Source organism: Prunus avium, chromosome 3 (genome assembly GCF_965620075.1).
Source record: "Prunus avium chromosome 3, drPruAviu1.hap1.1, whole genome shotgun sequence".
Classification (NCBI taxonomy): Eukaryota; Viridiplantae; Streptophyta; class Magnoliopsida; order Rosales; family Rosaceae; genus Prunus; species Prunus avium.
This window is the reverse complement of record NC_142286.1, coordinates 16,465,431-16,609,609: the sequence shown is the minus strand read 5'-3', so window position 1 is coordinate 16,609,609 and position 144,179 is coordinate 16,465,431.

Sequence of the window (144,179 nt, the reverse complement as noted above, 5' to 3'; positions counted from 1 at the left end):
CTCCTCCCACCATATTATGGTGTTGCAAAAGTTTTGGGCTCCATCCGAAATCAATAGGTGTGAGAAATTGGACAATTCAAGTTCAACGGCAGTTCGTTCCTAATTGGAGTGGTTGGTGTATTCCATACTTCTAGCGATTGGATTTCACTCAAAACTCACCAAATGACTCCTCCCACCATATTATGATGTTGCCCAAGTTTTGGGCTCGATCCGAAATCAATAGGTATTCCAAATTGGACAATTCAAGTTCAACGGCAGTACGTCCCTAATTGGTGGGGTTGGTGTATTCCATACTTCTAGCGATTGGATTTCATTCAAAAATCACCAAACGACTCCTCCCACCATATTATGATGTTGCCCAAGTTTTGGGCTCGATCCGAAATCAATAGGTGTGAGAAATTGGACAATTTAAGTTCAACGGCAGTTCGTTCCTAACTATAGTGGTTGGTGTATTCCATACTTCTAACGATTGGGTTTCACTCAAAACTCACCAAATGACTCCTCCCACCATATTATGATGTTGCCCAGATTTTGGGCTCGATCCGAAATCAATAGGTGTTCCAAATTGGACAATTCAAGTTCAACGGCAGTTCGTTCCTAATTGGGGTGGTTGGTGTATTTCGTACTTCTAGCGATTGGATTTCACTCAAAACTCACCAATTGACTCCTTCCACCATATTATGATGTTGCCCAAGTTCGGGGCTCGATCCGAAATCAATAGGTGTGAGAAATTGGACAATTCAAGTTCAACGGCAGTTCGTTCCTAATTGGAGTGGTTGGTGTATTCCATACTTCTAGCGATTTGATTTCACTCGAAACTCACCAAATGACTCCTCCCACCATATTATGATGTTGCCCAAGTTTTGGGCTCGATCCGAAATCAATAGGTGTTCCAAATTGGACAATTCAAGTTCAACGGCAGTTCGTTCCAAACTGGAGTGGTTGGTGTATTCCATACTTCTAGCGATTGGATTTCACTCAAAACTCACCAAATGACTCCTCCCACCATATTATGATGTTGCCCAAGTTTTGGGCTCGATCCGAAATCAATAGGTCTGAGAAATTGGTCAATTCAATTTCAACAACAGTTCGTTCCTAATTGGAGTGGTTGGTGTATTCCATACGTCTAGCGATTGGATTTCACTCAAAACTCACCAAATGACTCCTCCCACCATATTATGGTGTTGCAAAAGTTTTGGGCTCGATCCGAAATCAATAGGTGTGAGAATTTGGACAATTCATGTTCAACGGCAGTTCATTCCTAATTGGAGTGGTTGGTGTATTCCATACTTCTAGCGATTTGATTTCATTCAAAACTCACCAAATGACTCCTCCCACCATATTATGATGTTGCCCATGTTTTGGGCTCGATCCGAAATCAATAGGTCTGACAAATTAGTCAATCCAATTTCAACGACAGTTCGTTCCTAATTGGAGTGGTTGGTGTATTCCATACTTCTAGCGATTGGATTTCACTCAAAACTCACCAAATGACTCCTCCCACCATATTATGATGTTGCCCAAGTTTTGGGCTCGATTCGAAATCAATAGGTCTGAGAAATTGGACAATTCAAGTTCAACGGCAGTTCGTTCCTAACTGGAGTGGTTGGTGTATTCCATACTTCTAGCGATTGGATTTCACTCAAAACTCACCAAATGACTCCTCCCACCATATTATGATGTTGCCCAAGTTTTGGGTTCGATCCGAAATCAATAGGTGTTCCAAATTGGACAATTCAAGTTCAACGGCAGTTCGTTCCTAAATGGAGTGGTTGGTGTATTCCATACTTCTAGCGATTGGATTTCACTCAAAATTCACCAAATGACTCCTCCCACCATATTATGATGTTGCCCAAGTTTTGGGCTCGATCCGAAATCAATAGGTGTGCGAAATTGGACAATTCAAGTTCAACGGCAGTTCGTTCCTAATTGGAGTGGTTGGTGTATTCCATACTTCTAGCGATTGGATTTCACTCAAAACTAACCAAATGACTCCTCCCACCATATTATGATGTGCCCCAAGTTTTGGGCTCGATCCGAAATCAATAGGTATTCCAAATTGGACAATTCAAGTTCAACGGCAGTACGTCCCTAATTGGTGTGGTAGGTGTATTCCATACTTCTAGCGATTGGATTTCATTCAAAACTCACCAAATGACTCCTCCCACCATATTATGATGTTGCCCAAGTTTTGGGCTCGATCCGAAATCAATAGGTGTGAGAAATTGGATAATTCAAGTTCAACGGCAATTCGTTCCTAATTGGAGTGGTTGGTGTATTCCATACTTCTAGCGATTGGATTTCACTCAAAACTCACCAAATGACTCCTCCCACCATATTATGATGTTGCCCAAGTTTTGGGCTCGATCCGAAATCAATAGGTGTGAGAAATTGGACAATTCAAGTTCAACGGCAGTTCGTTCCTAATTGGAGTGGTTGTGTACTCCATACTTCTAGCGATTGGATTTCACTCAAAACTCCCCAAATGACTCCTCCCACCATATTATGTTGTTGCCCAAGTTTTGGGCTCGATCCGAAATCAATAGGTGTGAGAAATTGGACAATTCAAGTTCAACGGCAGTTCGTTCCTAATTGGAGTGGTTGGTGTTTTCCATACTTCTAGCGATTGGATTTCATTCAAAACTCACCAAATGACTCCTCCCACCATATTATGATGTTGCCCAAGTTTTGGGCTCGATCCGAAATCAATAGGTGTGAGAAATTGGACAATTCAAGTTCAACGGCAATTCGTTCCTAATTGGAGTGGTTGGTGTATTCCATAGTTCTAGCGATTGGATTTCACTCAAAACTCGCCAAATGACTCCTCCCACCATATTTTGTTGTTGCCCAAGTTTTGGGCTCGATCCGAAATCAATAGGTGTTCCAAATTGGACAATTCAAGTTCAACGGCAGTTCGTTCCTAATTGGAGTGGTTGGTGTATTCCATATTTCTAGCGATTGGATTTCACTCAAAACTCACCAAATGACTATTCCCACCATTTTATGATGTTGCCCAAGTTTGGGGATCGATCCGAAATCAATAGTTGTGAGAAATTGGACAGTTCAAGTTCAACGGCAGTTCGTTCCTAATTGGAGTGGTTGTGTATTCCATACTTCTAGCGATTTGATTTCACTCAAAACTCACCAAATGACTCCTCCCACCATATTATGATGTTGCCCAAGTTTTGGGCTCGATCCGAAATCAATAGGTGTTCGAAATTGGACAATTCAAGTTCAACGGCAGTTCGTTCCTAACTATAGTGGTTGGTGTATTCCATACTTCTAACGATTGGGTTTCACTCAAAACTCACCAAATGACTCCTCCCACCATATTATGATGTTGCCCAGGTTTTGGCCTCGATCCGAAATCAATAGGTGTTCCAAATTGGACAATTCAAGTTCAACGGCAGTTCGTTCCTAATTGGGGTGGTTGGTGTATTTCGTACTTCTAGCGATTGGATTTCACTCAAAACTCACCAATTGACTCCTCCCACCATATTATGATGTTGCAAAAGTTCGGGGCTCGATCCGAAATCAATAGGTGTGAGAAATTGAACAATTCAAGTTCAACGGCAGTTCGTTCCTAGTTGGAGTGGTTGGTGTATTCCATACTTCTAGCGATTTGATTTCACTCGAAACTCACCAAATGACTCCTCCCACCATATTATGATGTTGCCCAAGTTTTGGGCTCGATCCGAAATCAATAGGTGTTCCAAATTGGACAATTCAAGTTCAACGGCAGTTGGTTCCAAACTGGAGTGGTTGGTGTATTCCATACTTCTAGCGATTGGATTTCACTCAAAACTCACCAAATGACTCCTCCCACCATATTATGATGTTGCCCAAGTTTTGGGCTCGATCCAAAATCAATAGGTCTGAGAAATTGGTCAATTCAATTTCAACAACAGTTCGTTCCTAATTGGAGTGGTTGGTGTATTCCATACGTCTAGCGATTGGATTTCACTCAAAACTCACCAAATGACTCCTCCCACCATATTATGGTGTTGCAAAAGTTTTGGGCTCGATCCGAAATCAATAGGTGTGAGAAATTGGACAATTCAAGTTCAACGGCAGTTCGTTCCTAATTGGAGTGGTTGGTGTATTCCATACTTCTAGCGATTGGATTTCACTCAAAACTCACCAAATGACTCCTCCCACCATATTATGATGTTGCCCATGTTTTGGGCTCGATCCGAAATCAATAGGTCTGAGAAATTGGTCAATTCAATTTCAACGACAGTTCGTTCCTAATTGGAGTGGTTGGTGTATTCCATACTTCTAGCGATTGGATTTCACTCAAAACTCACCAAATGACTCCTCCCACCATATTATGATGTTGCCCAAGTTTTGGGCTCGATCCGAAATCAATAGGTGTTCCAAATTGGACAATTCAAGTTCAACGGCAGTTCGTTCCTAAATGGAGTGGTTGGTGTATTCCATACTTCTAGCGATTGGATTTCACTCAAAACTCACCAAATGACTCCTCCCACCATATTATGACGTTGCCCAAGTTTTGGGCTCGATCCGAAATCAATAGGTGTGCGAAATTGGACAATTCAAGTTCAACGACAGTTCGTTCCTAATTGGAGTGGTTGGTGTATTCCATACTTCTAGCGATTGGATTTCACTCAAAACTAACCAAATGACTCCTCCCACCATATTATGATGTTGCCCAAGTTTTGGGCTTGATCCGAAATCAATAGGTGTTCCAAATTGGACAATTCAAGTTCAACGGCAGTGCGTTCCTAACTGGAGTGGTTAGTGTATTCCATACGTCTAGCGATTGGATTTCACTCAAAACTCACTAAATGACTCCTCCCACCATATTATGATGTTGCCCAAGTTTTGGGCTCGATCCGAAATCAATAGGTTTTCCAAATTGGACAATTCAAGTTCAACGGCAGTTCGTTCCTAACTGGAGTGGTTGGTGTATTCCATACTTCTAGCGATTGGATTTCACTCAAAACTCACCAAATGACTCCTCCCACCATATTATGATGTTCCCCAAGTTTTGGGCTCGATCCGAAATCAATAGGTGTGAGAAATTGGACAATTCTAGTTCAACGGCAGTTCGTTCCTAAATGGAGTGGTTGGTTTATTCCATATTTCTGGCGATTGGATTTCACTCAAAACTAACCAGATGACTCCTCCCACCATATTATGATGTTGCCCAAGTTTTGGGCTCGATCCGAAATCAATAGGTGTTCCAAATTGGACAATTCAAGTTCAACGGCAGTTCGTTCCTAACTAGAGTGGTTGGTGTATTCCATACTTCTAGCGATTGGATTTCACTCAAAACTCACCAAATGACTCCTCCCACCATATTATGTTGTTGCCCAAGTTTTGGGTCGATCCGAAATCAATAGGTGTTCCAAAATGGACAATTCAAGTTGAACGGCAGTTCATTCCTAATTGGTGTGGTTGGTGTATTCCATACTTCTAGCAATCGGATTTCACCCAAAACTCACCAAATGACTCCTCCCACCATGTTATGATGTTGCCCAAGTTTTGGGGTCGATCCGAAATCAATAGGTGTTCCAAATTGGACAATTCAAGTTCAACGGCAGTTCGTTCCTAATTGGAGTGGTTGGTGTATTCCATACTTCTAGGGATTGGATAGCACTCAAAACTCATCAAATGACTCCTCCCACCATATTATGATGTTGCCCAAGTTTTGGGCTCGATCCGAAATCAATAGGTGTGAGAAATTGGACAATTCAAGTTCAACGGCAGTTCGTTTCTAATTGGAGTGGTTGGTGTATTGCATACTTCTAGCGATTGGATTTCACTCAAAACTCACCAAATGACTCCTCCCACCATATTATGATCTTGCCCAAGTTTTGGGCTTGATCCGAAATCAATAGGTGTGAGAAATTGGACAATTCAAGTTCAACGGCAGTTCGTTCCTAATTGGAGTGGTTGGTGTATTCCATACTTCTAGCGATTGGATTTCACTCAAAACTCACCAAATGACTCCTCCCGCCATATTATGATGTTGCCCGGTGATCGGTTCATAATTGTATATCATTTTGTACCCTTCTAGCTTATGATTTGGTTATGTTATTGAGTTAAACTTGTGCTTTTAATCCATTTTCTGTTTTGATAAGTCCATAATTTCATACACTTGCTTGCCTTCTTTACTTAGTGATTTTGCTTAGTTTCTCTTTATTTTGAGTCACTTACCTCTATTTGTGTGTTTTGTAGGTTAAGATAGCAAGAGATCACATTTGATGCAATCCATGCATGTTAAGGGCTGATTGGCAAAGAGCAAGAGCTTAAAGACAAAACCAAAGTTGGGCCATACTTCTTGTCAGTCCATTTTCGTAAGTCACCTTGCAGGTCTCATTTCAGTAATCTGCACAACTCGGAAGAGGAGACATTCTTCATAGAAGTTGTTCAATTGGGTGTCTAGTATATCATATCCAAAATTCAGCCCAATTGAACATATGTGGAGTCCTTAGCCCGTCCAACACTGAACCATGCTCAGGAGGATTTGCAGCTGCCAGCTTTGAGCCTTGTCTCCTCCTTTAAGCCATGTGCCTCACCCATGCTGCAACTGACTTTGGATCCAACATAATGAGTGAAGTGGGGAGGCATTCCAGCTATGAAATTCTAAAGGAGCAAGTTGGTACATGCTGGAGTTATTATAGAGAAAGCATGTGCATGCATGTAAAGCAAAGAAATGAAATGAAGTCAATTCCAGTCTCTGTTCGGCTGCCAACTTGCAAGGCCCAAAACGCACACTTCTACTGCTCCGATGGGAATACTTTCTTCATAGAAGTTGTTCCAATGGGTGTCTAGAATAACATATCCAAATTTGAGCACCATTGGATACGTTTTGAAACCTCTGGCCTTCCTACACCAAGACTGGTTCAGAAAACTCGTTTTTCAGCAACCAAAAGGCAACCACATGGGTTGGCAGCAAAGGCAGCCACAACTGATCACCTTTGAACCCATGTGAAGATGCTTGAGGTGCAGCAGCAAAAGATGAAGGATGGTGTGGGAATCCATCATGATGTTCCTCCCTCTTAGCCCTATAAATAGAGAAGCCTTCAAGCTTCAAATCACACCCCAAGGGGGGGAGCTCTCAAACACTTCTCTAGAGCTCCCTTCCCTTCTCTCCCTCAAATTCTCTTAGTTTCCTTTCAAGTTGTCAATTGTTGTAACAAATTGATTTTACTAAATTTTCCTTCAAGTTTTTCTTAGTTTCACTTTACTTTTCATTGTAATGTACATTCTTTCTTAAGTTTCAAGTTTAATTAGTTTCCAAGTTTCAATTATGGTTTTTGTTCTTATTCATTATGCTTATAAGTTAATAGGCTAGTTTGAATGATTGATCACCATTTAGGCTTGCATGTTAGCTATCTTGGTTTGAATTAAGAGTAGACACCATGCTTTAATTCGAATTGAACTATGAATAAGAAGAGTATGTATGGACATTCGACAACAGGGATTAGATACATGCTTGGTTGTTTAAATTGTTCTTCTATGCTTAATGGGTTCCTAATGCTTAGTTTTAGGTTAGACAACAAATGATCAAATTAGGGAATTAGGAACACAAGGTTATGACCAAACACCATGGCTTAATCATACTTTAGCTAGAATCAATCCGTTAATCTAATTGAACTTGGGAACTTATTTGCTTGAGTTATTTCCTTTTTTCTTGTTTTATTTATTTTCTTTTTCATTTCTGTTTTATGTAGGGGAAATGAATTGGATCATTCAATCACCAATCCTCGTGGGATCGACCTCGCACTTACATATGCTACACTACCAAACGGCTCGTGCACTTGCGAGTATCACAAGTTGAGGATGCAGCTGAATCCATTTTGGTGCAGCTGAATCGAAGAAACACCCGGGTTTTGGGCTCGATCCGAAATCAATAGGTGTGAGAAATTGGACAATTCAAGATCAACGGCAGTTCGTTCCTAATTGGAGTGGTTGGTGTATTCCATACTTCTAGCCATTGGATTTCACTCAAAACTCACCAAATGACTCCTCCCACCATATTATGATGTTGCCCAAGTTGGGAGCTCGATCCTAAATCAATAGGTGTGAGAAATTGGACAATTCAAGTTCAACGGCAGTTCGTTCCTAATTGGAGTGGATGGTGTATTCCATACTTCTAGCAATTGGATTTCACTCAAAACTCACCAAATGACTCCTCCCACCATATTACGATGTTGCCCAAGTTTGGGGCTCGATCCGAAATCAATAGGTGTGAGAAATTGGACAATTCAAGAGCAACGGCAGTTCGTTCATAATTGGAGTGGTTGGTGTATTCCATACTTCTAGCGATTGGATAGCACTCAAACCTCATCAAATGACTCCTCCCACCATATTATTATTTTGCCCAAGTTTTGGCCTCGATCCGAAATCAATAGGTGTTCCAAATTGGACAATTCAAGTTCAACGGCAGTTCGTTCCTAATTGGAGTGGTTGGTGTATTGCATACTTCTAGCAATTGGATTTCACTCAAAACTCACCAAATGACTCCTCCCACCATATTATGATCTTGCCCAAGTTTTGGGCTTGATCCGAAATCAATAGGTGTGAGAAATTGGACAATTCAATTTCAACGGAAGTTCGTTCCTAATTGGAGTGGTTGGTGTATTCCATACTTCTAGCGATTGGATTTCACTAAAAACTCACCAAGTGACTCCTCCCACCATATTATGATGTTGCCCAAGTTTTGGGCTAGATCCGAAATCAATAGGTGTTCGAAATTGCACAATTCAAGTTCAACGGCAGTTCGTTCCTAATTGGAGTGGTTGGTGTATTGCATACTTCTAGCGATTGGATTTCACTCAAAACTCACCAAATGACTCCTCCCACCATATTATGATGTTGCCCAAGTTCTCGATCCGAAATCAATAGGTGTGAGAAATTGGACAATTCAAGTTCAACGGCAGTTCGTTCCTAATTGGAGTGGTTGGTGTATTCCATACTTCTAGCCATTGGATTTCACTCAAAACTCACCAAATGACTCCTCCCACCATATTATGATGTTGCCCAAGTTGGGGGCTCGATCCTAAATCAATAGGTGTGAGAAATTGGACAATTCAAGTTCAACGGCAGTTCGTTCCTAATTGGAGTGGTTGGTGTATTCCATACTTCTAGCAATTGGATTTCACTCAAAACTCCCCAAATGACTCCTCCCACCATATTATGATGTTGCCCAAGTTGGGGGCTCGATCCTAAATCAATAGGTGTGAGAAATTGGACAATTCAAGTTCAACGGCAGTTCGTTCCTAATTGGAGTGGATGGTGTTTTCCATACTTCTAGCAATTGGATTTCACTCAAAACTCACCAAATGACTCCTCCCACCATATTACGATGTTGCCCAAGTTTGGAGCTCGATCCGAAATCAATAGGTGTTCCAAATTGGACAATTCAAGAGCAACGGCAGTTCGTTCATAATTGGAGTGGTTGGTGTATTCCATACTTCTAGCGATTGGATAGCACTCAAACCTCATCAAATGACTCCTCCCACCATATTATGATGTTGCCCAAGTCTGGGGCTCGATCCGAAATCAATAGGTGTGAGAAATTGGACAATTCAAGTTCAACGGCAGTTCGTTCCTAACTGGAGTGGTTGATGTATTCCATACTTCTAGTGATTGGATTTCACTCAAAACTCACCAAATGACTCCTCCCACCATATTATGATGTTGCCCAAGTTTGGGGTTCAATCCAAAATCAATAGGTGCGGGAAATTGGACAATTCAAGTTCAACGGCAGTTCCTTCCTAATTGGAGTGGTTAGTGTATTCCATACTTCTAGCGATTGGATTTCACTCAAAACTCACCAAATGACTCCTCCCGCCATATTATGATGTTGCCCGGGTTTTGGGCTCGATCCGAAATCAATAGGTTTGAGAAATTGGACAATTCAGGTTCAACGGCAGTTCGTTCCTAATTGGAGTGGTTGGTGTATTCCATACTTCTAGCGATTGGATTTCACTCAAAACTCACCAAATGACTCCTCCCACCATATTATGATCTTGCCCAAGTTTTGGGCTCGATCCGAAATCAATAGGTGTCAGAAATTGGACAATTCAAGTTCAACGGCAGTTCGTTCCTAATTGGAGTGGTTGGTGTATTCCATACTTCTAGCGATTGGATTTCACTCAAAACTCACCAAATGACTCCTCCCATCATATTATGATGTTGCCCAAGTTTTGGGCTCGATCCGAAATCAAGAGGTGTGAGAAATTGGTCAATTCAAGTTCAACGGCAGTTCGTTCCTAACTGGAGTGGTTGGGGTATTCCATACTTCTAGCAATTGGATTTCACTCAAAACTCACCAAATGACTCCTCCCACCATATTATGATGTTGCCCAAGTTTGGGGCTCGATCCGAAATCAATAGGTGTGAGAAATTGGAGAATTCAAGTTCAACGGCAGTTCGTTCCTTACTGGAGTGGTTGGTGTATTCCATACTTCTAGCGATTGGATTTCACTCAAAACTCACCAAATGACTCCTCCGACCATATTATGATGTTGCCCAAGTTTTGGGCTCGATCCGAAATCAATAGGTGTGAGAAATTGGACAATTCAGGTTCAACGGCAGTTCGTTCCTAACTGGAGTGGTTGGTGTATTCCATACTTCTAGCGATTGGATTTCACTCAAAACTCACCAAATGACTCCTCCCACCATATTATGATCTTGCCCAAGTTTTGGGCTCGATCCGAAATCAATAGGTGTTCCAAATTGGACAATTCAAGTTCAACGGCAGTTCGTTCCTAATTGGAGTGGTTGGTGTATTCCATACTTCTAGCGATTGGATTTCACTCAAAACTCACCAAATGACTCCTCCCATCATATTATGATCTTGCCCAAGTTTTGGGCTCGATCCGAAATCAATAGGTGTGAGAAATTGGACAATTCAGGTTCAACGGCAGTTCGTTCCTAATTGGAGTGGTTGGTGTATTCCATACTTCTAGCGATTGGATTTCACTCAAAACTCACCAAATGACTCCTCCCACCATAATATGATGTTGCCCAAGTTTTGGGCTCGATCCGAAGTCAATAGGTGTGAGAAATTGGACAATTCAAGTTCAACGGCAGTTCGTTCCTAATTGGAGTGGTTGGTGTATTCCATACTTCTAGCGATTGGATTTCACTCAAAACTCACCAAATGACTCCTCCCACCATATTATGATGTTGCCCAAGTTTTGGGCTCGATCCGAAATCAATAGGTGTGAGAAATTGGTCAATTCAATTTCAACGAAAGTTCGTTCCTAATTGGATTGGTTGGTGTATTCCATACTTCTAGCGATTGGATTTAACTCAAAACTCACCAAATGACTCCTCCCACCATATTATGATGTTGCCCAAGTTTTGGGCTCGATCTGAAATCGATAGGTGTTCCAAATTGGACAATTCAAGTTCAACGGCAATTCGTTCCTAACTGGAGTGGTTGGTGTATTCCATACTTCTAGCGATTGGATTTCACTCAAAACTCACCAAAAGACTCCTCCCACCATATTATGATGTTGCCCAAGTTTTGGGCTCGATCCGAAATCAATACGTGTTTCAAATTGGACAATTCAACTTCAACGGCAGTTCGTTCCTAATTGGAGTGGTTGGTGTATTCCATACTTCTAGTGATAGGATTTCTCTCCAAACTCACCAAATGACTCCTCCCACCATATTATGATGTTGCCCAAGTTTTGGGCTCGATCCGAAATCAATAGGAGTGAGAAATTGGTCAATTCAATTTCAACGACAGTTCTTTCCGAATTGGAGTGGTTGGTGTATTCCATACTTCTAGAGATTGGATTTCACTCAAAACTCACCAAATGACTCCTCCCACCATATTATGATGTTGCCCAAGTTTTGGGCTCGATCCGAAATCATTTGGTGTGAGAAATTGGACAATTCAAGTTCAACGGCAGTTCGTTCCTAATTGGAGTGGTTGGGGTATTCCATACTTCTAGCAATTGGATTTCACTCAAAACTCACCAAATGACTCCTCCCACCATATTATGATGTTGCCCAAGTTTGGGGCTCGATCCGAAATCAATTGGTGTGAGAAATTGGACAATTCAAGTATAACGACAGTTCGTTCCTAACTGGAGTGGTTGGTGTATTCCATACTTCTAGCGATTGGATTTCACTCAAAACTCCCCAAATGACTCCTCCCACCATATTATGATGTTGCCCAAGTTTTGGGCTCGATCCGAAATCAATAGGGGGGAGAAATTGGTCAATTCAATTACAACGAAAGTTCGTTCCTAATTGGAGTGGTTGGTGTATTCCATACTTCTAGCGATTGGATTTCACTCAAAACTCACTAAATGACTCCTCCCACCATATTATGATGTTGCCCAAGTTTTGGGCTCGATCCGAAATCAATAGGTGTTCCAAATTGGACAATTCAAGTTCAACGGCAGTTCGTTCCTAATTGGAGTGGTTGGTGTATTCCGTACTTCTAGCGATTGGATTTCACTCAAAACTCACCAAATGACTCCTCCCACCATATTATGATGTTGCCCAAGTTTTGGGCTCGATCCGAAATCAATAGGTGTGAGAAATTGGACAATTCAAGTTCAACGGCAGTTCGTTCCTAATTGGAGGGGTTGGGGTATTCCATACTTCTAGCAATTGGATTTCACTCAAAACTCACCAAATGACTCCTCCCACCATATTATGATGTTGCCCAAGTTTGGGGATCGATCTGAAATCAATAGGTGTGAGAAATTGGACAATTCAAGTTCAACGGCAGTTCGTTCCTAATTGGAGTGGTTGGTGTATTCCATACTTCTAGCGATTGGATTTCACTCAAAACTCACCAAATGACTCCTCCCACCATATTATGATGTTGCCCAAGTTTTGGGCTCGATCCGAAATCAATAGGTGTTCCAAATTGGACAATTCAAGTTCAACGGCAGTTCATTCCTAATTGGAGTGGTTGGTGTATTCCATACTTCTAGTGATTGGATTTCTCTCAAAACTCACCAACTGACTCCTCCCACCATATTATGATGTTGCCCAAGTTTTGGGCTCGATCCGAAATCAATAGGTGTGAGAAATTGGTCAATTCAATTTCAACAACAGTTCTTTCCTAATTGGAGTGGTTGGTGTTTTCCATACTTCTAGCGATTGGATTTCACTCAAAACTCACCAAATGACTCCTCCCACCATATTATGATGTTGCCCAAGTTTTGGGCTCGTTCCGAAATCAATGGGTATTCCAAATTGGACAATTCAAGTTCAACGGCAGGACGTCCCTTATTGGAGTGGTTGGTGTATTCCATACTTGTAGCGATTGGATTTCATTCAAAACTCACCAAATGACTCCTCCCACCTAATTATGATGTTGCCCAAGTTTTGGGCTCGATCCGAAATCAATAGGTGTGAGAAATTGGTCAATTCAATTTCAACGACAGTTCTTTCCGAATTGGAGTGGTTGGTGTATTCCATACTTCTAGCGATTGTATTTCACTCAAAACTCACCGAATGAGTCCTCCCACCATATTATGATGTTGCCCAAGTTTTGGGATCGATCCGAAATCAATAGGTCTTCCAAATTGGACAATTCAAGTTCAATGGCAGTTCGTTCCTAATTGGAGTGGTTGGTGTATTACATACTTCTAGCGATTGGATTTCACTCAAAACTCACTAAATGACTCCTCCCACCATATTATGATGTTGCCCAAGTTTTTGGCTCGATCCGAAATCAATAGGTGTGAGAAATTGGACAATTCAAGTTCAACGGCAATTCGTTCCCAATTGGAGTGGTTGGGGTATTCCATACTTCTAGCAATTGGATTTCACTCAAAACTCACCAAATGACTCCTCCCACCATATTATGCTGTTGCCCAAGTTTGGGGCTCGATCCGAAATCAATAGGTGTGAGAAATTGGACAATTCAAGTTCAACGGCAGTTCGTTCCTAATTGTAGTGGTCGGTGTATTCCATACTTCTAGCGATTGGATTTCACTCAAAACTCACCAAATGACTCCTCCCACCATATTATGATGTTGCCCAAGTTTTGGGCTCGATCCGAAATCAATAGGTCTTCCAAATTGGATAATTCAAGTTCAACGGCAGTTCGTTCCTAATTGGAGTGGTTGGTGTATTCCATACTTCTAGCGATTGGATTTCACTCAAAACTCACCAAATGACTCCTCCCACCATATTATGATGTTGCCCAAGTTTTGGGCTCGATCCGAAATCAATAGGTGTGAAAAATTGGTCAATTCAATTTCAACGACTGTTCTTTCCTAATGGGAGTGGTTAGTGTATTCCATACTTCTAGCGATTGGATTTCACTCAAAACTCACCAAATGACTCCTCCCACCATATTATGATGTTGCCCAAGTTTTGGGCTCGATCCGAAATCAATAGGTCTTCCAAATTGGACAATTCAAGTTCAACGGCAGTTCGTTCCTAATTGGAGTGGTTGGTGTATTCCATACTTCTAGTGATTGGATTTCTCTCCAAACTCACCAAATGACTCCTCCCACCATATTATGATGTTGCCCAAGTTTTGGGCTCGATCCGAAATCAATAGGTGGGAGAAATTGGTCAATTCAATTTCAACGAAACTTCGTTCCTAATTGGAGTGGTTGGTGTATTCCATACTTCTAGCGATTGTATTTCACTCAAAACTCACCAAATGACTCCTCCCACCATATTGTGGTGTTGCCCAAGTTTTGGGCTCGATCCGAAATCAATAGGTGTTCCAAATTGGAAAATTCAAGTATAACGGCAGTTCGTTCCTAACTGGAGTGGTTGGCGTATTCCATACTTCTAGCGATTGGATTTCACTCAAAACTGACCAAATGACTCCTCCCACCATATTATGATGTTGCCCAAGTTTTGGGCTCGATCCGAAATCAATAGGTATTCCAAATTGGACAATTCAAGTTCAACGGCAGTACGTCCCTAATTGGAGTGGTTGGTGTATTCCATACTTCTAGCGATTGGATTTCATTCAAAACTCACCAAATGACTCCTCCCACCATATTATGATGTTGCCCAAGTTTTGGGTTCGATCCGAAATCAATAGGTGTGAGAAATTGGACAATTCAAGTTCAACGGCAGTTCGTTCCAAATTGGAGTGGTTGGTGTATTCCATACTTCTAGCGATTGGATTTCACTCAAAACTCACCAAATGACTCCTCCCACCATATTATGATGTTGCCCAAGTTTGGGGCTCGATCCGAAATCAATAGGTGTGAGAAATTGGACAATTCAAGTTCAACGGCAGTTCGTTCCTAATTGGAGTGGTTGGTGTATTCCATACTTCTAGCGATTGGAGTTCACTCAAAACTCACCAAATGACTCCTCCCACCATATTATGATGTTGCCCAAGTTTTGGGCTCGATCCGAAATCAATAGGTGTTCCAAATTGGACAATTCAAGTTCAACGGCAGTTCATTACTAATTGGAGTGGTTGGTGTATTCCATACTTCTAGCAATCGGATTTCACTCAAAACTCACCAAATGACTCCTCCCACCATATTATGATGTTGCCCAAGTTTTGGGCTCCATCCGAAATCAATAGGTGTTCCAAATTGGACAATTCAAGTTCAACGGCAGTTCGTTCCAAGTTGGAGTGGTTGGTGTATTCCATAGTTCTGGCGATTGGATTTCACTCAAAAGTCACCAAATGACTCTTACCACCATATTATGATGTTGCCCAAGTTTTGGGCTCAATCCGAAATCAATAGGTGTGAGAAATTGGACAATTCAAGTTCAACGGCAGTTCGTTCCTAATTGGAGTGGTTGGTGTATTCCATACTTCTAGCGATTGGATTTCACTCAAAACTCACCAAATGACTCCTCCCACCATATTATGATGTTGCCCAAGTTTGGGGCTCGATCTGAAATCAATAGGGGTGAGAAATTGGACAATTCAAGTTCAGCGGCAGTTCGTTCCTAATTGGAGTGGTTGGTGTATTCCATACTTCTAGCGATTGGAGTTCACTCAAAACTCACCAAATGACTCCTCCCACCATATTATGATGTTGGCCAAGTTTTGGGCTCCATCCGAAATCAATAGGTGTTCCAAATTGGACAATTCAAGTTCAACGGCAGTTCGTTCCTAATTGGAGTGGTTGGTGTATTCCATACTTCTAGCGATTGGATTTCACACAACACTCACCAAATGACTCCTCCCACCATATTATGATGTTGCCCAAGTTTTGGGGTCGATCCGAAATCAATAGGTGTTCCAAATTGGACAATTCAAGTTCAACGGCAGTTCGTTCCAAATTGGAGTTGTTGGTGTATGCCATAGTTCTGGCGATTGGATTTCACTCAAAAGTCACCAAATGACTCTTACCACCATATTATGATGTTGCCCAAGTTTTGGGCTCGATCCGAAATCAATAGGTGTGAGAAATTGGACAATTCAAGTTCAACGGCAGTTCGTTCCTAATTGGAGTGGTTGGTGTATTCCACACTTCTAGCGATTGGATTTCACTCAAAACTCTCCAAATGACTCCTCCCACCATATTATGATGTTGCCCAAGTTTTGGGCTCGATCCGAAATCAATAGGTGTTCCAAATTGGACAATTCAAGTTCAACGGCAGTTCGTTCCTAATTGGAGTGGTTGGTGTTTTCCATACTTCTAGCGATTGGATTTCACTCAAAACTCAGCAAATGACTCCTCCCTCCATATTATGATGTTGCCCAAGTTTTGGGCTCGATCCGAATTCAATAGGTGTGAGAAATTGGTCAATTCAATTTCAACGACAGTTCTTTCCTAGTTGGAGTGGTTGGTGTATTCCGTACTTCTAGCGATTGGATTTCACTCAAAACTCACCAAATGACTCCTCCCACCATATTACGATGTTGCCCAAGTTTTGGGCACGATCCGAAATCAGTAGGTGTGAGAAATTGGACAATTCAAGTTCAACGGCAGGTCGTTCCTAATTGCAGTGGTTGGTGTATTCCATACTTCTAGCGATTGAATTTCACTCCAAAATCACCAATTGACTCCACCCACCATATTACGATGTTGCCCAAGTTTTGGGCTCGATCCGAAATCAATAGGTGTGAGAAATTGGTCAATTCAATTTCGACGACAGTTCGTTCCTAATTGGAGTGGTTGGTGTATTCCTTACTTCTAGCGATTGGATTTCACTCGTAACTCTCCAAATGACTCCTCCCACCATATTATGATTGTTCCCAAGTTTTGGGCTCGATCCGAAATCAATAGGTGTGAGAAATTGGTCAATTCAATTTCAACGACAGTTCGTTCCTAATTGGAGTGGTCGGTGTTTTCCATACGTCTAGCGATTGGATTTCACTCAAAACTCACCAAATGACTCCTCCCACTATATTATGATGTTGCCCAAGTTTTGGGCTCGATCCGAAATCAATAGATGTTCCAAATTGGACAATTCAAGTTCAACGGCAGTTCGTTCCTAATTGGAGTGGTTGGTGTATTCCATACTTCTAGCGATTGCATTTCACTCAAAACTCACCAAATGACTCCTCCCACCATATTATGATGTTGCCCAAGTTTTGGTCTCGATCCGAAATCAATAGGTGTTCCAAATTGGACAATTCAAGTTCAACGGCAGTTCGTTCCTAACTGGAGTGGTTGGTGTATTCCAGACTTCTAGCAATTGGATTTCACTCAAAACTCACCAAATGACTCCTCCCACCATATTATGTTGTTGCAAAAGTTTTGGGCTCGATCCGAAATCAATAGGTGTGAGAAATTGGACAATTCAAGTTCAACGGCAGTTCGCTCCTAATTGGAGTGGTTGGTGTATTCCATACTTCTAGCGATTTGATTTCACTCTAAACTCATCAAATGACTCCTCCCACCATATTATGATGTTGCCCAAGTTTTGGGCTCGATCCGAAATCAATAGGTATTCCAAATTGGACAATTCAAGTTCAACGGCAGTTCGTTCCTAATTGGAGTGGTTGGTGTATTCCATACTTCTAGCGATTGCATTTTACTCAAAACTCACCAAATGACTCCTCCCACCATATTATGATGTTGCCCAAATTTTGGGCTCGATCCGAAATCAATAGGTTTTCCAAATTGGACAATTCAAGTTCAACGGCATTTCGTTCCAAATTGGAGTTGTTGGTGTATTCCATACTTCTAGCGATTGGATTTCACTCGAAACTCTCCAAATGACTCCTCCCACCATATTATGATGTTGCCCAAGTTTTGGGCTCGATCCGAACTCAATAGGTGTGAGAAATTGGACAATTCAAGTTCAACGGCAGTTCGTTCCTAATTAGAGTGGTTGGTGTATTCCATACTTCTAGCGATTTCATTTCACTCAAAACTCAGCAAATGACTCCTGCCACCATATTATGATGTTGGCCAACTTTTGGGCTCGATCCGAAATCAATTGGAGTTCCAAATTGGACAATTCAAGTTCAACGGCAGTTCGTTCCTAATTGGAGTGGTTGGTGTATTCCATACTTCTAGCGATTGGATTTCACTCAAAACTAACCAAATGACTCCTCCCACCATATTATGATGTTGCCCAAGTTTTGGGCTCGATCCGAAATCAATAGGTGTTCCAAATTGGACAATTCAAGTTCAACGGCATTTCGTTCCAAATTGGAGTGGTTGGTGTATTCCATACTTCTAGCGATTGGATTTCACTCAAAACTCACCAAATGACTCCTCCCACCATATTATGATGTTGCCCAAGTTTTGGGCTCGATCCGAAATCAATAGGTGTTCCAAATTGGACAATTCAAGTTCAACGGCAGTTCGTTCCTAACTGGAGTGGTTGGTGTATTCCATACTTCTAGCGATTGGATTTCACTCAAAACTCACCAAATGACTCCTCCCACCATATTATGATGTTGCCCAAGTTTTGGGCTCGATCCGAAATCAATAGGTGTGAGAAATTGGTCAATTCAATTTCAACGACAGTTCGTTCCTAATTGGAGTGGTTGGTGTATTCCATACGTCTAGCGGTTGGATTTCACTCAAAACTCACCAAATGACTCCTCCCACTATATTATGATGTTGCCCAAGTTTTGGGCTCGATCCGAAATCAATAGATGTTCCAAATTGGACAATTCAAGTTCAACGGCAGTTCGTTCCTAATTGGAGTGGATGGTGTATTCCATACTTCTAGCGATTGGATTTCACTCAAAACTCACCAAATGACTCCTCCCACCATATTTTGTTGTTGCAAAAGTTTTGGGCTCGATCCGAAATCAATAGGTGTGAGAAATTGGACAATTCAAGTTCAACGGCAGTTCGATCCAAATTGGAGTGGTTGGTGTATTCCATACTTCTAGCGATTTGATTTCACTCAAAACTCACCAAATGACTCCTCCCACCATATTATGATGTTGCCCAAGGTTTGGGCTCGATCCGAAATCAATAGGTGTTCCAAATTGGACAATTCAAGTTCAACGGCAGTTCGTTCCAAGTGGAGTGGTTGGTGTATTCCATACTTCTAGCGATTGGATTTCACTCAAAACTCACCAAATGACTCCTCCCACCATATTATGATGTTGCCCAAGTTTGGGGATCGATCCGAAATCAATAGTTGTGAGAAATTAGACAATTCAAGTTCGACGGCAGTTCGTTCCTAATTGGAGTGGTTGTGTATTCCATACTTCTAGCGATTTGATTTCACTCAAAACTCACCAAATGACTCCTCCCACCATATTATGATGTTGCCCAAGTTTTGGGCTCGATCCGAAATCAATAGGTGTTCGAAATTGGACGATTCAAGTTCAACGGCAGTTCGTTCCTAACTATAGTGGTTGGTGTATTCCATACTTCTAGCGATTGGGTTTCACTCAAAACTCACCAAATGACTCCTCCCACCATATTATGATGTTGCCCAAGTTTTGGGCTCGATCCGAAATCAATAGGTGTTCCAAATTGGACAATTCAAGTTCAACGGCAGTTCGTTCCTAATTGGGGTGGTTGGTGTATTTCGTACTTCTAGCGATTGGATTTCACTCAAAACTCACCGATTGACTCCTCCCACCATATTATGATGTTGCCCAAGTTCGGGGCTCGATCCGAAATCAATAGGTGTGAGAAATTGGACAATTCAAGTTCAACGGCAGTTCGCTCCTAATTGGAGTGGTTGGTTTATTCCATACTTCTAGCGATTTGATTTCTCTCAAAACTCACCAAATGACTACACCCACCATATTATGATGTTGCCCAAGTTTTGGGCTCGATCCGAAATCAATAGGTGTTCCAAATTGGACAATTCAAGTTCAACGGCAGTTCGTTCCAAACTGGAGTGGTTGGTGTATTCCATACTTCTACCGATTGGATTTCACTCAAAACTCACCAAATGACTCCTCCCACCATATTATGATGTTGCCCAAGTTTTGGGCTCGATCCGAAATCAATAGGTCTGAGAAATTGGTCAATTCAATTGCGACGACAGTTCGTTCCTAATTGGAGTGGTTGGTGTATTCCATACGTCTAGCGAATGGATTTCACTCAAAACTCACCAAATGACTCCTGCCACCATATTATGATGTTGCAAAAGTTTTGGGCTCGATCCGAAATCAATAGGTGTTCAAAATTGGACAATTCAAGTTCAACGGCAGTTCGTTCCTAATTGGGGGGGTTGGTGTATTTCGTACTTCTAGAAATATTGGATTTCACTCAAAACGCACCGATTGACTCCTCCCACCATATTATGATGTTGCCCAAGTTCGGGGCTCGATCCGAAATCAATAGGTGTGAGAAATTGGACAATTCAAGTTCAACGGCAGTTCGCTCCTAATTGGAGTGGTTGGTGTATTCCATACATCTAGCGATTGGATTTCACTCAAAAATCACCAAATGACTCCTCCCACTATATTATGATGTTGCCCAACTTTTGGGCTCGATCCGAAATCAATAGATGTTCCAAATTGGACAATTCAAGTTCAACGGCAGTTCGTTCCTAACTATAGTGGTTGGTGTATTCCATACTTCTAGCGATTGGGTTTCACTCAAAACTCACCAAATGACTCCTCCCACCATATTATGATGTTGCCCAAGTTTTGGGCTCGATCCGAAATCAATAGGTGTGAGAAATTGGTCAATTCAATTTCAACGACAGTTCGTTCCTAATTGGAGTGGTTGGTGTATTCCATACGTCGAGCGATTGGATTTCACTAAAAAATCACCAAATGACTCCTACCACTATATTATGATGTTGCCCAAGTTTTGGGCTCGATCCGAAATCAATAGGTGTTCCAAATTGGACAATTCAAGTTCAACGGCAGTTCGTTCCTAATTGGGGTGGTTGGTGTATTTCGTACTTCTAGCGATTGGATTTCACTCAAAACTCACCGATTGACTCCTCCCACCATATTATGATGTTGCCCAAGTTCGGGGCTCGATCCGAAATCAATAGGTGTGAGAAATTGGACAATTCAAGTTCGACGGCAGTTCGTTCCTAATTGGAGTGGTTGGTGTATTCCGTACTTCTAGCAATTGGATATCACTCAAAACTCACCAAATGACTCCACCCACCATATTATGATGTTGCCCAAGTTTTGGGCTCGATCCGAAATCAATAGGTGTTCCAAATTGGACAACTCAAGTTCAACGGCAGTCCGTTCCTAACTGGAGAGGTTGGTGTATTCCATACTTCTAGCGGTTGGATTTCACTCAAAACTCACCAATTGACTCCTCCCACCATATTATCCCAAGTTTTGGGCTCGATCCGAAATCAATAGGTGTTCCAAATTGGACAATTCAAGTTCAACGGCAGTTCGTTCCTAATTGGAGTGGTTGGTGTATTCGATACTTCTAGCGATTGGATTTCACTCAAAACTCACCAAACGACTCCTCCCACCATATTATGTTGTTGCCCAAGTTTTGGGCTCGATCCGAAATCAATAGGTCCGAGAAATTGGTCAATTCAATTTCAACGACCGTTTGTTCCTAATTGTATTGGTTGGTGTATTCCATACTTCTAGCGATTGGATTTCACTCAAACTCAACAAATGACCCCTCCCACCATATTATGATGTTGCAAAAGTTTTGGGCTCGATCCGAAATCAATAGGTGTGAGAAATTGGACAATTCAAGTTCAGCGGCAGTTCGTTCCTAATTGGAGTGGTTGGTGTTTTCCATACTTCTAGCTATTGGATTTCACTCAAAACTCACCAAATGACTCCTCCCACCATATTATGATGTTTCCCATGTTTTGGGCTCGATCCGAAATCAATAGGTCTGAGAAATTGGTCAATTCAATTTCAACGACAGTTCGTTCCTAATTGGAGTGGTTGGTGTATTCCATACTTCTAGCGATTGGATTTCACTCAAAACTCACCAAATGACTCCTCCCACCATATTATGTTGTTGCCCAAGTTTTGGGCTCGATCCGAAATCAATAGGTGTTCCAAATTGGACAATTCAAGTTCAACGGCAGTTCGTTCCTAAATGGAGTGGTTGGTGTATTCCATACTTCTAGCGATTGGATTTCACTCAAAACTCACCAAATGACTCCTCCCACCATATTATGATGTTGCCCAAGTTTTGGGCTCGATCCGAAATCAATAGGTGTTCCAAATTGGACAACTCAAGTTCAACGGCAGTCCGTTCCTAACTGGAGTGGTTGGTGTATTCCATACTTCTAGCGATTGGATTTCACTCAAAACTCACCAATTGACTCCTCCCACCATATTATGATGTTGCCCAAGTTTTGGGCTCGATCCGAAATCAATAGGTGTGAGAAATTGGACAATTCAAGTTCAACGGCAGTTCGTTCCTAATTGGAGTGGTTGGTGTATTCGATACTTCTAGCGATTGGATTTCACTCAAAACTCACCAATTGACTCCTCCCACCATATTATGATGTCGCCCAAGTTTTGGGCTCGATCCGAAATCAATAGCTGTTCCAAATTGGACAATTCAAGTTCAACGGCAGTTCGTTCCTAATTGGAGTGGTTGGTGTATTCCATACTTCTAGCGATTGGATTTCACTCAACACTCACCGAATGACTCCTCCCACCATATTATGATGTTGCAAAAGTTTTGGGCTCGATCCGAAATCAATAGGTGTTCCAAATTGGACAATTCAAGTTCAACGGCAGTTCGTTCCTAATTGGGGTGGTTGGTGTATTTCGTACTTCTAGCGATTGGATTTCACTCAAAACTCACCAATTGACTCCTCCCACCATATTATGATGTTGCCCAAGTTCGGGTCTCGATCCGAAATCAATAGGTGTGAGAAATTGGACAATTCAAGTTCAACGGCAGTTCGTTCCTAATTGGAGTGGTTGGTGTATTCCATACTTCTAGCGATTTGATTTCACTCAAAACTCACCAAATGACTCCTCCCACCGTATTATGATGTTGCCCAAGTTTTGGGCTCGATCCGAAATCAATAGGTGTTCCAAATTGGACAATTCAAGTTCAACGGCAGTTCGTTCCAAACTGGAGTGGTTGGTGTATTCCATACTTCTAGCGATTGGATTTCACTCAAAACTCACCAAATGACTCCTCCCACCATATTATGATGTTGCCCAAGTTTTGGGCTCGATCCGAAATCAATAGGTCTGAGAAATTGGTCAATTCAACTTCAACGACAGTCCGTTCCTAATTGGAGTGGTTGGTGTATTCCATACTTCTAGCGATTGGATTTCACTCAAAACTCACCGAATGACTCCTCCCACCATATTATGATGTTGCAAAAGTTTTGGGCTCGATCCGAAATCAATAGGTGTTCCAAATTGGACAATTCAAGTTCAACGGCAGTTCATTCCAAAATGGAGTGGTTGGTTTATTCCATACTTCTAGCGATTGGATTTCACTCAAAACTCACCAAATGACTCCACCCACCATATTATGATGTTGCCCAAGTTTTGGGCTCGATCCGAAATCAATAGGTCTTCCAAATTGGACAACTCAAGTTCAACGGCAGTCTGTTCCTAACCGGAGTGGTTGGTGTATTCCATACTTCTAGGGATTGGATTTCACTCAAAACTCACCAATTGACTCCTCCCACCATATTATAATGTTGCCCAAGTTTTGGGCTCGATCCGAAATCAATAGTTGTTCCAAATTGGACAATTCAAGTTCAACGGCAGTTCGTTCCTAATTGGAGTGGTTGGTGTATTCGATACTTCTAGCGATTGGATTTCACTCAAAACTCACCAAACGACTCCTCCCACCATGTTATGTTGTTGCCCAAGTTTTGGGCTCGATCCGAAATCAATAGGTCCCAGAAATTGCTCAATGCAATTTCAACGACCGTTCGTTCCTAATTGTAGTGGTTGGTGTATTCCGTACGTCTAGCGATTGGATTTCACTCAAAACTCACCAAATGACTCCTCCCACCATATTATGATGTTGCCCAAGTTTTGGGATCGATCCGAAATTAATAGGTGTTCCAAATTGGACAAGTCAAGTTCAACGGCAGTTCGTTCCTAATTGGAGTGGTTGGTGTATTCCATACTTCTAACGATTGGATATCACTCAAAACTCACCAAATGACTCCTCCCACCATATTACGATGTTGCCCATGTTTTGGGCTCGATCCGAAATCAATAGGTCTAAGAAATTGGTCAATTTAATTTCAACGACAGTTCGTTCCTAATTGGAGTGGTTGGTGTATTCCATACTTCTAGCGATTGGATTTCACTCAAAACTCACCAAATGACTCCTCCCACCATATTATGATGTTGTCCAAGTTTTGGGCTCGATCTGAAATCAATAGGTGTTCCAAATTGGACAATACAAGTTCAACGGTACTTCGTTCCTAACTGGAGTGGTTGGTGTATTCCATACTTCTAGCGATTTGATTTCACTCAAAACTCACCAAATGACTCCTCCCACCATATTATGATGTTGCCCAAGTTTTAGGCTCGATCCGAAATCAATAGGTGTTCCAAATTGGACAATTCAAGTTCAACGACAGTTCGTTCCTAACTGGAGTGGTTGGTGTATTCCATACTTCTAGCGATTGGATTTCACACAAAACTAACCAATTGACTCCTCCCACCATATTATGATGTTGCCCAAGTTTTGGGCTCGATCCGAAATCAATAGGTGTGAGAAATTTGACAATTCAAGTTCAACGGTAGTTCGTTCCTAATTGGAGTGGTTGGTGTATTCCATACTTCTAGCGATTGGATTTCACTCAAAACTCACCAAATGACTCCTCCCACCATATTACGATGTTGCCCAAGTTTTGGGCTCGATCCGAAATCAATTGGTGTTCCAAATTGGACAATTCAAGTTCAACGGCAGTTCGTTCCTAACTGGAGTGGTTGGTGTATTCCATACTTCTAGCGATTGGATTTCACTCAAAACTCACCAATTAACTCCTCCCACCATATTATGATGTTTTCCAAGTTTTGGGCTCGATCCGAAATGAATAGGTGTTCCAAATTGGACAATTCAAGTTCAACGGTAGTTCGTTCCTAACTGGAGTGGTTGGTGTATTCCATACTTCTAGCGATTGGATTTCACTCAAAACTCACCAAATGACTCCTCCCACCATAATATGATGTTGCCCAAGTTTTGGGCTCGATCCGAAATCAATAGGTGTTCCAAATTGGACAATTCAAGTTCAACGGCAGTTCGTTCCTAACTGGAGTGGTTGGTGCATTCCATACTTCTAGCGATTGGATTTCACACAAAACTAACCAATTGACTCCTCCCACCATATTATGATGTTACCCAAGTTTTGGGCTCGATCCGAAATCAATAGGTGTGAGAAATTGGACAATTCAAGTTCAACGGTAGTTCGTTCCTAATTGGAGTGGTTGGTGTATTCCATACTTCTAGCGATTGGATTTCACTCAAAACACACCAAATGACTCCTCCCACCATATTACGATGTTGCCCAAGTTTTGGGCTCGATCCGAAATCAATTGGTGTTCCAAATTGGACAATTCAAGTTCAACGGCAGTTCGTTCCTAACTGGAGTGGTTGGTGTATTCCATACTTGTAGCGATTGGATTTCACTCAAAACTCACCAATTGACTCCTCCCACCATATTATGATGTTTTCCAAGTTTTGGGCTCGATCCGAAATGAATAGGTGTTCCAAATTGGACAATTCAAGTTCAACGGTAGTTCGTTCCTAACTGGAGTGGTTGGTGTATTCCATACTTCTAGCGATTGGATTTCACTCAAAACTCACCAAATGACTCCTCCCACCATATTATGATGTTGCCCAAGTTTTGGGCTCGATCCGAAATCAATAGGTGTTCCAAATTGGACAATTCAAGTTCAACGGCAGTTCGTTCCTAACTGGAGTGGTTGGTGTATTCCATACTTCTACCGATTGGATTTCACTCAAAACTCACCAAATGACTCCTTCCACCATATTATGATGTTGCCCAAGTTTTGGGCTCGATCCGAAATCAATAGGTGTTCCAAATTGGACAATTCAAGTTCAACGGCAGTTCGTTCCTAACTGGAGTGGTTGGTGTATTCCATACTTCTAGCGATTGGATTTCTTTCAAAACTCACCAATTGACTTCTCCCACCATATTATGATTTTGCCCAAGTTTTGGGCTCGATCCGAAATCAATAGGTGTGAGAAATTGGACAATTCAAGTTCAACGGCAGTTCGTTCCTAATTGCAGTGGTTGGTGTATTCCATACTTCTAGCGATTTGATTTCACTCAAAACTCACCAAATGACTCCTCCCACCATATTATGATGTTGCCCATGTTTTGGGCTCGATCCGAAATCAATAGGTGTTCCAAATGGGACAATCCAAGTTCAACGGCAGTTCGTTCCTAACTGGAGTGGTTGGTGTATTCCATACTTCTAGCGATTGGATTTCACACAAAACTAACCAATTGACTCCTCCCACCATATTATGATGTTACCCAAGTTTTGGGCTCGATCCGAAATCAATAGGTGTGAGAAATTGGACAATTCAAGTTCAACGGTAGTTCGTTCCTAATTGGAGTGGTTGGTGTATTCCATACTTCTAGCGATTTGATTTCACTCAAAACTCACCAAATGACTCCTCCCACCATATTACGACGTTGCCCAAGTTTTGGGCTCGATCCGAAATCAATTGGTGTTCCAAATTGGACAATTCAAGTTCAACGGCAGTTCGTTCCTAACTGGAGTGGTTGGTGTATTCCATACTTGTAGCGATTGGATTTCACTCAAAACTCACCAATTGACTCCTCCCACCACATTATGATGTTTTCCAAGTTTTGGGCTCGATCCGAAATGAATAGGTGTTCCAAATTGGACAATTCAAGTTCAACGGTAGTTCGTTCCTAACTGGAGTGGTTGGTGTATTCCATACTTCTAGCGATTGGATTTCACTCAAAACTCACCAAATGACTCCTCCCACCATATTATGATGTTGCCCAAGTTTTGGGCTCGATCCGAAATCAATAGGTGTTCCAAATTGGACAATTCAAGTTCAACGGCAGTTCGTTCCTAACTGGAGTGGTTGGTGTAGTCCATACTTCTAGCGATTGGATTTCTTTCAAAACTCACCAAATGACTCCTCCCACCATATTATGATGTTGCCCAAGTTTTGGGCTCGATCCGAAATCAATAGGTGTTCCAAATTGGACAATTCAAGTTCAACGGCAGTTCGTTCCTAACTGGAGTGGTTGGTGTATTCCATACTTCTAGCGATTGGATTTCTTTCAAAACTCACCAATTGACTTCTCCCACCATATTATGATGTTGCCCATGTTTTGGGCTCGATCCGAAATCAATAGGTGTTCCAAATGGGACAATTCAAGTTCAACGGCAGTTCGTTCCTAACTGGAGTGGTTGGTGTATTCCATACTTCTAGCGATTGGATTTCACTCAAAACTCCCTAAATGACTCCTCCCACCATATTATGATGTTGCCCAAGTTTTGGGCTCGATCCGAAATCAATAGGTTTTCCAAATTGGACAATTCAAGTTCAACGGCAGTTCGTTCCTAACTGGAGTGGTTGGTGTATTCCATACTTCTAGCGATTGGATTTCACTCAAAACTCACCAATTGACTCCTCACACCATATTATGATGTTGCCCAAGCTTTGGGCCAGATCCGAAATCAATAGGTTTTCCAAATTGGACAATTCAAGTTCAACGGCAGTTCGTTCCTAACTGGAGTGGTTGGTGTATTCCATACTTCTAGCGATTGGATTTCATTCAAAACTCACCAATTGACTCCTCCCACCATATTATGTTGTTGCCCAAGTTGTGGGCTCGATCCGAAATCAATAGGTGTGAGAAATTGGACAATTCAAGTTCAACGGCACTTCGTTTCTAATTGGAGTGGTTGGTGTATTCCATACTTCTAGCGATTGGGTTTCACTCAAAACTCACCAAATGACTCCTCCCACCATATTACGATGTTGCCGAAGTTTTGGGCTCGATCCGAAATCAATAGTTGTTCCAAATTGGACAATTCAAGTTCAACGGCAGTTCGTTCCTAACTGGAGTGGTTGGGGTATTCCATACTTCTAGCGATTGGATTTCACTCAAAACTCACCAAATGACTCCTCCCACCATATTATGATGTTGCCCAAGTTTTGGGCTCGATCCGAAATCAATAGGTGTTCCAAATTGGACGATTCAAGTTCGACGACAGTTCGTTCCTAACTGGAGTGGTTGGTGTATTCCATACTTCTAGCGATTGGATTTCACTCAAAACTCACCAATTGACTCCTCCCACCATATTATGAGGTTGCCCAAGTTTTGGCCTCGATCCGAAATCAATAGGTGTTCCAAATTGGACAATTCAAGTTCAACGGCAGTTCGTTCCTAACTGGAGTGGTTGGTGTATTCCATACTTCTAGCGTTTGGATTTCACTCAAAACTCACCAATTGACTCCTCCCACCATATTATGATGTTTTCCAAGTTTTGGGCTCGATCCGAAATCAATAGGTGTTCCAAATTGGACAATTCAAGTTCAACGGCAGTTCGTTCCTAACTGGAGTGGTTGGTGTATTCCATACTTCTAGCGATTGGATTTCACTCAAAACTCACCAAATGACTCCTCCCACCATATTATGATGTTGCCCAAGTTTTGGGCTCGATCCGAAATCAATAGGTGTTCCAAATTGGACAATTCAAGTTCAACGGCAGTTCGTTCCTAACTGGAGTGGTTGGTGTATTCCATACTTCTAGCGATTGGATTTCACTCAAAACTCACCAATTGACTCCTCCCACCATATTACGACGTTGCCCACGTTTTGGGCTCGATCCGAAATCAGTAGGTGTTCCAAATTGGACAATTCAAGTTCAACGGCAGTTCGTTCCTAACTGGAGTGGTTGGTGTATTCCATACTTCTAGCGATTGGATTTCACTCAAAACTCACCAATTGACTCCTCCCACCATATTATGATGTTTTCCAAGTTTTGGGCTCGATCCGAAATCAATAGGTGTTCCAAATTGGACAATTCAAGTTCAACGGTAGTTCGTTCCTAACTGGAGTGGTTGGTGTATTCCATACTTCTAGCGATTGGATTTCACTCAAAACTCACCAAATGACTCCTCCCACCATTTTATGATGTTGCCCAAGTTTTGGGCTCGATCCGAAATCAATAGGTGTTCCGAATTGGACAATTCAAGTTCAACGGCAGTTCGTTCCTAACTGGAGTGGTTGGTGTATTCCATACTTCTAGCGATTGGATTTCACTCAAAACACACCAATTCACTTGTCCCACCATATTATGATTTTGCCCAAGTTTTGGGCTCGATCCGAAATCAATAGGTGTGAGAAATTGGACAATTCAAGTTCAACGGCAGTTCGTTCCTAATTGGAGTGGTTGGTGTATTCCATACTTCTAGCGATTTGATTTCACTCAAAACTCACCAAATGACTCCTCCCACCATATGATGATGTTGACCATGTTTTGGGCTCGATCCGAAATCAATTGGTGTTCCAAATGGGACAATTCAAGTTCAACGGCAGTTCGTTCCTAACATTAGTGGTTGGTGTATTCCATACTTCTAGCGATTGCATTTCACTCAAAATTCACTAAATGACTCCTCCCACCATATTATGATGTTGCCCAAGTTTTGGGCTCGATCCGAAATCAATAGGTGTTCCAAATTGGACAATTCAAGTTCAACAGTAGTTCGTTCCTAACTGGAGTGGTTGGTGCATTCCATACTTCTAGCGATTGGATTTCACTCAAAACTCACCAATTGACTCCTCCCACCATATTATGATGTTGCCCAAGTTTTGGGCTCGATCCGAAATCAATAGCTGTGAGAAATTGGACAATTCAAGTTCAACGGCAGTTCGTTTCTAATTGGAGTGGTTGGTGTATTCCATACTTCTAGCGATTGGATTTCACTCAAAACTCACCAAATGACTCCTCCCACCATATTACGATGTTGCCCAAGCTTTGGGCTCGATCCGAAATCAATAGGTGTTCCAAATGGGACAATTCAAGTTCAACGGCAGTTCGTTCCTAACTGGAGTGGTTGGAGTATTCCATACTTCTAGCGATTGGATTTCACTCAAAACTCACCAATTGACTCCTCCGACCACATTAGGATGTTGTCCAAGTTTTGGGCTCGATCCGAAATCAATAGGTGTTCCAAATTGGACAATACAAGTTCAACGGTAGTTCGTTCCTAAGTGGAGTGGTTGGTGTATTCCATACTTCTAGCGATTGGATTTCACTCAAAACTCTCCAATTCACTTCTCCCACCATATTATGATTTTGCCCAAGTTTTGGGCTCGATCCGAAATCAATAGGTGTGAGAAATTGGACAATTCAAGTTCAACGGCAGTTCGTTCCTAATTGGAGTGGTTGGTGTATTCCATACTTCTAGCGATTTGATTTCACTCAAAACTCACCAAATGACTCCTCCCACCATATGATGATGTTGCCCATGTTTTGGGCTCGATCCGAAATCAATAGGTGTTCCAAATGGGACAATTCAAGTTCAACGGCAGTTTGTTCCTAACATTAGTGGTTGGTGTATTCCATACTTCTAGCGATTGGATTTCACTCAAAATTCACTAAATGACTCCTCCCACCATATTATGATGTTGCCCAAGTTTTGGGCTCGATCCGAAATCAATAGGTGTTCCAAATTGGACAATACAAGTTCAACGGTAGTTCGTTCCTAAGTGGAGTGGTTGGTGTATTCCATACTTCTAGCGATTGGATTTCACTCAAAACTCACCAATTCACTTCTCCCACCATATTATGATGTTGCCCAAGTTTTGGGCTCGATCAAAAATCAATCGGTGTTCCAAATTGGACAATTCAAGTTCAACGGCAGTTCGTTCCTAACTGGAGTGGTGGGTGTATTCCATACTTCTAGCGACTGGATTTCACTCAAAACTCACCAATTGACTCCTCCCACCATATTATGATGTTTCCCAAGTTTTGGGCTCGATCCGAAATCAATAGGTATTCCAAATTCGACAATTCAAGTTCAACGGCAGTTCGTTCCTAAGAGTAGTGGTTGGTGTATTCCATACTTCTAGCGATTGGATTTCACTCAAAACTCACCAATTGACTCCTCCCACCGTATTATGTTGTTGCCCAAGTTTTGGCCTCGATCCGAAATCAATAGGTCCGAGAAATTGGTCAATTCAATTTCAACGACCGTTCGTTCCTAATTGTAGTGGTTGGTGTATTCCATACGTCTAGCGATTGGATTTCACTCGAAACTCACCAAATGACTCCTCCCATGATATTATGATGTTGCCCAAGTTTTGGGCTCGATCCGAAATCAATAGGTGTGAGAAATTGGACAATTCAAGTTCAACGGCAGTTCGTTCCAAACTGGATTGGTTGGTATATTCCATACTTCTAGCGATTGGATTTCACTCAAAACTCACCAATGACTCCTCCCACCATATTATGATGTTGCCCAAGTTTTGGGCTCGATCCGAAATCAATAGGTGTGAGAAATTGGACAATTCAAGTTCAACGGCAGTTCGTTCCTAATTGGGGTGGTTGGTGTATTCCATATTTCTAGCGCTTTGATTTCACTCAAAAATCACCAAATGACTCCTCCCAACATATTATGATGTTGCCCAAGTTTGGGGCTTGATCCGAAATCAATAGGTGTGAGAAATTGGGCAATTCAAGTTCAACGGCAGTTCGTTCCTAATTGGAGTGGTTGGTGTATTCCATATTTCTAGCGATTGGATTTCACTCAAAACTAACCAAATGACTCCTCCCAATATATTATGATGTTGCCCAAGTTTTGGGCTCGATCCGAAATCAATAGGTGTTTCAAATTGGACAATTCAAGTTCAACGGCAGTTCGTTCCAAACTGGAGTGGTTGGTGTATTCCATACTTCTCGCGATTGGATTTCATTCAAAACTCACCAAATAACTACTCCCACCATATTATGTTGTTGCCCAAGTTTTGGGCTCGATCCGAAATCAATAGGTCCGAGAAATTGGTCAATTCAATTTCAACGACCGTTCATTTCTAATTGTAGTGGTTGGTGTATTCCATACGTCTAGCGATTGGATTTCACTCAAAACTCACCAAATGACTCCTCCCACCATATTATGATGTTGCCCAAGTTTTGGGCTCGATCAGAAATCAATAGGTTTGAGAAATTGGACAATTCAAGTTCAACGGCAGTTCGTTCCTAATTGGAGTGGTTGGTGTATTCCATACTTCTAGCGATTTGATTTCACTAAAAACTTACCAAATGACTCCACCCACCATATTATGATGTTGCCCAAGTTTTGGGCTCGATCCGAAATCAATAGGTATTCCAAATTGGACAATTCAAGTTCAACGGCAGTTCGTTCCTACGTGGAGTGGTTGGTTTATTCCATACTTCTAGCGATTGGATTTCACTCAGAACTCACCAATTGACTCCTCCCACCATATTATGTTGTTGCCCAAGTTTTGGGCTCGATCCGAAATCAATAGGTGTTCCAAATTGGACAATTCAAGTTCAACGGCAGTTCGTTCCTAACTGGAGTGGTTGGTGTATTCCATACTTCTAGCAATTGGATTTCACTCAAAACTCACCAATTGACTCCTCCCACCATATTACGATATTGCCCAAGTTTTGGGCACGATCCGAAATCAATAGGTGTTCCAAATTGGACAATTCAATTTCAGCGGCAGTTCGTTCCTAATTGGAGTGGTTGGTCTTTTCGATACTTCTAGCGATTGGATTTCACTCAAAACTCACCAAACGACTCCTCCCTCCATATTATGTTGTTGCCCAAGTTTTGGCCTCGATCCGAAATCAATAGGTCCGAGAAATTGGTCAATTCAATTTCAACGACCGTTCGTTCCTAATTGGAGTGGTTGGTGTATTCCATACTTCTAGCGATTGGATTTCACTCAAAACTCACCAATTGACTCCACCCACCGTATTATGTTGTTGCCCAAGTTTTGGGCTCGATCCGAAATCAATAGGTGTTCCAAATTGGACAATTCAAGTTCAACAGCAGTTCGTTCCAAACTGGAGTGGTTGTTGTATTACATACTTCTAGCGATTGGATTTCACTCAAAACTCACCAATTGACTCCTCCCACCGTATTATGTTGTTGCCCAAGTTTTGGGCTCGATCCGAAACCAATAGGTGTTCCAAATTGGACAATTCAAGTTCAACGGCAGTTCGTTCCTAACTGGAGTGGTTGGTGTATTCCATACTTCTAGCGATTGGATTTCACTCAAAACTCACCAATTGACTCCTCCCACCATATTATGATGTTGCCCAAGCATTGGGCTCGATCCGAAATCAATAGGTGTTCCAAATTGGACAATTTAAGTTCAACGGCAGTTCGTTCCTAATTGGAGTGGTTGGTCTTTTCGATACTTCTAGCGATTGGATTTCACTCAAAACTCACCAAACGACTCCTCCCTCCATATTATGTTGTTGCCCAAGTTTTGGCCTCGATCCGAAATCAATAGGTCCGAGAAATTGGTCAATTCAATTTCAACGACCGTTCGTTCCTAATTGTAGTGGTTGGTGTATTCCATACGTCTAGCGATTGGATTTCACTCAAAACTCACCAAATGACTCCTCCCACCATATTATGATGCTGCCCAAGTTTTGGGCTCGATCAGAAATCAATAGGTTTGAGAAATTGGACAATTCAAGTTCAACGGCAGTTCGTTCCTAATTGGAGTGGTTGGTTTGTTCCATACTTCTAGCGATTGGATTTCACTCAAAACACACCAAATGACTCCTCCCACCATATTATGATGTTGCCCAAGTTTTTGGGTCGACCCGAAATCAATAGGTGTTCCAAATTGGACAATTCAAGTTCAACGGCAGTTCCTTCCTAACTGGAGTGGTTGGTGTATTCCATACTTCTAGCGATTGGATTTCACACGAAACTGACCAATTGACTCCTCCCACCATATTACGATGTTGCCCAAGTTTTGGGCTCGATCCGAAACCAATAGGTGTTCCAAATTGGACAATTCAATTTCAGCGTCAGTTCGTTCCTAATTGGAGTGGTTGGTGTATTCGATACGTCTACCGATTGGATTTCACTCAAAACTCACCAAACGACTCCTCCCTCCATATTATGTTGTTGCCCAAGTTTTGGCCTCGATCCGAAATCAATAGGTCCGAGAAATTGGTCAATTCAATTTCAACGACCGTTCGTTCCTAATTGTAGTGGTTGGTGTATTCCATACGTCTAGCGATTGGATTTCACTCAAAACTCACCAAATGACTCCTCCCACCATATTATGATGCTGCCCAAGTTTTGGGCTCGATCAGAAATCAATAGGTTTGAGAAATTGGACAATTCAAGTTCAACGGCAGTTCGTTCCTAATTGGAGTGGTTGGTTTGTTCCATACTTCTAGCGATTGGATTTCACTCAAAACACACCAAATGACTCCTCCCACCATATTATGATGTTGCCCAAGTTTTTGGGTCGACCCGAAATCAATAGGTGTTCCAAATTGGACAATTCAAGTTCAACGGCAGTTCGTTCCTAACTGGAGTGGTTGGTGTATTCCATACTTCTAGCGATTGGATTTCACACAAAACTGACCAATTGACCCCTCCCACCATATTACGATGTTGCCCAAGTTTTGGGCTCGATCCGAAATCAATAGGTGTTCCAAATTGGACAATTCAATTTCAGCGGCAGTTCGTTCCTAATTGGAGTGGTTGGTGTATTCGATACTTCTAGCGATTGGATTTCACTAAAAACTCACCAAACGACTCCTCCCTCCATATTATTTTGTTGCCCAAGTTTTGGCCTCGATCCGAAATCAATAGGTCCGAGAAATTGGTCAATTCAATTTCAACGACCGTTCGTTCCTAATTGGAGTGGTTGGTGTATTCCATACTTCTAGCGATTGGATTTCACTCAAAACTCACCAATTGACTCCACCCACCGTATTATGTTGTTGCCCAAGTTTTGGGCTCGATCCGAAATCAATAGGTGTTCCAAATTGGACAATTCAAGTTCAACAGCAGTTCGTTCCTAACTGGAGTGGTTGTTGTATTACATACTTCTAGCGATTGGATTTCACTCAAAACTCACCAATTGACTCCTCCCACCGTATTATGTTGTTGCCCAAGTTTTGGGCTCGATCCGAAATCAATAGGTGTTCCAAATTGGACAATTCAAGTTCAACGGCAGTTCGTTCCTAACTGGAGTGGTTGGTGTATTCCATACTTCTAGCGATTGGATTTCACTCAAAACTCACCAATTGACTCCTCCCACCACATTAGGATGTTGTCCAAGTTTTGGGCTCGATCCGAAATCAATAGGTGTTCCAAATTGGACAATACAAGTTCAACGGTAGTTCGTTCCTAAGTGGAGTGGTTGGTGTATTGCATACTTCTAGCGATTGGATTTCACTCAAAACTCACCAAATGACTGCTCCGACCATATTATGATGTTGCCCAAGTTTGGACTCGATCCGAAATCAATAGGTGTGAGAAATTGGACAATTCAAGTTCAACGGCAGTTCGTTCCTAATTGGAGTGTTTGGTGTATTCCATACTTCTAGCGATTGGATTTCACTCAAAACTCACCAAATGACTCCTCCCACCATATTACGATGTTGCCCAAGTTTGGGGCTCGATCCGAAATCAATCGGTGTGAGAAATTGGACAATTGAAGTTCAACGGCAGTTTGTTCCTAATTGGAGTGGTTGGTGTATTCCATACGTCTAGCGATTGGATTTCACTCAAAACTCACCAAATGACTCCTCCCACCATATTACGATGTTGCCCAAGTTTGGGGCTCGATCCGAAATGAATAGGTGTGAGAAATTGGACAATTCAAGTTCAACGGCAGTTCGATCCTAATTGAAGTGGTTGGTGTATTCCATACTTCTAGCGATTGGATTTCACTCAAAACTCAACAAATGACTCCTCCCACCATATTATGATGTTGCCCAAGTTTTGGGCTCGATCCGAAATCAATAGGTGTTCGAAATTGGACAATTCAAGTTCAACGGCAGCACGTTCCTAATTGGGGTGGTTGGTGTATTCCATACTTCTAGCAATTGGATTTCACTCAAAACTAAACAAATGAGTCCTCCCACCATATTATGATGTTGCCCAAGTTTTGGGCTCGATCCGAAATCAATAGGTGTTCGAAATTGCAAAATACAAGTTCAACGGCAGTTCGTTCCTAATTGGAGTGGTTGGTGTATTCCATACTTCTAGCGATTGGATTTCACTCAAAACACACCAAATGACTCCTCCCACGATATTATGATGTTTCCCAAGTTTTGGGCTCTATCCGAAATCAATAGGTGTTCCAAATTGGACAATTCAAGTTCAGCGGCAGTTCGTTCCTAATTGGAGTGGGTGGTGTATTCCATACTTCTAGCGATTGGATTTCAATCAAAACTCACCAAATGACTCCTCCCACCATATTATGATGTTGCCCATGTTTTGGGCTCGATCCGAAATCAATAGGTGTTCGAAATTGGGCAATTCAAGTTCAACGGCAATACGTTCCTAATTGGAGTGGTTGGCGTATTCCATACTTCTAGCGATTGGATTTCACTCAAATCTAACCAAATGACTCCTCCCACCATATTATGATGTTGCCCAAGTTTTGGGCTCGATCCGAAATCAATAGGGGTTCGAAATTGCACAATTCAAGTTCAACGGCAGTTCGTTCCTAATTGGAGTGGTTGGTGTATTCCATACTTCTAGCGATTGGATTTCACTCAAAACTCACCAAATGACTCCTCCGACCATATTATGATGTTGCCAAGTTTGGACTCGATCCGAAATCAATAGGTGTGAGAAATTGGACAATTCAAGTTCAACGGCAGTTCGTTCCTAATTGGAGTGGTTGGTGTATTCCATACTTCTAGCGATTGGATTTCACTCACACATGACTCCTCCGACCATATTATGATGTTGCCCAAGTTTGGGGCTCGATCCGAAATCAATAGGGGTGAGAAATTGGACAATTCAAGTTCAACGGCAGTTCGTTCCTAATTGGAGTGGTTGTTGTATTCCATACTTCTAGCGATTGGATTTCACTCAAATCTCACCAAATGACTCCTTCCACCATATTATGATGTTGCCCAAGTTTGGGGTTCGATCCGAAATCAATAGGTGTGAGAAATTGGACAATTCAAGTTCAACAGCAGTTCGTTCCTAATTGGAGTGGTTGGTGTATTCCCTACTTCTAGCGATTGGATTTCACTCAAATCTCACCAAATGACTCCTCCCACCATATTATGATGTTGCCCAAGTTTTGGGCTCGATCCGAAATCAATAGGTGTTCGAAATTGGACAAATTCAAGTTCAACGGCAGTTTGTTCCTAATTGGAGTGGTTGGGGTATTCCATACTTCTAGTGATTGGATTTCACTCAAAAACTCACCAAATGACTCCTCCCACCATATTATGAAGTTGCCCAAGTTTGGGATCGATCCGAAATCAATAGGTGTTCCAAATTGGACAATCAAGTTCAACGGCAGTTCGTTCCTAATTGGAGTGGTTGGTGTATTCCATACTTCTAGCGATTGGATTTCTCTCAAAACTCACCAAATGACTCCTCCCACCATATTATGATGTTGCCGAAGTTTTGGGCTCGATCCGAAATCAATAGGTGTTCGAAATTGAACAATTCAAGTTCAACGGCAGTTCGTTCCAAATTGGAGTGGTTGGTGTATTCCATACTTCTAGCGATTGGATTTCACTCAAAACTCAACAAATGACTCCTCCCACCATATTATGATGTTGCCCAAGTTTTGGGCTCGATCCGAAATCAATAGGTGTGAGAAATTGGACAATTCAAGTTCAACGGCAGTTCGTTCCTAATTGGAGTGGTTGGTGTATTCTTACTTCTAGCAATTGGATTTGACTCAAAACTAACCAAATGACTCCCCCCACCATATTATGATGTTGCCCAAGTTTTGGGCTCGATCCGAAATTAATAGGTGTTCGAAATTGCACAATTCAAGTTCAACGCAAGTTCGTTCCTAATTGGAGTGGTTGGTGTATTCCATACTTCTAGCGATTGGATTTCACACAAAACTCACCAAATGACTCCTCCCACCATATTATGATGGTGCCCAAGTTTTGGGATCGATCCGAAATCTATAGGTGTTCCAGATTGGACAATTCAAGTTCAGCGGCAGTTCGTTCCTAATTGGAGTGGGTGGTGTATTCCATACTTCTAGCGATTGGATTTCACTCAAAACTCGCCAAATGACTCCTCCCACGATATTATGATGTTGCCCAAGTTTGGGGCTCGGTCCGAAATCAATAGGTGTGAGAAATTGGACAATTCAAGTTCAACGGCAGTTCGTTCCTAATTGGAGTGGTTGGTGTATTCCGTACTTCTAGCGATCGGATTTCACTCACAACTCACCAAATGACTCCTCCCACCATATTACGATGTTGCCCAAGTTTGGGGCTCGATCCGAAATGAATAGGTGTGAGAAATTGGACAATTCAAGTTCAACGGCAGTTCGTTCCTAATTGGAGTGGTTGGTGTATTCCATACTTCTAGCGATTGGATTTCACTCAAAACTCACCAAATGACTCTGTTGTGTAGATACAGCTGCACCAAAATGGATTCAGTTGCATCCTCAACTTGTGATACTCGCAAGTGCACGAGCCGTTCGGTAGTATAGCGTATGTAAGTGCGAGGTCGATCCCACGAGGATTGGTGATTGAATGATCCAATTCATTTCTTCTACACAAAACAGAAATGAAAAAGAAAGGAAATAAATAAAACAAGGAAGAAAGAAAATAACTAACTCAAGTAGATAAGTTCCCAAGTTCAATTAGACTAACGGATTGATTCTAGCTAATGTATGATTAAGCCATGGTGTTTGGTCATAACCTTGTGTTCCTAATTCCCTAATTTGATCATTTGTTGTCTAACCTAAAATTAAGCATTAGGAACCCATTAAGCATAGAAGAACAATTTAAACAACCAAGCATGTATCTAATCCCTGTTGTCGAATGTCCATACATACTCTTCCTATTCATAGTTCAATTCGAATTAAAGCATGGTGTATACTCTTAATTCAAACCAAGATAGCTAACACGCAAGCCCAAATGGTGATCAATCATTCAAACAAGCATATTAACTTATAAGCATAATGAATAAGAACAAAAACCATAATTGAAACTTGGAAACTAATCAAACTTGAAACTAAAGAAAAGAATTTACATAACAATGAAAATTAAAGTAGAACTTGGAAAGACTTAAAGGAAAATTTAGTAAAAGGATTTTTGTTACAATCAATTGAGAACTAGAAAGGAAAACTAAGAGAATTTGAGGGAGAGAAGGGAAGGGAGCTCTAGAGAAGTGTTTGAGAGCTCCCCCCCTTGGGGTGTGTTTACAAGCTTAGAGAACCTCCCTATTTATAGGCCTAGGGGAAGTGAAAATCTGAATTCAATATGGCTAATGCATACAACACTTGTATTATAAAATCTTGAATTGGTTGATGCACTTGTATTAGAAAATTTGAATTGGTTGATGCACTTGACCAATAAATCCCACCAGCAGCCCTAGCTCATCTTCATGTCACCATGACCAAGCTTCCAACCAGCTACAATAGCTCATGCCTAGCTCACCATGACCAAGCTTCCAACCAGAAACAATAGCTCATCCTGAGGTCAGCATGACCAGCAACTTCAAGGGCTTACAAATTGGGCTTCACTTAAGCAAATTAAGACTTTAAGCACTCAAACTTGAAGTTCAGAATGTCTTCTTTCCAGCCATATATCATTTGGGTCAATCCAAGGTCGGAGGAGGAAGTTAAGGCCAAAACCAATTGCTAACTCATTTTGCGCGTTGATAAAATCCATCCTGAGTATGGCTCTGTGTTTGCTAGGTAACAGACTCCATATTTATCCAATGGGGCTAACGTTTGGATATGTTATAGTACACACCCATTGGAACAACTTTCATGAAGAATGTTGCCTCATCCGAGCTATTTAGGTTGCTAAAACAAAGCTTGCAATATGACCTACGAAACTAGACTGGCAGGGGACTGTAGCCAAAATTGAGTTTGTCTTTAAGCTCTTCTTCCCTTCATCCAAATTAGGCCTTAACATGCTTGAATTGCATGAATTATGCTCTCTTGCTCTATTTGCCTACAAAACACACAAAGGGAGGCAAATAACTTAGAAATCTAAGAAACTAAGCAAAAGAAGTAAGTAAATAGGGCATGTATATGTATGAAATTATGAGCTTAACAGACTCCTCCCACCATATTATGATGTTGCCCAAGTTTGGGGCTCGATCCGAAATCAATAGGTGTGAGAAATTGGACAATTCAAGTTCAACGGCAGTTCGTTCCTAATTGGAGTGGTTGGTGTATTCCATACTTCTAGCGATTGGATTTCACTCAAAACTCATCAAATGACTCCTCCCACCATATTATGATGTTGCCCAAGTTTTGGGCTCGATCCGAAATCAATAGGTGTTCGAAATTGGACAATTCAAGTTCAACGGCAGTTTGTTCCTAATTGGAGTGGTTGGGGTATTCCATACTTCTAGCGATTGGATTTCACTCAAAACTCACCAAATGACTCCTCCCACCATATTATGACGTTGCCCAAGTTTGGGGCACGATCCGATATCAATAGGTGTGAGAAATTGGACAATTCAAGTTCAACGGCAGTTCGTTCCTAATTGGAGTGGTTGGTGTATTCCATACTTCTAGCGATTGGATTTCACTCACCACATGACTCCTCCCACCATATTACGATGTTGCCCAAGTTTGGGGCTCGATCCGAAATCAATAGGTGTGAGAAATTGGACAATTCAAGTTCAACGGCAGTTCGTTCCTAATTGAAGTGGTTGGTCTATTCCATACTTCTAGCGATTGGATTTCACTCAAAACTCACCAAATGACTGCTCCGACCATATTATGATGTTGCCCAATTTTGGACTCGATCCGAAATCAAAAGGTGTGAGAAATTGGACAATTCAAGTTCAACGGCAGTTCGTTCCTAATTGGAGTGGTTGCTGTATTCCATACTTCTAGCGATTGGATTTCACTCAAAACTCACCAAATGACTCCTCCCACCATATTACGATGTTGCCCAAGTTTGGGGCTCGATCCGAAATCAATAGGTGTGAGAAATTGGACAATTCAAGTTCAACGGCAGTTCGTTCCTAATTGAAGTGGTTGGTCTATTCCATACTTCTAGCGATTGGATTTCACTCAAAACTCACCAAATGACTGCTCCGACCATATTATGATGTTGCCCAATTTTGGACTCGATCCGAAATCAAAAGGTGTGAGAAATTGGACAATTCAAGTTCAACGGCAGTTCGTTCCTAATTGGAGTGGTTGCTGTATTCCATACTTCTAGCGATTGGATTTCACTCAAAACTCACCAAATGACTCCTCCCACCATATTATGATGTTGCCCAAGTTTGGGGCTCGATCCGAAATCAATAGGTGTGAGAAATTGGACAATTCAAGTTCAACGGCAGTTCGTTCCTAATTGGAGTGGTTGGTGTATTCCATACTTCTAGCGATTGGATTTCCCTCAAAACTCACCAAATGACTCCTCCCACCATATTATGATGTTGCCCAAGTTTTGGGCTCGATCCGAAATCAATAGGTGTTCGAAATTGGACAATTCAAGTTCAACGACAGTTTGTTCCTAATTGGAGTGGTTGGGGTATTCCATACTTCTGGCGATTGGATTTCACTCAAAACTCACCAAATGACTCCTCCCACCATATTATGACGTTGCCAAAGTTTGGGGCTCGATCCGATATCAATAGGTGTGAGAAATTGGACAATTCAAGTTCAACGGCAGTTCGTTCCTAATTGGAGTGGTTGCTGTATTCCATACTTCTAGCGATTGGATTTCACTCAAAACTCACCAAATGACTCCTCCCACCATATTATGATGTTGCCCAAGTTTTGGGCTCGATCCGAAATCAATAGGTGTTCCAAATTGGACAATTCAAGTTTAACGGCAGTTCGTTCCAAATTGGAGTGGTTGGAGTATTCCATACTTCTAGCGATTGGATTTCCCTCAAAACTCACCAAATGACTCCTCCCACCATATTATGATGTTGCCCAAGTTTTGGTCTCGATCCGAAATCAATAGGTGTTCCAAATTGGACAATTCAAGTTCAACGGCAGTTCGTTCCTAATTGGAGTGGTTGGTGTATTCCATACTTCTAGCGATTGGATTTCACTCAAAACTCACCAAATGACTCCTCCGACCATATTATGATGTTGCCCAAGTTTGGACTCGATCCGAAATCAATAGTTGTGAGAAATTGGACAATTCAAGTTCAACGGCAGTTCGTTCCTAATTGGAGTGGTTGGTGTATTCCATACTTCTAGCGATTGGATTTCACTCAAAACTCACCAAATGACTCCTCCAACCATATTATGATGTTGCCCAAGTTTGGGGCTCGATCCGAAATCAATAGGTGTGAGAAATTGGACAATTCAAGTTCAACGGCAGTTCGTTCCTAATTGGAGTGGTTGGTGTATTCCATACTTCTAGCGATTGGATTTCACTCAAAACTCACCAATTGACTCCTCCCACCATATTATGATGTTGCCCAAGTTTGGACTCGATCCGAAATAAATAGGTGTGAGAAATTGGACAATTCAAGTTCAACGGCAGTTCGTTCCTAATTGGAGTGGTTGTTGTATTCCACACTTCTAGCGATTGGATTTCACTCAAATCTCACCAAATGACTCCTTCCACCATATTATGATGTTGCCCAAGTTTGGGGTTCGATCCGAAATCAATAGGTGTGAGAAATTGGACAATTCAAGTTCAACAGCAGTTCGTTCCTAATTGGAGTGGTTGGTGTATTCCATACTTCTAGCGATTGGATTTCACTCAAATCTCACCAAATGACTCCTCCCACCATATTATGATGTTGCCCAAGTTTTGGGCTCGATCCGAAATCAATAGGTGTTCGAAATTGGACAATTCAAGTTCAACGGCAGTTTGTTCCTAATTGGAGTGGTTGGGGTATTCCATACTTCTAGTGATTGGATTTCACTCAAAACTCACCAAATGACTCCTCCCACCATATTATGATGTTGCCCAAGTTTGGGGTTCGATCCGAAATCAATAGGTTTGAGAAATTGGACAATTCAAGTTCAACGGCAGTTCGTTCCTAAATGGAGTGGTTGGTGTATTCCATACTTCTAGCGATTGGATTTCACACAAAACTCACCAAATGACTCCTCCCACCATATTATGATGGTGCCCAAGTTTTGGGATCGATCCGAAATCAATAGGTGTTCCAAACTGGACAATCAAGTTCAACGGCAGTTCGTTCCTAATTGGAGTGGTTGGTGTATTCCATACTTCTAGCGATTGGATTTCTCTCAAAACTCACCAAATGACTCCTCCCACCATATTATGATGTTGCCGAAGTTTTGGGCTCGATCCGAAATCAATAGGTGTTCGAAATTGAACAATTCAAGTTCAACGGCAGTTCGTTCCTAATTGGAGTGGTTGGTGTATTCCATACTTCTAGCGATTGGATTTCACTCAAAACTCAACAAATGACTCCTCCCACCATATTTTGATGTTGCCCAAGTTTTGGGCTCGATCCGAAATCAATAGGTGTGAGAAATTGGACAATTCAAGTTCAACGGCAGTTCGTTCCTAATTGGAGTGGTTGGTGTATTCTTACTTCTAGCAATTGGATTTGACTCAAAACTAACCAAATGACTCCCCCCACCATATTATGATGTTGCCCAAGTTTTGGGCTCGATCCGAAATTAATAGGTGTTCGAAATTCCACAATTCAAGTTCAACGCAAGTTCGTTCCTAATTGGAGTGGTTGGTGTATTCCATACTTCTAGTGATTGGATTTCACTCAAAACTCACCAAATGACTCCTCCCACCATATTATGATGTTGCCCAAGTTTGGGGTTCGATCCGAAATCAATAGGTTTGAGAAATTGGACAATTCAAGTTCAACGGCAGTTCGTTCCTAAATGGAGTGGTTGGTGTATTCCATACTTCTAGCGATTGGATTTCACACAAAACTCACCAAATGACTCCTCCCACCATATTATGATGGTGCCCAAGTTTTGGGATCGATCCGAAATCAATAGGTGTTCCAAATTGGACAATTCATGTTCAGCGGCAGTTCGTTCCTAATTGGAGTGGGTGGTGTATTCCATACTTCTAGCGATTGGATTTCACTCAAAACTCACCAAATGACTCCTCCCACGATATTATGATGTTGTCCAAGTTTGGGGCTCGGTCCGAAATCAATAGGTGTGAGAAATTGGACAATTCAAGTTCAACGGCAGTTCGTTCCTAAATGGAGTGGTTGGTGTATTCCATACTTCTAGCGATTGGATTTCACTCAAAACTCACCAAATGACTCCTCCCACCATATTATGACGTTGCCCAAGTTTGGGGCTCGATCCGATATCAATAGGTGTGAGAAATTGGACAATTCAAGTTCAACGGCAGTTCGTTCCTAATTGGAGTGGTTGGTGTATTCCATACTTCTAGCGATTGGATTTCACTCAAAACTCACCAAATGACTCCTCCCACCATATTACGATGTTGCCCAAGTTTGGGGCTCGATCCGAAATGAATAGGTGTGAGAAATTGGACAATTCAAGTTCAACGGCAGTTCGATCCTAATTGGAGTGGTTGGTGTATTCCATACCTCTAGCGATTGGATTTCACTCAAAACTCACCAACTGACTCCTCCCACCATATTATGATGTTGCCCAAGTTTGGGGCTCGATCCGACAATTCAAGTTCAACGGCAGTTCGTTCCTAATTGGAGTGGTTGGTGTATTCCATATTTCTAGCGATTGGATTTCCCTCAAAACTCACCAAATGACTCCTCCCACCATATTATGATGTTGCCCAAGTTTTGGGCTCGATCCGAAATCAATAGGTGTTCGAAATTGGACAATTCAAGTTCAACGGCAGTTTGTTCCTAATTGGAGTGGTTGGGGTATTCCATACTTCTGGCGATTGGATTTCACTCAAAACTCACCAAATGAATCCTCCCACCATATTATGACGTTGCCAAAGTTTGGGGCTCGATCCGATATCAATAGGTGTGAGAAATTGGACAATTCAAGTTCAACGGCAGTTCGTTCCTAACTGGAGTGTTTGGTGTATTCCATACTTCTAGCGATTGGATTTCACTCACCACATGACTCCTCCCACCATATTACGATGTTGCCCAAGTTTGGGGCTCGATCCGAAATCAATAGGTGTGTGAAATTGGACAATTCAAGTTCAACGGCAGTTCGTTCCTAATTGGAGTGGTTGGTGTATTCCATACTTCTAGCGATTGGATTTCACTCAAAACTCACCAAATGACTCCTCCCACCATATTATGATGTTGCCCAAGTTTTGGGCTCGATCCGAAATCAATAGGTGTTCCAAATTGGACAATTCAAGTTTAACGGCAGTTCGTTCCAAATTGGAGTGGTTGGGGTATTCCATACTTCTGGCGATTGGATTTCACTCAAAACTCACCAAATGACTCCTCCCACCATATTATGACGTTGCCAAAGTTTGGGGCTCGATCCGATATCAATAGGTGTGAGAAATTGGACAATTCAAGTTCAACGGCAGTTCGTTCCTAATTGGAGTGTTTGGTGTATTCCATACTTCTAGAGATTGGATTTCACTCACCAAATGACTCCTCCCACCATATTATGATGTTGCCCAAGTTTGGACTCGATCCGAAATCAATAGGTGTGAGAAATTGGACAATTCAAGTTCAACGGCAGTTCGTTCCTAATTGGAATGGTTGGTGTATTCCATACTTCTAGCGATTGGATTTCACTCAAAACTCACCAAATGACTCCTCCCACCATATTATGATGTTGCCCAAGTTTTGGGCTCGATCCGAAATCAATAGGTGTTCCAAATTGGACAATTCAAGTTTAACGGCAGTTCGTTCCAAATTGGAGTGGTTGGAGTATTCCATACTTCTAGCGATTGGATTTCCCTCAAAACTCACCAAATGACTCCTCCCACCATATTATGATGTTGCCCAAGTTTTGGTCTCGATCCGAAATCAATAGGCGTGAGAAATTGGACAATTCAAGTTCAACGGCAGTTCATTCCTAATTGGAGTGGTTGGTGTATTCCATACTTCTAGCGATTGGATTTCACTCAAAACTCACCAAATGACTCCTCCGACCATATTATGATGTTGCCCAAGTTTGGACTCGATCCGAAATCAATAGTTGTGAGAAATTGGACAATTCAAGTTCAACGGCAGTTCGTTCCTAATTGGAGTGGTTGGTGTATTCCATACTTCTAGCGATTGGATTTCACTCAAAACTCACCAAATGACTCCTCCAACCATATTACGATGTTGCCCAAGTTTGGGGCTCGATCCGAAATCAATAGGTGTGAGAAATTGGACAAGTCAAGTTCAACGGCAGTTTGTTCCTAATTGGAGTGGTTGGTGTATTCCATACTTCTAGCGATTGGATTTCACTCAGAACTCACCAAATGACTCCTCCCACCATATTACGATGTTGCCCAAGTTTGGGGCTCGATCTGAAATGAATAGGTGTGAGAAATTGGACAATTCAAGTTCAACGGCAGTTCGATCCTAATTGGAGTGGTTGGTGTATTCCATACCTCTAGCGATTGGATTTCACTCAAAACTCACCAACTGACTCCTCCCACCATATTATGATGTTGCCCAAGTTTGGGGCTCGATCCGAAATCAATAGGTGTGAGAAATTGGACAATTCAAGTTCAACGGCAGTTCGTTCCTAATTGGAGTGGTTGGTGTATTCCATACTTCTAGCGATTGTATTTCACTCAAAACTCACCAAATGACTCCTAACACCATATTATGATGTTGCCCAATTTTGGGGCTCGATCCGAAATAAATAGGTGTTCGAAATTGGACAATTCAAGTTCAACGTCAATTCGTTCCTAATTGGAGTGGTTGGTGTATTCCATACTTCTAGCGATTGGATTTCACTCAAAACTCAACAAACGACTCCTCCCACCATATTATGATGTTGCCCAAGTTTGGACTCGATCCGAAATCAATAGTTGTGAGAAATTGGACAATTCAAGTTCAACGGCAGTTCGTTCCTAATTGGAGTGGTTGGTGTATTCCATACTTCTAGCGATTGGATTTCACTCAAAACTCACCAAATGACACCTCCCACCATATTATGGTGTTGCCCAAGTTTTGGGCTCGATCCGAAATCAATAGGTGTTCCAAATTGGACAATTCAAGTTCAACGGCAGTTCGTTCGTAATTGGAGTGGTTGGTGTATTCCATACTTCTAGCGATTGGATTTCACTTAAAACTCACCAAATGACTCCTCCCACCATATTATGATGTTGCCCAAGTTTTGGGCTGGATCCGAAATCAATAGGTTTTCCAAATTGGACAATTCCAGTTCAACGGCAGCTCGTTCCTAATTGGAGTGATTGGTGTATTCCGTACTTCTAGCGATTGGATTGCATTCAAAACTCACCAAATGACTCCTCGCACCATATTATGATGTTGCCCAAGTTTGGGGCTCGATCCGAAATCAATAGGTGTGAGAAATTGGACAATTCAAGTTCAACGGCAGTTCGTTCCTAATTGGAGTGGTTGGTGTATTCCATACTTCTAGCGATTGGATTTCACTCAAAACTCACCAAATGACTCTTCCCACCATATTATGATGTTGCCCAAGTTTGGGGCTCGATTCGAAATCAATAGGTGTGAGAAATTGGACAATTCAAGTTCAACGGCAGTTCGTTCCTAATTGGAGTGGTTGGTGTATTCCATACTTCTAGCAATTGGATTTCACTCAAAACTCACCAAATGACTCCTCCCACCATATTATGATGTTGCCCAAGTTTGGGGCTCGATCTGAAATCAATAGGTGTTCCAAATTGGACAATTCAAGTTCAACGGCAGTTCGTTCCTAATTGGAGTGGTTGGTGTATAGCATACTTCTAGCAATTGGATTTCACTAAAAACTCACCAAATGACTCCTCAAACCATATTATGATGTTGCCCAAGTTTTGGGCTCGATCCGAAATCAATAGGTGTTCGAAATTGGACAATTCAAGTTCAACGGCAGTACGTTCCTAATTAGAGTGGTTGGTGTATTCCATACTTCTAGCGATTGGATTTCACTCAAAACTAACCAAATGACTCCTCCCACCATATTATGATGTTGCCCAAGTTTTGGGCTCGATCCGAACTCAATAGGTGTTCGAAATTGCGCAATACAAGTTCAACGGCAGTTCGTTCCTAATTGGAGTGGTTGGTGTATTCCATACTTCTAGCGATTGGATTTCACTCAAAACTCACCAAATGACTCCTCCCACCATATTATGATGGTGCCCATGTTTTGGGATCAATCCGAAATCAATAGGTGTTCCAAACTGGACAATCAAGTTCAACGGCAGTTCGTTCCTAATTGGAGTGGTTGGTGTATTCCATACTTCTAGCGATTGGATTTCACTCAAAACTAACCAAATGACTCCTCCCACCATATTATGATGTTGCCGAAGTTTTGGGCTCGTTCCGAAATCAATAGGTGTTCGAAATTGAACAATTCGAGTTCAACGGCAGTTCGTTCCTAATTGGAGTGGTTGGTGTATTCCATACTTCTAGCGATTGGATTTCACTCAAAACTCAGCAAATGACTCCTCCCACCATATTATGATGTTGCCCAAGTGTTGGGCTCGATCCGAAATCAATAGGTGTGAGAAATTGGACAATTCCAGTTCAACGGCAGTTCGTTCCTAATTGGAGTGGTTGGTGTATCCTTACTTCTAGCGATTGGATTTGACTCAAAACTAACCAAATGACACCCCCCACAATATTATGATGTTGCCCAAGTTTTGGGCTCGATCCGAAATCAATAGGTGTGAGAAATTGGTCAATTCAATTGCAACGACAGTTCGTTCCTAATTGGAGTGGTTGGTGTATTCCATACTTCTAGCGATTGGATTTCACTCAAAAGTCACCAAATGACTCCTCCCACCATATTATAATGTTGCCCAAGTCTTGGGATCGATCCGAAATCAATAGGTCTTCCAAATTGGACAATTCAAGTTCAACGGCAGTTTGTTCCTAATTGGAGTGGTTGGGGTATTCCATACTTCTAGTGATTGGATTTCACTCAAAACTCACCAACTAACTCCTCCCACCATATTATGATGTTGCCCAAGTTTGGGGTTCGATCCGAAATCAATAGGTGTCAGAAATTGGACAATTCAAGTTCAACGGCAGTTCGTTCCTAATTGGAGTGGTTGGTGTATTCCATACTTCTAGCGATTGGATTTCACTCAAAACTCACCAAATGACTCCTCCCACCATATTATGATGGTGCCCATGTTTTGGGATCAATCCGAAATCAATAGGTGTTCCAAATTGGACAATCAAGTTCAACGGCAGTTCGTTCCTAATTGGAGTGGTTGGTGTATTCCATACTTCTAGCGATTGGATTTCACTCAAAACTCACCAAATGACTCCTCCCACCATATTATGATGGTGCCCATGTTTTGGGATCAATCCGAAATCAATAGGTGTTCCAAACTGGACAATCAAGTTCAACGGCAGTTCGTTCCTAATTGGAGTGGTTGGTGTATTCCATACTTCTAGCGATTGGATTTCACTCAAAACTCACCAAATGACTCCTCCCACCGTATTATGATGTTGCCGAAGTTTTGGGCTCGTTCCGAAATCAATAGGTGTTCGAAATTGAACAATTCAAGTTCAACGGCAGTTCGTTCCTAATTGGAGTGGTTGGTGTATTCCATACTTCTAGCGATTGGATTTCACTCAAAACTCAGCAAATGACTCCTCCCACCATATTATGATGTTGCCCAAGTTTTGGGCTCGATCCGAAATCAATAGGTGTGAGAAATTGGACAATTCAAGTTCAACGGCAGTTCGTTCCTAATTGGAGTGGTTGGTGTATTCTTACTTCTAGCGATTGGATTTGACTCAAAACTAACCAAATGACACCCCCCACAATATTATGATGTTGCCCAAGTTTTGGGCTCGATCCGAAATCAATAGGTGTTCGAAATTGCACAATTCAAGTTCAACGCAAGTTCGTTCCTAATTGGAGTGGTCGGTGTATTCCATACTTCTAGCGATTGGATTTCACTCAAATCTCACCAAATGACTCCTCCCACCATATTACGGTGTTGCCCAAGGTTTGGGCTCGATCCGAAATCAATAGGTGTTCCAAATTGGACAATTCAAGTTCAACGGCAGTTCGTTCCTAATTGGAGTGGTTGGTGTATTCCATACTTCTAGCGATTGGATTTCACTCAAAACTCAGCAAATGACTCCTCCCACCATATTATGATGTTGCCCAAGTTTTGGGCTCGATCCGAAATCAATAGGTGTGAGAAATTGGACAATTCCAGTTCAACGGCAGTTCGTTCCTAATTGGAGTGGTTGGTGTATTCTTACTTCTACCGATTGAATTTGACTCAAAACTAACCAAATGACACCCCCCACAATATTATGATGTTGCCCAAGTTTTGGGCTCGATCCGAAATCAATAGGTGTGAGAAATTGGTCAATTCAATTGCAACGACAGTTCGTTCCTAATTGGAGTGGTTGGTGTATTCCATACTTCTAGCGATTGGATTTCACTCAAAAGTCACCAAATGACTCCTCCCACCATATTATAATGTTGCCCAAGTCTTGGGATCGATCCGAAATCAATAGGTCTTCCAAATTGGACAATTCAAGTTCAACGGCAGTTTGTTCCTAATTGGAGTGGTTGGGTTATTCCATACTTCTAGTGATTGGATTTCACTCAAAACTCACCAAATAACTCCTCCCACCATATTATGATGTTGCCCAAGTTTGGGGTTCGATCCGAAATCAATAGGTGTCAGAAATTGGACAATTCAAGTTCAACGGCAGTTCGTTCCTAATTGGAGTGGTTGGTGTATTCCATACTTCTAGCGATTGGATTTCACTCAAAACTCACCAAATGACTCCTCCCACCATATTATGATGGTGCCCATGTTTTGGGATCAATCCGAAATCAATAGGTGTTCCAAATTGGACAATCAAGTTCAACGGCAGTTCGTTCCTAATTGGAGTGGTTGGTGTATTCCATACTTCTAGCGATTGGATTTCACTCAAAACTCACCAAATGACTCCTCCCACCATATTATGATGGTGCCCATGTTTTGGGATCAATCCGAAATCAATAGGTGTTCCAAACTGGACAATCAAGTTCAACGGCAGTTCGTTCCTAATTGGAGTGGTTGGTGTATTCCATACTTCTAGCGATTGGATTTCACTCAAAACTCACCAAATGACTCCTCCCACCATATTATGATGTTGCCGAAGTTTTGGGCTCGTTCCGAAATCAGTAGGTGTTTGAAATTGAACAATTCAAGTTCAACGGCAGTTCGTTCCTAATTGGAGTGGTTGGTGTATTCCATACTTCTAGCGATTGGATTTCACTCAAAACTCAGCAAATGACTCCTCCCACCATATTATGATGTTGCCCAAGTTTTGGGCTCGATCCGAAATCAATAGGTGTGAGAAATTGGACAATTCAAGTTCAACGGCAGTTCGTTCCTAATTGGAGTGGTTGGTGTATTCTTACTTCTAGCGATTGGATTTGACTCAAAACTAACCAAATGACACCCCCCACAATATTATGATGTTGCCCAAGTTTTGGGCTCGATCCGAAATCAATAGGTGTTCGAAATTGCACAATTCAAGTTCAACGCAAGTTCGTTCCTAATTGGAGTGGTCGGTGTATTCCATACTTCTAGGGATTGGATTTCACTCAAATCTCACCAAATGACTCCTCCCACCATATTACGGTGTTGCCCAAGGTTTGGGCTCGATCCGAAATCAATAGGTGTTCCAAATTGGACAATTCAAGTTCAACGGCAGTTCGTTCCTAATTGGAGTGGTTGGTGTATTCCATACTTCTAGCGATTGGATTTCACTCAAAACTCACCAAATGACTCCTCCCACCATATTATGATGGTGCCCATGTTTTGGGATCAATCCGAAATCAATAGGTGTTCCAAACTGGACAATCAAGTTCAACGGCAGTTCGTTCCTAATTGGAGTGGTTGGTGTATTCCATACTTCTAGCGATTGGATTTCACTCAAAACTCACCAAATGACTCCTCCCACCATATTATGATGTTGCCGAAGTTTTGGGCTCGTTCCGAAATCAGTAGGTGTTTGAAATTGAACAATTCAAGTTCAACGGCAGTTCGTTCCTAATTGGAGTGGTTGGTGTATTCCATACTTCTAGCGATTGGATTTCACTCAAAACTCAGCAAATGACTCCTCCCACCATATTATGATGTTGCCCAAGTTTTGGGCTCGATCCGAAATCAATAGGTGTGAGAAATTGGACAATTCAAGTTCAACGGCAGTTCGTTCCTAATTGGAGTGGTTGGTGTATTCTTACTTCTAGCGATTGGATTTGACTCAAAACTAACCAAATGACACCCCCCACAATATTATGATGTTGCCCAAGTTTTGGGCTCGATCCGAAATCAATAGGTGTTCGAAATTGCACAATTCAAGTTCAACGCAAGTTCGTTCCTAATTGGAGTGGTCGGTGTATTCCATACTTCTAGGGATTGGATTTCACTCAAATCTCACCAAATGACTCCTCCCACCATATTACGGTGTTGCCCAAGGTTTGGGCTCGATCCGAAATCAATAGGTGTTCCAAATTGGACAATTCAAGTTCAACGGCAGTTCGTTCCTAATTGGAGTGGTTGGTGTATTCCATACTTCTAGCGATTGGATTTCACTCAAAACTCAGCAAATGACTCCTCCCACCATATTATGATGTTGCCCAAGTTTTGGGCTCGATCCGAAATCAATAGGTGTGAGAAATTGGACAATTCCAGTTCAACGGCAGTTCGTTCCTAATTGGAGTGGTTGGTGTATTCTTACTTCTACCGATTGGATTTGACTCAAAACTAACCAAATGACACCCCCCACAATATTATGATGTTGCCCAAGTTTTGGGCTCGATCCGAAATCAATAGGTGTGAGAAATTGGTCAATTCAATTGCAACGACAGTTCGTTCCTAATTGGAGTGGTTGGTGTATTCCATACTTCTAGCGATTGGATTTCACTCAAAACTCACCAAATGACTCCTCCCACAATATTATGATGTTGCCGAAGTTTTGGGCTCGTTCCGAAATCAATAGGTGCTCGAAATTGAACAATTCAAGTTCAACGGCAGTTCGTTCCTAATTGGAGTGGTTGGTGTATTCCATACTTCTAGCGATTGGATTTCACTCAAAACTCAGCAAATGACTCCTCCCACCATATTATGATGTTGCCCAAGTTTTGGGCTCGATCCGAAATCAATAGGTGTGAGAAATTGGACAATTCAAGTTCAACGGCAGTTCGTTCCTAATTGGAGTGGTTGGTGTATTCTTACTTCAAGCGATTGGATTTGACTCAAAACTAACCAAATGACACCCCCCACAATATTATGATGTTGCCCAAGTTTTGGGTTCGATCCGAAATCAATAGGTGTTCGAAATTGCACAATTCAAGTTCAACGCAAGTTCGTTCCTAATTGGAGTGGTCGGTGTATTCCATACTTCTAGCGATTGGATTTCACTCAAATCTCACCAAATGACTCCTCCCACCATATTACGGTGTTGCCCAAGGTTTGGGCTCGATCCGAAATCAATAGGTGTTCCAAATTGGACAATTCAAGTTCAACGGCAGTTCGTTCCTAATTGGAGTAGTTGGTGTATTCCATACTTCTAGCGATTGGATTTCACTCAAAACTCACCAAATGACTCCTCCCACGATATTATGATGTTTCCCAAGTTTTGGGCTCGATCCGAAATCAATAGGTGTTCCAAATTGGACAATTCAAGTTCAGCGGCAGTTCGTTCCCAATTGGAGTGGGTGGTGTATTCCATACTTCTAGCGATTGGATTTCACTCAAAACTCACCAAATGACTCCACCCACCATATTATGATGTCGCCCAAGTTTGGGGCTCGGTCCGAAATCAATAGGTGTGAGAAATTGGACAATTCAAGTTCAACGGCAGTTCGTTCCTAATTGGAGTGGTTGGTGTATTACATACTTCTAGCGATTGGATTTCACTCAAAACTCACCAAATGACTCCTCCCACCATATTATGATGTTGCCCAAGGTTGGGGCTCGATCCGAAATCAATAGGTGTGAGGAATTGGACAATTCAAGTTCAACGGCAGTTCGTTCCTAATTGGAGTGGTTGGTGTATTCCATACTTCTAGCGATTGGATTTCACTCAAAACTCACCAAATGACTACTCCCACCATATTACGATGTTGACCAAGTTTTGGGCTCGATCCGAAATCCATAGGTGTTCGAAATTGGACAATTCAAGTTCAACGGCAGTTTGTTCCTAATTGGAGTGGTTGGGGTATTCCATGCTTCTAGCGATTGGATTTCACTCAAAACTCACCAAATGACTCCTCCCACCATATTATGACGTTGCCAAAGTTTGGGGCTCGATCCGATATCAATAGGTGTGAGAAATTGGACAATTCAAGTTCAACGGCAGTTCGTTCCTAATTGGAGTGGTTGGTGTATTCCATACTTCTAGCGATTGGATTTCACTCACCACATGACTCCTCCCACCATATTACGATGTTGCTCAAGTTTGGGGCTCGATCCGAAATCAATAGGTGTGAGAAATTGGACAATTCAAGTCCAACGGCAGTTCGTTCCTAATTGGAGTGGTTGGTGTATTCCATACTTCTAGCGATTGGATTTCACTCAAAACTCACCAAATGACTCCTCCGACCATATTATGATGTTGCCCAAGTTTGGACTCGATCCGAAATCAATAGGTGTGAGAAATTGGACAATTCAAGTTCAACGGCAGTTCGTTCCTAATTGGAGTGGTTGGTGTATTCCATAGTTCTAGCGATTGGATTTCACTCAAAACTCACCAAATGACTCCTCCCACCATATTACGATATTGCCCAAGTTTGGGGCTCCATCCGAAAGGAATAGGTGTGAGAAATTGGACAATTCAAGTTCAACGGCAGTTCGATCCTAATTGGAGTGGTTGGTGTATTCCATAGTTCTAGCGATTGGATTTCACTCAAATCTCACCAAATGACTCCTCCCACCATATTATGATGTTGCCCAAGTTTTGGGCTCGATCCGAAATCAATAGGTGTTCCAAATTGGACAATTCAAGTTTAACGGCAGTTCGTTCCAAATTGGAGTGGTTGGAGTATTCTATACTTCTAGCGATTGGATTTCCCTCAAAACTCACCAAATGACTCCTCCCACCATATTATGATGTTGCCCAAGTTTTGGGCTCGATCCGTAATCAATAGGCGTGAGAAATTGGACAATTCAAGTTCAACGGCAGTTCGTTCCTAATTGGGGTGGTTGGTGTATTCCATACTTCTAGCGATTGGATTTCACTCAAAACTCACCAAATGACTCCTCCCACCGTATTACGATGTTGCTAAAGTTTGGGGCTCGATCCGAAATCAATAGGTGTGAGAAATTGGACAATTCAAGTTCAACGGCAGTTCGTTCCTAATTGGAGTGGTTGGTGTATTCCATACTTCTAGCGATTGGATTTCACTCAAAACTAACCAAATGACTCCTCCCACCATATTATGATGTTGCCCAAGTTTTGGGCTCGATCCGAAATCAATAGGTGTTCCGAATTGGCCAATTCAAGTTCAACGGCATTTCGTTCCTAATTGGATTGGTTGGTGTATTCCATACTTCTAGCGATTGAATTTCACTCAAAACTCACCAAATGACTCCTCCCACCACATTATGACGTTGCCCAAGTTTTGGGCTCGATACGAAATCAATCGGTGTTCCAAATTGGACAATTCAAGTTCAACGGCAGTTCGTTCCTAATTGGAGTGGTTGGTGTATTCCACACTTCTAGCGATTGGATTTCACTCAAAACTCACCAAATGACTCCTCCGACCATATTATGATGTTGCCCAAGTTTTGGGCTCGATCCGAAATCAATAGGTGTGAGAAATTGGACAATTCAAGTTCAACGGCAGTTCGTTCCTAATGGGGGTGGTTGGTGTATTCCACACTTCTAGCGATTGGATTTCACTCAAAACTCACCAAATGACTCCTCCTACCATATTATGATGTTGCCCAAGTTTTGGGCTCGATCCGAAATCAATAGGTATTCCAAATTGGACAATTCAAGTTCAACGGCAGTTCGTTCCTAATTCGAGTGGTTGGTGTATTCCATACTTCTAGCGATTGGATTTCACCCAAAACTCACCAAATGACTCCTCCCACCGTATTATGCTATTGCACAAGTTTGGGGTTCGATCCGAAATCAATTGGTGTGAGAAATTGGACAATTCAAGTTCAACGGCAGTTCGTTCCAAATTGGAGTGGTTGGTGTATTCCATACTTCTAGCGATTGGATTTCACTCAAACTCACCAAATGACTCCTCCCTCCATATTATGATGTTGCCCAAGTTTTGGGCTCGATCCGAAATCAATAGGTGTTCCAAATTGGACAATTCAAGTTCAACGGCAGTTCGTTCCTAATTGGAGTGGTTGGTGTATTCCATACTTCTAGCGATTGGATTTCACTCAAAACTCACCAAATGACTCCTCCCTCCATATTATGATGTTGCCCAAGCTTTTGGCTCGATCCGAAATCAATAGGTGTGAGAAATTGGACAATTCAAGTTCAACGGCAGTTCGTTCCTAATTGGAGTGGTTGGTGTATTCCATACTTCTAGCGATTGGATTTCACCCAAAACTCACCAAATGACTCCTCCCACCGTATTATGCTATTGCACAAGTTTGGGGTTCGATCCGAAATCAATTGGTGTGAGAAATTGGACAATTCAAGTTCAACGGCAGTTCGTTCCAAATTGGAGTGGTTGGTGTATTCCATACTTCTAGCGATTGGATTTCACTCAAAACGAACCAAATGACACCCCCCACAATATTATGATGTTGCCCAAGTTTTGGGCTCGATCCGAAATCAATAGGTGTTCGAAATTGCACAATTCAAGTTCAACGCAAGTTCGTTCCTAATTGGAGTGGTCGGTGTATTCCATACTTCTAGCGATTGGATTTCACTCAAATCTCACCAAATGACTCCTCCCACCATATTACGGTGTTGCCCAAGGTTTGGGCTCGATCCGAAATCAATAGGTGTTCCAAATTGGACAATTCAAGTTCAACGGCAGTTCGTTCCTAATTGGAGTGGTTGGTGTATTCCATACTTCTAGCGATTGGATTTCACTCAAAACTCACCAAATGACTCCTCCGACCATATTATGATGTTGCCCAAGTTTGGACTCGATCCGAAATCAATAGGTGTGAGAAATTGGACAATTCAAGTTCAACGGCAGTTCGTTCCTAATTGGAGTGGTTGGTGTATTCCATAGTTCTAGCGATTGGATTTCACTCAAAACTCACCAAATGACTCCTCCCACCATATTACGATATTGCCCAAGTTTGGGGCTCCATCCGAAAGGAATAGGTGTGAGAAATTGGACAATTCAAGTTCAACGGCAGTTCGATCCTAATTGGAGTGGTTGGTGTATTCCATAGTTCTAGCGATTGGATTTCACTCAAATCTCACCAAATGACTCCTCCCACCATATTATGATGTTGCCCAAGTTTTGGGCTCGATCCCAAATCAATAGGTGTTCCAAATTGGACAATTCAAGTTTAACGGCAGTTCGTTCCAAATTGGAGTGGTTGGAGTATTCTATACTTCTAGCGATTGGATTTCCCTCAAAACTCACCAAATGACTCCTCCCACCATATTATGATGTTGCCCAAGTTTTGGGCTCGATCCGTAATCAATAGGCGTGAGAAATTGGACAATTCAAGTTCAACGGCAGTTCGTTCCTAATTGGGGTGGTTGGTGTATTCCATACTTCTAGCGATTGGATTTCACTCAAAACTCACCAAATGACTCCTCCCACCGTATTACGATGTTGCTAAAGTTTGGGGCTCGATCCGAAATCAATAGGTGTGAGAAATTGGACAATTCAAGTTCAACGGCAGTTCGTTCCTAATTGGAGTGGTTGGTGTATTCCATACTTCTAGCGATTGGATTTCACTCAAAACTAACCAAATGACTCCTCCCACCATATTATGATGTTGCCCAAGTTTTGGGCTCGATCCGAAATCAATAGGTGTTCCGAATTGGCCCATTCAAGTTCAACGGCATTTCGTTCCTAATTGGATTGGTTGGTGTATTCCACACTTCTAGCGATTGAATTTCACTCAAAACTCACCAAATGACTCCTCCCACCACATTATGACGTTGCCCAAGTTTTGGGCTCGATACGAAATCAATCGGTGTTCCAAATTGGACAATTCAAGTTCAACGGCAGTTCGTTCCTAATTGGAGTGGTTGGTGTATTCCACACTTCTAGCGATTGGATTTCACTCAAAACTCACCAAATGACTCCTCCGACCATATTATGATGTTGCCCAAGTTTTGGGCTCGATCCGAAATCAATAGGTGTGAGAAATTGGACAATTCAAGTTCAACGGCAGTTCGTTCCTAATGGGGGTGGTTGGTGTATTCCACACTTCTAGCGATTGGATTTCACTCAAAACTCACCAAATGACTCCTCCTACCATATTATGATGTTGCCCAAGTTTTGGGCTCGATCCGAAATCAATAGGTATTCCAAATTGGACAATTCAAGTTCAACGGCAGTTCGTTCCTAATTCGAGTGGTTGGTGTATTCCATACTTCTAGCGATTGGATTTCACCCAAAACTCACCAAATGACTCCTCCCACCGTATTATGCTATTGCACAAGTTTGGGGTTCGATCCGAAATCAATTGGTGTGAGAAATTGGACAATTCAAGTTCAACGGCAGTTCGTTCCAAATTGGAGTGGTTGGTGTATTCCATACTTCTAGCGATTGGATTTCACTCAAACTCACCAAATGACTCCTCCCACCATATTATGATGTTGCCCAAGTTTTGGGCTCGATCCGAAATCAATAGGTGTTCCAAATTGGACAATTCAAGTTCAACGGCAGTTCGTTCCTAATTGGAGTGGTTGGTGTATTCCATACTTCTAGCGATTGGATTTCACTCAAAACTCACCAAATGACTCCTCCCTCCATATTATGATGTTGCCCAAGCTTTTGGCTCGATCCGAAATCAATAGGTGTGAGAAATTGGACAATTCAAGTTCAACGGCAGTTCGTTCCTAATTGGAGTGGTTGGTGTATTCCATACTTCTAGCGATTGGATTTCACCCAAAACTCACCAAATGACTCCTCCCACTGTATTATGCTATTGCACAAGTTTGGGGTTCGATCCGAAATCAATTGGTGTGAGAAATTGGACAATTCAAGTTCAACGGCAGTTCGTTCCAAATTGGAGTGGTTGGTGTATTCCATACTTCTAGCGATTGGATTTCACTCAAAACTAACCAAATGACACCCCCCACAATATTATGATGTTGCCCAAGTTTTGGGCTCGATCCGAAATCAATAGGTGTTCGAAATTGCACAATTCAAGTTCAACGCAAGTTCGTTCCTAATTGGAGTGGTCGGTGTATTCCATACTTCTAGCGATTGGATTTCACTCAAATCTCACCAAATGACTCCTCCCACCATATTACGGTGTTGCCCAAGGTTTGGGCTCGATCCGAAATCAATAGGTGTTCCAAATTGGACAATTCAAGTTCAACGGCAGTTCGTTCCTAATTGGAGTGGTTGGTGTATTCCATACTTCTAGCGATTGGATTTCACTCAAAACTCAGCAAATGACTCCTCCGACCATATTATGATGTTGCCCAATTTTGGGCTCGATCCGAAATCAAGAGGTGTGAGAAATTGGACAATTCAAGTTCAATGGCAGTTCGTTCCTAATTGGGGTGGTTGGTGTATTCCATACTTCTAGCGATTGGATTTCACTCAAAACTCACCAAATGACTCCTCCTACCATATTATGATGTTGCCCAAGTTTTGGGCTCGATCCGAAATCAATAGGTGTTCCAAATTGGACAATTCAAGTTCAACGGCAGTTCGTTCCTAATTGGAGTGGTTGGTGTATTCCGTACTTCTAGCGATTGGATTTCACTCAAAACTCACCAAATGACTCCCCCCACCATATTATGATGTTGCCCAAGTTTTGGGCTCGATCCGAAATCAATAGGTGTTCCAAATTGGACAATTCAAGTTCAACGGCAGTTCGTTCCTAATTGGAGTGGTTGGTGTATTCCATACTTCTAGCGATTGGATTTCACTCAAAACTCACCAAATGACTCCTCCTACCATATTATGATGTTGCCCAAGTTTTGGGCTCGATCCGAAATCAATAGGTGTTCCAAATTGGACAATTCAAGTTCAACGGCAGTTCGTTCCTAATTGGAGTGGTTGGTGTATTCCGTACTTCTAGCGATTGGATTTCACTCAAAACTCACCAAATGACTCCCCCCACCATATTATGATGTTGCCCAAGTTTTGGGCTCGATCCGAAATCAATAGGTGTTCCAAATTGGACAATTCAAGTTCAACGGCAGTTCGTTCCTAATTGGAGTGGTTGGTGTATTCCGTACTTCTAGCGATTGGATTTCACTCAAAACTCACCAAATGACTCCCCCCACCATATTATGATGTTGCCCAAGTTTTGGGCTCGATCCGAAATCAATAGGTGTTCCAAATTGGACAATTCAAGTTCAACGGCAGTTCGTTCCTAATTGGAGTGGTTGGTGTATTCCATACTTCTAGCGATTGGATTTCACTCAAAACTCACCAAATGACTCCTCCCTCCATATTATGATGTTGCCCAAGCTTTTGGCTCGATCCGAAATCAATAGGTGTGAGAAATTGGACAATTCAAGTTCAACGGCAGTTCGTTCCTAATTGGAGTGGTTGGTGTATTCCATACTTCTAGCGATTGGATTTCACTCAAAACTAACCAAATGACTCCTCCCACCATATTATGTTGTTGCCCAAGTTTTGGGCTCGATCCGAAATCAATAGGTGTTCCGAATTGGCCAATTCAAGTTCAACGGGATTTCGTTCCTAATTGGATTGGTTGGTGTATTCCATACTTCTAGCGATTGAATTTCACTCAAAACTCACCAAATGACTCCTCCCACCATATTATGACGTTTCCCAAGTTTTGGGCTCGATACGAAATCAATCGGTGTTCCAAATTGGACAATTCAAGTTCAACGGCAGTTCGTTCCTAATTGGAGTGGTTGGTGTATTCCACACTTCTAGCGATTGGATTTCACTCAAAACTCACCAAATGACTCCTCCGACCATATTATGATGTTGCCCAAGTTTTGGGCTCGATCCGAAATCAATAGGTGTGAGAAATTGGACAATTCAAGTTCAACGGCAGTTCGTTCCTAATGGGGGTGGTTGGTGTATTCCACACTTCTAGCGATTGGATTTCACTCAAAACTCACCAAATGACTCCTCCTACCATATTATGATGTTGCCCAAGTTTTGGGCTCGATCCGAAATCAATAGGTATTCCAAATTGGACAATTCAAGTTCAACGGCAGTTCGTTCCTAATTCGAGTGGTTGGTGTATTCCATACTTCTAGCGATTGGATTTCACCCAAAACTCACCAAATGACTCCTCCCACCGTATTATGCTATTGCACAAGTTTGGGGTTCGATCCGAAATCAATTGGTGTGAGAAATTGGACAATTCAAGTTCAACGGCAGTTCGTTCCAAATTGGAGTGGTTGGTGTATTCCATACTTCTAGCGATTGGATTTCACTCAAACTCACCAAATGACTCCTCCCACCATATTATGATGTTGCCCAAGTTTTGGGCTCGATCCGAAATCAATAGGTGTTCCAAATTGGACAATTCAAGTTCAACGGCAGTTCGTTCCTAATTGGAGTGGTTGGTGTATTCCATACTTCTAGCGATTGGATTTCACTCAAAACTCACCAAATGACTCCTCCCTCCATATTATGATGTTGCCCAAGCTTTTGGCTCGATCCGAAATCAATTGGTGTGAGAAATTGGACAATTCAAGTTCAACGGAAGTTCGTTCCTAATTGGAGTGGTTGGTGTATTCCATACTTCTAGCGATTGGATTTCACTCAAAACTAACCAAATGACTCCTCCCACCATATTATGATGTTGCCCAAGTTTTGGGCTCGATCCGAAATCAATAGGTGTTCCGAATTGGCCAATTCAAGTTCAACGGCATTTCGTTCCTAATTGGATTGGTTGGTGTATTCCATACTTCTAGCGATTGAATTTCACTCAAAATTCACCAAATGACTCCTCCCACCATATTATGACGTTTCCCAAGTTTTGGGCTCGATACGAAATCAATCGGTGTTCCAAATTGGACAATTCAAGTTCAACGGCAGTTCGTTCCTAATTGGAGTGGTTGGTGTATTCCATACTTCTAGCGATTGGATTTCACTCAAAACACACCAAATGACTCCTCCCTCCATGTTATGATGTTGCCCAAGCTTTTGGCTCGATCCGAAATCAATAGGTGTGAGAAATTAGACAATTCAAGTTCAACGGCAGTTCGTTCCTAATTGGAGTGGTTGGTGTATTCCATACTTCTAGCGATTTGATTTCACTCAAAACTCACCAAATGACTCCTCCCACCATATTATGATGTTGCCCAGGTTTTGGGCTCGATCCGAAATCAATAGGTGTTCCAAATTGGACAATTCAAGTTCAACGGCATTTCGTTCCTAATTGGATTGGTTGGTGTATTCCATACTTCTAGCGATTGAATTTCACTCAAAACTCACCAAATGACTCCTCCCACCATATTATGACGTTTCCCAAGTTTTGGGCTCGATACGAAATCAATAGGTGTTCCAAATTGGACAATTCAAGTTCAACGGCAGTTCGTTCCTAATTGGAGTGGTTGGTGTATTCAATACTTCTAGCGATTGGATTTCACTCAAAACTCACCAAATGACTCCTCCGACCATATTATGATGTTGCCCAATTTTGGGCTCGATCCGAAATCAAGAGGTGTGAGAAATTGGACAATTCAAGTTCAATGGCAGTTCGTTCCTAATTGGGGTGGTTGGTGAATTCCATACTTCTAGCGATTGGATTTCACTCAAAACTCACCAAATGACTCCTCCTACCATATTATGATGTTGCCCAAGTTTTGGGCTCGCTCCGAAATCAATAGGTGTTCCAAATTGGACAATTCAAGTTCAACGGCAGTTCGTTCCTAATTGGAGTGGTTGGTGTATTCCGTACTTCTAGCGATTGGATTTCACTCAAAACTCACCAAATGACTCCCCCCACCATATTATGATGTTGCCCAAGTTTTGGGCTCGATCCGAAATCAATAGGTGTTCCAAATTGGACAATTCAAGTTCAACGGCAGTTCGTTCCTAATTGGAGTGGTTGGTGTATTCCATACTTCTAGCGATTGGATTTCACTCAAAACACACCAAATGACTCCTCCCTCCATGTTATGATGTTGCCCAAGCTTTTGGCTCGATCCGAAATCAATAGGTGTGAGAAATTGGACAATTCAAGTTCAACGGCAGTTTGTTCCTAATTGGAGTGGTTGGTTTATTCCATACTTCTAGCGATTGGATTTCACTTAAACTCACCAAATGTCTCCTCCCACCATATTATGATGTTGCCCAAGTTTTGGGCTCGATACGAACTCAATAGGTGTTCCAAATTGGACAATTCAAGTTCAACGGCAGTTCGTTCCTAATTGGAGTGGTTGGTGTATTCCATACTTCTAGCGATTGGATTTCACTCAAAACTCACCAAATGACTCCTCCCACCATATTATGATGTTGCCCAAGTTTGGACTCGATCCGAAATCAATAGGTGTGAGAAATTGGACAATTTAAGTTCAACGGCAGTTCGTTCCTAATTGGAGTGGTTGGTGTATTCCATACTTCTAGCGATTGGATTTCACTCAAAACTCACCAAATGACTCCTCCCACCATATTATGATGTTGCCCAAGTTTTGGGCTCGATCCGAAATCAAAAGGTGTTCCAAATTGGACAATTCAAGTTCAACGGCAGTTCGTTCCTAATTGGAGTGGTTGGTGTATTCCATACTTCTGGCGATTGGATTTCACTCAAACTCACCAAATGACTCCTCCCACCATATTATGATGTTGCCCAAGTTTTGGGCTCGATCCGAAATCAATAGGTCTTCCAAATTGGACAATTCAAGTTCAACGGCAGTTCGTTCCTAATTGGAGTGGTTGGTGTATTCCATACTTCTAGCGATTGGATTTCACTCAAAACTCACCAAATGACTCCTCCCACCATATTATGATGTTGCCCAAGTTTTGGGCTCGATCCGAAATCAATAGGTGTGAGAAATTGGACAATTCAAGTTCAACGGCAGTTCGTTCCTAATTGGAGTGGTTGGTGTATTCCATACTTCTAGCGATTGGATTTCACTCAAAACTCACCAAATGACTCCTCCTACCATATTATGATGTTGCCCAAGTTTTGGGCTCGATCCGAAATCAATAGGTGTTCCAAATTGGACAATTCAAGTTCAACGGCAGTTCGTTCCTAATTGGAGTGGTTGGTGTATTCCATACTTCTAGCGATTGGATTTCACTCAAAACTCACCAAATGACTCCTCCCACCATATTATGATGTTGCCCAAGTTTTTGGCTCGATCCGAAATCAATAGGTGTGAGAAATTGGACAATTCAAGTTCAACGGCAGTTCGTTCCGAATTGGAGCGGTCGGTGTATTCCATACTTCTAGCGATTGGATTTCTCCCAGAACTCACCAATTGACTCCTCCCACCGTATTATGATGTTGCACAAGTTTGGGGTTGGATCCGAAATCAATAGGTGTGAGAAATTGGACAATTCAAGTTCAACGGCAGTTCGTTCCTAATTGGAGTGGTTGGTGTATTCCACACTTCTAGCGATTGGATTTCACTCAAAACTCACCAAATGACTCCTCCCACCATATTATGATGTTGCCCAAGTTTTGGGCTCGATCTGAAATCAATAGGTGTTCCAAATTGGACAATTCAAGTTCAACGGCAGTTCGTTCCTAATTGGGGTGGTTGGTGTATCCCATACTTCTAGCGATTGGATTTCACTCAAAACTCACCAAAATGAATCCTCCCACCATATTAAGATGTTGCCCAAGCTTTTGGCTCAATCCGAAATCAATAGGTGTGAGAAATTGGACAATTCAAGTTCAACGGCAGTTTGTTCCTAATTGGAGTGGTTGGTGTATTCCATACTTCCAGCGATTGGATTTCACTCAAAACTCACCAAATGACTCCTCCGACCATATTATGATGTTGCCCAAGTTTTGGGCTCGGTTCGAAATCAATAGGTGTGAGAAATTGGACAATTCAAGTTCAATGGCAGTTCGTTCCTAATTGGGATGGTTGGTATATTCCATACTTCTAGCGATTGGATTTCACTCAAAACTCACCAAATGACTCCTCCTACCATATTATGATGTTGCCCAAGTTTTGGGCTCGATCCGAAATCAATAGGTGTTCCAAATTGGACAATTCAAGTTCAACGGCAGTTCGTTCCTAATTGGAGTGGTTGGTGTATTCCATACTTCTAGCGATTGGATTTCACCCAAAACTCACCAAATGACTCCACCCACCATATTATGATGTTGCCCAAGTTTTGGGCTCGATCCGAAATCAATAGGTGTGAGAAATTGGACAATTCAAGTTCAACGGCAGTTCATTCCTAATTGGAGTGGTTGGTGTATTCCACACTTCTAGCGATTGGATTTCACTCAAAACTCACCAAATGACTCCTCCTACCATATTATGATGTTGCCCAAGTTTTGGGCTCGATCCGAAATCAATAGGTGTTCCAAATTGGACAATTCAAGTTCAACGGCAGTTCGTTCCTATTTGGGGTGGTTGGTGTATCCCATACTTCTAGCGATTAGATTTCACTCAAAACTCACCAAAATGAATCCTCCCACCATATTATGATGTTGCCCAAGCTTTTGGCTCAATCCGAAATCAATAGGTGTGAGAAATTGGACAATTCAAGTTCAACGGCAGTTCGTTCCTAATTGGAGTGGTTGGTGTATTCCATACTTCTAGCGATTGGATTTCACTCAAAACTCACCAAATGACTCCTCCGACCATATTATGATGTTGCCCAAGTTTTGGGCTCGATTCGAAATCAATAGGAGTTCCAAATTGGACAATTCAAGTTCAACGGCAGTTCGTTCCTAATTGGAGCGGTCGGTGTATTCCATACTTCTATCGATTGGATTTCACCCAAAACTCACCAAATGACTCCTCCCACCGTATTATGATGTTGCACAAGTTTGGGGTTCGATCCGAAATCAATAGGTGTTCCAAATTGGACAATTCAAGTTCAACGGCAGTTCGTTCCTAATTGGAGTGGTTGGTGTATCCCATACTTCTAGCGATTGGATTTCACTCAAAACTCAACAAAATGAATCCTCCCACCATATTATGATGTTGCCCAAGCTTTTGGCTCAATCCGAAATCAATAGGTGTGAGAAATTGGACAATTCAAGTTCAACGGCAGTTCGTTCCTAATTGGAGTGGTTGGTGTATTCCATACTTCTAGCGATTGGATTTCACTCAAAACTCACCAAATGACTCCTTCCACCATATTATGATGTTGCCCAAGTTTTGGGCTCGACCTGAAATCAATAGGTGTTCCAAATTGGACAATTCAAGTTCAACGGCAGTTCGTTCCTAATTGGGGTGGTTGGTGTATCCCATACTTCTAGCGATTGGATTTCACTCAAAACTCACCAAAATGAATCCTCCCACCATATTAAGATGTTGCCCAAGCTTTTGGCTCAATCCGAAATCAATAGGTGTGAGAAATTGGACAATTCAAGTTCAACGGCAGTTTGTTCCTAATTGGAGTGGTTGGTGTATTCCATACTTCCAGCGATTGGATTTCACTCAAAACTCACCAAATGACTCCTCCGACCATATTATGATGTTGCCCAAGTTTTGGGCTCGGTTCGAAATCAATAGGTGTGAGAAATTGGACAATTCAAGTTCAATGGCAGTTCGTTCCTAATTGGGATGGTTGGTATATTCCATACTTCTAGCGATTGGATTTCACTCAAAACTCACCAAATGACTCCTCCTACCATATTATGATGTTGCCCAAGTTTTGGGCTCGATCCGAAATCAATAGGTGTTCCAAATTGGACAATTCAAGTTCAACGGCAGTTCGTTCCTAATTGGAGTGGTTGGTGTATTCCATACTTCTAGCGATTGGATTTCACCCAAAACTCACCAAATGACTCCACCCACCGTAGTATGATGTCGCACAAGTTTGGGGTTCGATCCGAAATTAATAGGTGTGAGAAATTGGACAATTCAAGTTCAACGGCAGTTCGTTCCTAATTGGAGTGGTTGGTGTATTCCATACTTCTATCGATTGGATTTCACTTAAAACTCACCAAATGACTCCTCCCACCATATTATGATGTTGCCCAAGTTTTGGGCTCGATCCGAAATCAATAGGTGTGAGAAATTGGACAATTCAAGTTCAACGGCAGTTCATTCCTAATTGGAGTGGTTGGTGTATTCCATACTTCTAGCGATTGGATTTCACTCAAAACTCACCAAATGACTCCTCCCACCATATTATGATGTTGCCCAAGTTTTGGGCTCGATCCGAAATCAATAGGAGTTCCAAATTGGACAATTCAAGTTCAACGGCAGTTCGTTCCTAATTGGAGCGGTCGGTGTATTCCATACTTCTATCGATTGGATTTCACCCAAAACTCACCAAATGACTCCTCCCACCGTATTATGATGTTGCACAAGTTTGGGGTTCGATCCGAAATCAATAGGTGTTCCAAATTGGACAATTCAAGTTCAACGGCAGTTCGTTCCAAATTGGAGTGGTTGGTGTATCCCATACTTCTAGCGATTGGATTTCACTCAAAACTCAACAAAATGAATCCTCCCACCATATTATGATGTTGCCCAAGCTTTTGGCTCAATCCGAAATCAATAGGTGTGAGAAATTGGACAATTCAAGTTCAACGGCAGTTCGTTCCTAATTGGAGTGGTTGGTGTATTCCATACTTCTAGCGATTGGATTTCACTCAAAACTCACCAAATGACTCCTTCCACCATATTATGATGTTGCCCAAGTTTTGGGCTCGACCTGAAATCAATAGGTGTTCCAAATTGGACAATTCAAGTTCAACGGCAGTTCGTTCCTAATTGGGGTGGTTGGTGTATCCCATACTTCTAGCGATTGGATTTCACTCAAAACTCACCAAAATGAATCCTCCCACCATATTATGATGTTGCCCAAGCTTTTGGCTCAATCCGAAATCAATAGGTGTGAGAAATTGGACAATTCAAGTTCAACGGCAGTTCGTTCCTAATTGGAGTGGTTGGTGTATTCCATACTTCTTGCGATTGGATTTCACTCAAAACTCACCAAATGACTCCTCCGACCATATTATGATGTTGCCCAAGTTTTGGGCTCGATCCGAAATCAATAGGTGTGAGAAATTAGACAATTCAAGTTCAATGGCAATTCGTTCCTAATTGGGATGGTTGGTATATTCCATACTTCTAGCGATTGGATTTCACTCAAAACTCACCAAATGACTCCTCCTACCATATTATGATGTTGCCCAAGTTTTGGGCTCGATCCGAAATCAATAGGTGTTCCAAATTGGACAATTCAAGTTCAACGGCAGTTCGTTCCTAATTGGAGTGGTTGGTCTTTTCGATACTTCTAGCGATTGGATTTCACTCAAAACTCACCAAACGACTCCTCCCTCCATATTATGTTGTTGCCCAAGTTTGGGGCTAGATCCGAAATCAATAGGTGTTCCAAATTGGACAATTCAAGTTCAACGGCAGTTCGTTCCTAATTGGAGTGGTTGGTGTATTCCATACTTCTAGCGATTGGATTTCACCCAAAACTCACCAAATGACTCCTCCCACCGTAGTATGTTGTCGCACAAGTTTGGGGTTCGATCCGAAATTAATAGGTGTGAGAAATTGGACAATTCAAGTTCAACGGCAGTTCGTTCCTAATTGGAGTGGTTGGTGTATTCCATACTTCTAGCGATTGGATTTCACTCAAAACTCACCAAATGACTCCTCCCACCATATTATGATGTTGCCCAAGTTTTGGGCTCGATCCGAAATCAATAGGTGTGAGAAATTGGACAATTCAAGTTCAACGGCAGTTCGTTCCGAATTGGAGCGGTCGGTGTATTCCATACTTCTAGCGATTGGATTTTACCCAGAACTCACCAAATGACTCCTCCCACCGTATTATGATGTTGCACAAGTTTGGGGTTCGATCCGAAATCAATAGGTGCTGGAAATTGGACAATTCAAGTTCAACGGCAGTTCCTTCCTAATTGGAGTGGTTGGTGTATCCCATACTTCTAGCGATTGGATTTCACTCAAAACCCTCCAAAATGAATCCTCCCACCATATTATGATGTTGCCCAAGCTTTTGGCTCAATTCGAAATCAATAGGTGTGAGAAATTGGACAATTCAAGTTCAACGGCAGTTCGTTCCGAATTGGAGCGGTCGGTGTATTCCATACTTATAGCGATTGGATTTCACCCAGAACTCACCAAATGACTCCTCCCACCGTATTATGATGTTGCACAAGTTTGGGGTTCGATCCGAAATCAATAGGTGCTGGAAATTGGACAATTCAAGTTCAACGGCAGTTCGTTCCTAATTGGAGTGGTTGGTGTATTCCATACTTCTAGCGATTGGATTTCACTCAAAACTCACCAAATGACTACTCCCACCATATTATGATGTTGCCCAAGTTTTGGGCTCGATCCGAAATCAATAGGTGTGAGAAATTGGACGATTCAAGTTCAACGGCAGTTCGTTCCTAATTGGAGTGGTTGGTGTATTTCATACTTCTAGGGATTGGATTTCATTGAAAACTCACCAAATGACTCCTCCCACCATATTTTGATGTTGCCCAAGTTTGGGGTTCGATCCGAAATCAATAGGTTCGGGAAATTGGACAATTCAAGTTCAACGGCAGTTCGTTCCTAATTGGAGTGGTTGGTGTATTCCATACTTCTAGCGATTGGATTTCAGTCAAACCTCACCAAATGACTCCTCTCGCCATATTATGATGTTGCCCAAGTTTGGTGTTCGATCCGAAATCAATAGGTGCGGGAAATTGGACAATTCAAGTTCAAAGGCAGTTCGTTCCTAATTGGAGTGGTTGGTGTATTCCATACTTCTAGCGATTGGATTTCACTCAAATCTCACCAAATGACTCCACCCACCATATTATGATGTTGCCCAAGTTTTGGGCTCGATCCGAAATCAATAGGTGTGAGAAATTGGACAATTCAAGTTCAACGGCAGTTCGTTCCTAATTGGAGTGGTTGGTGTATTCCATTCTTCTAGCGATTGAATTTCACTCAAAACTCACCATATGACTCCTCCCACCATATTATGATGTTGCCCAAGTTTGGGGTTCGATCCGAAATCAATAGGTGCTGGAAATTGGACAATTCAAGTTCAACGACAGTTCGTTCCTAATTGGAGTGGTTGGAGTATTCCATACTTGTAGCGATTGGATTTCACTCAAAACTCACCAAATGACTCCTCCCACCATATTATGATGTTGCCCAAGTTTTGGGCTCGATCCGAAATCAATAGGTGTGAGAAATTGGACAATTCAAGTTCAACGGCAGTTCGTTCCTAATTGGAGTGGTTGGTGTATTCCATTCTTCTAGCAATTGGATTTCACTCAAAACTCACCATATGACTCCTCAATCCATATTATGATGTTGCCCAAGTTTTGGGCTCGATCCGAAATCAATAGGTGTTCGAATATGACAATTCAAGTTCAACGGCAGTTCGTTCCCAATTGGAGTGGTTGGTGTATTCCATACTTCTAGCGATTGGATTTCACTCAAAACTCACCATATGACTCCTCAATCCATATTATGATGTTGCCCAAGTTTTGGGCTCGATCTGAAATCAATAGGTGTTCGAATATGACAATTCAAGTTCAACGGCAGTTCATTCCCAATTGGAGTGGTTGGTGTATTCCATACTTCTAGTGATTGGATTTCACTCAGAACTCACCAAATGACTCCTCCCACCATATTATGATGTTGCCCAAGTTTGGGGTTCGATCCGAAATCAATAGGTGCTGGAAATTGGACAATTCAAGTTCAACGGCAGTTTGTTCCTAATTGGAGTGGTTGGTGTATTCCATACTTCAAGCCATTGGATTTCACTCAAAACTCACCAAATGACTCCACCCACCATATTATGATGTTTCCCAAGTTTGGGATTCGATCCGAAATCAATAGGTGCGGGAAATTGGACAATTCAAGTTCAACGGCAGTTCGTTCGAAATTGGAGTGGTTGGTGTATTGCATACTTCTAGCGATTGGATTTCACTCAAAACTCACCAAATGACTCCTCCCACAATATTATGATGTTGCCCAAGTTTGGGGTTCGATCCGAAATCAATAGGCGCTGGAAATTGGACAATTCAAGTTCAACGGCAGTTCGTTCCTAATTGGAGTGGTTGGTGTATTCCATACTTCAAGCCATTGGATTTCACTCAAAACTCACCAAATGACTCCTCCCACCATATTATGATGTTGCCCAAGTTTGGGATTCGATCCGAAATCAATAGGTGCGGGAAATTGGACAATTCAAGTTCAACGGCAGTTCGTTCGAAATTGGAGTGGTTGGTGTATTGCATACTTCTAGCGATTGGATTTCTCTCAAAACTCACCAAATGACTCCACCCACCATATTACGATGTTGCCCAAGTTTTGGGCTCGATCCGAAATCAATAGGTGTGAGAAATTGGACAATTCAAGTTCAACGGCAGTTCGTTCCTAATTGGAGTGGTTGGTGTATTCCATACTTCTAGCCATTGGATTTCACTCAAAACTCACCAAATGACTCCTCAATCCATATTATGATGTTGCCCAAGTTTTGGGCTCGATCCGAAATCAATAGGTGTTCGAATATAACAATTCAAGTTCAACGGCAGTTCGTTCCCAATTGGAGTGGTTGCTGTATTCCATACTTCTAGCGATTGGATTTCACTCAGAACTCACCGAATGACTCCTCCCACCATATTATGATGTTGCCCAAGTTTTAGGCTCGATCCGAAATGAATAGGTGTGAGAAATTGGACAATTCAAGTTCAACGGCAGTTCGTTCCTAATTGGAGTGGTTGGTGTATTCCATACTTCAAGCCATTGGATTTCACTCAAAACTCACCAAATGACTCCTCCCACCATATTACGATGTTCCCCAAGTTTGGGGTTCCATCCGAAATCAATAGGTGCGGGAAATTGGACAATTCAAGTTCAACGGCAGTTCGTTCCTAATTGGAGTGGTTGGTGTATTCCATACTTCTAGCGATTGGATTTCACTCAAAACTCACCAAATGACTCCTCCCACCATATTAGGATCTTGCCCAAGTTTTGGGCTCGATCTGTAATCAATAGGTGTGAGAAATTGGACAATTCAGGTTCAACGGCAGTTCGTTCCTAATTGGAGTGGTTGGTGTATTCCATACTTCTAGCGATTGGATTTCACTCAAAACTCACCAAATGACTCCTCCCACCATACTATGATGTTTCCCAAGTTTTGGGCTCGATCCGAAATCAATAGGTGTGAGAAATTGGACAATTCGAGTACAACGGCAGTTCGTTCCTAATTGGAGTGGTTGGTGTATTCCATACTTCTAGCGATTGGATTTCACTCAAAACTCACCAAATGACTACTCCCACCATGTTATGATGTTGCCCAACTTTTGGGAATTGGTGTTCCAAATTGGACAATTGAAGTTCGACGGCAATTCGTTCCTAACTGGAGTGGTTGGTGTATTCCATACTTCTAGCGATTGGATTTCCCTCAAAACTCACCAAATGACTCCTCCCACCATATTATGATGTTGCCCAAGTTTGGGGCTCGATCCGAAATCAATAGGTGTTCCAAATTGGACAATTCAAGTTCAACGGCAGTTCGTTCTTAATTTGAGTGGTTGGTGTATTCCGTACTTCTAGTGATTGGATTTCACTCAAAACTCACCAAATGACTCCTCCCACCATATTATGATGTTCTCAAGTTTTGGGCTCGATCCGAAATCAATAGGTGTGAGAAATTGGAAAATTCAAGTTCAACGGCAGTTCGTTCCTAATTGGAGTGGTTGGTGTATTCCATACTTCTAGCAATTGGATTTCACTGAAAACAAACCAAATGACTCCTCCCACCATATTATGATGTTGCCCAAGTTTGGGGCTCCATCCGAAATCAATAGGTGTGAGAAATTGGACAATTCAAATTCAACGGCAGTTCGTTCCTAATTGGAGTGGTTGGTGTATTCCATACTTCTAGCGATTGAATTTCACTCAAAACTCACCAAATGACTCCCCCCACCACATTATGTTGCCCAAATTTGGGGCTCGATCCGAAATCAATAGGTGTGAGAAATTGGACAATTCAAGTTCAACGGCAGTTCGTTCCTAATTGGAGTGGTTGGTGTATTCCATACTTCTAGCGAATGGATTTCACTCAAAAGTCACAAAATGACTCCTCCCACCATATTATGATGTTGCCCAAGTTTGGGGCTAGGATCCGAAATCAATAGGTGTGAGAAATTGGACAATTCAAGTTCAACGGCAGTTCGTTCCTAATGGGAGTGGTTGGTGTATTCCGTACTTCTACCGATTGGATTTCACTCAAAACTCACCAAATGACTCCTAGCACCATAATATGATGTTGCCCAAGTTTTGGGCTCGATCCGAAATCAATAGGTGTTCCAAATTGGACAATTCAAGTTCAACGGCAGTTCGTTCCTAATTGGAGTGGTTGGTGTATTCCATACTTCTAGCGATTGGATTTCACTCAAAAGTCACAAAATGACTCCTCCCACCGTATTATGATGTTGCCCAAGTTTGGGGCTAGGATCCGAAATCAATAGGTGTGAGAAATTGGACAATTCAAGTTCAACGGCAGTTCGTTCCTAATGGGAGTGGTTGGTGTATTCCGTACTTCTAGCGATTGGATTTCACTCAAAACTCACCAAATGACTCCTCCCACCACATTATGATGTTGCCCAAGTTTTGGGCTTGATCCGAAATCAATAGGTGTGAGAAGTTGGACAATTCAAGTTCAAAGGCAGTTCGTTCCTAATTGGAGTGGTTGGTGTATTCCATACTTCTAGCAATTGGATTTCCCTCAAAACTCACCAAATGACTCCTCCCACCATATTATGACGTTGCCCAAGTTTTGGGCTCGATCCGAAATCAATAGGTGTTCCAAATTGGACAATTCAAGTTCAACGGCATTTAGTTCCTAATCGGATTGGTTGGTGTATTCCATACTTCTAGCGATTGGATTTCACTCAAAACTCCCCAAATGACTCCTCCCACCATATTATGATGTTGCCCAAGTTTTGGGCTCGATCCGAAATCAATAGGCGTGAGAAATTGGACAATTCAAGTTCAACGGCAGTTCGTTCCTAATTGGAGTGGTTGGTGTATTCCATACTTCTAGAAATTGGATTTCACTCAAAACTCACCAAATGACTCCTCGCACCATATTATGATGTTGCCCAAGTTTGGGGTTCGATCCGAAATCAATAGGTGTTCCAAATTGGACAATTCAAGTTCAACGGCAGTTCGTTCCTAATTGTAGTGGTTGGTGTATTCCATACCTCTACCAATTGGATTTCACTCAAAACTCACCAAAGGACTCCTCCCCCCATATAATGATGTTGCCCAAGTTTGGGGCTCGATCCGAAATCAATAGGTGTGAGAAATTGGACATTTCAAGTTCAACGGCAGTTCGTTCCTAATTGGAGTGGTTGGTGTATTCCATACTTCTAGCGATTGAATTTCACTCAAAACTCACCCAATGACTCCCCCCACCACATTATGATGTTGCCCAAGTTTGGGGCTCGATCCGAAATCAATAGGTGTTCCAAATTGGACAATTCAAGTTCAACGGCAGTTCGTTCCTAATTGGAGTGGTTGGTGTATTCCATACTTCTAGCGATTGGATTTCACTCAAAACTCACCAAATGACTCCTCCCACCATATTATGACGTTGCCCAAGTTTTGGGCTCGATCCGAAATCAATAGGTGAGAGAAATAGGACATTTCAAGTTCAACGGCAGTTCGTTCCTAATTGGAGTGGTTGGTGTATTCCATACTTCTAGCGATTGGATTTCACTCAAAACTCACCAAATGACTACTCCCACCATATTATGATGTTGCCCAACTTTTGGGAATAGGTGTTCCAAATTGGACAATTCAAGTTCGACGGCAGTTCGTTCCTAATTGGAGTGGTTGGTGTATTCCATACTTCTAGCGATTGGATTTCCCTCAAAACTCACGAAATGACTCCTCCCACCATATTATGATGTTGCCCAAGTTTGGGGCTCGATCCGAAATCAATAGGTGTTCCAAATTGGACAATTCAAGTTCAACGGCAGTTCGTTCTTAATTGGAGTGGTTGGTGTATTCCATACTTCTAGCGATTGGATTTCACTCAAAACTCACCAAATGACTCCTCCCACCATATTATGATGTTGCCCAAGTTTTGGGCTCGATCCGAAATCAATAGGTGTGAGAAATTGGACATTTCAAGTTCAACGGCAGTTCGTTCCTAATTGGAGTGGTTGGTGTATTCCATACTTCTAGCGATTGAATTTCACACAAAACTCACCAAATGACTCACCCCAACATATTAAGATGTTGCCCAAGTTTGGGGCTCGATCTGAAATCAATAGGTGTGAGAAATTGGACAATTCAAGTTCAACGGCAGTTCGTTCCTAATTGGTGTGGTTGGTGTATTCCATACTTGTAGCGATTTGATTTCACTCAAAACTCACCAAATGACTCCTCCCACCAAATTACGATGTTGCCCAAGTTGGAGTGGTTGGTGTATTCCATACTTCTAGCGATTTGATTTCACTCAAAACTCACCAGATGACTCCTCCCACCATATTATGATGTTACCCAAATTTTGGGCTCGATCCGAAATTAATAGGTGTGAGAAATTAGCGATTGGATTTCACTCAAAACCCACCAAATGACTCCTCCCACCATATTATGATGTTGTCCAAGTTTTGGGCTCGATCCGAAATCAATAGGTGTGAGAAATTGGTCAATTCAATTTCAACGACAGTTCGTTCCTAATTGGAGTGGTTGGTGTATTCCATACTTCTAGCGATTGGATTTCACTCAAAACTCACCAAATGACTCCTCCTACCATATTATGATGTTGCCCAAGTTTTGGTCTCGATCCGAAATCAATAGGTGTGAGAAATTGGACAATTCAAGTTCAACTGCAGTTCGTTCCTAATTGGAGTGGTTGGTGTATTCCATACTTCTAGCAATTGGATTTCACTCAAAACAAACCAAATGACTCCTCCCACCATATTATGATGTTGCCCAAGTTTGGGGCTCGATTCGAAATCAATAGGTGTGAGAAATTGGACAATTCAAGTTCAACGGCAGTTCGTTCCTAATTGGTGCGGTCGGTGTATTCGATACTTCTAGCAATTGGATTTCACCCAAAACTCACCAAATGACTCCTCCCACCGTATTATGATGTTGCACAAGTTTGGGGTTCGATCCGAAATCAACAGGTGTTCCAAATTGGACAATTCAAGTTCAACGGCAGTTCGTTCCTAAATGGAGTGGTTGGTGTATCCCATACTTCTAGCGATTCGATTTCACTCAAAACTCACCAAAATGAATCCTCCCACCATATTATGATGTTGCCCAAGCTTTTGGCTCGATCCGAAATCAATAGGTGTGAGAAATTGGACAATTCAAGTTCAACGGCAGTTCGTTCCCAATTGGAGTTGTTGGTGTATTCCATACTTCTAGCGATTGGATTTCACTCAAAACTAACCAAATGACTCCTCCCACCATATTATGATGTTGCCCAAGTTTTGGGCTCGATCCGAAAACAATAGGTGTGAGAAATTGGACAATTGAAGTTCAACGGCAGTTCGTTCCTAACTGGAGTGGTTGGTGTATTCCATACTTCTAGCGATTTGATTTCACTCAAAACTCACCAAATGACTGCTCCCACCATATTATGATGTTGCCCAAGTTTTGGGCTCGATCCGAAATCAATAGGTGTTCCAAATTTGACAATTCAAGTTCAACGGCAGTTCTTTCCTAATTGGGTTGGTTGGTGTCTTCCGTACTTCTAGCGATTGGATTTCACTCAAAACTCACCAAATGACTCCTCCCACCACATTATGATGTTGCCTAAGTTTTGGGCTCGATCCGAAATCAATAGGTGTGAGAAATTGGACAATTCAAGTTCAACGGCAGTTCGTTCCTAATTGGGGTGGTTGGTGTATTCCATACTTCTAGCGATTGGATTACACTCAAAACTCCCCAAGTGACTCCTCCTACCATATTATGATGTTGCCCAAGTTTTGGGCTCGATCCGAAATCAATAGGTGTTCCAAATTGGACAATTCAAGTTCAACGGCAGTTCGTTCCTAATTGGAGCGGTCGGTGTATTCCATACTTCTAGCGATTGGATTTCACTCAAAACTCACCAAATGACTCCTCCCACCATATTATGATGTTGCCTAAGTTTTGGGCTCGATCCGAAATCAATAGGTGTTCCAAATTGGACAATTCAAGTTCAACGACAGTTCGTTCCTAATTGGAGTGGTTGGTGTATTCCATACTTCTAGCGATTGGATTTCACTAAAAACTCACCAAATGACTCCTCCTACCATATTATGATGTTGCCCAAGTTTTGGGCTCGATCCGAAATCAATAGCTGTTCCAAATTGGACAATTCAAGTTCAACGGCAGTTCGTTCCTAATTGGAGTGGTTGGTGTATTCCATACTTCTAGTGATTGGATTTCACCCAAAACTCACTAAAATGACTCCTCCCACCATATTATGATGTTGCCCAAGCTTTTGGCTCGATCTGAAATCAATAGGTGTGAGAAATTGGACAATTGAAGTTCAACGGCAGTTCGTTCCTAATTGGAGGTGTATTCCGTACTTCTAGCGATTGGATTTCACTCAAAACTCACCAAATGACTCCTCCCACCATATTATGATGTTACCCAAGTTTTGGGCTCGATCCGAAATCAATAGGTGTTCCAAATTGGACAATCCAAGTTCAACGGCAGTTCGTTCCTAATTGGGGTGGTTGGTGTACTCCATACTTCTAGCAATTGGATTTCACTCAAAACTCACCAAATGACTCCACCTACCATATTATGATGTTGCCCAAGTTTTGGGCTCGTTGCGAAATCAATAGGTGTTCCAAATTGGACATTTCAAGTTCAACGGCAGTTCGTTCCTAATTGGGGTGGTTGGTGTATTCCATACTTCTAGCGATTGGATTTCACTTAAAAACTCACCACATGACTCCTCCGACCATATTATGACGTTGCCCAAGTTTTGGTCTCGATCCGAAATCAATAGTTGTGAGAAATTGGACAATTCAAGTTCAACGGCAGTTCGTTCCTAACTGGAGTGGTTGGTGTATTCCATACTTCTAGCGATTGGATTTCACTCAAAACTCACCAAATGACTCCTCCTACCATATTATAATGTTGCCCAAGTTTTGGGCTCGATCCGAAATCAATAGGTGTGAGAAATTGGACATTTCAAGTTCAACGGCAGTTCGTTCCTAATTGGGGTGGTTGGTGTATTCCATACTTCTAGCGATTGGATTTCACTAAAAAACTCACCACATGACTCCTCCGACCATATTATGATGTTGCCCAAGTTTTGGTCTCGATCCGAAATCAATAGGTGTGAGAAATTGGACAATTCAAGTTCAACGGCAGTTCATTCCTAATTGGAGTGGTTGGTGTATTCCATACTTCTAGCGATTGGATTTCACTCAAAACTAACCAAATGACTCCTCCCACCATATTATGTTGTTGCCCAAGTTTTGGTCTCGATCCGAAATCAATAGGTGTTCCAAATTGGACAATTCAAGTTCAACGGCAGTTCGTTCCTAATTGGAGTCGTTGGTGTATTCCATACTTCTTGCGATTGGATTTCACTTAAAACTCACCAAATGACTCCTCCCTCCATATTATGATGTTGCCCAAGTTTTGGGCTCGATCCGAAATCAATAGGTGTTCCAAATTGGACAATTCATGTTCAACTGCAGTTCATTCCTAATTGGAGTGCTTGGTGTATTCCGTGCTTCTAGCGATTGGATTTCACTCAAAACTCACCAAATGACTCCTCCCACCATATTATGATGTTGCCCAGGTTTTGGGCTCGATCCGAAATCAATAGGTGTGCGAAATTGGACAATTCAAGTTCAACGGCAGTTCGTTCCTAATTGGAGTGGTTGGTGTATTCCATACTTCTAGCGATTCGATTTCACTCAAAACTTACCAAATCACTCCTCCCACCATATTATGATGTTGCCCAAGTTTTGGCCTCGATCCGAAATCGATAGGCGTTCCAAACTGGACAATTCAAGTTCAACTGCAGTTCGTTCCTAATTGGAGTGGTTGGTGTATTCCATACTTCTAGCGATTGGATTTCACTCAAAACTTACCAAATGACTCCTCCCACCATATTATGATGTTCCCCAAGCTTTGGGCTCAATCCGAAATCAATAGGTGTGAGAAATTGGACAATTCCAGTTCAACGGCAGTTCGTTCCCAATTGGAGTGGTTGGTGTATTCCATACTTCTAACGATTGGATTTCACTCAAAACTCACCAAATGACTCTTCCCACCATATTATGATGTTGCCCAAGTTTGGGGCTCGATCCGAAATCAATAGGTGTTCCAAATTGGAGAATTCAAGTTCAACGGCAGTTCCTTCCTAACTGGAGTGGTTGGTGTATTTTATACTTCTAGCGATTGGATTTCACTAAAAACTCACCAATTGACTCCTCCCACAATATTATGATGTTGCCCAAGTTTTGAGCTCGATCCGAAATCAATAGGTGTGAGAAATTGGACAATTCAAGTTCAACGGCAGTTCGTTCCCAATCGGAGTGGTTGGTGTATTCCATACTTCTAGCGATTGGATTTCACTCAAAACTCACCAAATGACTCCTCCCACCATATTATGATGTTGCACAAGTTTGGGGTTTCGTCGGAAATGAATAGGTGTTCCAGATTGGACAAATGAAGTTCAACGGCAGTTCGTTCCTAATTGGAGTGGTTGGTGTATTCCATACTTCTAACGATTGGACTTCATTCAAAACTCACCAAATGACTCCTCCCACGATATTATGATGTTTCCCAAGTTTTGGGCTCGATCCGAAATCGATAGGCGTTCCAAATTGGACAATTCAAGTTCAACGGCAGTTCGTTCCTAATTGGAGTGGTTGGTGTATTCCATACTTCTAGCGATTGGATTGCACTCAAAACTCACCAAATGACTCCTCCCAGCATATTATGATGTTGCCCAAGTTTTGGTCTCGATCCGAAATCAATAGGTGTGAGAAATTGGACAATTCAAGTTCAACGGTAGTTCGTTCCAAATTGGAATGGTTGGTGTATTCCATACTTCTAGCAATTGGATTTCACTCAAAACTCACCAAATGACTCCTCCCACCATATTATGATGTTGCCCAAGTTTGGGGTTCGATCCGAAATCAATAGGTGCGGGAAATTGGACAATTCAAGTTGAACGGCAGTTCGTTCGAAATTTGAGTGGTTTGTGTATTGCATACTTCTAGCGATTGGATTTCACTCAAAACTCACCAAATGACTCCTCCCACCATATTATGATCTTGCCCAAGTTTTGGGCTTGATCCGAAATCAATAGGTGTGAGAAATTGGACAATTCAAGTTCAACGGCAGTTCGTTCCTAATTGGAGTGGTTGGTGTATTCCGTACTTCTAGCGATTGGATAGCACTCAAAACTCATCAAATGACTCCTCCCACCATATTATGATTTTCCCCAAGTTTTGGGCTCGATCCGAAATCAATAGGTGTTCCAAATTGGACAATTCAAGTTCAACGGCAGTTCGTTCCTAATTGGAGTGGTTTGTGTATTCCATTCTTCTAGCGATTGGATTTCACTCAAAACTTACCAAATGACTCCTCCCACCATATTATGATGTTGCCCAAGTTTGGGGTTCGATCCGAAATCAGTAGGCGCGGGAAATTGGACAATTCAAGTTCAACGGCAGTTCGTTCCTAATTGGAGTGGTTGGTGTATTCCATACTTCTAGCGATTGGATTTCACTCAAAACTCACCAAATGACTCCTCCCACCATATTATGATGTTGCCCAAGTTTGGGGTTCGATCCGAAATCAATAGGTTCGGGAAATTGGACAATTCAAGTTCAACAGCAGTTCGTTCCTAATTGGAGTGGTTGGTGTATTCCATACTTCTAGCGATTGGATTTCACTCAAAACTCACCAAATGACTCCTCCCACCATATTATGATATTGCCCAAGTTTGGGGTTCGCTCTGAAATCAATAGGAGCGGGAAATTGGACAATTCAAGTTCAATGGCAGTTCGTTCCTAATTGGAGTGGTTGGTGTAATCCATACTTCTAACGATTGGATTGCATTCAAAACTCACCAAATGACTCCTCCCACCATATTATGATTTTGCCAAAGTTTTGGGCTCGATCCGAAATCAATAGGTGTTCCAAATTGGGCAATTCAAGTTCAACGGCAGTTCGTTCCTAATTGGAGTGGTTGGTGTATTCCATACTTCTAGCCATTGGATTTCACTCAAAACTCACCAAATGACTCCTCCCACCATATTATGATGTTGCCCAAGTTTGGGGTTCGATCCGAAATCAATAGGTGCGGGAAATTGGACAATTCAAGTTCAACGGCAGTTCGTTCGAAATTGGAGTGGTTGGTGTATTGCATACTTCTAGCGATTGGATTTCACTCAAAACTCACCAAATGACTCCTCCCACCATATTATGATGTTCCCCAAGCTTTAGGCTCGATCCGAAATCAATAGGTGTGAGAAATTGGACAATTCCAGTTCAACGGCAGTTCGTTCCTAATTGGAGTGGTTGGTGTATTCCATACTTCTAGCGATTGGATTTCACTCAAAACTCACCAAATGACTCCTCCAACCATATTATGATCTTGCCCAAGTTTTGGGCTCGATCCGAAATCAATAGGTGTGAGAAATTGGACAATTCAGGTTCAACGGCAGTTCGTTCCGAATTGGAGTGGTTGGTGTATTCCATACTTCTAGTGATTGGATTTCACTCAAAACTCACCAAATGACTCCTCCGACCATATTATGATGTTGCCCAAGTTTGGGGTTCGATCCGAAATCAATAGGTGCTGGAAATTGGACAATTCAAGTTCAACGGCAGTTCGTTCCTAATTGGAGTGGTTGGAGTATTCCATACTTGTAGCGATTGGATTTCACTCAAAGTCACCAAAAGACTCCTCCCACCATATTATGGTGTTGCCCAAGTTTTGGGCTCGATCCGAAATCAATCGGTGCGAGAAATTGGACAATTCAAGGTCAACGGCAGTTCGTTCCTAATTGGAGTGGTTGGTGTATTCCATACTTCTAGCGATTGGATTTCACTCTAAACTCGCCCAATGACTCCTCCCACCATATTATGATGTTGCCCAAGTTTTGGGCTAGATCCGAAATCAATAGGTTTGAGAAATTGGACAATTCAAGTTCAACGGCAGTTCGTTCCTAATTGGAGGGGTTGGTGTATTCGATACTTCTAGCGATTGGATTTCACTCAAAACTCACCTAATGACTCCTCCCACCATATTATGATGTTGCCCAAGTTTGGGGTTCGATCAGAAATTAATAGGTGCTAGAAATTGGACAATTCTAGTTCAACGGCAGTTCGTTCCTAATTGGAGTGGTTGGAGTATTCCATACTTGTAGCGATTGGATTTCACTCAAAACTCACCAAATGACCCCTCCCACCATATTATGATGTTGCCCAAGTTTTGGGCTCGATCCGAAATCAATAGGTGTTCCAAATTGGACAATTCAAGTTCAACGGCAGTTCGTTCCTCATGGGACTGGTTGGTGTATTCCATACTTCTAGCGATTGGATTTCACTCAAAACTCACCAAATGACTCCACCCACCATATTATGATGTTGCCCAGGTTTTTGGCTCGATCCGAAATCAATAGGTGTGAGAAATTGGACAAATCAAGTTCAACGGCAGTTCGTTCCTAATTGGAGTGGTTGGTGTATTCAATACTTCTAGCCATTGGATTTCACTCAAAACTCGCCAAACGACTCATCCCACCATATTATGATCTTGCCCAAGTTTTGGGCTCGATCCGAAATCAATTGGTGTGACAAATTGGACAATTCAGGTTCAACGGCAGTTCGTTCCTAATTGGAGTGGTTGGTGTATTCCATACTTCTAGCTATTGGATTTCACTCAAAACTAACCAAATGACTCCTCCCACCATATTATGTTGTTGCCCAAGTTTTGGTCTCGATCCGAAATCAATAGGTGTTCCAAATTGGACAATTCAAGTTCAACGGCAGTTCGTTCCTAATTGGAGTCGTTGGTGTATTCCATACTTCTTGCGATTGGATTTCACTTAAAACTCACCAAATGACTCCTCCCTCCATATTATGATGTTGCCCAAGTTTTGGGCTCGATCCGAAATCAGTAGGTGTTCCAAATTGGACAATTCATGTTCAACTGCAGTTCATTCCTAATTGGAGTGCTTGGTGTATTCCGTGCTTCTAGCGATTGGATTTCACTCAAAACTCACCAAATGACTCCTCCCACCATATTATGATGTTGCCCAAGTTTGGGGATCGATCCAAAATCAATAGGTGTTCCAAATTGGACAATTCAAGTTCAACGGCAGTTCGTTCCTAATTGGAGTGGTTGGTGTATTCCATACTTCTAGCGATTGGATTTCACTCAAAACTCACCAAATGACTCCTCCCACCATATTATGATGTTGCCCAAGTTTTGGGCTCGATCCGAAATCAATAGGTGTGCGAAATTGGACAATTCAAGTTCAACGGCAGTTCGTTCCTAATTACAGTGGTTGGTGTATTCCATACTTCTAGCGATTGGATTTCACTCAAAACTTACCAAATCACTCCTCCAACCATATTATGATGTTGCCCAAGTTTTGGCCTCGATCCGAAATCGATAGGCGTTCCAAACTGGACAATTCAAGTTCAACGGCAGTTCGTTCCTAATTGGAGTGGTTGGTGTATTCCATACTTCTAGCGATTGGATTTCACTCAAAACTCACCAAATGACTCCTCCCACCATATTATGATGTTCCCCAAGCTTTGGGCTCGATCCGAAATCAATAGGTGTGAGAAATTGGATAATTCCAGTTCAACGGCAGTTCGTTCCTAATTGGAGTGGTTGGTGTATTCCATACTTCTAGCGATTGGATTTCACTCAAAACTCACCAAATGACTCTTCCCACCATATTATGATGTTGCCCAAGTTTGGGGCTCGATCCGAAATCAATAGGTGTTCCAAATTGGAGAATTCAAGTTCAACGGCAGTTCCTTCCTAACTGGAGTGGTTGGTGTATTTCATACTTCTAGCGATTGGATTTCACTAAAAACTCACCAATTGACTCCTCCCACAATATTATGATGTTGCCCAAGTTTTGAGATCGATCCGAAATCAATAGGTGTGAGAAATTGGACAATTCAAGTTCAACGGCAGTTCGTTCCCAATCGGAGTGGTTGGTGTATTCCATACTTCTAGCGACTGGATTTCACTCAAAACTCACCAAATGACTCCTCCCACCATATTATGATGTTGCACAAGTTTGGGGTTTTGTCGGAAATCAATAGGTGTTCCAAATTGGACAAATCAAGTTCAACGGCAGTTCGTTCCTAATTGGAGTGGTTGGTGTATTCCATACTTCTAGCGATTGGATTTCACTCAAAACTCACCAAATGACTCCTCCCACCATATTATGATGTTGCCCAAGTTTTGGGCTCGATCCGAAATCAATAGGTGTTCCAAATTGGACAATTCAAGTTCAACGGCAGTTCGTTCCTAATTGGAGTGGTTGGTGTATTCCATACTTCTAGCGATTGTATTTCACTAAAAACTCACCAAATGACTCCTCCCACCATATTATAATGTTGCCCAAGTTTTGGGCTCGATCCGAAATCAATAGGTGTTCCAAATTGGACAATTCAAGTTCAACGGCAGTTCGGTCCTAATTGGAGTGATTGGTGTATTGCATACTTCTAGCGATTGGATTTCACTCAAAACTCACCAAATGACTCCTCCCACCATATATTATGATGTTCCCCAAGTTTGGGGTTCGATCCGAAATCAATAGGTGCGGGAAATTGGACAATTCAAGTTCAACGGCAGTTCGTTCCTAATTGGAGTGGTTGGTGTATTCCATACTTCTAGCGATTGGATTTCACTCAAAACTCACCAAATGACTCCTCCCACCATATTATGATCTTGCCCAAGTTTTTGGCTTGATTCGAAATCAATAGGTGCGAGAAATTGGACAATTCAGGGTCAACGGCAGTTCGTTCGTAATTGGAGTGGTTGGTGTATTCCATACTTCTAGCGATTGGATTTCACTCAAAACTCACCAAATGACTCCTCCCACCATATTAGGATGTTGCCCAAGTTTTGGGCTAGATCCGAAATCAATAGGTTTGAGAAATTGGACAATTCAAGTTCAACGGCAGTTCGTTCGTAATTGGAGTGGTTGGTGTATTCCATACTTCTAGCGATTGGATTTCACTCAAAACTCACCAAATGACTCCTCCAACCATATTATGATCTTGCCCAAGTTTTGGGCTCGATCCGAAATCAATAGGTGTGAGAAATTGGACAATTCAGGTTCAACGGCAGTTCGTTCCGAATTGGAGTGGTTGGTGTATTCCATACTTCTAGTGATTGGATTTCACTCAAAACTCACCAAATGACTCCTCCGACCATATTATGATGTTGCCCAAGTTTGGGGTTTGATCCGAAATCAATAGGTGCTGGAAATTGTACAATTCAAGTTCAACGGCAGTTCGTTCCTAATTGGAGTGGTTGGAGTATTCCATACTTGTAGCGATTGGATTTCACTCAAACTCACCAAATGACTCCTCCCACCATATTATGATGTTGCCCAAGCTTTGGGCTTGATCCGAAATCAATCGGTGCGAGAAATTGGACAATTCAAGGTCAACGGCAGTTCGTTCCTAATTGGAGTGGTTGGAGTATTCCACACTTGTAGCGATTGGATTTCACTCAAAACTCACCAAATGACCCCTCCCACCATATTATGATGTTGCCCAAGTTTTGGGCTAGATCCGAAATCAATAGGTGTGAGAAATTGGACAATTCAAGTTCAACGGCAGTTCGTTCCTAATTGGAGTGGTTGGTGTATTCCATACTTCTAGCGATTGGATTTCACTCAAAACTCACCAAATGACTCCTCCCACCATATTATGATGTTGCCCAAGTTTTGGGCTCGATCCGAAATCAATAGGTGTGAGAAATTGGACAATTCAAGTTCAACGGCAGTTCGTTCCTAATTGGAGTGGTTGGTGTATTCGATACTTCTAGCCATTGGATTTCACTCAAAACTCACCAAACGACTCATCCCACCATATTATGATCTTTCCCAAGTTTTGGGCTCAATCCGAAATCAATAGGTGTGAGAAATTGGACAATTCAGGTTCAACGGCAGTTCGTTTCTAATTGGAGTGGTTGGTGTATTCCATACTTCTAGCGATTGGATTTCACTCAAAACTTACCAAATGACTCCTCCCACCATATTATGATCTTGCCCAAGTTTTGGGCTCGATCCGAAATCAATAGGTGTCAGAAATTGGACAATTCAAGTTCAACGGCAGTTCGTTCCTAATTGGAGTGGTTGGTGTATTCCATACTTCTAGCGATTGGATTTCACTCAAAACTCACCAAATGACTCCTCCCACCATATTATGATGTTGCCCAAGTTTTGGGCTCAATCCGAAATCAATAGGTGTGAGAAATTGGACAATTCAAGTTCAACGGCAGTTCGTTCCTAATTGGAGTGGTTGGTGTATTCCATACTTCTAGCAATTGGATTTCACTCAAAACTCACCAAATGACTCCTCCCACCATATTATAATGTTGCCCAAGTTTTGGGCTCGAGCCGAAATCAATTGGTGTTCCAAATTGGACAATTCAAGTTCAACGGCAGTTCGTTCCTAATTGGAGTGGTTGGTGTATTCCATACTTCTAGCGATTGGATTTCACTCAAAACTCACCAAATGACTCCTCCCACCATATTATGATGTTGCCCAAGTTTTGGGCTCGATCCGAAATCAATAGGTGTGAGAAATTGGACAATTCAAGTTCAACGGCAGTTCGTTCGTAATTGGAGTGGTTGGTGTATTCGATACTTCTAGCGATTGGATTTCACTCAAAACTCACGAAATGACTCCTCCCACCATATTATGATGTTGCCCAAGTTTTTGGCTCGATCCAAAATCAATAGGTGTGAGAAATTGGACAATTCAAGTTCAACGGCAGTTCGTTCCTAATTGGAGTGGTTGGTGTATTCCATACTTCTAGCCATTGGATTTCACTCAAAACTCACCAAATGACTCATCCCACCATATTATGATCTTGCCCAACTTTTGGGCTCGATCCGAAATCAATAGGTGTGAGAAATTGGACAATTCAGGTTCAACGGCAGTTCGTTTCTAATTGGAGTGGTTGGTGTATTCCATACTTCTATCGATTGGATTTAACTCAAAACTCACCAAATGACTCCTCCCACCATATTATGATCTTGCCCATGTTTTGGGCTCGATCCGAAATCAATAGGTGTCAGAAATTGGACAATTCAAGTTCAACGGCAGTTCGTTCCTAATTGGGGTGGTTGGTGTATTCCATACTTCTAGCGATTGGATTTCACTCAAAACTCACCAAATGACTCCTCCCACCATATTATGATGTTGCCCAAGTTTTGGGCTCAATCCGAAATCAATAGGTGTGAGAAATTGGACAATTCAAGTTCAACGGCAGTTCGTTCCTAATTGGAGTGGTTGGTGTATTCCATACTTCTAGCAATTGGATTTCACTCAAAACTCACCAAATGACTCCTCCCACCATATTATAATGTTGCCCAAGTTTTGGGCTCGAGCCGAAATCAATTGGTGTTCCAAATTGGACAATTCAAGTTCAACGGCAGTTCGTTCCTAATTGGAGTGGTTGGTGTATTCCATACTTCTAGCGATTGGATTTCACTCAAAACTCACCAAATGACTCCTCCCACCATATTATGATGTTGCCCAAGTTTTGGGCTCGATCCGAAATCAATAGGTGTGAGAAATTGGACAATTCAAGTTCAACGGCAGTTCGTTCGTTATTGGAGTGGTTGGTGTATTCGATACTTCTAGCGATTGGATTTCACTCAAAACTCACGAAATGACTCCTCCCACCATATTATGATGTTGCCCAAGTTTTTGGCTCGATCCAAAATCAATAGGTGTGAGAAATTGGACAATTCAAGTTCAACGGCAGTTCGTTCCTAATTGGAGTGGTTGGTGTATTCCATACTTCTAGCCATTGGTTTTCACTCAAAACTCACCAAATGACTCATCCCACCATATTATGATCTTGCCCAACTTTTGGGCTCGATCCGAAATCAATAGGTGTGAGAAATTGGACAATTCAGGTTCAACGGCAGTTCGTTTCTAATTGGAGTGGTTGGTGTATTCCATACTTCTATCGATTGGATTTAACTCAAAACTCACCAAATGACTCCTCCCACCATATTATGATCTTGCCCATGTTTTGGGCTCGATCCGAAATCAATAGGTGTCAGAAATTGGACAATTCAAGTTCAACGGCAGTTCGTTCCTAATTGGGGTGGTTGGTGTATTCCATACTTCTAGCGATTGGATTTCACTCAAAACTCACCAAATGACTCCTCCCACCATATTATGATCTTGCCCAAGTTTTGGGCTCGATCCGAAATCAATATGTGTGAGAAATTGGCCAATTAAAGTTCAACGGCAGTTCGTTCCTAATTGGAGTGGTTGGTGTATTCCATACTTCTAGCGATTGGATTTCACTCAAAACTCACCAAATGACTCCTCCCACCATATTATGATGTTGCCCAAGTTTGGGGTTCGATCCAAAATCAATAGGTGCTGGAAATTGGACAATTCAAGTTCAACGGCAGTTCGTTCCTAATTGGAGTGGTTGGAGTATTCCATACTTGTAGCGATTGGATTTCACTCAAAACTCACCAAATGACTCCTCCCACCATATTATGATGTTGCCCAAGTTTGGGGCTCGATCCGAAATCAATAGGTGTGAGAAATTGGACAATTGAAGTTCAACGGCAGTTCGTTCCTAATTGGAGTGGTTGGTGTATTCCATACTTCTAGCGATTGGATTTCACTCAAAACTCACCAAATGACTCCTCCCACCATACTATGATGTTTCCCAAGTTTTGGGCTCGGTCGGAAATCAATAGGTGTGAGAAATTGGACAATTCAAGTTCAACGGCAGTTCGTTCCTAATTGGAGTGGTTGGTGTATTCCATACTTCTAGCGATTGGATTTCACTCAAAACTCACCGAATGACTCCTCCCACCATATTATGATGTTGCCCAAGTTTTGGGCTCGATCCGAAATCAATAGGTGTGAGAAATTGGACAATTCAAGTTCAACGGCAGTTCGTTCGTAATTGGAGTGGTTGGTGTAATCGATACTTCTAGCGATTGGATTTCACTCAAAACTCACCAAATGACTCCTCCCACCATATTATGATGTTGCCCAAGTTTTTGGCTCGATCCGAAGTCAATAGGTGTGAGAAATTGGACAATTCACGTTCAACGGCAGTTCGTTCCTGATTGGAGTGGTTGGTGTATTCCATACTTCTAGCGATTGGATTTCACTCAAAACTCACCAAATGACTCCTCCCACCATATTATGATGTTGCCCAAGTTTTGGGATCGATCCGAAATCAATAGGTGTGAGAAATTGGGCAATTCAAGTTCAACGGCAGTTCGTTCCTAATTGTAGTGGTTGGTGTATTCCATACTTCTAGCAATTGGATTTCACTCAAAACTCACCAAATGACTCGTCACACCATATTATGATGTTGCCCAACTTTTGGGAATAGATGTTCCAAATTGTACAATTCAAGTTCAACGGCAGTTCGTTCTTAATTGGAGTGGTTGGTGTATTCCATACTTCTAGCGATTGGATTTCACTCGAAACTCACCAAATGACTCCTCCCACCGTATTATGATATTGCCCAAGTTTTGGGCTCGATCCGAAATCAATTGGTGTGAGAAATTGGAATATTCAAGTTCAACGGCAGTTCGTTCCTAATCGGAGTGGTTGGTGTATTCCATACTTCTAGCAATTGGATTTCACTCAAAACAAACCAAATGACTCCTCCCACCATATTACGATGTTGCCCAAGTTTTGGGCTCGATCCGAAATCAATAGGTGTCAGAAATTGGACAATTCAAGTTCAACGGCAGTTCGTTCCTATTTGGAGTGGTTGGTGTATTCCATACTTCTAGCGATTGGATTTCACTCAAAACTCACCAAATGACTCCTCCCACCATATTATGGTGTTGACCAAGTTTTGGGCTCGATCCGAAATCAATAGGTGTGAGAAATTGGACAATTCAAGTTCAACGGCAGTTCGTTCCTAATTGGAGTGGTTGGTGTATTCCATACTTCTAGCCATTGGATTTCACTCAAAACTCACCAAATGACTCATCCCACCATATTATGATCTTGCCCAACTTTTGGGATCGATCCGAAATCAATAGGTGTGAGAAATTGGACAATTCAGGTTCAACGGCAGTTCGTTTCTAATTGGAGTGGTTGGTGTATTCCATACTTCTAGCGATTGGATTTAACTCAAAACTCACCAAATGACTCCTCCCACCATATTATGATCTTGCCCATGTTTTGGGCTCGATCCAAAATCAATAGGTGTCAGAAATTGGACAATTCAAGTTCAACGGCAGTTCGTTCCTAATTGGGGTGGTTGGTGTATTCCATACTTCTAGCGATTGGATTTCACTCAAAACTCACCAAATGACTCCTCCCACCATATTATGATCTTGCCCAAGTTTGGGGCTCGATCCAAAATCCATAGGTCTTAGAAATTGGACAATTCAAGTTCAACGGCAGTTCGTTCCAAATTGGAGTGGTTGGTGTATTCCACAGTTCTGGCGATTGGATTTCACTCAAAAGTCACCAAATGACTCCTCCCACCATATTATGATGTTGCCCAAGTTTTGGGCTCGATCCGAAATCAATAGGTGTTCCAAATTGGACAATTCAAGTTCAACGGCAGTTCGTTCCTAACTGGACTGGTTGGTGTATTCCATACTTCTAAAGATTGGATTTCACTCAAAACTCACCAAATCACTCCTCCCACCATATTATGATGTGGCCCAAGTTTTGGGGTCGATCCGAAATCAATAGGTGTGAGAAATTGGTCAATTCAATTTCAACGAAAGTTCATTCCTAATTGGAGTGGTTGGTGTATTCCATACGTCTAGCGATTGGATTTCACTCAAAACTCACCGAATGACTCCGCCCACCATATTATGATGTTGCCCAAATTTTGGGCTCGATCCGAAATCAATAGGTGTGAGAAATTGGACAATTCATGTTCAACGGCAGTTCGTTCCTATTTTGGAGTGGTTGGTGTATTCCATACTTCTAGCGATTGGATTTCACTCAAAACTCACCAAATGACTCCTCCCACCATATTATGATGTTGCCCAAGTTTTGGGCTCGATCGGAAATCAATAGGTGTTCCAAATTGGACAATTCAAGTTCAACGGCAGTTCGTTCCTAACTGGAGTGGTTGGTGTATTCCATACTTCTAAAGATTGGATTTCACTCAAAACTCACCAAATCACTCCTCCCACCATATTATGATGTGGCCCAAGTTTTGGGCTCGATCCGAAATCAATAGGTGTGAGAAATTGGTCAATTCAATTTCAACGAAAGTTCGTTCCTAATTGGAGTGGTTGGTGTATTCCAAACTTCTAGCGATTGGATTTCACTCAAAACTCACCAAATGACTCCTCCCACCATATTATGATGTTGCCCAAGTTTTGGGCTCCATCCGAAATCAATAGGTCTTCCAAGTTGGACAATTCAAGTTCAACGGCAGTTCGTTCCTCATTGGAGTGGTTGGTGTATTCCATACTTCTAGCGATTGGATTTCACTCAAAACTCACCAAATGACTCCTCCCACCATATTTTGTTGTTGCCCAAGTGTTGGGCTCGATCCAAAATCAATAGGTGTTCCAAATTGGAAAATTCAAGTATAACGGCAGTTCGTTCCTAACTGGAGTGGTTGGTGTATTCCATACTTCTAGCGATTGGATTTCACTCAAAACTCACCAAATGACTCCTCCCACCATATTATGATGTTGCCCAAGTTTTGCGCTCGATCCGAAATCAGTAGGTGTTCCAAATTGGACAATTCAAGTTCAACGGCAGTTCGTTCCTAACTGGAGTGGTTGGTGTATTCCACACTTCTAGCGATTGGATTTCACTCAAAGCTCACCAAATGACTCCTCCCACCATATTATGATGTTGCCCAAGTTTTGGGCTCGATCCGAAATCAATAGGTTCAGAAATTGGACAATTCAAGTTCAATGGCAGCTCTTTCCAAACTGCAGTGGTTGGTGTATTCCATAATTCCAGCGATTGGATTTCACTCAAAACTCACCAAATGACTCCTCCCACCATATTACGATGTTGCCCAAGTTTTGGGCTTGATCCGAAATCAATAGGTGAGAGAAATTGGACAATTCAAGTTCAACGGCCGTTCGTTCCTAATTGGAGTGGTTGGTGTATTCCATACGTCTAGCGATTGGATTTCACTCAAAACTCACGAAATGACTCCTCCCACCATATTATGATGTTGCCCAAGTTTTGGGATCGATCCCAAATCAATAGGTGTTTGAAATTGGTCAATTCAATTTCAACGACAGTTCGTTCCTAATTGGAGTGGTTGGTGTATTCCATACGTCTAGCGATTGGATTTCACTCAAAACTCACCAAATGACTCCTCCCACCATATTATGATGTTGCCCAAGTTTTGGGCTCGATCCTAAATCAATAGGTGTGGGAAATTGGTAAATTCAATTTCAACGACAGTTCGTTCCTAATTGGAGTGGTTGGTGTATTGCGTACTTCTAGCGATTGGATTTCACTTAAAACTAACCAAATGACTCCTCCCACCATATTATGACGTTCCCCAAGTTTTGGGCTCGATCCGAAATCAATTGGTGTTCCAAATTGCACAATTCAAGTTCAACGGTAGTTCGTTTGTAATTGGAGTGGTTGGTGTATTCCATACTTCTAGCGATTGGATTTCACTCAAAACTCACCAAATGACTCCTCCCACCATATTTTGTTGTTGCCCAAGTTTTGGGCTCGATCCGAAATCAATAGGTGTTCCAAATTGGACAATTCAAGTTCAACGGCAGTTCGTTCCTAATTGGTGTGGTTGGTGTATTACATACTTCTAGCGATTGGATTTCACTCAAAACTCATCAAATGACTTCTCCCACCATATTATGATGTTGCCCAAATTTTGGGCTCGATCCGAAATCAATAGGTGTTCCAAATTGGACAATTCAAGTTCAACGGCATTTCGTTCCTAATTGGAGTGGTTGGTGTATTCCATACTTCTAGCTATTGGATTTCACTCAAAACTCACCAAATGATCCTCACACCATATTATGATGTTGCCCAAGTTTTGGGCTCGATCCGAAATCAATAGGTGTGAGAAATTGGGCAATTCAAGTTCAACGGCAGTTCGTTCCTAATTGTAGTGGTTGGTGTATTCCATACTTCTAGCGATTGGATTTCACTCAAAACTCACCAAATGACTCGTCACACCATATTATGATGTTGCCCAAATTTTGGGCTCGATCCAAAATCAATAGGTGTTCCAAATTGGACAATTCATGTTCAACGGCATTTCGTTCCTAATTGGAGTGGTTGGCGTATTCCACACTTCTAGCTATTGGATTTCACTCAAAACTCACCAAATGACTCCTCCCACCATATTATGATGTTGTCCAAGTTTTGGCCTCGATCCGAAATCAATGGGTGTGAGAAATTGGACAATTGAAGTTCAACGGAAGTTCGTTCCTAATCGGTGTGGTTGGTGTATTCCATACTTCAAGCGATTGGATTTCACTCAAAACTCACCAAATGACTCGTCCCACCATATTATGATGTTGCCCATGTTTGGGGCTCGATCCGAAATCAATAGCTGTGAGAAATTGGTCAATTCAATTTCAACGACAGTTCGTTCCTAATCGGAGTAATTGTTGTATTCCATACTTCTAACGATTGGATTTCACTCAGAACTCACCAAATGACTCCTCCCACCATATTATGATGTTGCCCAAGTTCTGGGCTCGATCGGAAATCAATAGGTGTGAGAAATTGGACAATTCAAGTTCAACGGAAGTTCGTTCCTAATCGGAGTGGTTGGTGTATTCCATACTTCTAGCGATTGGATTTCACTCAAAACTCACCAAATGACTCCTCCCACCATATTATGATGTTGCCCAAGTTTTGGGATCGATCCGAAATCAATAGGTGTGACAAATTGGACAATTCAAGTTCAACGGAAGTTCGTTCGTAATTGGAGTGGTTGGTGTATTCCATACTTCTAGCGATTGGATTTCACTCAAAACTCACCAAATGACTCCTCCCACCATATTTTGTTGTTGCCCAAGTTTTGGGCTCGATCCGAAATCAATAGGTGTTCCAAATTGGACAATTCAAGTTCAACGGCAGTTCGTTCCTAATTGCAGTGGTTGGTGTATTCCATGCTTCTAGCGATTGGATTTCACTCAAAACTCACCAAATGACTCCTCCCACCATATTATGATGTTGCCCATGTTTTGGGCTCGATCCGAAATCAATAGGTGTTCCAAATTGGACAATTCAAGTTCAACGGCAGTTCGTTCCTCATGGGAGTGGTTGGTGTATTCCATACTTCTAGCGATTGGATTTCACTCAAAACTCACCAAATGACTCCACCCACCATATTATGATGTTGCCCAGGTTTTTGGCTCGATCCGAAATCAATAGGTGTGAGAAATTGGAAAATTCAAGTTCAACGGCAGTTCGTTCCTAATTGGAGTGGTTGGTGTATTCCATACTTCTAGCGATTGGATTTCACTTCAAACTCACCAAATGACTCCACCCACCATATTATGATGTTGCCCAAGTTTTGGGATCGACCCAAAATCAATAGGTCTTCCAAATTGGACAATTCAAGTTCAACGGCAGTTCGTTCCTAATTGGAGTGGTTGGTGTATTCCGTACCTCTAGCGATTGGATTTCACTCAAAACTCACCAAATGACTCCTCCCACCACATTATGATGATGCCCAAGTTTGGGGCTCGATCCGAAATCAATAGGTGTGAGAAATTGGACAATTCAAGTTCAACGGCAGTTCGTTCCTAATTGGAGTGGTTGATGTATTCCATACTTCTAGCGATTGGATTTCACTCAAAACTCACCAAATGACTCTTCCCACCATATTATGATATTGCCCAAGTTTTGGGCTGGATCCGAAATCAATAGGTGTTCCAAATTGGACAATACAAGTTCAACGGCAGTTCGTTCCGAATTGGAGTGGTTGGTGTATTCCGCGCTTCTAGCTATTGGATTTCACTCAAAACTCACCAAATGACTCCTCCCACCAAATTATGATGTTGCCCAAGTTTTGGGCTCGTTCCGAAAACAATAGGTGTGAGAAATTGGACAATTCAAGTTCAAGGGCAGTTCGTTCCTAATTGGAGTGGTTGGTGTATTCCATGCTTCTAGCGATTGGATTTCACTCAAAGCTCACCAAATGACTCCGCCCACCATATTATCATGTTGCCCAAGTTTTGGGCTCAATCCGAAATCAATAGGTGTTCCACATTGGACAATTCAAGTTCAACGGCAGTTCGCTCCTAATTGGAGTGGTTGGTGTATTCCACACTTCTAGCGTTTGGATTTCACCCAAAACTCAGCAAATGACCCCTCCCACCATATTATGTTGTTGCCCAAGTTCGGGGCTCGATCCGAAATCAATAGGTGTGAGAAATTGGAAAATTCAAGTTCAACGGCAGTTCCTTCCGAATTGGAGTGGTTGGTGTATTCCTTGCTTCTAGGGATTGGATTTCACCCAAAACTCAGCAAATGATCCCTCCCACCATATTATCATGTTGCCCAAGTTTTGGGCTCGATCCGAAATCAATATGTGTGAGAAATTGGACAATTCAAGTTCAACGGCAGTTCGTTCCTAATTGGAGTGGTTGGTGTATTCCATACTTCTAGCGATTGGATTTCACTCAAAACTCACCAAATGACTCCTCCCACCATATTATGATGTTGCCCAAGTTTTGGGCTCGATCCGAAATCAATAGGTCTGCGAAATTGGACAATTCAAGTTCAACGGCAGTTCGTTCCTAATTGGAGTGGTTGGTGTATTCCATACTTCTAGCGATTGGATTTCACTCAAAACTCCCCAAATGACTCCACCCACCATATTATGGTGTTGCCCAAGTTTTGGGATCGATCCGATATCAATAGGTCTTCCAAATTGGAAAATTCAAGTTCAACGGCAGTTCGTTCCAAATTGGAGTGGTTGGTGTATTCCATACTTCTAACGATTGGATTTCACTCAAAGCTTACCAAATGACTCCGCCCACCATATTATCATGTTGCCCAAGTTTGGGGCTCGATCCGAAATCAATAGGTGTGAGAAATTGGACAATTCAAGTTCAACGGCAGTTCGTTCCTAATTGGAGTGGTTGGTGTATTCCACAGTTCTGGAGATTGGATTTCACTCAAAAGTCACCAAATGACTCCTCCCACCATATTATGATGTTGCCCAAGTTTTGGGATCGATCCGAAATCAATAGGTCTTCCAAATTGGACAATTCAAGTTCAACGGCAGTTCGTTCCTACCTGGAGTGGTTGGTGTATTCCATACTTCAAGCGATTGGATTTCACTCAAAACTCACCAAATCACTCCTCCCACCATATTATGATGTTGCCCAAGTTTTGGGCTCGATCCGAAATCAATAGGTGTAAGAAATTGGTCAATTCAATTTCAACGAAAGTTCATTCCTAATTGGAGTGGTTGGTGTATTCCATACTTCTAGCGATTGGATATCACTCAAAACTCACCAAATGACTCCTCCCACCATATTGTGGTGTTACCCAAGTTTTGGGCTCGATCCGAAATCAATAGGTGTTCCAAATTGGACAATTCAAGTTCAACGGCAGTTCGTTCCTAACTGGAGTGGTTGGTGTATTCCATACTTCTAAAGATTAGATTTCACTCAAAACTCACCAAATCACTCCTCCCACCATATTATGATGTTGCCCAAGTTTTGGGCTCGATCCGAAATCAATAGGTGTGAGAAATTGGTCAATTCAATTTCAACGAAAGTTCGTTCCAAATTGGAGTGGTTGGTGTATTCCATACTTCTAGCGATTGGATTTCACTCAAAACTCACTAAATGACTTCTCCCACCATATTATGATGTTGCCCAAATTTTGGGCTCGATCCGAAATCAATAGGTGTGAGAAATTGGACAATTCAAGTTCAACGGCAGTTCGTTCCTATTCGGAGTGGTTGGTGTATTCCATACTTCTAGCGATTGGATTTCACTCAAAACTCACCAAATGACTCCGCCCACCATATTATGATGTTGCCCAAGTTTTTGGCTCGATCCGAAATCAATAGGTGTGAGAAATTGGTCAATTCAAGTTCAACGGCAGTTCGTTCCAAATTGGAGTGGTTGGTGTATTCCACACTTCTAGCGATTGGATTTCACTCAAAACTCACCAAATGACTCCTCCCACCATATTATGATGTTGCCCAAGTTTTGGGCTCGATCCGAAATCAATAGGTGTTCCAAATTGGAAAATTCAAGTATAACGGCCGTTCGTTCCTAACTGGAGTGGTTGGTGTATTCCATACTTCTAGCGATTGGATTTCACTCAAAACTCACCAAATGACTCCTCCCACCATACTATGACGTTGCCCAAGTTTTGCGCTCGATCCGAAATCAGTAGGTGTTCCAAATTGGACAATTCAAGTTCAACGGCAGTTCGTTCCTAACTGGAGTGGTTGGTGTATTCCATACTTCTAGCGATCGGATTTTACTCAAAACCCACCAAATGACTCCCCACACCATATTATGATGTTGCCCAAGTTTTGGACTCGATCCGAAATCAATAGGTGTGAGAAATTGGTCAATTCAATTTCAACGAAAGTTCGTTCCAAATTGGAGTGGTTGGTGTATTCCATACTTCTAGCGATTGGATTTCACTCAAAACTCACCAAATGACTCCGCCCACCATATTATGATGTTGCCCAAATTTTGGGATCGATCCGAAATCAATAGGTGTGAGAAATTGGACAATTCAAGTTCAACGGCAGTTCGTTCCTATTCGGAGTGGTTGGTGTATTCCATACTTCTAGCGATTGGATTTCACTCAAAACTCACCAAATGACTCCTCCCACCATATTATGATGTTGCCCAAGTTTTGGGCTCGATCCGAAATCAATAGGTGTTCCAAATTGGACAATTCAAGTTCAACGGCAGTTCGTTCCCAATTGGAGTGGTTGGTGTATTCCATACTTCTAGCGATTGGATTTCACTCAAAACTCACTAAATGACTTCTCCCACCATATTATGATGTTGCCCAAATTTTGGGCTCGATCCGAAATCAATAGGTGTGAGAAATTGGACAATTCAAGTTCAACGGCAGTTCGTTCCTATTCGGAGTGGTTGGTGTATTCCATACTTCTAGCGATTGGATTTCACTCAAAACTCACCAAATGACTCCGCCCACCATATTATGATGTTGCCCAAGTTTTTGGCTCGATCCGAAATCAATAGGTGTGAGAAATTGGTCAATTCAAGTTCAACGGTAGTTCGTTCCAAATTGGAGTGGTTGGTGTATTCCACAGTTCTGGCGATTGGATTTCACTCAAAAGTCACCAAATGACTCCTCCCACCATATTATGATGTTGCCCAAGTTTTGGGCTCAATCCGAAATCAATAGGTGTTCCAAATTGGACAATTCAAGTTCAACGGCAGTTCGTTCCTAACTGGGGTGGTTGGTGTATTACATACTTCTAAAGATTGGATTTCACTCAAAACTCACCAAATCACTCCTCCCACCATATTCTGATGTGGCCCAAGTTTTGGGCTCGATCCGAAATCAATAGGTGTGAGAAATTGGTCAATTCAATTTCAACGAAAGTTCGTTCCAAATTGGAGTGGTTGGTGTATTCCATACTTCTAGCGATTGGATTTCACTCAAAACTCACCAAATGACTCCGCCCACCATATTATGATGTTGCCCAAATTTTGGGCTCGATCCGAAATCAATAGGTGTGAGAAATTGGACAATTCAAGTTCAACGGCAGTTCGTTCCTATTCGGAGTGGTTGGTGTATTCCATACTTCTAGCGATTGGATTTCACTCAAAACTCACCAAATGACTCCTCCCACCATATTATGATGTTGCCCAAGTTTTGGGCTCGATCCGAAATAAATACGTGTGAGAAATTGGTCAATTCAATTTCAACGAAAGTTCGTTTCTAATTGGAGTGGTTGGTGTATTCCACACTTCTAGCGATTGGATTTCACTCAAAACTCACCAAATGACTCCTCCCACCATATTATGATGTTGCCCAAGTTTTGGGCTCGATCCGAAATCAATAGGTGTTCCAAATTGGACAATTCAAGTTCAACGGCAGTTCGTTCCCAATTGGAGTGGTTGGTGTATTCCATACTTCTAGCGATTGGATTTCACTCAAAACTCACCAAATGACTCCTCCCACCATATTATGATGTTGCCCAAGTTTTGCGCTCGATCCGAAGTCAGCAGGTGTTCCAAATTGGACAATTCAAGTTCAACAGCAGTTCGTTCCTAACGGGAGTGGTTGGTGTATTCCATACTTCTAGCAGTCGGATTTTACTAAAAACTCACCAAATGACTCCCCACACCATATTATGATGTTGCCCAAGTTTTGGACTCGATCCGAAATCAATAGGTGTGAGAAATTGGACAATTCAAGTTCAATGGCAGGTCGTTCCTATTTGCAGTGGTTGGTGTTTTCCATACTTCTCGCTATTGGATTTCACTCAAAACTCACCAAATGAGTCCTCCCACCATATTATGAGGTTGCCCAAGTTTTGGGCTCGATCCGAAATCAATAGGTGTTCCAAATTGGACAATTCAAGTTCAACGGCAGTTCGTTCCTAATTGGAATGGTTGGTGTATTCCATACTTCTAGCGATTGGATTTCACTCAAAACTCACCAAATGACTCCTCCCACCATATTATGATGTGGCCCAAGTTTTGGGCTCGATCCGAAATCAATAGGTGTGAGAAATTGGACAATTCAAGTTGAACGGCAGTTCGTTCCTAATTGGAGTGGTTGGTGTATTCCATACTTCTAGCGATTGGATTTCACTCAAAAATCACCAAATGACTCCCCCCACCATATTTTGATGTTGCCCAAGTTTTGGGCTCGATCCGAAATCAATAGGTGTTCCAAATTGGACAATTCAAGTTCAACGGCAGTTCGTTCCTAACTGGAGTGGTTGGTGTATACCATACTTCTAAAGATTGGATTTCACTCAAAACTCACCAAATCACTCCTCCCACCATATTATGATGTTGCCCAAGTTTTGGGCTCGATCCGAAATCAATAGGTGTGAGAAATTGGTCAATTCAATTTCAACGAAAGTTCGTTTCTAATTGGAGTGGTTGGTGTATTCCATACTTCTAGCGATTGGATTTCACGCAAAACTCACCAAATGACTCCTCCCACCGTATTATGATGTTGCCCAAGTTTTGGGCTCCATCCGAAATCAATAGGTCTTCCAAGTTGGACAATTCAAGTTCAACGGCAGTTCGTTCCTCATTGGAGTGGTTGGTGTATTCCATACTTCTAGCGATTGGATTTCACTCAAAACTCACCAAATGACTCCTCCCACCATATTTTGTTGTTGCCCAAGTTTTGGGCTCGATCCGAAATCAATAGGTGTTCCAAATTGGAAAATTCAAGTATAACGGCAGTTCGTTCCTAACTGGAGTGGTTGGTGTATTCCATACTTCTAGCGTTTGGATTTCACTAAAAACTCACCAAATGACTCCTCCCACCATATTATGATGTTGCCCAAGTTTTGCGCTCGATCCGAAATAAGTAGGTGTTCCAAATTGGACAATTCAAGTTCAACGGCAGTTCGTTCCTAACTGGAGTGGTTGGTGTATTCCATACTTCTAGCGATCGGATTTTACTCAAAACTCACCAAATGACTCCCCACACCATATTATGATGTTGCCCAAGTTTTGGACTCGATCCGAAATCAATAGGTGTGAGAAATTGGTCAATTCAATTTCAACGACAGTTCGTTCCTAGTTGGAGTGGTTGGTGTATTCCATACGTCTAGCGATTGGATTTCACTCAAAACTCACCAAATGACTCCTCCCACCATATTATGATGTTGCCCAAGTTTTGGGCTCGATCCGAAATCAATAGGTTCAGAAATTGGACAAATCAAGTTCAATGGCAGGTCTTTCCAAACTGCAGTGGTTGGTGTATTCCATAGTTCTAGCGATTGGATTTCACTCAAAACTCACCAAATGACTCCTCCCACCATATTACGATGTTGCCCAAGTTTTGGGCTCGATCCGAAATCAATAGGTGAGAGAAATTGGACAATTCAAGTTCAACGGCCGTTCGTTCCTAATTGGAGTGGTTGGTGTGTTCCATACGTCTAGCGATTGGATTTCACTCAAAACTCACGAAATGACTCCTCCCACCATATTATGATGTTGCCCAAGTTTTGGGATCGATCCCAAATCAATAGGTGTTTGAAATTGGTCAATTCAATTTCAACGACAGTTCGTTCCTAATTGGAGTGGTTGGTGTATTCCATACGTCTAGCGATTGGATTTCACTCAAAACTCACCAAATGACTTAATATTATGATGTTGCCCAAGTTTTGGGCTCGATCCTAAATCAATAGGTGTGGGAAACTGGTAAATTCAATTTCAACGACAGTTCGTTCCTAATTGTAGTGGTTGGTGTATTGCGTACTTCTAGCGATTGGATTTCACTTAAAACTAACCAAATGACTCCTCCCACCATATTATGACGTTCCCCAAGTTTTGGGCTCGATCCGAAATCAATTGGTGTTCCAAATTGGACAATTCAAGTTCAACGGCAGTTCGTTCCTAATTGGTGTGGTTGGTGTATTACATACTTCTAGCGATTGGATTTCACTCAAAACTCATCAAATGACTCCTCCCACCATATTATGTTGTTTCCCAAGTTTTGGGCTCGATCCGAAATCAATAGGTGTTCCAAATTGGACAATTCAAGTTCAACGGCAGTTCGTTCCTAATTGGTGTGGTTGGTGTATTACATACTTCTAGCGATTGGATTTCACTCAAAACTCATCAAATGACTCCTCCCACCATATTATGATGTTGCCCAAGTTTTGGGCTCGATCCGAAATCAATAGGTGTGAGAAATTGGACAATTCAAGTTCAACGGCAGTTCGTTCCTAATTGGAGTGGTTGGTGTATTCCATACTTCTAGCGATTGGATTTCACTCAAAACTCACTAAATGACTTCTCCCACCATATCATGATGTCGCCCAAGTTTTGGGCTCGATCCGAAATCAATAGGTGTGAGAAATTGTACAATTCAAGTTCAACGGCAGTTCGTTCCTAATTGGAGTGGTTCGTGTATTCCCTACTTCTAGCGATTGGATTTCACTCAAAACTCACCAAACGACTCCTCCCACCATATTATGTTGTTGCCCAAGTTTTGGGCTCGATCCAAAATCAATAGGTGAAAGAAATTGGACAATTCAAGTTCAACGGCAGTTCGTTCCTAAGTGGAGTCGTTGGTGTATTCCATACTTCTAGCGATTGGATTTCAGTCAAAAATCACCAAATGACTCCTCCAACCATATTATGATGTTGCCCAGGTTTTGGGCTCAATCCGAAATCAATAGGTGTTCCAAATTGGACAATTCAAGTTCAACGGCAGTTATTTCCTAACTGGAGTGGTTGGTGTATTCCATACTTCTAGCGATTGGATTTCACTCAAAACTCACTAAATGACTTCTCCCACCATATTATGATGTTGCCCAAGTTTTGGGCTTGATCCGAAATCAATTGGTGTGAGAAATTGGACAATTCAAGTTCAACGGCAGTTCGTTCCTAATTGGAGTGGTTGGTGTATTCCATACTTCTAGCGATTGGATTTCACTCAAAACTCACTAAATGACTTCTCCCACCATATTATGATGTCGCCCAAGTTTTGGGCTCGATCCGAAATCAATAGGTGTTCCAAATTGGACAATTCAAGTTCAACGGCAGTTCGTTCCAAACTGGAGTGGTTGGTGTATTGCATACTTCTAGCGATTGGATTTCACTCAAAACTCACCAAATGACTCCTCCAACCATATTATGATGTTGCCCAAGTTTTGGGCTCGATCCGAAATCAATAGGTGTTCCAAATTGGACAATTCAAGTTCTACGGCAGTTATTTCCTCACTGGAGTGGTTGGTGTATTCCATACTTCTAGCGATTGGATTTCACTCAAAACTCACTAAATGACTTCTCCCACCATATTATGATGTTGCCCAAGTTTTGGGCGCAATCCGAAATCAATAGGTGTTCCAAATTGGACAATTCAAGTTCAACGACAGTTATTTCCTAACTGGAGTGGTTGGTGTATTCCATACTTCTAGCGATTGGATTTCACTCAAAATTCACTAAATGACTTCTCCCACCATATTATGATGTTGCCCAAGTTTTGGGCGCAATCCGAAATCAATAGGTGTTCCAAATTGGACAATTCAAGCTCAACGTCTGTTCGTTCCTAATTGGAGTGGTTGGTGTATTCCATACTTCTAGCGATTGGATTTCACTCAAAACTCACCAAATGACTCCTCCAACCATATTATGATGTTGCCCAAGTTTTGGGCTCGATCCGAAATCAATAGGTGTTCCAAATTGGACAATTCAAGTTCAACGGCAGTTATTTCCTAACTGGAGTGGTTGGTGTATTCCATACTTCTAGAGATTGGATTTTACTCAAAACTCACTAAATGACTTCTCCAACCATATTATGATGTTGCCCAAGTTTTGGGCGCAATCCGAAATCAATAGGTGTTCCAAATTGGACAATTCAAGTTCAACGTCTGTTCGTTCCTAATTGGAGTGGTTGGTGTATTCCATACTTCTAGCGATTGGATTTCACTCAAAACTGACCAAATAACACCTCCCACCATATTATGATGTTGCCCAAGTTTTGGGCTCGATCCGAAATCAATAGGTGTTCCAAATTGGACAATTCAAGTTCAACGGCAGTTCGTTCCAAACTGGAGTGGTTGGTGTATTGCATACTTCTAGCGATTGGATTTCACTCAATACTCACCAAATGACTCTTCCCACCATATTATGATGTTGCCCAAGTTTGGGGCTCGATCAGAAATCAATAGGTGCGAGAAATTGGACAATTCAAGTTCAACGGCAGTTCGTTCCTAATTGGAGTGGTTGGTGTATTCTATACTTCTAGCGATTGGATTTCACTCAAAAATCACCAAATGACTCCTCCAACCATATTATGATGTTGCCCAAGTTTTGGGCTCGATCCGAAATCAATAGGTGTTCCAAATTGGACAATTCAAGTTCAACGGCAGTTATTTCCTAACTGGAGTGGTTGGTGTATTCCATACTTCTAGCGATTGGATTTCACTCAAAACTCACTAAATGACTTCTCCCACCATATTATGATGTTGCCCAAGTTTTGGGCGCAATCCGAAATCAATAGGTGTTCCAAATTGGACAATTCAAGTTCAACGTCTGTTCGTTCCTAATTGGAGTGGTTGGTGTATTCCATACTTCTAGCGATTGGATTTCACTCAAAACTCACCAAATAACACCTCCCACCATATTATGATGTTGCCCAAGTTTTGGGCTCGATCCGAAATCAATAGGTGTTCCAAATTGGACAATTCAAGTTCAACGGCAGTTCGTTCCAAACTGGAGTGGTTGGTGTATTGCATACTTCTAGCGATTGGATTTCACTCAAAACTCACCAAATGACTCTCTCTTCCCACCATATTATGATGTTGCCCAAGTTTGGGGCTCGATCAGAAATCAATAGGTGTGAGAAATTGGACAATTCAAGTTCAACTGCAGTTCGTTCCTAATTGGAGTGGTTGGTGTATTCGATACTTCTAGCGATTGGATTTCACTCAAAACTAACCAAATGACTCCTCCCACCATATTATGATGTTGCCCAAGTTTTGGGCTCGATCCGAAATCAATAGGTGTTCGAAATTGGACAATTCAAGTTCAACGGCAGTTCGTTCCTAATTGGAGTGGTTAGTGTATTCCATACTTCTAGCGATTGGATTTCCGTCAAAAATCACCAAATGACTCCTCCAACCATATTATGATGTTGCCCAAGTTTTGGGCTCGATCCGAAATCAATAGGTGTTCCAAATTGGACAATTCAAGTTCAACGGCAGTTATTTCCTAACTGGAGTGGTTGGTGTATTCCATACTTCTAGAGATTGGATTTTACTCAAAACTCACTAAATGACTTCTCCAACCATATTATGATGTTGCCCAAGTTTTGGGCGCAATCCGAAATCAATAGGTGTTCCAAATTGGACAATTCAAGTTCAACGTCTGTTCGTTCCTAATTGGAGTGGTTGGTGTATTCCATACTTCTAGCGATTGGATTTCACTCAAAACTGACCAAATAACACCTCCCACCATATTATGATGTTGCCCAAGTTTTGGGCTCGATCCGAAATCAATAGGTGTTCCAAATTGGACAATTCAAGTTCAACGGCAGTTCGTTCCAAACTGGAGTGGTTGGTGTATTGCATACTTCTAGCGATTGGATTTCACTCAATACTCACCAAATGACTCTTCCCACCATATTATGATGTTGCCCAAGTTTGGGGCTCGATCAGAAATCAATAGGTGCGAGAAATTGGACAATTCAAGTTCAACGGCAGTTCGTTCCTAATTGGAGTGGTTGGTGTATTCTATACTTCTAGCGATTGGATTTCACTCAAAAATCACCAAATGACTCCTCCAACCATATTATGATGTTGCCCAAGTTTTGGGCTCGATCCGAAATCAATAGGTGTTCCAAATTGGACAATTCAAGTTCAACGGCAGTTATTTCCTAACTGGAGTGGTTGGTGTATTCCATACTTCTAGCGATTGGATTTCACTCAAAACTCACTAAATGACTTCTCCCACCATATTATGATGTTGCCCAAGTTTTGGGCGCAATCCGAAATCAATAGGTGTTCCAAATTGGACAATTCAAGTTCAACGTCTGTTCGTTCCTAATTGGAGTGGTTGGTGTATTCCATACTTCTAGCGATTGGATTTCACTCAAAACTCACCAAATAACACCTCCCACCATATTATGATGTTGCCCAAGTTTTGGGCTCGATCCGAAATCAATAGGTGTTCCAAATTGGACAATTCAAGTTCAACGGCAGTTCGTTCCAAACTGGAGTGGTTGGTGTATTGCATACTTCTAGCGATTGGATTTCACTCAAAACTCACCAAATGACTCTCTCTTCCCACCATATTATGATGTTGCCCAAGTTTGGGGCTCGATCAGAAATCAATAGGTGTGAGAAATTGGACAATTCAAGTTCAACTGCAGTTCGTTCCTAATTGGAGTGGTTGGTGTATTCGATACTTCTAGCGATTGGATTTCACTCAAAACTAACCAAATGACTCCTCCCACCATATTATGATGTTGCCCAAGTTTTGGGCTCGATCCGAAATCAATAGGTGTTCGAAATTGGACAATTCAAGTTCAACGGCAGTTCGTTCCTAATTGGAGTGGTTAGTGTATTCCATACTTCTAGCGATTGGATTTCAGTCAAAAATCACCAAATGACTCCTCCAACCATATTATGATGTTGCCCAAGTTTTGGGCTCGATCCGAAATCAATAGGTGTTCCAAATTGGACAATTCAAGTTCAACGGCAGTTATTTCCTAACTGGAGTGGTTGGTGTATTCCATACTTCTAGCGATTGGATTTCACTCAAAACTCACTAAATGACTTCTCCCACCATATTATGATGTTGCCCAAGTTTTGGGCGCAATCCGAAATCAATAGGTGAAAGAAATTGGACAATTCAAGTTCAACGGGAGTTCGTTCCTAAGTGGAGTCGTTGGTGTATTCCATACTTCTGGCGATTGGATTTTACTCAAAACTCACCAAATGACTCCTCCCACCATATTATCAGGTTGCCCAAGTTTGGTGCTCGATCCGAAATCAATAGGTGTGAGAAATTGGACAATTCATTTTCAACGGCAGTTCGTTCCAAATTGGAGTGGTTGGTGTATTCCACACTTCTAGCGCTTGAATTTCACTCAAAACTAACGAAATGACTCCTCACACCATATTATGATATTGCCCAAGTTTTGGGCTCGATCCGAAATCAATAGGTGTTCCAAATTGGACAATTCAAGTTCAACGGCAGTTATTTCCTAACTGGAGTGGTTGGTGTATTCCATACTTCTAGCGTTTGGATTTCACTCAAAACTCACCAAATGACTTCTCCCACCATATTATGATGTTGCCCAAGTTTTGGGCTCAATCCGAAATCAATAGGTGTTCGAAATTGGACAATTCAAGTTCAACGGCAGTTCGTTCCTAATTGGAGTGGTTGGTGTATTCCATACTTCTAGCGATTGGATTTCAGTCAAACCTAACCAAATGACTCCTCCAACCATAATATGATGTTGCCTAAGTTTTGGGCTCGATCCGAAATCAATAGGTGTTCCAAATTGGACAATTCAAGTTCAACGGCAGTTCGTTCCTAATTGGAGTGCTTGGTGTATTCCATAGTTCTAGCGATTGGATTTCACAAAAAACTCACCACATGACTTTTCCCACCATATTATGATGTTGCCCAAGTTTTGGGCTCGATACGAAATCAATAGGTGTTCGAAATTGGACAATTCAAGTTCAACGGCAGTTCGTTCCTAATTGGAGTGGTTGGTGTATTCCGTACTTCTAGCGATTGGATTTCAATCGAAACTATCCAAATGACTCCTCCCACCATATTATGATGTTGCCCAAGTTTTGGGCTCGATCCGAAATCAATAGGTGTTCTAAATTGGACAATTCAAGTTCAACGACAGTTCGTTCCTAATTGAAGTGGTTGGTGTATTCCATACTTCTAGCGATTGGATTTCACTCAAAACTCACCAAATGACTCCTCCCACCATATGATGATGTTGCCCAAGTTTGGGGCTCAATCCGAAATCAATAGGTGTTCCAAATTGGACAATTCAAGTTCAACGGCAGTTCGTTCCTAATTGGAGTGGTTGGTGTATTCCATACTTCTAGCGACTGGATTTCACTCAAAACTCACCAAATGAATCCTCCCACCATATTATCGTGTTGCCCAAGTTTTGGGCTCGATCCGAAATCAATAGGTGTTAGAAATTGGACAATTCAAGTTCAACAGCAGTTCGTTCCTAATTGGAGTGGTTGGTGTATTCCATACTTCTAGCGATTGGATTTCACTCAAAACCCACCAAATGACTCCTAACACCAGATTATCATGTTGCCCTAGTTTTGGGGCTCGATCCGAAATCAATAGGTGTGAGAAATTGGAGAGTTCAAGTTCAACGGCAGTTCATTCCTAATTGGAGTGGTTGGTGTATTCCACATATCTAGCGATTGGATTTCCCCCAAAACTCACCACATGAGTCCTCCCACAATATTATCTTGTTGCCCAAGTTTTGGGCTCGATCCGAAATCAATAGGTGTGAGAAATTGGACAATTCAAGTTCAACGGCAGTTCGTTTCTAATTGGAGTGGTTGGTGTATTCCATACATCCAGCGATTGGATTTCACTCAAAACTCACCAACTGACTCCTAACACCAGATTATCATGTTGCCCAAGTTTTGGGCTCGATCCGAAATCAATAGGTGTGAGAAATTGGACAATTCAAGTTCAACGGCAGTTCGTTCCTAATTGGAGTGGTTGGTGTATTCCACACTTCTAGTGATTGGATTTCACTCAAAGCTCACCAAATTACTCCCCCCACCATATTACCATGTTGCCCAAGTTTTGGGATCGATCCGAAATCAATTGGTGTGAGAAATTGGACAATTCAAGTTCAACCGCGTTTCGTTCCAAATTGGAGGGGTTGGTGTATTCCATACATCTAGCGATTGGATTTCACTCAAAACTCTCCAAATGACTCCTCCCACCATATGATCATGTTGCCCAAGTTTTGGGCTCGATCCGAAATCAATAGGTGTTCGAAATTGGACAATTCAAGTTCAACGGCAGTTCGTTCCTAATTGGAGTGGTTGGTGTATTCCATACATCTAGCGATTGGATTTCACTGAAAACTCACCAAATGACTCCTCCCACCATATTATGATGTTGCCCAAGTTTGGGGCTCGATCCGAAATCAATAGGTGTGAGAAATTGGACAATTCAACTTCAACGGCAGTTCGTTCCTAATTGGAGTGGTTGGTGTATTCCATACTTCTAGCGATTGGATTTCACTCAAAACTCACCAAATGAGTCCTCCCACCATACTTTGACGTTGCCCAAGTTTTGGGCTCGATCCGAAATCAATCGGTGTTCCAAATTGGACAATTCAAGTTCAACGGCAATTCGTTCCTAGTTGGAGTGGTTGGTGTATTCCACACTTCTAGCGATTGGATTTCACTCAAAACTAACGAAATGACTCCTCCCACCATATTATGATGTTGCCCAAGTTTTGGGCTCGATCCGAAATCAATAGGTGTTCCAAATTGGCCAATTCAAGTTCAACGGCAGTTCGTTCCTAACTGGAGTGGTTGGTGTATTCCATACTTCTAGCGATTGGATTTCACTGAAAACTCACCAAATGACTCCTCCCACCATATTATGACGTTGCCCAAGTTTGGGGCTCGATCCGAAATCAATAGGTGTAAGAAATTGGACAATTCAAGTTCAACGGCAGTTCGTTCCTAATTGAAGTGGTTGGTGTATTCGATACTTCTAGCGATTGGATTTCACTCAAAACTAATCAAATGACTCCTCCCACCATATTATGATGTTGCCCAAGTTTTGGGCTCGATCCGATATCAATAGGTGTTCCAAATTGGACAATTCAACTTCAACGGCAGTTCGTTCCTAATTGGAGTGGTTGGTGTATTCCATACTTCTAGCGATTGGATTTCACTCAAAACTCACCAAATGACTCCTCCAACCATATTATGATGTTGCCAAAGTTTTGGGCTCGATCCGAAATCAATAGGTGTTCCAAATTGGACAATTCAAGTTCAACGGCAGTTCGTTCCTAATTGGAGTGCTTGGTGTATTCCATACTTCTAGCGATTGGATTTCACTAAAAACTCACCACATGACTCCTCCCACCATATTATGATGTTGCCCAAGTTTTGGGCTCGATACGAAATCAATAGGTGTTCGAAATAGGACAATTCAAGTTCAACGGCAGTTCGTTCCTAATTGGAGTGTTTGGTGTATTCCATACTTCTAGCGATTGGATTTCACTCAAAACTCACCAAATGACTCCTCCCACCATATTATGATGTTGCCCAAGCTTTTGGCTCAATCCGAAATCAATAGGTGTTCCAAATTGGACAATTCAAGTTCAACGGCAGTTCGTTCCTAATTGGAGAGGTTGGTGTATTCCATACTTCTAGCGATTGGATTTCACTCAAAACTCACCAAATGACTCCTCCCACCATATGGTGTTGCCCAAGTTTTGGGCTCAATCCGAAATCAATAGGTGTGAGAAATTGGACAATTCAAGTTCAACGGCAGTTCGTTCCTAATTGGGGTGGTTGGTGTATTCCATACTTCTAGCGATTGGATTTCACCCAAAACTCACCAACTGACTCCTCCCACCATATTATGATGTTGCCCAAGTTTGGGGCTCGATCCGAAATCAATAGGTGTTCCAAATTGGACAATTCAAGTTCAACGGCAGTTCGTTCCTAATTGGACTGGTTGGTGTATTCCATACTTCTAGCGATTGGATTTCACTCAAAACTCACCAAAATGACTCCTCCCACGATATTATGATGTTGCCCAAGTTTTGGGCTCGATCCGAAATCAATAGGTGTTCGAATTTGGACAATTCAAGTTCAACGGCAGTTCATTCCTAATTGGAGTGGTTGGTGTATTCCATACTTCTAGCGATTGGATTTCACTCAAAACTCACCAAATGACTCCTCCCACCATATTATGATGTTGCCCAAGTTTGGGGCTCGATCCGAAATCAATAGGTGTTCCAAATTGGACAATTCAAGTTCAACGGCAGTTCGTTCCTAATGGAGTGGTTGGTGTATTCCATACTTCTAGCGATTGGATTTCACTCAAAACTCACCAAATGAGTCCTACCACCATATTATGATGTTGCCCATGTTTTGGGCTCGATCCGAAATCAATAGGTGTGAAAAATTGGACAATTCAAGTTCAACAGCAGTTCGTTCCTAATTGGAGTGGTTGGTGTCTTCCATACTTCTAGCGATTGGATTTCACTCAAAACTCAACAAATGACTCCTCCCATCATATTATGATGTTGCCCAAGTTTTGGGCTCGATCCGAAATCAATAGGTGTTCCAAATTGGACAATTCAAGTTCAACGGCATTTCGTTCCTAATTGGAGTGGTTGTTGTATTCCATACTTCTGGCGATTAGATTTCACTCAAAACTCACCAAATGACTCCTCCCACCATGTTATGATGTTGCCCAAGTTTTGGGCTCGATCCGAAATCAATAGGTGTTCCAAATTGGACAATTCAAGTTCAATGGCAGTTCGTTCCTAATTGGAGTGGTTGGTGTATTCCATACTTCTAGCGATTGGATTTCACTCAAAACTCACCAAAATGACTCCTCCCACCATGGTATGATGTTGCCCAAGCTTTTGGCTCGATCCGAAATCAATAGGTGTGAGAAATTGGACAATTCAAGTTCAACGGCAGTTCGTTCCTAATTGGAGTGGTTGGTGTATTCCATACTTCTAGCGATTGGATTTCACTCAAAACTCACCAAATGAGTCCTCCCACCATATTATGAGGTTGCCCAAGTTTTGGGCTCGATCCGAAATCAATAGGTGTTCGAAATTGGACAATTCAATTTCAACGGCAGTTCGTTCCTAATTGGAGTGGTTGGTGTATTCCATACTTCTAGCGATTGGATTTCACTCAAAACTCACCAAAATGACTCCTCCCACCATATTATGATGTTGCCCAAGCTTTTGGCTCAATCCGAAACCAATAGGTGTTCCAAATTGGACAATTCAAGTTCAACGGCAGTTCGTTCCTAATTGGAGTGGTTGGTGTATTCCATACTTCTAGCGATTGGATTTCACTCAAAACTCACCAAAATGACTCCTCCCACCATATTATGATGTTGCCCAAGTTTTGGGCTCGATCCGAAATCAATAGGTGTTCGAAATTGGACAATTCAAGTTCAACGGCAGTTCGTTCCTAATTGGAGTGGTTGGTGTATTCCATGCTTCTAGCGATTGGATTTCACTCAAAACTCACCAAAATGACTCCTCCCACCATATTATTATGTTGACCAAGCTTTTGGCTCAATCCGAAATCAGTAGGTGTTCCAAATTGGACAATCCAAGTTCAACGGCAGGTCGTTCCTTATTGGAGTGGTTGGTGTATTCCATACTTCTAGCGATTGGATTTCACTCAATACTCACCAAACGACTTCTCCCACCATATTATGGTGTTGCCCAAGTTTTGGGCTCGATCCGAAATCAATAGGTGTGAGAAATTGGACAATTCAAGTTCATCGGCAATTCGTTCCTAATTGGGGTGGTTGGTGTATTCCATACTTCTAGCGATTGGATTTTACTCAAAACTCACCAAATGAATCCTCCCACCATATTATGATGTTGCCCAAGTTTTGGGCTCGATTCGAAATCAATAGGTGTTCGAAATTGGACAATTCAAGTTCAACGACAATTCATTCCTAATTGGAGTGGTTGGTGTATTCCATACTTCTAGCGATTGGATTTCACTCAAAACTCACCAAAATGACTCCTCCCACCATATTATGATGTTGCCCAAACTTTTGGCTCAATCCGAAATCTGTAGGTGTTCCAAATTGGACAATTCAAGTTCAACGGCAGTTCGTTCCTAATTGGAGTGGTTGGTGTATTCCTTACTTCTAGCGATTGGATTTCACTCAAAACTCACCAAATGACTCCTCCCACCATATTATGATGTTGCCCAAGTTTTGGGCTCGATCCGAAATCAATAGGTGTGAGAAATTGGACAATTCAAGTTCAACGGCAGTTCGTTCCTAATTGGAGTGGTTGGTGTATTCCATACTTCTAGCGAATGGATTTCACACAAAACTTACCAAATAACTCCTCCCACCATATTATGATGTTGCCCAAGTTTTGGGCTCGATCCGAAATCAATAGGTGTTCCAAATTGGACAATTCAAGTTCAACGGCAGTTCGTTCCTAATTGGAGTGGTTGGTGTATTCCATACTTCTAGCGATTGGATTTCACTCAAAACTCACCAAATGACTCCTCCACATACTTCTAGCGATTGGATTTCACTCAAAACTCACCAAATGACTCCTCCCACCATATGATGATGTTGCCCAAGTTTTGGGCTCGATCCGAAATCAATAGGTGTGAGAAATTGGACAATTCAAGTTCAACGGCAGTTCATTCCTAACTGGGGTGGTTGGTGTATTCCATACTTCTAGCGATTGGATTTCACTCAAAACTCACCAAATGACTCCTCCCACCATATTATGATGTTGCCCAAGTTTTGGGCTCGATCCGAAATCAATAGGTGTTCCAAATTGGACATTTCAAGTTCAACGGCAGTTCGTTCCTAATTGGAGTGGTTGGTGTATTCCATACTTCAAGCGATTGGATTTCACTCAAAACTCACCAAATGACTCCTCCCACTATATTATGATGTTGCCCAAGTTTTGGGCTCGATCGGAAATCAATAGGTGTGAGAAATTGGACAATTCAAGTTCAACGGCAGTTCGTTCCTAATTGGGGTGGTTGGTGTATTCCATACTTCTAGCGATTGGATTTCACTCAAAACTCACCAAATGAATCCTCCCACCGTATTACGATGTTGCACAAGTTTGGGGTTCGATCCGAAATAAATAGGTGTTCCAAATTGGTCAATTCAAGTTCAACGGCAGTTCGTTCCTAATTGGAGTGGTTGGTGTATTCCATAATTCTAGCGATTGGATTTCACTCAAAACTCACAAAAATGACTCCTCCCACCATATTATGATGTTGCCCAAGTTTTGGGCTCGATCCGAAATCAATAGGTGTTCTAAATTGGACAATTCAAGTTCAACGGCAGTTCGTTCCTAATTGGAGTGGTTAGTGTATTCCATACTTCTAGCGATTGGATTTCACTCAAAACTCACCAAACGACTCCTCCTACCATATTATGATGTTGCCCAAGTTTTGGGCTCGATCCGAAATCAATAGGTGTTCCAAATTGGACAATTCAAGTTCAGCGGCAGTTCGTTCCTAATTGGAGTGGTCGGTGTATTCCATACTTCTAGCGATTGGATTTCACCCAAAACTCTCCAAATGACTCCTCCCACCGTATTATGATATTGCACAAGTTTGGGGTTCGATCCGAAATCAATAGGTGTTCCAAATTGGACAATTCAAGTTCAACGGCAGTTCGTTCCTAATTTGAGTGGTTGGTGTATTCCATACTTCTAGCGATTGGATTTCACTCAAAACTCACCAAACGAGTCCTCCCACCATATTTTGAGGTTGCCCAAGTTTTGGGCTCGATCCGAAATCAATAGGTGTGAGAAATTGAACAATTCAAGTTCAACAGCAGTTCGTTCCTAATTGGAGTGGTTGGTGTATTCCATACTTCTAGCGATTGGATTTCACTCAAAACTCACCAAATGACTCCTCCTACCATATTATGACGTTGCCCAAGTTTTGGGCTCGATCCGAAATCAATAGGTGTTCCAAATTGGACAATTCAAGTTCAACGGCAGTTCGTTCCTAATTGGAGTGGTCAGTGTATTCCATACTTCTAGCGATTGGATTTCACCCAAAATTCTCCAAATGACTCCTCCCACCGTATTATGATATTGCACAAGTTTGGGGTTCGATCCGAAATCAATAGGTGTTCCAAATTGGACAATTCAAGTTCAACGGCAGTTCGTTCCTAATTGGAGTGGTTGGTGTATCCCATACTTCTAGCGATTGGATTTCACTCAAAACTCACCAAAATGACTCCTCCCACCATATTATGATGTTGCCCAAGTTTTTGGCTCGATCCGAAATCAATAGGTGTTCCAAATTGGACAATTCAAGTTCAAAGGTAGTTCGTTCCTAATTGGAGTGGTTGGTGTATTCCATACTTCTAGCGATTGGATTTCACTCAAAACTCACCAAATGACTCCTCCCACCGTATTATGATGTTGACGAAGTTTTGGTCTTGATCCGAAATCAATAGGTGTGAGAAATTGGACAATTCAAGTTCAACGGCAGTTCGTTCCTAATTGGAGTGGTTGGTGTATTCCATACTTCTAGCGATTGGATTTCACTCAAAACTCACCAAATGACTCCTCCTACCATATTATGTTGTTGCCCAAGTTTTGGGCTCGATCCGAAATCAATAGGTGTTCCAAATTGGACAATTCAAGTTCAACGGCAGTTCGTTCCTAATTGGAGTGGTTGGTGTATTCCATACTTCTAGCGATTGGATTTCACCCAAAACTCACCAAATGACTCCTCCCACCGTATTATGATGTTGCACAAGTTTGGGGTTCGATCCGAAATAAATAGGTGTGAGAAATTGGACAATTCAAGTTCAACGGCAGTTCGTTCCTAATTGGAGTGGTTGGTGTATTCCATACTTCTAGCGATTGGATTTCACCCAAAACTCACCAAATGACTCCTCCCACCGTATTATGATGTTGCACAAGTTTGGGGTTCGATCCGAAATCAATAGGTGTGAGAAATTGGACAATTCAAGTTCAACGGCAGATCATTCCTAATTGGAGTGGTCGGTGTATTCCATACTTCTAGCGATTGGATTTCACCCAAAACTCACCAAATGACTCCTCCCACCGTATTATGATATTGCACAAGTTTGGGGTTCGATCCGAAATCAATAGGTGTTCCAAATTGGACAATTCAAGTTCAACGACAGTTCGTTCCTAATTGGAGTGGTTGGTGTATTCCATACTTCTAGCGATTGGATTTCACTCAAACTCACCAAATGACTCCTCCCACCAGATTATCATGTTGCCCAAGTTTTGGGCTCGATCCGAAATCAATAGGTGTTCTAAATTGGACAATTCAAGTTCAACGGCAGTTCGTTCCTAATTGGAGTGGTTGGCGTATTCCATACTTCTAGCGATTGGATTTCACTCAAAACTCACCAAAATGACTCCTCCCACCATATTATGATGTTGCCCAAGCTTTTGGCTTGATCCGAAATCAATAGGTGTTCCAAATTGAACAATTCAAGTTCAACGGCAGTTCATTCCAAATTGGAGTGGTTGGTGTATTCCATACTTCTAGCGATTGGATTTCACTTAAAACTCACCAAATGACTCCTCCCACCATATAATGATGTTGCCCATGTTTTGGGCTCGATCCGAAATCAATAGGCGTTCCAAATTGGACAATTCAAGTTCAAGGGCAGTTCGTTCCTAATTGGAGTGGTTGGTGTATTCCATACTTCTAGCGATTGGATTTCACTCAGAACTTACCAAATGACTCCTCCCACCATATTATGATGTTGCCCAAGTTTTGGGCTTGATCCGAAATCAATAGGTGTGAGAAATTGGACACTTCAAGTTCAACAGCAGTTCGTTCCTAATTGGAGTGGTTGGTGTATTCCATACTTCTAGCGATTGGATTTCACTCAAAACTCACCAAATGACTCCTCCTACCATATTATGATGTTGCCCAAGTTTTGGGCTCGATCCGAAATCAATAGGTGTTCCAAATTGGACAATTCAAGTTCAACGGCAGATCATTCCTAATTGGAGTGGTCGGTGTATTCCATACTTCTAGCGATTGGATTTCACTCAAAACTCACCAAAATGACTCCTCCTACTATATTATGATGTTGCCCAAGCTTTTGGCTTGATCCGAAATCAATAGGTGTTCCAAATTGAACAATTCAAGTTCAACGGCAGTTCATTCCAAATTGGAGTGGTTGGTGTATTCCATACTTCTAGCGATTGGATTTCACTTAAAACTCACCAAATGACTCCTCCCACCATATAATGATGTTGCCCATGTTTTGGGCTCGATCCGAAATCAATAGGCGTTCCAAATTGGACAATTCAAGTTCAAGGGCAGTTCGTTCCTAATTGGAGTGGTTGGTGTATTCCATACTTCTAGCGATTGGATTTCACTCAAAACTCACCAAATGACTCCACCTACCATATTATGATGTTGCCCAAGTTTTGGGTTCAATCCGAAATCAATAGGTGTTCCAAATTGGACAATTCAAGTTCAACGGCAGTTCGTTCCTAATTGGAGTGGTTGGTGTATTCCACACTTCTTGGGATTGGATTTCACTCAAAACTCACCGAATGGCTCCTCCCACCATATTATGATGTTGCCCAATTTTTTGGCTCGATCCGAAATCAATAGGTGTTCCAAATTGGACAATTCAAGTTCAACGGCAGTTCGTTCCTAATTGGAGTGGTTGGTGTATTCCATACTTCTAGCGATTGGATTTCCCTCAAAACTCACCAAAGGATTCCTCCCACCATATTATGATGTTGCCCAAGTTTTGGGCTCGATCCGAAATCAATAGGTGTGAGAAATTGGACAATTCAAGTTGAACGGCAGTTCGTTCCTAATGGGAGTGGTTGGTGTATTCCATACTTCTAGCGATTGGATTTCACTAAAAACTCACCAAATGACTCCTCCCACCATATTATGATGTTGCCCAAGTTTTGGGCTCGATCCGAAATCAATAGGTGTGAGAAATTGGACAATTCAAGTTCAGCGGCAGTTCGTTCCTAATGGGAGTGGTTGGTGTATTCCATACTTCTAGCGATTGGATTGCACTCAAAACTGCCAAAATGACTCCTCCCACCATATTATGATGTTGCACAAGTTTGGGGTTCGATCCGAAATCAATAGGTGTGAGAAATTGGACAATTCAAGTTCAACGGCAGTTCGTTCCTAAGTGGAGTGGTTGGTGTATTCCATACTTCTAGCGATTGGATTTCACTCAAAACTCCCCATATGACTCCTCCTACCATATTATGATGTTGCCCAAGTTTGGGCTCGATCCGAAATCAATAGGTGTGAGAAATTGGACAATTCAAGTTGAACGGCAGTTCGTTCCTAATGGGAGTGGTTGGTGTATTCCATACTTCTAGCGATTGGATTTCACTAAAAACTCACCAAATAACTCCTCCCACCATATTATGATGTTGCCCAAGTTTTGGGCTCGATCCGAAATCAATAGGTGTTCAAAATTGGACAATTCAAGTTCAATGGCAGTTCGTTCCTAATTGGAGTGGTTGGTGTATTCCACACTTCTAGCGATTGGATTTCACTCAAAACTCACCAAATGACTCCTCCCACCATATTATGATGTTGCACAAGTTTGGGGTTCGATCCGAAATCAATAGGTGTGAGAAATTGGACAATTCAAGTTCAACGGCAGTTCGTTCCTAATGGGAGTGGTTGGTGTATTCCATACTTCTAGCGATTGGATTTCACTAAAAACCCACCAAATGACTCCTCCCACCATATTATGATGTTGCCCAAGTTTTGGGCTCGATCCGAAATCAATAGGTGTGAGAAATTGGACAATTCAAGTTCAGCGGCAGTTCGTTTCTAATGGGAGTGGTTGGTGTATTCCATACTTCTAGCGATTGGATTGCACTCAAAACTCCCAAAATGACTCCTCCTACCATATTATGATGTTGCCCAAGTTTTGGGCTCGATCCGAAATCAATAGGTGTGAGAAATTGGACAATTCAAGTTCAACGGCATTTCGTTCCTAATGGGAGTGGTTGGTGTATTCCATACTTCTAGCGATTGGATTTCACTAAAAACCCACCAAATGACTCCTCCCACCATATTATGATGTTGCCCAACTTTTGGGCTCGATCCGAAATCAATAGGTGTGAGAAATTGGACAATTCAAGTTCAGCGGCAGTTCGTTCCTAACTGGAGTGGTTGGTGTATTCCATACTTCTAGCGATTGGATGTCACTCAAAACTCACCAAATGACTCCTCCCACCATATTATTATGTTGCCCAAGTTTTGGGCTCGATCCGAAATCAATAGGTGTTCAAAATTGGACAATTCAAGTTCAACGGCAGTTCCTTCCTAATTGGAGTGGTTGGTGTATTCCACACTTCTAGCGATTGGATTTCACTCAAAACTCACCAAATGACTCCTCCCACCATATTATGATGTTGCACAAGTTTGGGGTTCGATCCGAAATCAATAGGTGTGAGAAATTGGACAATTCAAGTTCAACGGCAGTTCGTTCCTAAATGGAGTGGTTGGTGTATTCCATACTTCTAGCGATTGGATTTCACTCAAAACTCACCAAATGACTCCTCCTACCATATTATGATGTTGCCCAAGTTTGGGCTCGATCCGAAATCAATAGGTGTGAGAAACTGGACAATTCAAGTTCAACGGCAGTTCGTTCCTAATTGGAGTGGTTCATTTATTGCATACTTCTAGCGATTGGATTTCACTCAAAACTCACCAAATGACTCCTCCCACCGTATTATGATGTTGCCCAAGTTTTGGGCTCGATCCGAAATCAATAGGGGTTCAAAATTGGACAATTCAAGTTCAATGGCAGTTCGTTCCTAATTGGAGTGGTTGGTGTATTCCACACTTCTAGCGATTGGATTTCACTCAAAACTCACCAAATGACTCCTCCCACCATATTATGATGTTGCACAAGTTTGGGGTTCGATCCGAAATCAATAGGTGTGAGAAATTGGACAATTCAAGTTCAACGGCAGTTCGTTCCTAATGGGAGTGGTTGGTGTATTCCATACTTCTAGCGATTGGATTTCACTAAAAACCCACCAAATGACTCCTCCCACCATATTATGATGTTGCCCAACTTTTGGGCTCGATCCGAAATCAATAGGTGTGAGAAATTGGACAATTCAAGTTCAGCGGCAGTTCGTTCCTAATGGGAGTGGTTGGTGTATTCCATACTTCTAGCGATTGGATTGCACTCAAAACTCCCAAAAAGACTCCTCCCACCATATTATGATGTTGCCCAAGTTTTGGGCTCGATCCGAAATCAATAGGTGTGAGAAATTGGACAATTCAAGTTCAACGGCAGTTCGTTCCTAATGGGAGTGGTTGGTGTATTCCATACTTCTAGCGATTAGATTTCACTAAAAACTCACCAAATGACTCCTCCCACCATATTATGATGTTGCCCAAGTTTGGGGCACGATCCGAAATCAATAGGTGTGAGAAATTGGACAATTCAAGTTCAACGACAGTTCGTTCCTAAATGGAGTGGTTGGTGTATTCCATACTTCTAGCGATTGGATTTCACTCAAAACTCCTCCCACCATATTATGATGTTGCCCAGGTTTGGGCTCGATCCGAAATCAATAGGTGTGAGAAATTGGACAATTCAAGTTCAACGGCAGTTCGTTCCTAATTGGAGTGGTTCATTTATTGCATACTTCTAGCGATTGGATTTCACTCAAAACTCACCAAATGACTCCTCCCACCATATTATGATGTTGCACAAGTTTGGGGTTCGATCCGAAATCAATAGGTGTGAGAAATTGGACAATTCAAGTTCAACGGAAGTTCGTTCCTAAATGGAGTGGTTGGTGTATTCCATACTTCTAGCGATTGGATTTCACTCAAAACTCCTCCCACCATATTATGATGTTGCCCAGGTTTGGGCTCGATCCGAAATCAATAGGTGTGAGAAATTGGACAATTCAAGTTCAACGGCAGTTCGTTCCTAATTGGAGTGGTTCATTTATTGCATACTTCTAGCGATTGGATTTCACTCAAAACTCACCAAATGACTCCTCCCACCATATTATGATGTTGCCCAAGTTTGGGTCTCGATCCGAAATCAATAGGTGTGAGAAATTGGACAATTCAAGTTCAACGGCAGTTCGTACCAAATTGGAGTGGTTGGTGTATTCCATACTTCTAGCGATTGGAATTCACTCAAAACTCACCAAATTACTCCTCCCATCATATTATGATGTTGCCCAAGTTTTAGGCTCGATCCGAAATCAATAGGTGTTCCAAATTGGACAATTCAAGTTCAACGGCAGTTCGTTCCTAATTGGAGTGGTAGGTGTATTCCATACTTCTAGCAATTGGATTTCACTCACAACTCACCAAATGACTCCTCCCACCATTTTATGACGTTGCCCAAGTTTTGGGCTTGCTCCGAAATCAATAGGTATTCCAAATTGGACAATTCAAGTTCAACGGCAGTTTGTTCCAAATTGTAGTGGTTGGTGTATTCCATACTTCTAGCGATTGGATTTCACTCAAAACTCACCAAATGACTCCTTCCACCATATTATGATGTTGCCCCAGTTTTGGGCTCGATCCGAAATCAATAGGTCTTCCAAATTTGACAATCAGAGTTCAACGGCAGTTCGTTCCTAATTGGAGTGGTTGGTGTATTCCATACTTCTAGCGATTGGATTTCACTAAAAACTCACCAAATGACTCCTTCCACCATATTATGATGTTGCCCAAGTTTTGGGCTCGATCCGAAATCAATTGGTCTTCCAAATTTGACAATTAGAGTTCAACGGCAGTTCGTTCCTAATTGGAGTGGTTGGTGTATTCCATACTTCTAGCGATTGGATTTCACTCAAAACTAATCAAATGACTCCTCCGACCATATTATGATGTTGCCGAAGTTTGGGGCTCGATCCGAAATCAATAGGTGTGAGAAATTGGACAATTCAAGTTCAAAGGCAGTTCGTTCCTAATTGGAGTGGTTGGTGTATTCCATGCTTCTAGCGATTGGATTTCACTCAAAACTCACCAAACGATTTCTCCCACCATATTATGATGTTGCCCAAGTTTTGGGCTCAATCCGAAATCAATAGGTGTGAGAAATTGGACAATTCAAGTTCAACGGCAGTTCGTTCCTAATTGCAGTGGTTGGGGTATTCCATACTTCTAGCGATTGGATTTCACTCAAAACTCACCAAATGACTATTCCCACGATATTATGATGTTGCCCATGTTTTGGGCTCGATCCGAAATCAATAGGTCTTCCAAATTTGACAATTAGAGTGCAACGACAGTTCGTTCCTAATTGGAGTGGTTGGTGTATTCCATACTTCCAGCGATTGGATTTCACTCAAAACTAATCAAATGACTACTCCCACCATATTATGCTTTTGCCCAAGTTTTGGGCTCGATCCGAAATCAATAGGTGTTCCAAATTGGACAATTCAAGTTCAACGGAAGTTCGTTCCTAATTGGAGTGGTTGGTATATTCCATACTTCTAGCGATTGGATTTCACTCAAAACTCACCAAATGACTTCTCCCACCATATTATGGTGTTGCCCAAGTTTGGGTCTCGATCCGAAATCAATAGGTGTGAGAAATTGGACAATTCAAGTTCGACGGTAGTTCGTTCCTAATTGGAGTGGTTGGTGTATTCCATACTTCTAGCGATTGGATTTCACTCAAAACTCACCAAATGACACCTCCCACCATATTATGATATTGCCCAAGTTTTGGGCTCGATCCGAAATCAATAGGTGTTCCAAATTGGACAATTCAACTTCAACGGCAGTTCGTTCCTAACTGGAGTGGGTGGTGTATTCCATACTTCTAGCGATAGGATTTCACTCAAAACTCACCAAATGACTCCTCCCACCATATTATTATGTTGCACAAGTTTGGGGTTCGATCCGCTATCAATAGGTGTGAGAAATTGGACAATTCAAGTTCAACGGAAGTTCGTTCCTAATGGTAGTGGTTAGTGTGTTCCATACTTCTAGCGATTGGATTTCACTCAAAACTCACCAAATGACTCCTACCACCATATTATGATGTTGCCCAAGTTTTGGGCTCGATCCGAAATCAATTGGTGTGAGAAATTGGACAATTCAAGTTCAACGGAAGTTCGTTCCTCATTGGAGTGGTTGGTGTATTCCATACTTCTAGCGATTGGATTTCACTCAAAACTGACCAAATGACTACTCCCACCGTATTATGACGTCGCCCAAGTTTTGGGCTCGATCCGAAATCAATAGGTGTTCCAAATTGGACAATTCAAGTTCAACGGCAGTTCGTTCCTAATTGGAGTGGTTGGTGTATTCCATACTTCTAGCGATTGGATTTCACTCAAAACTCACCAAATGACTCCTCCCACCATATTATGATGTTGCCCAAGTTTTGCGCTCGATCCGAAATCAATAGGTGTCCCAAATTGGACAATTCGAGTTCAACTGCAGTTCGTTCCTAATTGGTGTGGTTGGTGTATTCCATACTTCTAGCGGTTGGATTTCACTCAAAACTCACCAAATTACTCCTCCCACCATGTTATGTTGTTGCACAAGTTTGGGGTACGATCCGAAATCAATAGGTGTGAGAAATTGGACAATTCAAGTTCGACGGCAGTTCGTTCCTAATGGGAGTGGTTGATGTATTACATACTTCTAGTGATTGGATTTCACTCAAAACTCACCAAATGACTCCTCCCACCATATTATGATGTTGCCCAAGTTTTGGGCTCGATCCGAAATCAATAGGTGTGAGAAATTGGACTATTCAAGTTCAACGGCAGTTCGTTCCTAATTGGAGTGATTGGTGTATTCCATACTTCGAGCGATTGGATTTCACCCAAAACTCACCAAATGACTCCTCCCACCATATTATGATATTGCCCAAGTTTTGGGCTCGATCTGAAATCAATAGGTGTTCCAAATTGGACAATTCAAGTTCAACTGCAGTTCGTTCCTAATTGGAGTGGTTGGTGTATTCCATACTTCTAGCGATTGGATTTCCCTCAAAACTCACCAAATGACTCCTCCCACCATATTATGATGTTGCACAAGTTTGGGGTTCGATCCGAAATCAATTGGTGCGGGAAATTGGACAATTCAAGTTCGACGGCAGTTCGTTCCTAATGGGAGTGGTTGATGTATTCCATACATCTAGCGGTTGGATTTCACTCAAAACCCACCAAATGACTTCTCCCACCATATTATGATGTTGCCCAAGTTTTGGGCTCGATCCGAAATCAATAGGTGTGAGAAATTGGACAATTCAAGTTCAACGGCAGTTCGTTCCTAATTGGAGTGGTTGGGGTATTACTTCTAGCGATTGGATTTCACTCAAAACTCACCAAATGACTCCTCCCACCATATTATGACGTTGCCAAAGTTTTGGGCGTGATCCGAAATCAAAAGGTGTTCGAAATTGGACAATTCAAGTTCAACGGCAGTTCGTTCCTAATTGGAGTGGTTGGTGTATTCCATACTTCTAGCGATTGGATTTCACTCAAAACTGACCAAATGACTACTCCCACCGTATTATGACGTCGCCCAAGTTTTGGGCTCGATCCGAAATCAATAGGTGTTCCAAATTGGACAATTCAAGTTCAACGGCGGTTCGTTCCTAATTGGAGTGGTTGGTGTATTCCATACTTCTAGCGATTGGATTTCACTCAAAACTCACCAAATGACTCCTCCCACCATATTATGACGTTGCCCAAGTTTTGGGCTCGATCCGAAATCAATAGGTGTGAGAAATTGGACAATTCAAGTTCAACGGCGGTTCGTTCCTAATTGGAGTGGTTGGGGTATTACTTCTAGCGATTGGATTTCACTCAAAACTCACCAAATGACTCCTCCCACCATATTATGACGTTGCCCAAGTTTTGGGCTCGATCCGAAATCAATAGGTGTGAGAAATTGGACAATTCAATTTCAACGGCAGTTCGTTCCTAATTGGAGTGGTTGGTGTATTCCATACTTCTAGCGATTGGATTTCACTCAAAACTCACCAAATGACTCCTCCCACCATATTATGATGTTGCCCAAGTTTTGGGCTCGATCCGAAATCAATAGGTGTGAGAAATTGGACTATTCAAGTTCAACGGCAGTTCGTTCCTAGTTGGAGTGATTGGTGTATTCCATACTTCGAGCAATTGGATTTCACCCAAAACTCACCAAATGACTCCTCCCACCATATTATGATATTGCCCAAGTTTTGGGCTGGATCCGAAATCAATAGGTGTGAGAAATTGGACAATTCAAGTTCAACGGCGGTTCGTTCCTAATTGGAGTGGTTGGTGTATTCCATACTTCTAGCGATTGGATTTCACTCAAAACTCACCAAATGACTCCTCCCACCATATTATGACGTTGCCCAAGTTTTGGGCGTGATCCGAAATCAAAAGGTGTTCGAAATTGGACAATTCAAGTTCAACGGCAGTTCGTTCCTAATTGGAGTGGTTGGTGTATTCCATACTTCTAGCGATTGGATTTCACTCAAAACTCACCAAATGACTCCTCCCACCATATTATGATGTTGCCCAAGTTTTGGGCTCGATCCGAAATCAATAGGTGTGAGAAATTGGACTATTCAAGTTCAACGGCAGTTCGTTCCTAATTGGAGTGGTTGGTGTATTCCATACTTCTAGCGATTGGATTTCACTCAGAACTCACCAAATGATTCCTCCCTCCATATTACGATGTTGCCCAAGTTTTGGGCTCGATCCGAAATCAATAGGTGTGAGAAATTGGACAATTCAAGTTCAACGGCAGTTCGTTCCTAATTGGAGTGGTTGGTGTATTCCATACTTCTAGCGATTGGATTTCACTCAAAACTCACCAAATGACTCCTCCCACCATATTATGATGTTGCCCAAGTTTTGGGCTCGATCCGAAATCAATAGGTGTTCCAAATTGGACAATTCAAGTGCAACGGCAGTTCGTTCCTAATTGGAGTGGTTGGTGTATTCCATACTTCTAGCGATTGGATTTCACTCAAAACTCACCAAATGACTCCTCCCACCATATTATGATGTTGCACAAGTTTTGGGTTCGATCCGAAATCAATAGGTGCGAGAAATTGGACAATTCAAGTTCGACGGCAGTTCGTTCCTAATGGGAGTGGTTGATGTATTCCACACATCTAGCGGTTGGATTTCACTCAAAACTCACCAAATGACTCCTCCCACCATATTATGATGTTGCCCAAGTTTTGGGCTCGATCCGAAATCAATAGGTGTGAGAAATTGGACAATTCAAGTTCAACGGCAGTTCGTTCCTAATTGGAGTGGTTGGGGTATTACTTCTAGCGATTGGATTTCACTCAAAACTCACCAAATGACTCCTCCCACCATATTATGACGTTGCCCAAGTTTTGGGCTCGATCCGAAATCAATAGGTGTGAGAAATTGGACAATTCAAGTTCAACGGCGGTTCGTTCCTAATTGGAGTGGTTGGTGTATTCCATACTTCTAGCGATTGGATTTCACTCAAAACTCACCAAATGACTCCTCCCACCATATTATGACGTTGCCCAAGTTTTGGGCGTGATCCGAAATCAAAAGGTGTTCGAAATTGGACAATTCAAGTTCAACGGCAGTTCGTTCCTAATTGGAGTGGTTGGTGTATTCCATACTTCTAGCGATTGGGTTTCGCTCAAAACTCACCAAATGACTCCTCCCACCAGATTATGATGTTCCCCAAGTTTTGGGCTCGATCCGAAATCAATAGGTGTGAGAAATTGGACTATTCAAGTTCAACGGCAGTTCGTTCCAAATTGGAGTGGTTGGTGTATTCCATACTTCTAGCGATTGGATTTCACTCAGAACTCACCAAATGATTCCTCCCTCCATATTACGATGTTGCCCAAGTTTTGGGCTCGATCCGAAATCAATAGGTGTGAGAAATTGGACTATTCAAGTTCAACGGCAGTTCGTTCCTAATTGGGGTGGTTGGTGTATTACATGCTTTTAGCGATTGGATTTCTCTCAAAACTCACCAAATGACTCCTCCCACCATAATATGATGTTGCCCAAGTTTTGGGCTCGATCCGAAATCAATAGGTGTTCCAAATTGGACAATTCAAGTTCAACGGCAGTTCGTTCCTAATTGGAGTGGTTGGTGTATTCCATACTTCTAGCGATTGGATTTCACTCAAAACTGACCAAATGACTACTCCCACCGTATTATGACGTCGCCCAAGTTTTGGGCTCGATCCGAAATCAATAGGTGTTCCAAATTGGACAATTCAAGTTCAACGGCGGTTCATTCCTAATTGGAGTGGTTGGTGTATTCCATACTTCTAGCGATTGGATTTCACTCAAAACTCACCAAATGACTCCTCCCACCATATTATGACGTTGCCCAAGTTTTGGGCTCGATCCGAAATCAAAAGGTGTGAGAAATTGGACAATTCAAGTTCAACGGCAGTTCGTTATTAATTGGAGTGGTTGGTGTATTCCATACTTCTAGCGATTGGATTTCACTCAAAACTCACCAAATGACTCCTCCCACCATATTATGATGTTGTCCAAGTTTTGGGCTCGATCCGAAATCAATAGGTGTGAGAAATTGGACTATTCAAGTTCAACGGCAGTTCGTTCCTAATTGGAGTGGTTGGTGTATTCCATACTTCTAGCGATTGTATTTCACTCAGAACTCACCAAATGATTCCTCCCACCATATTATGATGTTGCCCAAGTTTTGGGTTAGATCCGAAATCAATAGGTGTGAGAAATTGGACTATTCAAGTTCAACGGCAGTTCGTTCCTAATTGGGGTGGTTGGTGTATTACATACTTTTAGCGATTGGATTTCACTGAAAACTCACCAAATGACTCCTCCCACCATAATATGATGTTGCCCAAGTTTTGGGCTCGATCCGAAATCAATAGGTGTTCCAAATTGGACAATTCAAGTTCAACGGCAGTTCGTTCCTAATTGGAGTGGTTGGTGTATTCCACCCTTCTAGCGATTGGATTTCACTCAAAACTCACCAAATGACTTCTCCCACCATATTATGATGTTGCCCAAGTTTTGGGCTCAATCCGAAATCAATAGTTGTGAGAAATTGGACAATTCAAGTTCGACGGCAGTTCGTTCCTAATTGCAGTGGTTGGGGTATTCCATACTTCTAGCGATTGGATTTCACTCAAAACTCACCAAATGACTCCTCCACCATATTATGATGTTGCCCAAATTTTGGGCTCGATCCGAAATCAATAGGTCTTCCAAATTTGACAATTAGAGTTCAACGACAGTTCGTTCCTAATTGGAGTGGTTGGTGTATTCCCTACTTCCAGCGATAGGATTTCACTCAAAACTCACCAAATGACTCCACCCACCATATTATTATGTTGCACAAGTTTGGGGTTCGATCCGCTATCAATAGGTGTGAGAAATTGGACAATTCAAGTTCAACGGAAGTTCGTTCCTAATGGGAGTGGTTGGTGTATTCCATACTTCTAGCGATTGGATTTCACTCAAAACTCACCAAATGACCCCACCCACCATATTATTATGTTGCACAAGTTTGGGGTTCGATCCGCTATCAATAGGTGTGAGAAATTGGACAATTCAAGTTCAACGGAAGTTCGTTCCTAATGGGAGTGGTTGGTGTATTCCATACTTCTAGCGATTGGATTTCACTCAAAACTCACCAAATGACTCCTCCCACCATATTATGATGTTGCCCAGGTTTGGGGCTCGATCCGAAATCAATAGGTGTGAGAAATTGGACAATTCAAGTTCAACGGAAGTTCGTTCCTAATTGGAGTGGTTGGAGTATTCCATACTTCTAGCGATTGGATTTCACTCAAAACTCACCAAATGACTCCTCCCACCATATTATGATGTTGCCCAAGTTTTGGGCCCGATCCGAAATCAATTGGTGTGAGAAATTGGACAATTCAAGTTCAACGGCAGTTCGTTCCTAATTGGAGTGGTTGGTGTATTCCATACTTCTAGCGATTGGATTTCACTCAAAACTCACCAAATGACTCCTCCCCCCATATTATGATGTTGCCCAAGTTTTGGGCTCGATCCGAAATCAATAGGTGTTCCAAATTGGACAATTCAAGTTCATCGGCAGTTCGTTCCTAATTGGAGTGGTTGGTGTATTCCATACTTCTAGCGATTGGATTTCACTCAAAACTCACCAAAGGACTCCTCCCACCATATTATGATGTTGCCCAAGTTTTGGGCTCGATCCGAAATCAATAGGTGTGAATAATTGGACAATTCAAGTTCAACGGCAGTTCGTTCCTAATTGGAGTGGTCGCTGTATTCCATACTTCTAGCGATTGGATTTCTCTCAAAACTCACGAAATGACTCCTCCCACCATATTATGGTGTTGCCCAAGTTTTGGGCTCGATCCGAAATCAATAGGTGTTCCAGATTGGACAATTCAAGTTCAACGGCAGTTCGTTCCTAATTGGAGTGGTTGGTGTATTACATACTTCTAGCGATTGGATTTCACTCAAAACTCACCAAATGACTCCACCCACCATATTATGATGTTGCCCAAGTTTTGGGATCGATCCGAAATCAATAGGTGTGAGAAATTGGACAATTCAAGTTCAACGGAAGTTCGTTCCTAATTGGAGTGGTTGGAGTATTCCATACTTCTAGCGATTGGATTTCACTCAAAACTCACCAAATGACTCCTCTCACCATATTACGATGTTGCCCAAGTTTGGGGCTTGATCCGAAATCAATAGGTGTGAGAAATTGGACAATTCAAGTTCAACGGCAGTTCGTTCCTAATTGGAGTGGTTGTTGTATTCCATACTTCTAGCGATTGGATTTCACTCAAAACTCACCAAATGACTCCTCCCACCATATTATGATGTGGCCCAAGTTTGGGGCTCGATCCGAAATCAATAGGTGTGAGAAATTGGACAATTCAAGTTCAACGGCAGTTCGTTCCTAATTAAAGTGGTTGGTGTTTTCCATACTTCTAGCGATTGGATTTCACTCAAAACTCAACAAATGGCTTCTCCCACCATATTTTGATGTTGGCCAAGTTTTGGGCTCGATCGGAAATCAATGGTTGTGAGAAATTGGACAATTCAAGTTCAACGGCAGTTCGTTCCTAATTGAAGTGGTTGGTGTATTCCATACTTCTAGCGATTGGATTTCACTCAAAACTCACCAAATGACTCCTCCCACCATATTATGATGTGGCCCAAGTTTGGGGCTCGATCCGAAATCAATAGGTGTGAGAAATTGGACAATTCAAGTTCAACGGCAGTTCGTTCCTAATTAAAGTGGTTGGTGTATTTCATACTTCTAGCGATTGGATTTCACTCAAAACTCAACAAATGACTCCTCCCACCATATTTTGATGTTGGCCAAGTTTTGGGCTCGATCCGAAATCAATGGTTGTGAGAAATTGGACAATTCAAGTTCAACGACAGTTCGTTCCTAATTGGAGTGGTTGGTGTATTCCATACTTCTAGCGATTGGATTTCACTCAAAACTCACCAAATGACTCCTCCCACCATATTATGATGTTGCCCAAGTTTTGGGCTTGATCCGAAATCAATAGGTATTCCAAATTGGACAATTCAAGTTCAACGGCAGTTCGTTCCTAATTGGAGTGGTTGGTGTATTCCATACTTCTAGCGATTGGATTTCACTCAAAACTCACCAAATGACTCCTCCCACCATATTATGATGTTGCACAAGTTTTGGGTTCGATCCGAAATCAATAGGTGCGAGAAATTGGACAATTCAAGTTCGACGGCAGTTCGTTCCTAATGGGAGTGGTTGATGTATTCCACACATCTAGCGGTTGGATTTCACTCAAAACTCACCAAATGACTCCTCCCACCATATTATGATGTTGCCCAAGTTTTGGGCTCGATCCGAAATCAATAGGTGTGAGAAATTGGACAATTCAAGTTCAACGGCAGTTCGTTCCTAATTGGAGTGGTTGGGGTATTACTTCTAGCGATTGGATTTCACTCAAAACTCACCAAATGACTCCTCCCACCATATTATGACGTTGCCCAAGTTTTGGGCTCGATCCGAAATCAATAGGTGTGAGAAATTGGACAATTCAAGTTCAACGGCGGTTCGTTCCTAATTGGAGTGGTTGGTGTATTCCATACTTCTAGCGATTGGATTTCACTCAAAACTCACCAAATGACTCCTCCCACCATATTATGATGTTGCCCAAGTTTTGGGCTCGATCCGAAATCAATAGGTGTGAGAAATTGGACAATTCAAGTTCAACGGCAGTTCGTTCCTAATTTGAGTGGTTGGGGTATTACTTCTAGCGATTGGATTTCACTCAAAACTCACCAAATGACTCCTCCCACCATATTATGACGTTGCCCCAGTTTTGGGCTCGATCCGAAATCAATAGGTGTGAGAAATTGGACAATTCAAGTTCAACGACAGTTCATTTCTAATTGGAGTGGTTGGTGTATTCCATACTTCTAGCGATTGGATTTCACTCAGAACTCACCAAATGATTCCTCCCACCATATTATGATGTTGCCCAAGTTTTGGGCTCGATACGAAATCAATAGGTGTGAGAAATTGGACTATTCAAGTTCAACGGCAGTTCGTTCCTAATTGGAGTGGTTGGTGTATTACATACTTTTAGCGATTGGATTTCACTCAAAACTCACCAAATGACTCCTCCCACCATAATATGATGTTGCCCAAGTTTTGGGCTCGATCCGAAATCAATAGGTGTGAGAAATTGGACAATTCAAGTTCAACGGAAGTTCGTTCCTAATTGGAGTGGTTGGAGTATTCCATACTTCTAGCGATTGGATTTCACTCAAAACTCACCAAATGACTCCTCTCACCATATTACGATGTTGCCCAAGTTTGGGGCTTGATCCGAAATCAATAGGTATTCCAAATTGGACAATTCAAGTTCAACGGCAGTTCGTTCCTAATTGGAGTGGTTGGTGTATTCCATACTTCTAGCGATTGGATTTCACTCAAAACTCACCAAATAACTCCTCCCACCATATTATGATGTTGCCCAAGTTTTGGGCTCGATCCGAAATCAATAGGTGTGAGAAATTGGACAATTCAAGTTCAACGGCAGTTCGTTCCTAATTGGAGTGGTTGGGGTATTACTTCTAGCGATTGGATTTCACTCAAAACTCACCAAATGACTCCTCCCACCATATTATGACGTTGCCCAAGTTTTGGGCTCGATCCGAAATCAATAGGTGTGAGAAATTGGACAATTCAAGTTCAACGGCGGTTCGTTCCTAATTGGAGTGGTTGGTGTATTCCATACTTCTAGCGATTGGATTTCACTCAAAACTCACCATATGACTCCTCCCACCATATTATGATGTTGCCCAAGTTTTGGGCTCGATCCGAAATCAATAGGTGTGAGAAATTGGACAATTCAAGTTCAACGGCAGTTCGTTCCTAATTTGAGTGGTTGGGGTATTACTTCTAGCGATTGGATTTCACTCAAAACTCACCAAATGACTCCTCCCACCATATTATGACGTTGCCCCAGTTTTGGGCTCGATCCGAAATCAATAGGTGTGAGAAATTGGACAATTCAAGTTCAACGGCAGTTCATTTCTAATTGGAGTGGTTGGTGTATTCCATACTTCTAGCGATTGGATTTCACTCAGAACTCACCAAATGATTCCGCCCACCATATTATGATGTCGCCCAAGTTTTGGGCTCGATACGAAATCAATAGGTGTGAGAAATTGGACTATTCAAGTTCAACGGCAGTTCGTTCCTAATTGGAGTGGTTGGTGTATTACATACTTTTAGCGATTGGATTTCACTCAAAACTCACCAAATGACTCCTCCCACCATAATATGATGTTGCCCAAGTTTTGGGCTCGATCCGAAATCAATAGGTGTTCCAAATTGCACAATACAAGTTCAACGGCAGTTCGTTCCTAATTGGAGTGGTTGGTGTATTCCATACTTCTAGCGATTGGATTTCACTCAAAACTGACCAAATGACTACTCCCACCGTACTATGACGTCGCCCAAGTTTTGGACTCGATCCGAAATCAATAGATGTTCGAAATTGGACAATTCAAGTTCAACGGCGATTCGTTCCTAATTGGAGTGGTTGGTGTATTCCATGCTTCTAGCGATTGGATTTCACTCAAAACTCACCAAATGACTCCTCCCCCCATATTATGATGTTGCCCAAGTTTTGGGCTCGATCCGAAATCAATAGGTGTTCCAAATTGGACAATTCAAGTTCAACGGCAGTTCGTTCCTAATTGGAGTGGTTGGTGTATTCCATACTTCTAGCGATTGGATTTCACTCAAAACTCACCAAAGGACTCCTCCCACCATATTATGATGTTGCCCAAGTTTTGGGCTCGATCCGAAATCAATAGGTGTGAATAATTGGACAATTCAAGTTCAACGGCAGTTCGTTCCTAATTGGAGTGGTTGGTGTATTCCATACTTCTAGCGATTGGATTTCACTCAAAACTAACCAAATTACTCCTCCCACCATATTATGATGTTGCACAAGTTTGGGGTTCGATCCGAAATCAATAGGTGCGAGAAATTGGACAATTCAAGTTCAACGGCAGTTCGTTCCTAATGGGAGTGGTTGATGTATTCCATACTTCTAGCAGTTGGATATCACTCAAAACTCACCAAATGACTCCTCCCACCATATTATGATGTTGCCCAAGTTTTGGGCTCGATCCGAAATCAATAGGTGTGAGAAATTGGACTATTCAAGTTCAACGGCAGTTCGTTCCTAATTGGAGTTGTTGGTGTATTCCATACTTCTAGCGATTGGATTTCACCCAAAACTCACCAAATGACTCCTTCCACCATATTATGATATTGCCCAAGTTTTGGGCTCGATCCGAAATCGATAGGTGTTCCAAATTGGACAATTCAAGTTCAACTGCAGTTCGTTCCTAATTGGAGTGGTTGGTGTATTCCATACTTCTAGCGATTGGATTTCACTCAAAACTCACCAAATGAGTCCTCCCACCATATTATGATGTTGCACAAGTTTGGGGTTCGATCCGAAATCAATAGGTGCGAGAAATTGGACAATTCAAGTTCAACGGCAGTTCGTTCCTAATGGGAGTGGTTGATGTATTCCATACTTCTAGCAGTTGGGTATCACTCAAAACTCACCAAATGACTCCTCCCACCATATTATGATGTTGCCCAAGTTTTGGGCTCGATCCGAAATCAATAGGTGTGAGAAATTGGACAATTCAAGTTCAACGACAGTTTGTTCCTAATTGGAGTGGTTGGTGTATTCCCTACTTCTAGCGATTGGATTTCACTCAAAACTCACCAAATGACTTCTCCCACCATATTATGAGGTTGCCCAAGTTTTGGGCTCGATCGGAAATCAATAGGTGTTCCAAATTGGACGATTCAAGTTCAACGGCAGTTCGTTCCTAATTGGATTGGTTGGTGTATTCCATACTTCTAGCGATTGGATTTCACTCAAAACTCACCAAATGACTCCTCTCCCCACATTACGATGTTGCCCAAGTTTTGGGCTCGATCCGAATTCAATAGGTGTGAGAAATTGGACAATTCAAGTTCAACGGCAGTTCGTTCCTAATTGGAGTGGTTGGTGTTTTCCATACTTCTAGCGATTGGATTTCACTCAAAACTCACCAAATGACTCCTCCCACCACATTATGATGTTGCCCAAGCTTTGGGCACGATCCGAAATCAATAGGTGTTCCAAATTGGACAATTCAAGTTCAACGGCAGTTCGTTCCTAATTGGAGTGGATGGTGTATTCCATACTTCTAGGGATTGGATTTCACTCAAAACACACCAATTGACTCCTCCCACCATATTATGATGTTGCCTAAGTTTTGGGCTCGATCCGAAATCAATAGGTGTGAGAAATTTTACAATTCAAGTTCAACGGCAGTTCGTTCCTAATTGGAGTGGTTGGTGTATTCCATACTTCTAGCGATTTGATTTCACTCAAAACTCACCAAATGACTTCCCCCACCACATTATGATGTTGCCCAAGTTTTGGCCTCGATCCGAAATCAATAGGTGTTCCAAATTGGACAATTCAAGTTCAACGGCAGTTCGTTCCTAACTGGAGTGGTTGGTGTATTCCATACTTCTAGTGATTGGATTTCACTCAAAACACACCGATTGACTCCTCCCACCATATTATGATGTTGTCGAAGTTTTGGGCTCGATCCGAAATCAATAGGTGTTCCAAATTGGACAATACAAGTTCATCGGTAGTTCGTTCCTAACTGGAGTGGTTGGTGTATTCCATACTTCTAGCGATTGGATTTCACTCAAAACTCACCAAATGACTCCTCCCACCATATTATGATGTTGCCCAAGTTTTGGGCTCGATCCGAAATCAATAGGTGTGAGAAATTGGACAATTCAAGTTCAACGGCAGTTCGTTCCTAATTGGAGGGGTTGGTGTATTCCATACTTCTAGCGATTGGATTTCACTCAAAACTCACCAAATGACTCCTCCCACCATATTATGATGTTGCCCAAGTTTTGGGCTCGATCCGAAATCAATAGGTGTGAGAAATTTTACAATTCAAGTTCAACGGCAGTTCGTTCCTAATTGGAGTGGTTGGTGTATTCCATACTTCTAGCGATTTGATTTCACTCAAAACTCACCAATTGACTCCTCCCACCATATTATGATGTTGCCCAAGTTTTGGTCTCGATCCGAAATCAATAGGTGTTCCAAATTGGACAATTCAAGTTCAACGGCAGTTCGTTCCTAACTGGAGTGGTTGGAGTATTCCATACTTCTAGAGATTGGATTTCACTCAAAACTCACAAAATGACTCCTCCCACCATGTTATGATGTTGCCCAAGTTTTGGGGTCGATCCGAAATCAATAGGTATTCCAAATTGGACAATTCAAGTTCAACGGCAGTTCGTTCCGAACTGGAGTGGTTGGTGTATTCCATACTTCTAGCGATTGGATTTCACTCAAAACTCACCAATTGACTCCTCCCACCATTTTATGATGTTACTCAAGTTTTGGACTCGAACCGAAATAAATAGGTGTTCCAAATTGGACAATTCAAGTTCAACGGCAGTTCGTTCCTAACTGGAGTGGTTGGTGTATTCCATACCTCTAGTGATTGGATTTCACTCAAAACTCACCAATTGAGTCCTCCCACCATATTATAATGTTGTCCAAGTTTTGGGCTCGATCCGAAATCAATAGGTGTTCCAAATTGGACAATTAAAGTTCAACGGCAGTTCGTTCCTAACTGGAGTGGTTGGTGTATTCCATACTTCTAGCGATTGGATTTCACTCAAAACTCACCAATTCACTCCTCCCACCATATTATGATGTTGCCCAAGTTTTGGTCTCGATCCAAAATCAATAGGTGTTCCAAATTGGACAATTCAAGTTCAACGGCAGTTCGTTCCTAATTGGAGTGGTTGGTGTATTCCATACTTCTAGCGATTTGATTTCACTCAAAACTCACCAAATGACTCCTCCCACCATATTATGATGTTGCCCATGTTTGGGGCTCGATCCGTAATCAATAGGTGTGAGAAATTGGACAATTCATGTTCAACGGCAGTTCGTTCCTAACTGGAGTGGTTGGTGTATTCCATACTTCTAGCGATTGGATTTCACTCAAAACTCACCAAATGACTCCTCCCACCACATTATGATGTTGCCCAAGTTTTGGGCTCGATCTGAAATCAATAGGTGCGGGAAATTGGACAATTCAAGTTCAGCGGCAGTTCGTTCGAAATTGGAGTGGTTGGTGAATTGCATACTTCTAGCGATTGGATTTCACTAAAAACTCACCAAATGACTCCTCCAACCATATTATGATGTTGCCCAAGTTTGGGGCTCATTCCGAAATCAATAGGTGTGAGAAATTGGACAATTCAAGTTCAACGGCAGTTCGTTCCAAATTGGAGTGGTTGGTGTATTCCATACTTCTAGCTATTTGATTTCACTCAAAACTCACCAAATGACTCCTCCCACCATATTATGATGTTGCCCAAGTTTGGGGCTCATTCCGAAATCAGTAGGTGTGAGAAATTGGACAATTCAAGTTCAACGGCAGTTCGTTCCTAATTGGAGTGGTTGGAGTATTCCATACTTCTAGCGATTTGATTTCACTCAAAACTCACCAAATGACTCCTCCCACCATATTATGATGTTTCCCATGTTTGGGGCTCGATCCGTAATCAATAGGTGTGAGAAATTGGACAATTCATGTTCAACGGCAGTTCGTTCCTAACTGGAGTGGTTGGTGTATTCCATACTTCTAGCGATTGTATTTCACTCAAAACTCACCAATTGACTCCTCCCACCATATTATGTTGTTGCCCAAGTTTTGGGCTCGATCCGAAATCAATAGGTCCGAGAAATTGGTCAATTCAATTTCAACGACCGTTCGTACCTAATTGTAGTGGTTGGTGTATTCCAAACGTCTAGCGATTGGATTTCACTCAAAACTCACCAAATGACTCCTCCCACCATATTATGATGTTGCCCAAGTTTTGGGCTCGATCCGAAATCAATAGGTGTTCCAAATTGGACAATTCAAGTTCAACGGCAGTTCGTTCCGAATTGGAGTGGTTGGTGTATTCGATACTTCTAGCGATTGGATTTCACTCAAAACTCACCAAACGACTCGTCCCACCGTATTATGTTGTTGCCCAAGTTTTGGGCTCGATCCGAAATCAATAGGTGTTCCAAATTGGACAATTCAAGTTCAACGGCAGTTCGTTCCTAACTGGAGTGGTTGGTGTATTCCATACTTCTAGCGATTGGATTTCACTCAAAACTCACCAATTGACTCCTCCCAACATATTATGATGTTGCCCAAGTTTTGGGCTCGATCCGAAATCAATAGGTGTTCCAAATTGGACAATTCAAGTTCAACGGCAGTTCGTTCCTAACTGGAGTGGGTGGTGTATTCCATACTTCTAGAGATTGGATTTCACTCAAAACTCACCAAATGACTCCTCCCACCATGTTATGATGTTGCCCAAGTTTTGGGGTCGATCCGAAATCAATAGGTGTTCCAAATTGGACAATTCAAGTTCAACAGCAGTTCGTTCCTAACTGGAGTGGTTGGTGTATTCCATACTTCTAGCGACTGGATTTCACTCAAAACTCACCAATTGACTCCTCCCACCATATTATGATGTTGCCCAAGTTTTGGGCTCGATCTGAAATCAGTAGGTGTTCCAAATTGGACAATTCAAGTTCAACAGCAGTTCGTTCCTAACTGGAGTGGTTGGTGTATTCCATACTTCTAGCGACTGGATTTCACTCAAAACTCACCAATTGACTCCTCCCACCATATTATGATGTTGCCCAAGTTTTGGGCTCGATCTGAAATCAGTAGGTGTGAGAAATTGGACAATTCAAGTTCAACGACAGTTCTTTCCTAATTGGGGTGGTTGGTGTATTCCATACTTCTAGCGATTTGATTTCACTCAAAACTCACCAAATGACTCCTCCCACCATATTATGATGTTGCCCAAGTTTGGGGCTCGTTCCGAAATCAATAGGTGTGAGAAATTGGACAATTCAAGTTCAACGGCAGTTCGTTCCTAATTGGAGTGGTTGGTGTATTCCATACTTCTAGCGATTTGATTTCACTCAAAACTCACCAAATGACTCCTCCCACCATATTATGATTTTGCCCATGTTTGGGGCTCGATCCGAAATCAATAGGTTGAGAAATTGGACAATTCATGTTCAACGGCAGTTCTTTCCTAACTGGAGTGGTTGGTGTATTCCATACTTCTAGCGATTGGATTTCACTCAACACTAACCAAATGACTCCTCCCACCATATTATGATGTTGCCCAAGTTTTGGGCTCGATCCGAAATCAATAGGTGTTCCAAATTGGACAATTCAAGTTCAACGGCAGTTCGTTCCTAACTGGAGTGGTTGGTGTATTCCATACTTCTAGCGATTGGATTTCACTCAAAACTCACCAATTCACTCCTCCCACCATATTATGATGTTGCCCAAGTTTTGGGCTCGATCCGAAATCAATAGGTGTGAGAAATTGGACAATTCAAGTTCAACGGCAGTTCGTTCCTCATTGGAGTGGTTGGTGTATTCCATACTTCTAGCGATTGGATTTCACTCAAAACTCCCCAATTGACTCCTCCCACCATATTATGATGTTGCCCAAGTTTTGGGCTCGTTCTGAAATCAATAGGTGTGAGAAATTGGACAATTCAAGTTCAACGGCAGTTCGTTCCTAATTGGAGTGGTTGGTTTATTCCATACTTCTAGCGATTTGATTTCACTCAAAACTCACCAAATGACTCCTCCCACCATATTATGATGTTGCCCATGTTTGGGGCTCGATCCGTAATCAATAGGTGTGAGAAATTGGACAATTCATGTTCAACGGCAGTTCGTTCCTAACTGGAGTGGTTGGTGTATTCCATACTTCTAGCGATTGGATTTCACTCAAAACTCACCAATTGACTCCTCCCACCATATTATGTTGTTGCCCAAGTTGTGGGCTCGATCCGAAATCAATAGGTGTGAGAAATTGGACAATTCAAGTTCAACGGCAGTTCGTTCCTCATTGGAGTGGTTGGTGTATTCCATACTTCTAGCGATTGGATTTCACTCAAAACTCACCAATTGACTCCTCCCACCATATTATGATGTTGCCCAAGTTTTGGGCTCGTTCTGAAATCAATAGGTGTGCGAAATTGGACAATTCAAGTTCAACGGCAGTTCGTTCCTAATTGGAGTGGTTGGTGTATTCCATACTTCTAGCGATTTGATTTCACTCAAAACTCACCAAATGACTCCTCCCACCATATTATGATGTTGCCCATGTTTGGGGCTCGATCCGTAATCAATAGGTGTGAGAAATTGGACAATTCATGTTCAACGGCAGTTCGTTCCTAACTGGAGTGGTTGGTGTATTCCATACTTCTAGCGATTGGATTTCACTCAAAACTCACCAATTGACTCCTCCCACCATATTATGTTGTTGCCCAAGTTTTGGGCTCGATCCGAAATCAATAGGTGTGAGAAATTAGACAATTCAAGTTCAACGGCAGTTCGTTCCTCATTGGAGTGGTTGGTGTATTCCATACTTCTAGCGATTGGATTTCACTAAAAACTCACCAATTGACTCCTCCCACCATATTATGATGTTGCCCAAGTTTTGGGCTCGTTCTGAAATCAATAGGTGTGAGAAATTGGACAATTCAAGTTCAACGGCAGTTCGTTCCTAATTGGAGTGGTTGGTGTATTCCATACTTCTAGCGATTTGATTTCACTCAAAACTCACCAAATGACTCCTCCCACCATATTATGATGTTGCCCATGTTTGGGGCTCGATCCGTAATCAATAGGTGTGAGAAATTGGACAATTCATGTTCAACGGCAGTTCGTTCCTAACTGGAGTGGTTGGTGTATTCCATACTTCTAGCGATTGGATTTCACTCAAAACTCACCAATTGACTCCTCCCACCATATTATGTTGTTGCCCAAGTTTTGGGCTCGATCCGAAATCAATAGGTCCGAGAAATTGGTCAATTCAATTTCAACGACCGTTCGTTCCTAATTGTAGTGGTTGGTGTATTCCGAACGTCTAGCGATTGGATTTCACTCAAAACTCACCAAATGACTCCTCCCACCATATTATGATGTTGCCCAAGTTTTGGGCTCGATCCGAAATCAATAGGTGTGAGAAATTTGACAATTCAAGTTCAACGGAAGTTCGTTCCTAATTGGAGTGGTTGGTGTATTTCATACTTCTAGCGATTGGATTTCACTCAAAACTAACCAAATGACTCCTCCCACCATATTATGATGTTGCCCAAGTTTGGGGCTCGATCCAAAATCAATAGGTGTGAGAAATTGGACAATTCAAGTTCAACGGCAGTTCGTTCCTAATTGGAGTGGTTGGTGTATTCCATATTTCTAGCGATTGGATTTCACTCAAAACTCACCAAAATGACTCCACCCACCATATTATGATGTTGCCCAAGTTTTGGGCTCGAGCCGAAATCAATAGGTGTGAGAAATTGGACAATTGATGTTCAACGGCAGTTCGTTCCTAATTGGAGTGGTTGGTGTATTCCACACTTCTAGCGATTGGATTTCACTCAAAACTCACCAAATGACTCCTCCCACCGTATTATGATGTTGCCCAAGTTTTGGTCTCGATCCGAAATCAATAGGTGTTCCAAATTGGACAATTCAAGTTCAACGGCAGTTCGTTCCTAATTGGAGTGGTTGGTGTATTCCATACTTCTAGCGATTGGATTTCACTCAAAAGTCACCAAATGACTCCTCCCACCATATTATGATGTTGCCCAAGTTTTGGGCTCGATCCGAAATCATTAGGTGTTCCAAATTGGACAATTCAAGTTCAACGGTAGTTCGTTCCTAATTGGAGTGGTTGGTGTATTCCATACTTCTAGCGATTGGATTTCACTCAAAATTCACCAAATGACTCCTTCCCCCATATTATGATGTTGCCCTAGTTTTGGGCTCGATCCGAAATCAATTGGTGTTCCAAATTGGACAATTCAAGTTCAACGGCAATTCGTTCCTAATTGGAGTGGTTGGTGTATTCCATACTTCTAGCGATTGGATTTCACTCAAAACTCACCAAATGACTCCTCCCACCATATTATGATGTTGCCCAAGTTTTGGGCTCAATCCAAAATCAATAGGTGTGAGAAATTGGACAATTCAAGTTCAACGGCCGTTCGTTCCTAATTGGAGTGGTTGGTGTATTCCATACTTCTAGCGATTGGATTTCACTCAAAACTCACCAAATGACTCCTCCCACCATATTATGATGTTGCCCAAGTTTTGGGCTCGATCCGAACTCAATTGGTGTTCCAAATTGGACAATTCAAGTTCAACGGCAGTTCGTTCCTAGTTGGAGTGGTTTGTGTATTCCATACTTCTAGCGATTGGATTTCACTCAAAACTCACCAAATGACTCCTCCCACCATATTATGATGTCGCCCAAGTTTTGGGCTCGATCCGAAATCAATAGGTGTTCCAAATTGGACAATTCAAGTTCAACGGCAGGTCGTTCCTAATTGGAGTGGTTGGTGTATTCGATACATCTAGCGATTGGATTTCACTCAAAACTCACCAAACGACTCGTCCCACCGTATTATGTTGTTGCCCAAGTTTTGGGCTCGATCCGAAATCAATAGGTGTTCCAAATTGGACAATTCAAGTTCAACGGCAGTTCGTTCCTAATTGGAGTGGTTTGTGTATTCCATACTTCTAGCGATTGGATTTCACTCAAAACTCACCAAATGACTCCTCCCACCATATTATGATGTTGCCCAAGTTTTGGGCTCAATCCAAAATCAATAGGTGTGAGAAATTGGACAATTCAAGTTCAACGGCCGTTCGTTCCTAATTGGAGTGGTTGGTGTATTCCATACTTCTAGCGATTGGATTTCACTCAAAACTCACCAAATGACTCCTCCCACCATATTATGATGTTGCCCAAGTTTTGGGCTCGATCCGAACTCAATTGGTGTTCCAAATTGGACAATTCAAGTTCAACGGCAGTTCGTTCCTAGTTGGAGTGGTTTGTGTATTCCATACTTCTAGCGATTGGATTTCACTCAAAACTCAGCAAATAACTCCTCCCACCATATTATGATGTTGCCCATGTTTTGGGCTCGATCCAAAATCAATAGATCTGACAAATTGGTCAATTCAATTTCAACGACAGTTCGTTCCTAATTGGAGTGGTTGGTGTATTCCATACGTCTACTGATTGGATTTCACTCAAAACTCATCAAATGACTCCTCGCACCATATTATGATGTTGCCCAAGTTTTGGGATCGATCCAAAATCAATAGGTGTTCCAAATTGGACAATTCAAGTTCAACGGCAGTTCGTTCCTAATTGGAGTGGTTGGTGTATTCCATACTTCTAGCGATTGGATTTCACTCAAAATTCACCAAATGACTCCTTCCCCCATATTATGATGTTGCCCTAGTTTTGGGCTCGATCCGAAATCAATTGGTGTTCCAAGTTGGACAGTTAGAGTTCATTGGCAGTTTGTTCCTAATGGGAGTGGTTGGTGTATTCCATACTTCTAGCGATTGGATTTTACTCAAAACTAACCAAATGACTCTTCCCACCATATTATGATGTTACCCAAGTTTGGGGCTCGATCCGAAATCAATAGGTGTGAGAAATTGGACAATTCAAGTTCAACGGCAGTTCGTTCCTAATTGGAGTGGTTGGTGTATTCCATACTTCTAGCGATTCGATTTCACTCAAAACTAACCAAATGACTCGTCCCACCATATTATGATGTTGCCCAAGTTTTGGGCTGGATCCGGAATCAATAGGTGTTCCAAATTGGAGAATTCAAGTTCAACGGCAGCTCGTTCCTAACTGGAGTGGTTGGTGTATTCCATACTTCTAGCGATTGGATTTCATTCAAAACTCCCCAAATGACTCCTCCCACCATATTATGATGTTGCCCAAGTTTTGGGCCCGATCCGAAATCAATAGGTGTTCCAAATTGGACAATTCAAGTTCAATGGCAGTTTGTTCCTAATTGGAGTGGTTGGTGTATTCCATACTTCTAGCGATTGGATTTTACTTAAAACTCACCAAATGACTCCTCCCACCATATTATGATGTTGCCCAAGTTTTGGGCTCGATCCGAAATCAATAGGTGTTCCAAATTGGACAATTCAAGTTCAACGACACTTCGTTCCTAATTGGAGTGGTTGGTGTATTCCATACTTCTAGCGATTGGATTTCACTCTAAACGCACCAAATGACTCCTCCCACCATATTATGATGTTTCCCAAGTTTTGGGCTCGTTTCGAAATCAATAGGTGTTCCAAATTGGACAATTCAAGTTCAACGGCAGTTCGTTCCTAGTTGGAGTGGTGGGTGTATTCCATACTTCTAGCGTTTGGATTTCACTCAAAACTCACCAAATGACTCCTCCC